This window comes from Emys orbicularis, chromosome 7, assembly GCF_028017835.1.
Source record: "Emys orbicularis isolate rEmyOrb1 chromosome 7, rEmyOrb1.hap1, whole genome shotgun sequence".
In the NCBI taxonomy this organism is placed as follows: domain Eukaryota; kingdom Metazoa; phylum Chordata; order Testudines; family Emydidae; genus Emys; species Emys orbicularis.
In genome coordinates, this window is record NC_088689.1 from 8921683 (window position 1) to 9029031 (window position 107349).

At 43.4% G+C, this 107349-nt stretch overlaps 1 protein-coding gene and 1 long non-coding RNA gene across 5 annotated transcripts; one reads left to right on the forward strand and one right to left on the reverse strand.

The window, feature by feature from the left end:
* Positions 1-13949: 13949 nt before the first annotated feature.
* MXI1 (MAX interactor 1, dimerization protein) lies at positions 13950-100147 on the forward strand. Of its 4 annotated transcripts, XM_065407148.1 has the most exons (8): positions 33572-33605; positions 33920-34236; positions 34954-35086; positions 59161-59190; positions 93758-93872; positions 95027-95198; positions 97335-97504; positions 97920-100147. In XM_065407148.1, the coding sequence occupies exons 2-7, from the start codon at positions 34164-34166 to the stop codon at positions 97496-97498; spliced, it is 687 nt and encodes a 228-aa protein (XP_065263220.1). In that variant the 5' UTR covers positions 33572-33605; positions 33920-34163; the 3' UTR covers positions 97499-97504; positions 97920-100147. The 4 variants fall into 4 exon arrangements, with proteins under 4 accessions (XP_065263221.1, XP_065263220.1, XP_065263217.1 ...); XM_065407145.1 differs by having other exon boundaries at positions 97335-100147; XM_065407146.1 differs by having other exon boundaries at positions 33605-33616; positions 97335-100147.
* LOC135880806 (uncharacterized) lies at positions 14255-33387 on the reverse strand. Its single transcript, XR_010561526.1, has 3 exons — positions 33312-33387; positions 19439-19562; positions 14255-14333 (listed from the first exon to the last, which is right to left on the reverse strand). It is a non-coding gene; the product is annotated as an uncharacterized LOC135880806 (long non-coding RNA).
* Positions 100148-107349: the final 7202 nt, after the last annotated feature.

Here is a 107349-nt window from a genome sequence, read left to right on the forward strand (position 1 = left end):
TGCATGCAATTTGAGGGGGAAATCCTCCAGGTTGTGGTTGTTTTTCTGTTTGGGAGTTTAATTTGTTTGGTTTTTTGCACAATCCTTGTGCCAGAGTTCACATGCCCGATTTCAGATTTCTAGTGACGACCAACACAAACTGATGGGCGACCCTTTCTGATTTTTGTTTGATCAAGCTGGATACAGAGCAAATACAGCTCCTGCATAGGTTCCAAATAGCATGGCCAGCATGTGCACTAAGGGATGTTTGTAAACCCTGCCCAGTGCCAAAACATCAATCCAGTTTTGTCCATGATGTTAATAGCAGAGCATTGCTGGGATTGTCTAAGTATATTTTCTTCTGAGAGAACTGCTGCCTTTTCTTTCTATAGATGGTTTTTCTTCCCATCATCACCAACTACCTCAGAGAGAGAGACAAGGTCCAGTCTGCCTCGAATTAGGGACTGAAAGAATGAATGAATCACTTAAGTCTTATATGTGGATCCTCAATTATGAGAGGTCAATGTGAAAAGAACTAGCTTGGGCCAAATTCATCACTCATTCAGTGGAGTTACACTAAAGATTAATGTGGCCCCTTGATGCTGACTTCCTCTTTGGCCTGTGGTGAGTCATTTCACGTTTCTGCTCAGTTTCTCCATCTGTAAATTGGACAGAACTAATTGTGAGGATTAGTTACTTAAAGGTTGTAAATGCTTTGAAGGTGAAACATACTGAACAAGAGTGAAAGCGTAGTCATTAATATAGTAATTTCAAATCCTAATAGTACGCTCTACTCCCTTTTCTCTACGGATCAGGAACCATTGTACAAACTCTATCATACTGTAAAAAAGTCCAGGCCTCTAGCTCTTACTCATATGAGTTGTCCCTTTAAAACCACTGGTGTGTGTGTGTGTGTGTGTGTGTGTGTGTGTGTAAGGGGTGTGGTTTCAGACCTAGCACTGTACATAAAAATAGCTGGGTTAATCATTGTAGCAGCAGCTGACACAACACTGCAGTCACCAGGGCTCCAAGCTCCTCCTTTACAGTCATAAAGGAAACTTGGTTTAATGGGGTTGGCACAGAGTCTCAGTCATCATGAAACTCCAACCAGGAGGCGATTTGATATGAAATCAGTTGGGGTGTCAGGTAGTCAAAATCAGAAAAGGCTCAGGAAATGATTATCCACCTCTGGGGTATAAGCCATTCCTTCCACACTTCCCCTGAACACAACCTAATTGTGTTCCAGATGATTTACTTGTGCATTGTAAAGCATCTAGGAATGCCTCTTTTAATAAGGCCTTTGCTATTGGCTCTTCAGTCCACTTATCTGTTGCTGGTGCTCCCTGGGAATCAATTGAAATTGGTTATTTGGATCCATGGAAGCCCATGGAAGGTTAGAGTGAAAGGTGGGCAAGTTACACCTTGTACCACTCAGTATCTATATTATGGTGTATGCAAAACCTCAATACATCATGCACAAGATGGTACATAAAGCAGGAAAACTCTTCTACATTCCAATAAAAATTCAAAAATTCATTGCAAAGCATTTCAGGAATTGCTATAGTTTGGAAGAAAGTGTTACTTAAAATTTTATGAATGCCCAACCATATTTTAAGGGGCAAATTCAGAGCTAACGCTGGCTTATCTTACTCAGCCGAGCAGGTCCCTTGTCTTCAGTGGGACAACTCGGATGAGTAAGGCAACAGGACTGGCTCTAAGGCAGTGCTGGATACAGTGTGTGTTTTTTCTTCCTTCTCTGCCTGCTAAGGAATGAATTCTGCTCCCATTAGAATTAGTGTGAGTGGTAGGTGTAAATCTGATGGCATAATTTGGCTCTTAGATGCATGGATGCCACAGTGATTGGGCTTGATATAAGAACTCAAGTACATTGTGTGCAAAATTGCTTGCTGAAAATACTCTGTGTTCCTTCTGCACTGATAATGCCAAATGACCTTCTCTTTAGCCGACAGCCTAGACTTGTTTTTAGACAGTGGATCAATCAATGTATTCCTAAGAGTGGTGTAAAATTCACATTTCAGTGGCTAGAGAACTAGATCCTCCATTTGGCCCATCCCACCAGGGACATGATCTCAAGACTTTTGATGTGTCATTCCATCTACCTAAGAAGATAGCTGATCCCATCTGTGCCATACAGAGCCACCCAGACCGGTCTGGAATATCTAGCAGCTAATCCATCCACGGAAAAGATGTACCTCTCCCCTGCCGGTGCATTACAGCATGAGGCCGCAGTTGTGCTTTCCCTTTAAGGATGGAAAGAGGCACATTGTTGTTTATTATCTATATTTCAGTAGTGCCTAGCAACTCCAATCAAGGATCAGGGCCCAAAGGTGCTAGGCATGGGAGGACCAGTAATAAAAATAACTGTATCTGAGTCTAGAGAGAATACAATCTAGGTGTCAGGACAAAAATGAGACAAATGGGGGTGGGGAATTAAGTGAATGAGGTAGCCATAAAAAGAATTTATCATAAAAGCAGAAGTCAGTTTGCCACATGCTTTACCTGTGCCAGACAGGAGTGGGGTTTTGGGGCATCACAACAGAGGTAAGTTTCAAGGAGGGATTTAAAACATACTGAGGTTGCAGCTTTACCAATACTGCAGAGGAGTTTCCCCCATGTGCAGGAGTGTTAGAGGGAGAAGTGGACAGGTGGGCAATTGAAGCTGCCCTCTGTCAGAGTGAAGGCAGAGGTTGGTATCTCAATAAGCTAGTAGATATAGGTTGGGTGGGGCTAAATGCAGAAGGCCCTGAAAGCAGAACCAATGAGGGAACACACAGCGTGGAGTGAGGTGGTCAGTACAAAGAGCAGGGAAACTGAACGTAACAACAACCTTTTGAATGGACCTGAGGGGAACAAAGCGGCTGGTTACAAGGCTAAATAAGGGATTGCAGTAGCTAAGGGGAACAGGACAAAGGCCTGAACAAGAGCCTTGGCAGTCCATACAGACAAGGCTAACTCTGAGAAATGTTCCGCAGATTGAAGGGGCAAGACTTGAATGTGGGCTGGACATGTGGGCAAGGGCCATGTACAAGATGACACCTGCGTAACTGGGAGGATGGTGAAGGAAAGGCCTAGGGGGATGAGGATCAAAATCTCAGTTTTTGTCCCTGATGAACTTAAGTTCCCAGCTGGCCATTCCCAAAGACGTCAGCTGTATCATGATTTGAGACAACACAATTTCAGAGTTGACATGACAACCAACATTTGTGGGCTCCACTTCTGGTTTTTGGAGACAACCCCTGGGTCCAAGTAAGTTTTGAACTGCACACAAACCACTCAAACCAAGAACAACTTAAGGTTTCATGTACAACTACGATGCGATGAAAACTACACTACTGTAGCCCAGCATCAAATTCATCTGTGCCACAAACCGTACTGGATGGCTGAACATGTCAGTATGAGGAGGGGGGTACTTTGAAAGTATTTCTTAGGGGCAATTAAACAGAGGAAAGACTAATTACTCTTGCAGGACAACTCAGTTCATTGGACTGTAGATGTGCTACTAACTCAGGCCTGTATGAAACATAATGAAAGCAAACCACTCGGAGTTTCATGTCAATCACCTGCCTCGGGCTAGTAGACTCGGCCAGGTGCCAGGACTACTCACCCAAGTGAGGACTAATCTCATGAGTAAGGGCTGCAGGAACAGACCCCATCAACATTACAAGCAAAAGATCCAAAAGGCCCAGGGGTTTAGGTGAAAAAGACCTGTCCATTCACCTCTGGGGCTGCAGTTCAAGTTCACCCAGCATTGAGATTATAATCATTTGCATTACATTAACACTCTCCATAGTGTGCATTGTCACAATTTGGAGTACGGGGGTGATCTTTCTCTGCTCTTCAAAATGCCCAGGAATGAGTCATGATGGAGAATGAATTACCTGTCACTCCCTGAAAAGAAGTTTCCTCCAGACAATGGGCTGAGGTCAGTGTTGTGGCAGAGTGGAGGAAAGCTGATGGAGGGTCGGGGGAGGGAGGGAAGGCAAACTTAATTTTCCAGGACTTTATGTGCTTGTAAGTTATTTTTGAAAGCATTGACATTCCTACGGTGAGAGAAGAATGTAAATCACATGCGCTAGAGTGAAATGCTTTTGTGCAAGTTAAAGATCGTCTCGTGACATAGGACCAGATCTGGTGTAAAGTTGCTGCCACAGCCTTGCAGTCAATGGAGTTGCGCCCACGTCTGCCTGGGCTGCATTTGCCCCAGAAAGAAAAGAAAATGAAAGAACTCCTATATCATTTTGAATGAGTCATTGGCAACTGTACCTGATCTAAAGCCCACTGAAATCAACAGAGAGACTTCATTAAGTTTCAGATCAGGCCCTCAAAACCCATTATTGCATGAAGTTTTTAAAATCCCCCAAATTCCCTTTAAATTCTTTAAAAAAAACTTTGCTTTTCTTTTTTTGTTGGAATCAGAAAGCTTGCAAAAGAAGTTCCCTGATCTCACCAAGTATCCCAGGTGAGGAGACTCTTGTTCGCTTTACCCAGAAATGCCCGTGAGTGACATTTTGAGCATTAAAGAAAAGAGAAAATAGTATTGATGTGAGCTTGTAGGATCCTAAAAAAGTAAGGATACAAGAAACTACAAAGGAAAACCACGGCATGCCAATCAAATAAAGTTTCAGGGGTATCAGGTAACAGAACAGTTGTTCTGTCATCTATAGATGAAATTCACTGCTGTGCAGAGGGCTTATACACCACTTAAGTGCCACTTAAGTCATATTTTGAGGGCTTAAGCAGGATTGAATTGGCCTGTGTTGGCCCGCTGTACAGTATTACTCAAGTCTTGCCTACACTGGGAATTTCAGCTACAGATGTAACTGCATGAGCGAAACCCCCAAGTGTCAACAAGGAAAGCTGTGATTGGTCCTGGTGGATTTATTCCTGCCTGCTACCAAGACAAATTCCACCAGTGCAAATCCTGCCTTCCCTTGTTGACACTTGGGTGTTGGCACAAGAGGAAATGAGCCACATTAGTGGGTGGCAATCGATTGCTGGATTTGGGGCACAGTTCCTGTGTAGATAAGTCTTAAGGTGTGTGTGTCAATGAGCAACTTTCAATAGCAAATTTCCAAAGGGGCCTTTAAAATCCCACTGGCTAACTCTTCTGCCAAATGGCTGCCTGTGCAAAATGTAAAAAGAACAGGAGTACTTGTGGCACCTTAGAGACTAACAAATTTATGTAAGCATAAGCTTTTGTGGGCTATAACCCACTTCATCGGATGCATGCAGTATTCCTACTGTATTTTCCACTGCGTGCATCCGATGAAGTGGGTTTTAGCCCACAAAAGCTTATGCTTAAATAAATTTGTTAGTCTCTAAGGTGCCACAAGTACTCCTGTTCTTTTTGCTGATACAGACTAACACAGCTACCCCTCTGAAACCTGTGCAAAATGTGTGGGTTCAGCTTTAGAGGCTGAGTTGGAAATGTATCCCTAAAGGTTTTGGAAGAAATTGAATGAATACCTTTTAGAAGAAAAGTAAATGATGATAGTGCTGCTCTTTTATGTGTTCCCCTGGTTAGATGTGGAAAATATTTGGGTTTTATCTGTGCTTTTTTGAAAAAAGAGAAAACAGCATTGGTGTAAACTTGTAAAAATATTACCTCGCTATACCTCTTATTAACTCTAAATAAATCATCGATTTACTGTTTGTTCCTACCTTATGTTCAGCAGCCTTTCCATATTAACAAGGGAAAGAGCTGATTAATAATATCTTTTTTCCCATAAGTAAACCACTACAGCTGGGTTAGCGTTAGTAGAAGAGACTGTGTCACCAAGATGTAATGTGGGCTGGGTTGCACAGAGTTAAAGGGCCAGCTTGGTCCTGAGTATCTTGGAAATTCCCACTCTCTCTATGCACCACCATGACTCTAGACAGCAGTTGTGGCACTGCTGATAATAATAGTCTCTAGGTTTGAATGTCTGGGGCCCATGGACAGGGTGCCCTCAGTGGAAGGCCCTTGACTCTGGAATTCATTTCTTCCACTGGTCTGTCAGAGCCCAAGTCTGTTGTCATTTAGGGCACAGTGTAAGTTTCATCTGCTCCTGGTCCCATTATAATCAATAGGTGTTTCGCCATCGACTTCAGTAGAGCCATGATTTGGCCCTCGATGTCTTGCGGGAAGGGGGGGTGATTATTTAGACCCCGATCCGGCAATCCACTCTGTGCTAGTGGATCCCTATGCCTGTGTGGACCCGCACTGAGATCAAATGGAACTTCATGTGTGCACAGGGGTCTGCTAAACATGCAGCAACAGGCAGGTTAAGGGCCATAGTCTGGAAGTTCTATGAGCCAGAGCGTCACGTGTCATCCATGTTCAGTACAGTGGTAAGCACAACTGGATGTCTGCAAAAGATGAGGCTAACAATGAAGGATGTGGGATGGAGGCTGAGACCCAGATTCTCAAAGATATTGAGAGGCCTAGCTGCGATGAAATCAATGGGAGTTGAGGATCCAGGCCTGAGTTCATTTAGTGTCACATTGCCAATGAACACTGCGTCTAGACAGTAAGTTTTTGTATACATGCTCAGAACCTCTTGTTAGAAACAGAAAAATAAAATAAAGACATCGATCAATTTGGAAATGGAAAGGCAGCAGCTACAGTGTAAACAAGTCCCAGAAAAGAAATGCTTATCCTGGCTATTGTTCTAACAATGCTTTCAACCTGCTGTAGAGTCAGCTAAGGTCACTCCCCCCCCCACTTTCCGTGTTGAAGTGGTATGGGCCACATATGCAGGGTCTCCTACATGCACAGATCAGTTCTTTGGAGTAGGGACCATCTTTTTGCTCCGTGTTTGTACTGTGCCTAGCACAGTGGGGTCCTGGTGCATGACTAGATGCACTTGCAATACAAATAATAATAATGGGAGCATGATCAGGCCATGCACTTAAAGATCAAGTGAATTTCTGATCCCTTTAGGACTCACTACACTTCTGTCACAGATTGATGTTGGTAAATCATCAGAGTGAAGTTTATTTCAAAATAATAGTAGCAATAATAATACTCTATCACTATATGAATACTAATGTATAGAAAAACATGGAAATAGATGTCACAGCAACCCAAACCAATTCTTTTTTTCATCTTAATATTATTACTATTGCATGGAGTGAAATGTCTGCCATTGACAGATGGTCAGTATAATTATCACTAAAAAAACAGGTCCGTCCTTCAAAAAGGGCAGCAACAGACTTTTAAAGGCAGGTGAAATTTTTAAAAAGGATTAGAATGGGATTATCCCTGCGAGAGAGAGAACAGGTGCATCAAAGATCCTCTGCTGAGAGAAAATCCACAGTCATTTTTAATTACATACTTTAAAATATTCCCTTCAAAGTCTGTGATTTGTGTTTCATACCAGCAATTTACACCCAAGATGGCATCAGTGAGGATCAGGAAGTTAGAATGGCTGCCAGAAAAACAAGTGAATATTCCTAAGTGGAATACTTTGCATGCTTGCTTTCATTCTTTGAATGAAAAATACTACAAAGGTCTGGAAGCTAAGAGTGGGGAGAGCTTTCCACTATTCCAACTAGAAAACAGGCTCAAGTCTAGCCCCTGCCTTCTATTTTTTTACAGAGCTCAGACACCAGCGCTGCTGCCTGGCCCTCCGTGAAGAAATTCTTTAAAAAAAATACAAATGTTTGTTCTGAATGCTAGTGCCCAGTGAACAAACACCACCACATCTATCGCTGCCATTGCACTGAATAGAGCTTTATGCGTGCATTTGTTGAACTGGATTAAAAACATCTGTGGTACAACTACAGATGCTGGGAAAGATCCCAGGTGGAGTTAGGTCAGTTTACCCCAGCTGCTGACCTGGCCCAATATTTTTGCTCAAATTGATGGCTTTGTTTTCAGTTGCTATGCATGATTATGCAGTAGGATATGAAAAAACAAAATCACAGATCAGTAAAGCATGTCATTCAAAATCAATATAGGCACACAATAATCCCTTGGGTTTCTGGATCTCATGGTGTCCGCTAGATTTGCACTTAAGAACATATTGTCCTGTACTATTAAACTTTCTAAAGTGGCTAGAGTTAGAACAAAGACACTTCATGTTGTTGTTTTATTTATTGTGACTCTCCCCTGGAAACTTACCACTTACGTGATATGTTCCAAAAATACTGAGCTTGGTTCTCTTTCCACTTATGCTGCTGTAAATTGGGTGCAACCAATTTTAATTGATGTGCAGAGGCGTAAAACTGACCTCGCTGAGAGAAGAGACAGGCCCTCTGATCTTAGTCTGTGATCTTCAGTTATATAGGAGTACGCTCCCCTCTGTTGCACAATACGGAGGGAAACAGATGGGCACAAGTTGTTGCTCAAAGGGACCCGGAACCTCCAGCACAGATAAGTAATGCCGAAGCAATATGCTGTCTGAACAGGATATGTTCCAGTTAAGCAGCAGAGCAAATGCTCTGTCAACACAGTATTGCCAGCTCTCACGATCTTATTGTGGGTCTCACAATATTGGGTGTTTTTCTGAGCATCCCAGCTGCTGGAGTCAAGAGAATGCATGCAAAGCTCAGCTTTCATTTTAGAAAGAAGGAAGTTTCTAGCCTCCATTGCTGTGGAGAAAGACTTGAAAACGGGGTCCTGGTGAGAGCTCAGAAACCAAAAGGCAAATAAAAAGAGCCCAACATTTCTTATTTTTTAAAATGTCATGATTTTAAAGCCAATCTTGTGATTGTGGGGTCCTGACTCATGATTTTTAAACACATGGCCTTAGCAATGCTGCAACACTTCATGCTTTAACAATTGTTTGCGTCTGTGTTGTGGTTATAGTGTTTATCTCCTCAAACAACAGTATCTTTTCCCCCGACTTGTCTCTTTCTGCTTTCTTGCACAGTGCCCCCGTGCCTGTAACACACTCCTGATGTCCGTGTGCTACATGCCTACTCCTTCCTCCTCCAGATCATTCTCCCCACATGCTCCTTCTGTGAGTCTTCCCAGGATTACTCCAATGGTACAAACATGTATGCATTTTTTTATGCTTCAGTCCCTCTATGTCAGAGTGCCCCAAAATCTTTACCATTCAGCCCCATTTTTATCAAAGCAGATGGGCTCAGGCCCAACTTCCCTATGTCCTGGGCACACAGTTTTTCTACGGGTCAGCTGTTAATGAAGCACTAGACAGCTAAGGTATATGCGGCTGTAGCAGATTTACCCGCACAGGTCCCACGAGGCTGGATGAGTTTGTCTCTATGCTGAGTTTAGCCAGCTGTGGAGGGACTCAGCCAAACTGGAGCTGGAGGGTGACCAAGGAATCCTTCCCCCAGGGGAGCAGTGTTCCGCTGGGGAGGGTGGCTGAATGGGGGTACAAAGTAACTGGCTTTTAAGGGGGGGGTCCCTCATCCCCAGCTCATCCCACTATTTGGTCTCCCCCCCCTCCAGTCTGTTCCCCTTGACGACCCCACCCCCCATCAGCCCATCCCCACCCTTGGGTTTTCTCTGCCTGAGCGGCCAACCCCTGCATTCATGCCCCCTGTTGGCAAGGCCCCACGGTTACCCATTGCCACTGCCATCACCCACCCACCACACATGCTGGTCAGTATCAGCACCACAGCGATGCCTCCAATAATCCAGGCAGAGTCCCTGCAGGGGACTCCCTGCTCACTCCCTGCACCCTGGCTGGGTGTCAAGGAGAGACTGCAGGTGGAGCCAGGACAGGTGCACAGGGGAGTCCAAAATCCTAAGAAGCCATTGGCATTTTCTTCTTTTCCACGTGGTAAATACAAAGGTCAGAGAAGAGTTCTGGGTCCTCGCAGACACTGCCCACAGCTTGAGAAAAACCTGCTCTATATAATGACCTGTGTCTGATCCTGTCATCTTTGGGTTGTCTCTTAGATGATAAACTTCTTGGGGCAAGGACCAGGGCTATATAATGCTGATCATAGTGTTGGTGCTCAGTAGTTACTTTTAATAAATACAGCCTTAAATCTTCAAGAGTGATTTTGGGCACCTCCATTTTTGTGCGCCCTGCTTCAGATGCCTTAAAGGGGTTCTACTTTCCAAAAGTGCTGAGCATCCACCATCTGACAGTCAGGGCCCCTCAAGGTGTCTCCAGCTGGGTTCCCAAACACTGAGGCACCCCTAGTCCCCTACTTGTTGTTGGAAAAATATGCCTCGCAATCCAAGTTTCTTGAGGGACATCTGGACCCTTTGCATCATCTGAAATTTGCATGAACGAAATGTGTTTTCTCTAGGAACTTGGGGATGAACTTTTGGGGGGATAATTGGAGTTTGGATCATTTTGTTTTCCCTGTCATAACTTCCATGAATCACAGCAAAAATTGGACTGTGGTCAGATGAGAAGTAGGAGAGCCAGGGTCACAATTATTATGATTCTTTCTTCACACCTGTGGATGTTACATTGGGAAAAGCAGTGTAAATTAATGATCCCCAAGTCAGCACTGATTCACCCAACATGCCTTTAAAATCCCAGCGGAAGGGGAAGCTCAGGTGAATGCAGATAACCAATAGATGTGATGAAGGTGGGAGTGGGCTTGTGATCTGCTGTACAAGGTCTGAGGCTCTTCTGCTGTGGATCTTCACAAATGTTCTTGCCTTCTACGGAGACAGGGCCCAAGATTTATAAGTTCTATGATTTCAAGTGAATAGAATATTTTCCTGGTAGGCACTTTTCCTTTGCCGTGTTCCCTTCAATCCTCCTTCAGTGATGGAAAACTCATTTACTGAGTTTGAACAACTATAGTAAAATTCCTTAATATGAAGTTGTCTTCAGATTTACTAGTGTGTTGTATTCCTCTGTACTGTGTGCTGCTGAGTCTTAGGCTGATGTTGATAGTGCTGGATCCGAATGGCAATAGTCCGATTCCCTCTTACTATTCAATTCATGCTGTGGTTGGAAAGCAGTAGTCTCTGTGACTGATGTATTAATGTGACTGTTTTTCAGGGCACGTTTGTAAAACAGGGACTGGGTCTTATCTCAGTTAGTGCAGCTAATAAAAACTACATTTTAAAAACCCTTGGCATGTTCAAGTGGTTTAACAACACCCCAAATGCAAATTCACCTCTCATGTCTCTGTGGATGACTCATATCTACCTCTCCACTCTGGACCAGTCTCCATCTGTCCAAATTAAAATCTCAGCCTGTCTTTCTGACAACTCCTTGTGGGTGTCCAACTGCCAGCTCAAGCTAACCATGGCTAAAACAGAGCTCTTAATGTTTCTATCCTAGCCCTGCCTGCTCCCTCTTCTCAGTCACTGTGGACAATACTACCATCTTCCCTGTCCCCCAGCTCATAACCCGGGTGTCATCTTTGACTCAAACCTCTCTCTAGATCCTCACATGCAAACTGGGTCTAAATCTTACGGATTCTTCCTGCATAACATGAATGATAATTGGGAGTAATTTAAGAGCATCCTACTAGATACCCAAAAAGATCAAATCCCACAACTGGTTAAAAGCTGATCTGGTTTAGAGGGGAAGTGAAGGCAGCTACAAAAAATAAAAAGTGTATATATAACAAAAGGAAGAAGGGGGAAGTTGATAGTCATGAACATAAATCTGAAGTTGCAGGAAATTGATAAGGGACGCAAAGGAACACAAGAAGAAATCTATGGCTAGCAGAGTTAAGGACAATAAAAGGGAGTTTTAAAAATATATTAGGAACAAAAAGAATCCTAACAATGGTATTGGTCCACTACTAGATGGAAATGGTAGAATTATTGTTAATGCAGAAAATGCAAAAGTGTTCAATAAATATTTCTGTTCTGCACTTGGGGGGGAAACAGATTATGTAGTCTCATCATATGGTGATGGTAATACATGTTAAACAGAAGGTACTAAAGTTAGACATGTTTAAATCAGAGGTCCAGATAACTTGCATCCAAGAGTTTTTGAAGAGTTGTCTGAAGAGCTTGGTAGACTATTAATCTTGCTTTTCAATAAGTCTTGGAGCACTGGGGAAGTTCCAGAAGACTGGATGAAAGGTAATGTGCCAATTTTTAAAAAGGATAAACAGGATGACTCGGCTAAGTAGAGGTCTGTCAGCCTGACATTGATCTCAGGAAAGATAATGGAGCAGCTAATAAGGGACTTGATTAGTAAAGAATTAAAGGAGGGTAATTGATGCATCATTGTTTCCTTGTGGTCCCCTGTCTGTCTGTATCCACCTTTTGTCTTATACTTAAACTGGGAGTTCCTTAGGATAGAGACTGTCTTTTTGTTCTGTGCTTGTATAGCACCTCGCACAATGGGACCCGGGTCTATGACTGGGGTTCCTGGGGCTACCACAATACAAATAATAAATAATAGTAATAAAATTGGGTAAATGTTATGCATAAATTTATAGAAACAAGAGATGGGAGAGACCTATTAGATCACAGATCGAGTATCTGCTGCCATTGCACAACCTTTATTGTATATACTATTCTCCAGTGCTTTGTCCACTTGTGTATGGCCCTTCAATGACACTGTAGTGTTCTACGTAACCATTACTATGTAGTAATAGCAAATCTTTTAAAAACTAACTCCCTTAGTCTCTCAGCAAGGTACTTAAACATATGCCTAACTTTAAGCACATTACTTCAGTGGAACTTCTGGCATGTGTAAAGTTAGGCACGTTCCAAAGTACCTTGCCTAATCAGAGCCTAAATTATCAGGGTACAGCTGTCAGTAGTGTCACTGGGTGCATAAGTGTTTGAATGATTGTGTCTTGAGCGGGGTTGAGTCTGATCTTGGCTGCTGAGCACCTAAAAAGCAGGCCTTAAATTGGACACCCAAAAACAGAGGCCCCTAAGATCACTAATCACTTTGAAAATGTAGGCCAAGCTGTTCTAGTGTGCTTCTGTACAACCCTTTCCCCCCACTTAACAAATGTGGTCTCAATTTAGTCTCTAGGCGATGTTTGTAAAACCTAACATAAAACAGTGTGAGAATAAAAGTAGCATCTAATCCATGGAGCCCAAGTCTGGAACAGCAGGTGTGTTACTGCCCAGAACCAAGCTGTGTTAGCAGAGGTATCAATGGCAGAAAGAAGGGAGGTGCCACTTGCACACTGCCTATCTGTTCTATACTTCAATCAATTTCACAAACAATTTTTTCAGATTGCTTCAAGATTAAAAATTGTACAAGGGAGAGGGCACGTATCGAAACATTGTTCTAAAGCTAAGAATCATTTTGTTTATAAAGCCCACTCTAACATGCTTCTCCCACTATTTTAACATGCTTCTCACACTATAAATCATTATTAATCTTTAGTTTTATTGCGATAGCACAAAGAAGCCACTGGTGGATTGGGGCCGTATTGTGCTAGCCACCATACAAACACCATTCGAGTGTGGGCAGCTCTGGGATGGAAAATACACAGTTGGTATGTAGTACAGTAACAGGACACGAGGTGCCATCTGAGACCAGAGTACCAGTGTGCAGAACACTGTATAAAGATGTAGTAAGAGTCAGTCCCTGCCCCAAAAGCCAAGACAAAGGTGGTAACCTTTAGTATCCATAGAGCAGAAGCAACTGAGAGGGTCTGGTTTTTGTAGGTTTCATCAGAATGTATAAAGTGCTGTATATAGCTGACCCAGTAGGGAAAATATTTCCTCTCTTTATTATAATTGTATGAGATGGTAGCTGAAAACCTCAGAGGTTTATATAGTGAAACGTTATCACTTGGCAGAACAAACAACTTTGCAGGTGAAAAGTGAATCCAGAATATGTAGGATTGAGAAAAAGGATGAGGCAGTAGTTTTTAGTCTTCCATAGTCAAACTACAAGCTATTCTAAATTCACTCCATCCCAACATCTCCCCCCCCCCCCCCAATAGCTGTTTTGATTGGAAGCAGGATTAAAATTGTGTAGTCTAGCCTGAATTTACAGGGCCTGATGATGTACTTACTATCTGCCCAGGGAAAATTTCCATGAACTTAAACGGCGAGTGAAGAGCAGTTTAAATTAAAATAAAACCAAGTCACCCTTTCCATTCCCCTTTATTGTTTAGAACTCAACTAGCACTAGGACCACAGCGGAGTCTCGAAGTCAGGAGATCCCTTGATTCATTCAATCTCTCTTTCTCTCTCACACACACACAAACTGCAACAAGGGCAGAGGAACAAGAGAAGTCGGGGAAAGAGCTTTAAATTGTAAAGTTTGAATTTCCAAAGCAATGGGGAAACGTGGCCGGCCGAGGAAAGAACTGAAATGCCAGGGTGATGTATTGGATCCTTTAGGTCCGCAGCAAGAAATGCCAGCAGCAGATATGTCCAGGTGCCCATTCAGTGACATTTTCAACAGTAGTGGGGACTCCATGGAAAAGATCAACACTTTCCTGCAGAATGTGCAGATCTTGCTAGAAGCGGCCAGCTACTTGGAGAAAATCGAGAAGGAGAATAAAAGTAAGTTTGGGTTTGGTTCCCTCCCCCCTTCTGTTTTTCTTTAAAGAGGAAAAAGGCAGGAATGTTTGATGACAACAGAAAATGCGTATGAAGATGTAACAAAGAGAGAGAGCTACTTGAGCTCTGACTGCCAGACGAGACTGTTAGTTTCATGACAACCAGACAGTGATATTCGGAGGAGGGCAGGGGGGGCAACCATTTAAAAACGCACCGAGTTTCTTCATTTAAAATCATGTGCTTAGGCTAAAGTTGATTTGGTTGTTCGGTTTTTTTCAGTTGTTTTTTAAGAGACCCAAGAACACTGGCCCACAATATGATGTGTGTATATATCGAGAGAAGCATGTTTTCATCCCAACCATAGTCCGATAAATACAAAGACGAGTGTAAAATGCATCAAAAATGGACTAAACTAGGCTTTGAACAGGGGGGTCCAGTTTGAAGCAAACTTTATGATCAAGCAGGGAGCCAAATTATGAACAGTTCGAGAGCTTAATTAAATATCTTGTGCATATTTCAACTCTCCCCTAAAGCTAAGCGAACGTTTTTATTTTCCTTTTCCAGATTTTTTAAAGCAGTCTGAACCGAATAACAAATTAATGGAGGGGGGGGGGTAATTATATGTAGTAAGGGATTTCCACCGCCAGCACCTTGGGTAGTGTACTCGTCAGCAAAAAATAAATAATCCAGAACGATTCACACGTTTGCAACGTCTCTGAGCACAACTAATAGACAATAACAGCAGGAAATAAATAGCCTGGCTGGTGTTTAATCTAGCCTCACAACACTGAAGGTCAGCGAAGGAAGAAAATAAATGATCAGATGCACCGTGTCAGCCTCCGCAATAAAAAAACAACCCCTAATCCAAACCTTAGCTCCCTTCCGAATTAAGTTGTTGATCTGTATTTAAGGGGGGGAATTGTTTGGTTTGGGGAAATAATCCTTAGATAGTGTCTCCTCCCCCCCGGAAAATGATCTTTTTATGTTTCAATCGCAATTAAATCAGCCAAGCCTTTGTTGATCGCAGTCTCTTTTATAGTGGAGTGGGGGAAGTGTGTGTGTAAATAGAGAATTGTTTCCTAAAAGGATGGTGTAATAGGGCTTTTTAAGAAGTGGGGTAATACCTTGGAATCAATGGAAGCTTGATGCTGGAATCAATGTTAGCTAATGCCTTGGCATCAATGGAAGTAGTTCTTAGAGGGGGGGAGGGGAGGTGCATACAAAAGCAGTTTCGGCTCCCCAAACAAGGGGTCTTATATTGATCCAGGGCCGTTTCCCCAGTTTAGGGGAGTCACCAAAGAGGGGAAGGATAGTGTAGTTAACTGAGCGACACGTCCTTGTTTTCCTTTCTCTCTTCCCTACGCATGGGGACAGTCACGTAGGCAAGAAGCAAAACTAGCCAGGTAGCCAGCAGAAAAACGTGCGAGGTTGTTGTCGCTATAAAGGACTTGGCTAGAGCGAGGTCAATCACTTTATTGGTCACCTCATTTCATTAGCGCAGGTGGTAGTGCAAGTACCTAGAATAACTGGATCAGACCTGCCCTCCCAGTCTTTGAATCAGGGCAAATTGCATGCAGTTCTCTACAACACACACTAAATATCCACCCAGACGCTTATTTTTGACCCTGTTTTAATTATTCCTCTTTCTTCATTTTGTTATGACTGTCAAAGCATAATGGGAGACGCGCAGACTGAAGAAGGATCAATACATTTGTGCAGCTAGGATCCAGAAATATGGACTTGAGATACAATTGAAGCGACAGAATTCCCCTCTGATGATATTCCTTCTCTGGTCTCTGGCTCTCTCTCTGGCATGATACCATGCAAAATATTGTTACAGCCGCTGTCTGCTAAGAGATCTGGTGCATCTCTTGAAGGGCTGTAGGAATTATCTAGTATTATGCATTTGAAACATTAAATGTTAAACTGCAGCCAGAAAAATCCCACCTCCATCCCTAACATCTCTCTGGAGGGGGGAAAAGGTATCTCTGCAAATAAAGCCTGCATTAAAGAATTAAATGTATTCTGCATGCTATGGGGAAATGGCTTGCTTAACATCCTAATATGCGGCTAACAGTTTGCAAAAAATACTTTTTTAAAACAGCCAGGAGCCATTTTTTTTAAAGGGGACATTATCGAATTAGTATTTTTTAAAAAAACACACAAACATCCCCTCTGTATTTACAACTGCAATCAGTACATATGATTTAAGAAAACCCAAAGCAACTACCCTTTGTGTGTCAATAATGCCTCAGATGATGAAAAGAGAGCGAATTGTTTCCTTTACACTTTTTTCTGCGGTTGGTTCACTCTTTGCTCTGTCTGCTCAGGTTGGACATTAAATGAGGCTGGCCAGTTTCACTGCTTGTTCCTGATGCACTAGCCCAGTGCAGCAAATGTTTGGGGTTGCAGGGCTCCCAGGGAAATGTTTTCATCTACACCGAAGTCTAGGGTCATTGAAACATATGTGTATATTTTTTTCTAAGATGGAGGGTTTATTATTTTTTAAAAAGACATAAATATTGAGCCTCAACTACTTGACTGTGTCCTTTCTTGTCCTACCCTTTCCAACGTTTATTTTGAGGCCACAATCCATCCTGCTGCTGCTGCTGCCGCCGCCCCAGGTGCACTCTGTCTTCCTGCCTGTATCACACAGCCTGCTCCCCTCATCAGTTGATCCTAGGCTCCTCCTCCCAATAGGAGCCACATGGTTTCCACATGGAGACAAACTCCTCTCATCTGACTGGACATGACCGAACTTAGCAGGCGTGGTTCAGGCTGGCCTTTCTGCCAATGGGAAGCGCCTGTGTCCTCCCTGACGTCACGCGTTGCTGAGCCTGGAGCTTAGGGGGTGGCACCAGTGGCAGAGCAGGGTACTTGCTGGGAGTTGAGTATCGGGGGTAGCTGCGTTAGTCTGTATCCACAAAAACAACAAGGAGTCCGGTGGCACCTTAAAGACTTTTTTTGGGCGTAAGGTGCCACCGGCCTCCTTGTGGTTTTTGCTGGGAGTTGTAGTCAGATGTCACAGTCGCTGCTTAAAGTGGCAGGGACAATGCGGGACATGGTACTGCTCACTAAGTTAAAGTTGGCTTTGTTATCACAAGGGAATGATGGGTCCCTGCCGAGGTGTATCCCAGCCCCATCCTGTTCTGTGCAGCGGGTTAGGACCGTCAAGATCTACTTGGGCCTTTATGTTAGTACAAAACAGGTGACGAAATGCCTTTTGTGGTACAGCTGGCCTGCGTCCTTTTATGCTGCTTGTGCAACAAATCATGTGTATGCACCCTGTGTCTGTGCAAATGGTTCTTCTTCCTTAAATGCACGATGCTCTTGTACTTCCGTTGGATGTATTTTAGGGTGAGGGGAGAGTGAACTAGTTGATGATTTTTTGCAGAGAGAGAAAAATAGAGCACCCAGCTGGTGGGATTCTTTTCCTCTGTCTTGTCAAACATGATCAGGAGCGCCATTTAGGGAGGGCGGAGGGGGCACCTGCCCCACCCTCCCCCTGAATTTCGTACCACATTTGGGTGAAGTTTGCAGTAGGAGGGAAGATGCTGCCCCTCCCCTCCGCCCTCCTGCGCGCCGTCTGCAGCAGCACCCCGCCGCCGGCCAAGCTGCTCTGACCAGGAACCTGCCTCCTGATCTGCTGTATAGCGTCGGTGTCCCCCTCCCCTGTACCCAGTCTCCACTGAGCTGGGGTGGGGGGACAGGGAGCCTATCTGTGCTGGTTGGTGCCTGGGGCTCAGGAGTGGGTGTTGGGGGGGTCTGCTGTAGTGAACAAGCCTTGAGGCTCCTGAGAACTCGGCTTAAAGAGACAGTGCGCGGACACACTCAGACACGTACACAATCTTCACACATCCCCCCACTCTCTCTTTCACATACAGTCTCTCTGACACGCACCCAACACACACACATTGTTATTGTTACTTGATACTACCTGTCAAAATGCACAATGCAATTTATTCTCTGTGACTGTAGTCTTTCAGAGTTCGTTAAGGATTACAGTACTGTTATTTTTCTGACTGGTCTGACTGTGCATTTCATAATTTTATTTCTATCTTATGTTTAAATTCAATTATTTGAATAGTGAGTTCTAAAATGCCTAACCTGTCCTGGATGGAGTAATTATCATTATTACTTTTATTACCATATTGTGCTTTGTTATTTATTATTTAAAATGGTGGTACAATCAAATAATAGTATCCTTCTAAAATGTAAATTTAGCTTGTAATCACCTTAGCAGTGCCAGTTTTAAAAAATTAGCTAGTAAACACATAACTTTAGACACTGTGCAGATGGTTGCTTATTTTCAAATTGTAGATGTAGTTATATCTGGAAAATAACTTAAAATTCATACAAAAATAAATATGTTTCCAAGTCTGATACTAATAGTAATGATGGAATCAAATGTTAATGAGTCACATACATGACTGTGATTGGTAAAAATACATGCCAAAATAATAAATAAATTTCCATTCTTAATAAAAGAGGAAAAAAACGTAATCACTTATGTTAAAATTAAGTAAAGATGTTTTTAGTGGAATGAAAAACAATTGATTAAAATGGAGTATATAATGGCAGTAACACAGAGTGTGTCTGTTACAGAAAGTAAGCAGATTTTATTTATTTTTATCTCTACTAAAGATAATGTACAAAGTATCAAACTTAGGTTTCTGATCGTTTTGGAGCATTACTACAGATATCTCAAGGCTTGGGAATATCTTGCTATATTATCTCCTGATTGTTCTAAACTTACATATGAATTTAAAATATGGCTTTAACTGGTGTTTGTATATATTTTCCTTTCCTTATATAGGAATTAGATACAGTGCTCCTGTCAGTTAATTTCTAAGTTATCGGCAAAAAAACTACCGTTTTTGGGTGTCTAAGTAACCCTTGGAATAATGGTTAAAGTTGCCCACCCCCACTCAAGTGGTGCACCTGGACATGATCATCACTTTAAGAATCAAAACTAAAGTGTCCCCCCTCTTTACGAAATCTGCTGTGCTTTCTGTTTGTTTTAATTTTGTGAAGCCCATTACAATGCTTGTGAATGGCACTATACAAATTAATTACCGTATATCTTCGTTGAGATGACTGCTCTTATTAGTGGTCGCTGTCATTGAGCAGCTGCACATTTGCCATGCAGTTTTTAATATAGGATGCCATTGTTTAGTAGGCACAGTTTTATCCATACAAGCTGCAAAAGAAAGTGATCATGTTTCAGAGAAGCTGCCTTTCTATCAAAGCCACAGGAGCATTAATTGAAAGCTGCAGCTTCTAAGTGTTAAAATATGGTTTTGCTAATACTAAATGAAAGAACAAAGTGCATATTCATATTTTAAATAGCTAAAATCACTTATTTCTTTACATGTCAATAATTATTTTGCAATATGTCTCTACAAATGACAAAACATCTGAATATATAAACAATCTAGATATCGAGTAGAGAAAACCTACACGGTACCTTACAATTTCCTTATGTAAAAAACCCTGACAATGACTATGATGGGAATCAAATCTACTACTGCTGCTTTTTTAAAAATAATAACAAAAAACCCAGGATCTATCTTAAAGGGACACTGTCAAAATTACATATTTTTAAAACAGAGATTTCCTTACTCTTGTGGCTCATAACACCTAGTTGTTGGGGTGTTTTTTTGTTTGTTTGTTTTTATTTTCCTCTCCCCCCCCCCCCCAATTTTTGTAATTCTTCTCAATTTCCTTGTTTAGTTTCTGCATTTCACTCAGCTGGGAACATGAAAATGGACAGGTCAGTTTCACTCTCTCAAGCACCAGCTTGACACAAAACTGGAGGATTTAGGTTGGAAGAAACCTGATGGGGAATATTTATATCAGACAAAAAACAAACACAAACCAACAACCAAAGGAAAAAAACTCTGTTTTCATTTAAATTTGCCATAATATTAATAATCATGAAAATATTTCTACTACTAGTAGTAGGTTTTGCAAAAAACTTTTTTATATTTAGACTATTTAAATTTCAGGTCTAAACTCCCTTTCAACAAATGGTTCATTATTCAAGAACTGCAACAACCTTGTGCTGTATTCTATTTGCAGTTCAAAATATGACTGTCATCATACAGCTGGATTGTGCAGTTAGTGTGTTGCTCTCAAACAAAGAAAAAGGCTACCTGAATTAGGAGATGAACTCTCAGCATTACAGGCCCTAGTATACTAAAGAAGGGGTGTAGCGGGAAGAGATGTATCTAAAAGTATATTCTCAGTCTTATTGGACAGGGATTTATGGTCTCAACTCAGATTATTGCACCAAAATGATCCTATGCTCTTTAGCCTGCCAAAGCAGGAACTATTACTCTGTGCACCCTTTGCTGACCAGCTGACAAAGGCATCGGTGATGTCTGCTCATGTATCTTCACAGCCTATACACACCAAACGGCAATAGCATAGGTGAAAAGTGCAGAAACTGTGATTCTAATGATGGATATTGCAGCAAAACTCAAGGTAATGAACATCAACATGTCTCCCCTTCCCTGCATTATGCTGATGTCACTGGACCTCTCCCACTCTTTTTGACCAGATTGTTATTATTTAATGGTTATATTATGCTAGCCTCTAAAGGACAACTAGGTCATAGCCCCGTTGTGCTAGGTGCTGTACAAACATATAGAGTGACAGTCCCTGCCCAAAAGAGCCCACCCACTAAAAGATTAGGCATAGCAGATGGATGAGACAAACAGACCATAGTGAATGAAGGAGATGGGATAACAAAAAATAATAGGAATTCTTAGCCAGTCAGGAGCAGTAATCACAACTCACCCACCTACCTAGCTGTTATCAGGTGGCAGTTTTCTCTATGCGTTATTGCAGAGGTGCATTTTGAGGAGTGCATGAAGGAGGGTAAGGTGGTGGCTTTATGGATTTTGCTGGGAATTTTCCTCATGTGGAAGGGGAGAAAGCGTGATGGTGCTTGTGGGAGAGGTGGAGAGGCAGGTGATGGAGGCTGGCATCATGGGCAGAGTGAAGGGCAGGAGTTAACCTTACAATAAGATAACAGGGCAGATAAGAGAGGCACTAAATTGTGAAGGGCTTTGAAAGTAATAAGACAAGGACAAGAAGTTTGCATCTGCAGTGGAAGAAGGGAAGCCAATGGAGGGAGTTTAATAGAGGGTAGCATACTCAGAGCGTGAGCCAGGAAGATGACCTCAGCAGTAGCAAGATCAAGTTTGCCAGCTATTCTTCTCTGTCAACATATGTTCCCTGCCTGACATACCAAGCTAATTGGTGCTTAACTAATCATTACATGGATTTAAAACACTCACAAACTTTCTTCACAGGGGATTAATAATTCAAGGGTATGGAGCCTTTCACCTGTAGGGCAGGTTGGTAGTATGCTAGCAGTTTAGTGGCCTATGAGAAATGAGTTGATGTTTTTTCTGCAGTTCCCCCTAGACATGTTTATAATCCCAGACACCATCACCATGGTTGTGATTAATAGCAGAGGAGTCAAGGATCAAATGGGCCACGTGGAGACTGTACTGCCTGTTTATTCCTACTGATGATCCTTCCAGGTCAGAGATGAGGTGTCCATGGAGCAGTATAGAGATGTTGGCATCACCACTACCTGAGCTGCACATGTCTTGGGGCTAACCAGAGAGCTCCACAGTCCAGCACCTGTCACCAGCATTAAAATCCCTTACAGTGGTTAAATTCACTTTACCTTATCAGAGATCTTAACTCTCCACAAAACAATGTGCATGAGGCAGCCATGTCAGTGTGTGCTATTGCTTCATTAGAAAGATCTGTTTATCCATTTAAAACACTGTATTTGAACTATCAGGGGGTAGCCGTGTTAGTCTGTATCTACAAAAACAACAAGGAGTCTGGTGGCACCTTAAAGACTAACAGATTTATTTGGGCATAAGCTTTCGTGGGTAAAAACCTCACTTCTTCAGATGCATCTCTGTTAGTCTTTAAGGTGCCACCAGACTCCTTGTTGTTTTTGTATTTGAACTAGTGAATATAATTGAGCTGTTATTTTTCCAACTGGGCTTCGGGAAATGAGTCGCACTGCTGACTGGCTGTTTGGCATAGTTCTCGCTACACCACCACCAAAAACTCAGGACCAACACATCCTGGTATGGGTTTCAAGATGACCTGTTCCTAGAAAGTTAACCCCGGTTTGAAAGAGGCAGAAACCTCCTGTGAAAAATGCCAATGGCTATTTTCAGAAATCAAAGGTCTCTGAGGGTAATCCAGTTGGCATATTGTAAACCAGGGGTAGGCAACCTATGGCACGGGTGTCGAAGGCGGCACACAAGCTGATTTTCAGTGGCACTCACATTGCCCGAGTCCTGCCCACCGGTCCGGGGGGCTCTGCATTTTAATTTAAATTTTAAATGAAGCTTCTTAAACATTTTAAAAACCTTATTTACTTTACATACAACAATAGTTTAGTTATATATTAGAGACTTATAGAAAGAGACCTTCTAAAAATGTTAAAATGTATTACTGGCACACGAAACCTTAAATTAGAGTGAATAAATGAAGACTCGGCACAACACTTCTGAAAGGTTGCTGACCCTTGTTGTAAACTCTGGAACTCTACGTTAAAGACAATGACAATTGGAAATAAATTGCAGCACCCAAAAGTGGCTGAAGGATTGAGGCAATAACTGCTCTGGATTGTGGAATAAAAAGACCGTTAGAAGGACGTAGAGTGAATTAAAATGATCTGTGTTCAACAACATGGGCCCCGCTCTGCACTAGCATGTACACATGGGACTCCTCCTGATGTTGATAGCAGTCGCACAAGCATGCACTGACCTCATTTGATGTAATGTCCACAGATGTAATAGGTATAGAACACAGTATGTACTATGCTTATTACACAAATGGCTACCTGTTGCCCAACTTCTTTTCAAAGGCTTGAGTGCAAGTGAACACTTTTTTGGGACACTAATGTCCTTGTTTGGATGCCTAGCAGAGGTATTCATTCATGGGACAGTTGACTTTATCCTCTGGCAGAAAATAACTACAACTTACTATAAGCCTGACTTTCAGTTGCTAGCTATGTTTACTGACCTTGCATGCTGGGAATGGCTAACGAGTGACCTTAGAATTGTCCCTAGCTATTGAACAGTAATTTCTAAGGTAGAGGAAAATTGATCCTTGAAGGTGAATCAACACCATCTTTTTAATGCAACTCCTCCCACTGGCTGTTACTCTTTTTATCATACAGAGGTAACAATGCAAATATGTATTGCCAAGCTGTACTTAGCAAAGACAGAATTTTTAACTTCACTGTGAGCACAATTCCCATTGAATCAATGAGAGCTTTACATATGGATCAAGGGCAGTGAATGTGGTCTTAGAACTTAAAGCAATATAGTCAATTGAGTAATATAGAGCTCTTCTTCCAGCCAGCTAGCAAGGAGTCTCCATCCATTCCTCCCAGATTTTGATCTGGCCACAGTGATTTATGCATTGGTCACCTCCAGGTTGGATTACTGTGCCTCACTCTGCCCGGGCCTTGTAACAAAGTTCACGAGGAGGCTACTGCGGGAGAAATACAACAGGGCACTCAAAGGTAAAATCCTAAACCAAGAAGACCACTGCAAATTGATCATACTTCTCAATGGTAAAGCATTTTGAGAACCTCTAAAGAAATGCCCTATTTATCCATATTCAGAGAGGTTAGCTTCCTTGCATCTTACGTTAGGCTTTCTCTTCTTGGATATAACATCCTTTTTTAAGCAAGATCCTGCTCTTACCTAGCTTTGCAGTTGGATCAATCAAGGCACAAGTCAATCAAGTGACTTGACCAAAGTCATGAGGTGAGTCATGGACTCAACTTGGATTAGAATAACCTGTGGAGGAGTGCAAGTCTGAAAGTAAAGCATCCTTCTCCAATCTACCTGAAAGTGGCAGCTGAAAAGCATATCTGGCTTTGGGGGTTTACGTACTGACCTGCTGTGAGATGTCCTATTGACACTTTGGCCTGGATCCTCAAAGGTATTTAGGCTCCTAACTTCCACAGAAATCAACTTTTGAGGAGCTAAGCCTTTCTGCCTTTTCCAGTCAAGACGAACAGAATTAGATTTCATGTTTAGGTCCAACAGCGTTGGTTTTTTTTTACCTCTTTACAACTGCAGCCTGTTGGAGGGACAGAGTATCACAAGTAATGTAACTCAGAGGAGACTCAATCCTCTTCTGAGAGGGGGTTCAAACAGATCTGGTATAGGTGAAGGTGTTTGTGTCATGCCTTGCAAGAGTGGAAACACAAACCATATTTTAAGTGCACTGTAAGTCCTTTATTGAATGCATTGCAACAACTAGAGGGGTGCAGGTGGCAGGCTGTGCTTGGAAAGTCCTCCAGTCAGGTGAGAGAAATTCTGCCTTATGCAGTGTTCAAAGCTATCAATAAAAGAGTGGTGACTTTGTAGTTATGATCCTCATTGGCATGCAGGAGAATTGGATGTTAGTCCTCCTGGCCTCTTGTTCCGCAGGCCACCAAGAGCTGTAAGTGCTACAGAGTTAAGCCCTTCAAACATTTTGTGTTCAAGCCCTATTGATCACCGGTGATCAAGGTGCCGGTGACCCTTCTGGATCCTGTCCACTCCTCCTTGGTCACAAGATCAAGGGTGGTGGTTCTAATATAATGCTTCAAAGGCAGGATTAAAAATTGCAGAGGATTGTTAGGAGCTCCAGATATTACCCCTTTACCCCTGCATATATAATGTTGCCATTTCTGTGGTCTTTCTGGAGATTGCAGTAACTATGGGGAGAGAAGGGGTTAATAAACTAAAAAAATATTCAGGGCAGGGATGGAACACCAATTGATTTTAACCAAAAAATAATAGCCCATGTTTAAGATTTATTTCAGGTTTGCAAAGTACTGTATTTTCTAGGGCCTGGGGTCTAGTGGTTAGAGCCAGGGATCGGGTATCAAGGTTCATGAGTTTTATTCCTGATTCCACTACTGGCTGAGTGTGTGACCTTGAATAAACCATGTAACCCTTCCGTGCCTCAGTTTACCCATCTGTAAAATGGGGAGAAAAAAACTAAAGCCATGGGATCTTTTGAAGCTTAATTAATTACTTAGTGTAAAGCACTAAGAGATTCCCTCATGGAAGGTGCTACATTAGGTCAAAGTATTAAGTATTATTACTATAAACTACATCTATTCTACTTGATTAAAATAGTAAGGCAGCATTTCAGATGTAAATATTAACTGATTCCTGCACTGCAGATTTCTTCTTGGATTTAAATTGTTGCTAAGGAGGAGGGAAAGGCCATCAGGGAGATGAACAAATCCATTATTAAGGCTGGAAATGGAGGGCTGCCGAAGTGCCATTTAATATATTGTAAAAAAAACCCTTTCTAAAGGGTGAAGCTGCAGAACACAATGAAAGTGAATCACAGCTGCCAGAGGAGATGCCAAGCAGCAAGCACTTATAACTAGAAAACTGTACTTATAGATCATCCTGAGCCACTAAATTAAATGATCTCACTGTCCCCTAAAATACCCTTTCCTCTTCCCCTCCCCAGCTTTGCATGTGTACTGCTTGACTACATTTTAATTTGACTTTGGATTTTTAGTTGGTATCAATGTATATGACATCAAGCAGCCCTAACCCTCTCAAGGAAGCTGCCTCTTGTCATTCATTTCCCACCCACATTTGTCTCCATCTTGTACATATCTGGCATTTTGCAGACTGACCTTACCCTCGGTAGAGGCTTGAGATGACAGCTGAAATACTCTTCAAATGCTGCTGTAACACAGCTTGCATACTTCTTGAATGCTCCTCATTCTGAAGGATGTCCTGTGTTTTTAGCCCCAAATTTACCTTTACCATGCACAGATCTTCTGTGGTCTCTCTCTCAGGTTAATTTTAAGTTATTAGCATTAGAAATACTGTCTCATGACACTACTGCACTCTTTTGTTTCTCTTATTTTGTCTTTGCTCCCACTTTATGGAACATGGATTTCAGGTGATTGAAAGAGAAGTTTGTGTCCACACATGCCACACCACCCCCTTTGCAACCCACCACTGGCTCCCCATTTTAATTCAACAATGTCCTCTTAGAGGCACTGTAAGTCCCACCTTGGGCAATCTGAAAAGCTGCTCAGTGTGAATGATGATAAAGGCCTGAGTCCTGCAATCAGACCAGTGTAGGACAACTCCTGCACTTGTATGGAACCCTAATGCATTTTGCATGGATATAGGAATCCAGATTAATGGAACAGATTTCAGGATCAGGGCCACAGAAGGTGAAACTGGGCATGATATTTGTTTCTTAAGGGTCCTACCAGTGACCAGCTGAAGTGGTGATCAGAGGAGCTCTGAGGGCACTAAACCAATGCAAAATAGTATGGGAAAAATTCTCCTAGAAATGTTTAGACAACCAAGAATCAAGATGCTGAATTATTTGATACAGTGAGATACTTTTAAAAAAAGAGTAATATTATTTTAAAAGTCCAGATATTTTTAAATCTTATCTAGCTCCCCCCCCCCCCCCCACTATATGCAGGTTTGGTCATGCAGTAGAGGGTCATAGTACAAGACCATAATAAAGAGTTAGATCATTGAGGTCATACGCTTGTGAGGATCTAATCACCTGATGGAGGGACCCTATAAGATATTGAATTGATACTACATTTGACCTGAGGCAAAAACTATTTCAAAGACATTTAACAGAGAAACAACAGAGCCCTTTTCCCCTTTAGATTTTGGTAGACTTATTTGGAGGTTATAGATTTAGAAGGGAGCAATATGATAGGTAAAAAGTGGCACTGCCTAGCTCAGGAATGTTGATGGGTGAAGAACATTTTGCTAACTCTCATGATATTTGCTGGTTTTGTTATAGCCCCAGCTCCTGGAGTCAGGTGATGATGTGAGAATCTCAGCTTTCATTTAAAAAATGAAAGGCCTCCTGGTTGTGGAGGAAAGCTTGAAAATGTAACTTAGTTGCATCCTAAAGACGCAGAAAGCAAATGAAAACAAGTCATTAAAAAACAGGATTTTTACACCATTCTAATTGGGGGGGGGGAAGTGTCAGAGTGATGACTTTTGGACATTTGGGGTTGGCAGTACTGCATCTGCTCTGTGCCATGTCTCTCATTTTGGGTCTTTGTTCAACTTCTAAGGCTGGTGTCACACGTTCAGTCATTAGCAGGTTTCAAGCTCCGCCATAGTAACCTTAAAAGATGCTGACAGAGTTTCAAGTCCTGCACACTTACCATGATCGTTTGTCACTGTTTACAGAAAAGGAAACACTAAAATATATATTTTTAAGTGCACGGAGTATAATCGAGAATGGGCTGCAGAGCCTGTGCAGCAGTGACTCTCTCCGTGGTCTGTTTCACCCTGCTGCTATTTAGCATTTATATAGCGCGTCAAACATTCAAAACACTGTAATATCATTATGTAGTGCTACTTTGCTCTTTCGTGTCACCTTTTATACCTGGATCTCAAAGAACTTTACACACATCAAAGAACTAAGCCTCTCAGAGCTCTATGTGGTAGGTAAGGGCCCTTGCCTATTTTACAAATGGGAATGAGGGACGGAGCAACTAGTTTACCAATGTCATGCAGCAAGCCAGTCGTATCAGAGCTGTGGCTAGAACCCTGATATCCTGGTACACAGACATGTGGGCTAAACCTGTTCTGTATCTAAGTAGCAGGGAAGCTGAAGGGAATGAAGAAAAGGGCTATTAAAAACCACCAACAACAACTCTAATGGGGTCCTGCATCTTTGGTTCAGATCTAAATTCCTCTTATAAAATACTAGATCAACCTGATTCTTGGCCTGATTCTTTATTGTCTTGTACCTTGTAGTATTTCAGAGCTGTCCAAAGCAGATGTAAAATGCTACCATTCTGATTTAGTAGCATTCTGAACCCACTTTGTACACTCTGCTTTAGTGGTGTTATAGCAAGTGGCCTACGAATGTGCAACACTTGGAGTATTTTTAAAGGCAGGGACACAGTTGCCTGAAAGTCATTCCTCTCTGGTGTTTGTCAGGTGGCCTACGTGAAATGAATTGGAGATTCTTAGTCAAATTTCCCAATGCACAAGAAGAGCTATGTTCAGTTCCTTGCTCTAACAGAGGCTCCCTGTGTGACATGTCGTGTTAGCCTCTATCTTGCAAGCTGCTTCGTTTCAGCATAACCCTGTGTCTGCGTGGATCCCTACTAGGCTCTGCCCATTCAGAGCAGTTTGTAGGATCAGAATCTTAGCCCTGGTCTACACTACGAGTTTAGGTCGAATTTAGCAGCGTTAGATCGATTTAACCCTGCACCCATCCACACGACGAAGCCATTTTTGTCGACTTGGCTCTTAAAATCGATTTCTGTACTCCTCCCCGACGAGGGGATTAGCGCGGAAATCGACCCTGCTGGGTCGAATTTTGGGGTAGTGTGGATGCTATTCAACAGTATAGGCCTCCGGGAGCTATCCCAGAGTGCTCCATTGTGACCGCTCTGGACAGCACTCTCAACTCAGATGCACTGGCCAGGTAGACAGGAAAAGCCCGCGAACTTTCGAATTTCATTTCTTGTTTGGCCACCGTGGCGAGCTGATCAGCACAGGTGACCATGCAGAACTCATCACCACAGGTGACCATGGAGTTCCAGAACTGCAAAAGAGCTCCAGCATGGACCGAACGAGAGGTACTGGATCTGATCGCTGTATGGAGAGATGAATCCGTGCTATCAGAACTCCGCTCTAACAGTGTTTTTCAACCTTTTTTTGGGCAAAGGCACACTTGTTTCATGAAAAAAATCACGAGGCACACCACCATTAGAAAATGTTAAAAAATTTAACTCTGTGCCTATATTGACTATATATAAAGTAATTCTCTTGAATAGGAATCAAATAAACACAAAGAAAGTATTTTATAATTACTTTATTATGAAATAGTAAGTAAACAGAAATATGAAAAATTATAAAATACTTTATTCAGTGCGCAACCTGGGCCTGTTTGGCTGAACACAAAGCTGATATTCTGGCTGGAATCGAAGAAAGACACACACGTAGCTCTTCGTCAACAGCTCTCAGTCTCTCTCTGTATTTAGTTTTTATAGCAATCATGTTGAAAAGCTCATCTCACACAGATATGTAGTGGAAAATGGGAGCAATGTCAAAATAGCTTTGTTTGCCAGAAGGGGGAACTCCTTGGCAGTATCCAACCAAAAACTGTCCAAAGGTAGATCAGCAAATCTTAGCTTGAAACCACGATTTTGTCTCAGTTCAGTTAGTTCCTCCTGCTCCTGTAAAGTCATGTCCTTTCCACCAACTGATGCTGAGCTATAAGGGTCCCTAACCCAGTCAAGGCATTCAGTGGAGACTGAAGAGAAATAAAATGACAACTTCTCCTCGAGAGTTTTTAAATGTTTAACTATTATCTCACACAGTGCAGCAGTGTGAACACCTTGCCATTGCTTGGTGAGTGTGAACATTTCAAGATTGCCACTTTCCACGTGTTGATGCCAGAGTTGCACCTTTGAACGGAATCCATTTATTTTATCTGTACTTGTAAGCAGGTTTTCATTTCGGCCTTGCATTCGTGTGTTCAGTTCATTCAGATGATGAAATATATCTGCCAGGTATGCCAGCCTTGCACACCACTCATCACTTGCAAGCAGCTTTGCGTAATCTGACCTCTCATTTGTCAGAAATACTTTAAGTTCCTCCCGCAGCTCATACACACGAACCAAGACCTTGCCACGCGACAACCACCGGACCTCCGTATGAAACAGCAAGGTTTTATGCTTCGCTCCCATCTCCTCACACAAAGCTGCAAATATGCGACTTTTCACGGGTCGTGACTTTACAAAGTTTACCATGCGCACAACATCATCCAACACATGAACTAGGTCTGCTGGTAAAGTCTTGGCTACGAGGGCCTCACGGTGTAAAAAACAATGCGTAACAATCACATCTGGATTTCTTTCCTTCACTCTGCTTACAAAGCCTTTGGTGCGCCCGACCATGGCTGCAGCTCCATCGGTGCAGACACTTGTGCAGTTTTCCCACTTAAGTCCTCCTTGTTCAAGGTATTCTGATGTGACCCGAAAAATTTCTTCTCCTGTTGTTTTTTCTGGCAATGCCTTGCAAAAAAAGGAGTTTTCTCTAATTGCATCACCATCAACAAAACGCACATTGGCCAAGAGTTGAGCATGTCCACTGATATCAGTAGACTCGTCAAGTTGCAATGCAAATTTCTCACTGATACGGATCTTTTCCAAAACCACACTTTCGATGTCTGCAGACATGTCATTAATAGGTCTGGAAATTGTGTTGTCTGAGAGAGGGACTTTGGCTATTTCCTTAGCTGCTTCAGGTCCGAGCATCTCCTCTACAATAGCTTTGCAGGCGGGAAGTATTAATGTCTCTGCCACAGTGTGCGACTTTTTTGACTTGGCTATAAGTTCAGCAACTTGATAGCTAGCTTTAAGAGCTCTTTCATTTACCTTTGTGGTTTTTCTCATGAAAGTTGCCTGTTTCTCCGTGTTTTCACGCAGGCGAACAAAATAGTCCGCATTCTTGTTTTGAAGCGAAGGGTGTTTCGTTTGGAGATGGCGTTTAAGTTTGCTTGGGACCATAGCACTGTTAGCTAGCTTTTCACCACACACCACGCACAGTGGAGTTGGTTTGTTTGCATCTCCGGTGAAAGTAAATCCAAATGAAATATAGCTTTCGCTATATTGCCTTGTGCCAGAGAATTTGCTTGAGCTAACCATCTTTGCTTTCTTTTGATCCCCACTCATACTTGGGCTCTCATCTGGCTCCAAATTTTGTTCAGAGTCCAGTTCTTTCCTTTTCAAAAACTTGTCCATCACTGCAGTATCTCACTGTCACTCAGTACTTACTGCGCTTGTCTCCTCCAGATAGCCGCTGTCCGTCACACTCAGCACTCTTCTGCGCATGTCTCCATCCAGATCCATCAGTCAGCGCTCTTCTGCTCATGTTTCCTCCAAATCCAGATCCATTGGCGCTCTTCTGCTCATCGGCGATCTACTGCGATGTCTCCTCCTGTCCTCCTCCTGTTAGTGTAACAGTGACACCGGAGCTATTTATAGTCCTTAACATCAGTGGTGGGATTCAAAAATTTTAGTAACCAGTTCCGACATTCAAGCATGGTTTAATATTTTTTTCCCACGGCACACCAGGCAACATCTCGCGGCACACTAGTGTGCCGCGGAACAGTGGTTGAAAAACACTGGACTAAATGATTAAGTGCAGCCAGACACCAGGGCAGTTAGAAGAGCGCAGCAGGGTGTGCTGCGCATCAGAGAAGCTTTGAAAACCAGTTTAATCACTGGCCAGGCTACGGTGTGAAAGATCTGTTCCTTCTTGATGAAAACCCACCCCCTTAGTTCACTCTACTTCCCTGTAAGCCAACTGCCCTCCCCTCCCCCTTTGATTTCCGCTTGCAGAGGCAATAAAGTCATTGTTTCAAATTCATGCATTCTTTATTAATTCATCACACAAATGGGGGGATAACTGCCAAGGTAGCCCGGGAGGGGTAGGGAAGGAGGGAAGCATAGGGGTGGGGTAGTTGTAGGGGCACCCCCCAGAATGGCATGCAGTTCATCATAGTTAGCAAAATGTTCATCATTTGCCTCTCTAGTTCTTTGGTAGGCTTGCCTGATATTCCAGGCAGGACTGAATCTCCGAAAGTCGACGCTAGTCTCGGTACTGTGGACGCACTCCGCTGACTTAATGGTCTTAAGTGGGGACACACACAATCGACTGTATCAAATCGATTTCTAAAAAATCGACTTATATTAAATCGACCTAATTTTGTAGTGTAGACATACCCTAAAACTCTTTGAGCCTCCGTTTCCCATCTGTACATCCCTTCTCCTACCCTGTGGCCCTTTTGTCTATTTAGAATATACGCTAAAGGGATGAATTTATTTGGTCATAAGCTTTCGTGGGTAAAAAACCCACTTCTTCGGATGCCACTGGACTCCTCGCCGTTTTTGTGGATACAGACTAACCCGGGGTCGGCAACGTTTGGCACGCGGCTCGCCAGGGTAAGCACCCTAGCAGGCCGGGCCAGTTTATTTACCTGCTGACGCGGCAAGTTCGGTCGATCGCGGCCCCCACTGGCCGCGGTTCGCCGTCCCGGGCCAATGGGGGCGGCGGGAAGCGGCGTGGGCGAGGGAGGTGCTGGCCGCGGCTTCCCGCCACCCCCAATGGCCCGGGACGGCGAACCGCAGCCAGGGGGGGCCGCGATCGGCCAAACCTGCCGCGTCAGCAGGTAAATAAACTGGCCCGGCCTGCTAGGGTGCTTACCCTGGCGAGCCGCGTGCCAAACGTTGCCGACCCCTGGACTAACCCCTCTGATGCTAAAGGGATGGAAGATCTCTTCCTTGGTGTATGCTGCACTGCCAACTCCATTCATGCACCAGACCCACCCACCCCCATGAGACTTGATTCAAAATCACAAATGTTTTAAAAAATAACGGGGGGGGGGAATTTATTTGCCTTTTCGCTTTTGAGCTTTAAGGGGGGCCCATTTTCAAACTCTCCTCTTCCTCCTCCTTCAGAAGGGCTAGATGCTTTTATTTTTTAAATTAAAAAAGGCAAGTTGCGATTCTCAGGTAATCCCAGGACTCCAGGAGCTGATGCTTTAAGAAAATCGGGCAACCCGGCCAGAGTCAGCACCGCCCTTCTGCGCACAGCACCTAGCGCACCGAGGCACCTAACCAATGCAACGTAGGGAGAAGGAAGGACCTTTCAGGGTCCCTTCCAGCGCTATGAGATAGGTATATAGATATCCCGGCTATAAAACCGATTGAGACCCTGGCAGCTGTCACCCCTGTTGAGGGCGTCAGCAGCGCGCAGGCCCCGGAGGAGGTTACCTTCTCACCCGCCTCGAAGCGGGGCTGCCTGAGGCCCGTCCGTGGGGTGGCCCAGCCGGGGCCGGCCCGTTTCACGGGCACCAGACTCACCTGGGATTAAAGCACGTGATGGCCGGTAAGGGGCAGCGCGCGCCAGCCTCCCCTCGGCAGCGCGGGAACGTGCAGCCCGGCCAACGGCCGCCCGCGCGGTTTGACTCCGCCCCGAAAGGCTGGGGAGAGAGAGAGAGAGAGAGAGAGAGGGGGGGGGGAAGAGACATGCTTTCCCACAATGCATCGCGGCGCCCTCTCCCGCGGGGAGGAGGCGGCCGGGAACTACATTTCCCAGGCGGCTGTGGGGCAGCGGCGGCCGTGTGTCCCCTCCTCTCCCGTGGTCGCTTGCCGGAGGTAAACAAACTGTGAGGGGTTGCTGAACGCTGCTGCAGGGCTTTGCTATGGGGCGCCGAGGGGCGGGTCAGAGCGAGGGCTTGGAGCAGCGATGTAGGCGCAGCACCGGGGCGGGGGCAGGACCAAGACTAGAAAGGGGGCAGAGTGTGGGGCAGGAGCAGGGCTAGGGAGGGCAGAGAGTGGGTGTGAGGCAGGGTTAGGAGTGGGGGGAGGGGCAGCGTGTGGGGCAGGAGCAGGAGGGCAGTGTGTGGGGGTTTGGACTAGGGGTATTTGGCTGTTTGATTCTCTATTGTTACCCATTATTCCTGCCCCAGTGGATCTCTGGAGGCAGCAGGAGACGGGACTGCAGCCCCAATCCTGTGTGGCTCCCCCATCCTTCCCTCCCTGAAGGAGACGCATCCGGGGGACGCTGTCATTGATGTGAAGAGTCCAGATCTCGGGGAGAGAAGGAGCTCTGTCACCGCTCCCCTTGGCAGCTCCTGCTGCCTCAGGTGGGGGTTTGGGGTGTGGTCGTTCAGTGGCTGCAACCCCCCGCCCCAAGCCACCTACCTGGGGGCCATGGAGCGGGTGCAGATGATCAACATCCAGCGGCTGCTGGAGGCGGCAGAGTATCTGGAACGAAGGGAGAGAGGTAATGGGGGGAGGGATGCTGGGGTGACAGCTCCCCATGGAAGGAGTGGGGTTGGGGTGAGAAAGGAGGGAGGGTTGTGGTGAGAGAATCCCATGTATGGAGGGGAAGCACCCTGGGGGTTGGTGGTGAGAGATCCCCATAGAGGAAGGGAGATTGAAGAGGTGGGGATAGGGGTGAGGAGCTTCCATGGATGTTGGGGGTGGAGATCCCTGCAGAGGGGGAAGATTGGGGGGAGAGAGAGACAATTGAAGGGGTGGAGATTGGTGTGAATGGTTCTTGGGGATCGGCGTGAGCTTTCCACAGAGAGAGAGGGGGAAGGTCTGGGGCTGCCGAGAGCCTGAAAACACAATGGGAAATGCCTATTTTACACTGTGTCCAGGTCACACAGCTTGAGCGAGGACCAGAGAACCAAGATGCCCAGGCCACTATGTCAGCTTTCAGTGTTTTCTGGGATCTGGGGTTCTCTCCCCAAGGTTTACAGGGCCTTAAACCTTCTCCCCTGGTACTGGGTTAATAGTCCCCATTTCCCATGATGACATGGCTCTAACCCCTTTCTCTCACAGAGTTCTGCCTCCCTCCTGCTTATAGCAGATCACTCGTTCCCCCACCCCCCGCACTGGGTTATTTCATGCCTCTGGCCTTCCTTCCTTAGGTCATTGGGTTCAAGTAAATGAACCTTTCTTCACTGGTTTCTCTCATCTGTTGATTTTTGTGCAGAGTGTGAGCATGGCTATGCCTCGACCTTCCCCTTGTTACCAAGCCCTGGACTGCAGGATCCAAAGCCAATGCGGAGGCTGAGCCGGGTGAGGAAACACAGCAGCGGGGGCAGCAGTACAAGCACTGCCAACAGGTACCACACTGGGAGGCAGGGATGGGAAGTCATGGGGTGCAATGAAACCCAGGGCTGGGGGGAAAAGGGGAGATGAGATGAAAGCCCCTGGCTGGAGACAGTGCCTGCTACCGAGAGGTATCCTGCTGGAAAACTGGGGGGAGTCTCAGCACAGGGGGATCCAGAGCTAGTAGCTGCCATGCTGGAGACCTGATGCTGGGAGCAGAGGAGGCACAGAGGGGCTGTAGGTGGCTTGGCACTGCCACCTGATTCCACATCACAAACTTGAAGCTGGAAAGAGAGGGAGCATAGTGAGGTCTTGGGCAGGGACAGCAATACTAGTATGGCCAATAGGTGTCCCCTCTCTCTTCTCTTATGCTTTATGCTACCTTCTCATCTCAGAAGTTTGCTGCATTTCAGCAGGTAGACAGCAAGTGTAGCACTTTGGGATTGTAATGATAAATGTCAGCCAAAGGAAGGAAATGACATCTCCAAAATGGATCTGGATATTTACTAAATCAGCATCTTGTAAAATGACAGAGTGGCGTAACTGGCTTCTATACATGACACACTAAACTAGATACTAGAAAAACTCTGGCTGTCTTTCACCCAGATTCCTGGCTTTCAGAAAGTTGGAGTTTCAGTCCCCTTTCCATAAGGAGCTCCCTGCTTTCTGACTGCCAATCACAGAACTCGAGTTTAGGATTTTTTTTATAGGAGACCATGTTGTGTTGGTTGCTGGCCTGGTAAATTTAGGAGAGACAACCAGCTGCAGCTCTAACATGTTGCCTCTGTTTCCTTTCTGCCACCTTCTCTTCCTTCCAGCTGAGATTTAACGCCTTTTCTGTTACTTTCTCTCATCCCTGAGAAAGTGGACCATTCTCACTGGGACCTCTTGGGATGAAGATGCTACAGAAATGTAAAGAATTATTATTAAATCAGGAAACTTCCAAACTAGCTATATATTCTTCAAACAGAACTCAGCCTTACTACAATGAGGCTTACATGATATGTAAAATGAAGGAGGGCTCTTCAAGTGATAGAGCTTTCCCAAGAGCATGAGGAAGGGGAGGTAGACTGGGGTGCTCTTGTGTATTCTCTTCTGTTTTCCCCACTCCACTTTCCACATGCTTGGTAATAATGTGGCTGGGAGTAGTGTTGGAACTACTTGCTACAGAGAAAGTTTCCTCATCAGGATCAGCATCATCCTGGACTGTTTCCCGTGGTTGAGAGAGGAGTATGTTTTAGTTTGCTGCATTGCATAGCTGCACGATCTTTTCCCCGTTGATTTCAGTGCAGTTCTCTTCATGTTTTTCTGCCCCTTGATCCCAATCCCAGATCTACGGTAACTTCTGCCTGTGCTGGAAAATTATTGTGAGTGCAGCATTAAGATCTGTTTTCTACCTGGCATAGGGTGGGTCCATGGAGCCCGAAAGTTTCCCCTCACTTTTTTTCCTCCTGCACCACTTTCCTTCAAAGGCCTTTGTCATGGCGACCTTGCCTCTGACAAGGAGGGCTAGCAGCAGATCCCTTGGGAGCTTCTTAGCACCAGTGTCTGCATCTTCTATAGAGTTATGAAAAGCACTCCCTCTCCTGGGGTCTGAATGCTCTGAGTACCCTGCCAGTACAGAGCCCTGATATGCAGCCCTCATGTGGTAGCATATGATATTAGACCAGTATGCTAGTGGGCAGGACATGTACAAAATAAAAATCTCTGGGGCCACAAGAAAATAGAGACAATGTTTTGTAGCCTTATTTAATACCTCCTTCGTATGCTTGGTACAGAGGGTATAGGCTTTTTTTTTTTTGGGTTGTGGTATTAACATGAGGTATGTTGGCGCTCTTTGATTTTTGTAAAGCTGTTGCATGCATGAGAGCTTGTCACGAACTGGCTAGGGTATGTGTCTAATAGTGCCCTCTACTGGATGGAATTGGACCTGCTTAACTGTATGTCATAGGCCTTATACTGCTGACGGATAGGCTTGGCAGAATTTGATTTTTGTATAATTAAGATGGATAATATCAATGTTTATTTTTAAGCATTTTTTTCAATGTTTAGTCAGATTTTCACAGTTGCACAAAATTATGGGTTTTAAGCATTTTTTAATTTTTATCAATTACAGTTTTCACAGTTGCAGGAAATTATGGAGGTTCAGACAGGGGGGGGCAGAGAATATTTATTTAATGACAGCAGATGTTGAGATACAAAACGTTAAAGCTTTATAACCGTTAAAACACAAATTGTCAACATCATATGTCAAAATATACAAATTAAATAGCCTTAAAACAAACTCAAACACCATATTCGTTATTTTGCCTGTAGGTAAATTTCAGTGATCGTCGCTGGAAATATTTTTTTCATCAGTTTGTCTGTGTATGGTGAAATCCACATTTATCAATTTAAAAATCTAGTCCTTCCAAGCCGACTTATAGATAATGGGGATTCTCTTTTAGCTCAAGTCATAGCCAGCCAGTGCTTCTGGAATGAGATGATCAGAGTTCTAAATGGCTATGATGTGCAGTATGGTGACAACTGTGCAGTTCTAGGGGACCCCAGATTTTCTAGAATCTGTTTTGCATGGCTTTGTGAATGCAGCATGAGCACTAGTTAAAATAGGGTCCATTGAGTCCCTTTCTGTTAAAATCAAAGGGTCACTTCAGTAGTCTGTGTCGAGTAATTGTCTAGTCAAGTCGTCTAAGCTTTGGTATTCAAAACCTGGTACTGGTTTATGGGTAAAAACTTAAGTTCTGTGGTGGTAGTTGTTTGTTTTTCTCCTGAGATGTGTAATCTTTAAAAAAAAATCTATTTATTGTAAGAAAAATATGGGAAATCCTGTAGGTGAATGTTACATTTTGAAAGCTAAAGTACGATTGACAAAAAATTCTCTCAAGCACCTCTAATGAAATACACTGAATTTGTTTTGCTTACTTTGTGTGTCTTTAAATTGGGACACTTTGGTTCATTTAAAAAAAACCATGCAGGGTTAGATGGCTACAGATCCTGGATGTTCTTGTTTTCATTGGAGAAAAAATACATATAGTTAAAATCCAAACATTTTCCTGCAGCATCTGCAACCCAGACATCGCAGCTATTTCTTTCCAGCATGTTCCATCCTGTCATGGCACAGTTACTAGAGAAACACAGAAGAATGTAGAGCCAGCCTATAGGAGTGGTGATGCAGTCTCTCTTTTTTAAAAAAAAATGTGCAAGTTCTTCCAAAGTATGAGAGAGATTTTTAATGTTACACCTCAAATGTAAATAAAATAATGAAGAAAAACATTCTCTCTATGTATAATGAAACAAAAAAGGGAACAAACAAACAAAGGTGAGATTCTATGGCCTCTTGTCATTTCCGTGCCCCAGTGGCAAATGTGAGGTGACAGTGACATCATTTAGAATGTTTGGGGCACTGCATTAGCATTGCAGCTGTGGTGGAAATGGGAGTTGCTGGATGTGAAAGACATGAAGTCCTTTTTTAGATGATAATACATGAACAGCCCAATTCAAAGCCCATTTCAATTAGTGGAGTTTCTCCACTAACTGAAGTGCGTTTTGTTTCCACCCCATGGTGTGGAAAGCCCCTCGTGGTCGACATGAAGCAGTGATGTTCCTGGAATTCAGTAGTTTATTTCTGAATTGCCCTGCTTGTCTAAGGTGTGTCTCATGTGGTACTATGTGCTGTGCTGAACACCACTTTCAGTGTCAAGTATCAGGGGGTAGCCGTGTTAGTCTGTATCTACAAAAACAATAAGGAGTCTGGTGGCACCTTAAAGACTAACAGATTTATTTGGGCATAAGCTTTCGTGGGTAAAAACCTCACTTCTTCAGATCTGAAGATTTTTACCCACGAAAGCTTATGCCCAAATAAATCTGTTAGTCTTTAAGGTGCCACCAGACTCATCACTTTCAGTGTGTTGCTTCTCTTCCCAACTTTGGCTTGGATCCTTTAGTTGATGGTACAGGGGCGGATTACTGTGGCTGTGGGGCAGTCCCTCTAAAGTTAATGTTGCTTGCAGGATTGGGGCCTATGTCTATTTTGAATAGGTATTTTAAAGGTCGCCTTGGACCCGTGACTTGTATTATATAATAACGTCCCACTACTCAAACATCTAGACACATGATTAGTTTTACTTGCATAGTTAGTCCTGTTAAATTCAATGAGACTACTCGCGTGCTTAAAGTAAAGCACCTGTGTAAGTATCTGCAGGCGAGGTTCTCTGTGCTGCAGAACCTATAACAAGGGAGAAGTTTAAAAACAAAGTGTTGTGATGCTTAACTCTTTCCTTTGCTTTATTTAAATCCCCAGCATTTTTTAACATGGAGGGCTTTTTTTACACATTCTTAACAAGATTAGGTTGATTTCAAGTTCTCTATGAAGGTGAAAAATAGTAATTTTTCATGTTCGCATGCAGTGTCGTTTATATAATTTACCGTGTGTTAGGAAGCAAACATTTGTGGGACAACAGTTGATTTCTGAGAACTTGTAAGAGGAGAGTGAAATATACCATTGGAGGTTATATTTGTATTGGTGTATCAGGAGGTTACTGTCTTTGGTATTACTGGGAGCTACTTTTGTGGATCCTCCACATATCAGTGAAAGTGATTAGACCTGATACATTATACTTAAGGCCTGACATGTCTGACTTTTATTTATAAATTTTGAATAATAATATCAAAGGTATTTTTAATCAATTTAAATTGTGGTATGAACAGGAAATAAAGTAAACAGGGATGCTAACTGGGATTTTACCAAAATGTAATCAGTTTAATGAAGTTAAGACTTATTACAGATCAGAAATTAAATTATAATATTTGATCATCATCATTTATATTTGTTTTGTGATCTCCCAAGCACACCGCAAAGCCTATGGTATCTTGGAGACATTTAGGGGCTGATACTGTGAGGTGCCTCATATCATATATCATATATTGCCTCTAATCCATGGTACGCCCACATCTTGGATACTGCGTGCAGATGTGGTCATCACATCTCAAAAAGGATACAGTAACGCCTCACTTAAAGTCGTCCTGGTTAACGTTGTTTCATTGTTACGTTGCTGATCAATTAGAGAACATGCTCATTTAAAGTTGTGCAGTGCTCCCTTATAAGGTCGTTTGGCAGCCGCCTGCTTTGTCCACTGCTTGCAAGAAGAGCAGCCCGTTGGAGCTAGCTGGTGGGGGCTTGGAACCAGGGTGGACCGGCAGCCCCCCATCAGCTCCCCGCTCCCCTAAATTCCCTGTGCAGCAGCCACCCAGCAGGCTATCAGTTGCCGGGTAGTTCAGCTGTCCCTCCCCCACTGCCATGTGCTGCTCCTGTCCTCTGCCTTGGAGCTGCTCCCCGGAGCCTCCTGCTTGCTGTGCGGCGGAGGGGAGTGAGGGGGGCTAATGTCAGGTTGTCCTCCTGCATCCCATTTATCCCATCTCCGTAGAGCGGGGGGGGGGGGGGGGGGGAGGGGGCGCACATGACAGGGCTCAGGACGGAGGGAGCCTGCTCGCAGCAGCTGCTGTCTCAACTTGCTGATCTACTTTAAAAGGCAGTGTACTTAGAGTGGGGTCAGCGTACTTAAAGGGGCAATGCACATCTCTCTCTCACACAGGGTGTGTGTCTCTGTCTGCCATGCTGTCCCCTCCCTCCGTTCCTGCTGCCTTGTAGAGTGTGAGGCTACATTAATAACAGTGTGTTAACCCTTGAGGGCTCAGCTGTTCTAGTTCATCATTTAGTAGTAAGGCATTCCCTGGAAAATATCCCACCCTTTTCCACCCTCTGACTTCACCACCTCAACCAAGCTTCACAATCATCATCGCTGTGTACCAGTATTAAATTGTTTGTTTAACTTATACTGTGTGTGTATGTGTATATGTATATGTATGTGTATATATATATATATATATATATATATATATATATATATAATATACTTTTGTCTGGTGAAAAAAATTTCCCTGGAACCTAACCCCCCCTATTTACATTAATTATTACGGGGAAATTGGATTCGCTTAACATCGTTTTGCTTAAAGTCGCATTTTTCAGGAACATAACTACAATGTTAAGCAAGGAGTTACTGTATATTGAAATTGGAAAAAGTTCAGAAAAGGGCAACAAAAATGATTAGGTTTCTGTATGAGGAGAGATTAAAAAGATTGGGACTTTTCAGCTTGGAAAAGAGACGACTAAGGGGGGATATGATAGAGGTCTATAAAATCATGACTGGTGTGGAGAAAGTAAATAAGGAAGTGTTATTTACTCCTTCTCATAACACAAGAACTAGGGGTCACCAAATGAAATTAATAGGCCGCAGGTTTAAAACAAACAAAAGGAAATATTTTTTCCAGGGTGGATTTGATTTAAATCCTCAATACATATTCTTCACAACTCGGCGATAGATGTAGGTTTCATTTTTAGAAGGTACACACTAAACATTTCTAAAGTGATTTATTTTGAAAACTTTTCAGATTAGTTTTACAGCTATATCAGAAAATGAATAATTGTTTGGTTATTTCATTTACCAAAGGTAATTGAAGCAGATAGTTCACTTCCCAATGACTTCATAAATATCTCCAGTTCAACAGGTTAATCATTAATATTTGGAGGATTTTCTTGCCATGCTGTATTAGGAGGCGAACATCACCAGACAGACATTTAAATTGTTTTATTTAACTGTTTGTTTCTCACCTCTATATAGTATTTTATTTAAAAACATTTTTGCTGTTAACAAGCATGTTTTCTCTGGAGACACAAATCCACAGTTTGAGAACTGCAAAACTAAGCATCTCTGATGGTATCTTCTAGACTGAGCACTGAGACCCATTGAGTAGATAGAAAGATTAACCTAAATAATCGATACAGAAGCCCCTGGAACCCCATAGGATTGGGTCCCTAATCCATGAACTATTGGAAATCATTTACAAAACTTTCCTTAAACATTACATGAGTATATTGTCTCATACTATAGAATTAGAATTTATAATCCCTATTCCATGATGAGATATCTTTGAGCTATAATGTATCTTAATTAAAACTATCTTTAGATAGGTTTTTTTCCTCAAAAAGCATTTTATCAAAAACACCCGATTTAAATAAAAAAAATCTGATTTTTTTTTTTGTCATTGATTTTTAACCACCCTGATTTTTTCACACAACACACAGTCAATCTGTGGAACTCCTTGCCAGAGGATGTTGTGAAGGCCAAGACTATAATAGGGTTAAAAAAAGAACTAGATAAATTCATGGAGGATAGGTCCATCAATAGCTATTAGTCAGGATGGGCAGGGATGGTGTCCCTAGCCTCAGTTTACCAGAAGCTGGGAATGGGTGACAAGGAATGGATCACTTGATGACTACCTGTTCTGTTCATTCCCTCTGGGGCACCTGGCATTGGCCCCTGTCGGAAGAGAAGATACTGGTCTGACCAAGTATGGCTGTTTTCATGTTCTTATCTGTTCTGCTTATGACCTGGAATGAGTTTGTTGTACTACTTGACTCTGACCATGTACAAGGAGAGGATCTGAGACCACTGTCATGGGAGCTCACTTTTTCTGTTGTCTCACAACCTTCACGTGGTCCCCTTAATTTCCAAGCTCTGTTAGAAACAAAGAAGCTGATCCTGCAAATGGGAGCCAGGTGGATATTCTGGTTTCCCACTACAAACAGATCCCTTTGCAGGATCAGGGAAGAAAATCATGATTTGCCAAATAGAAAAGGACCAAACTGTTAGGGAAAGCAGCCTTCTATTTAAGGCTTCTAAGACAATATGGTAGGCTCTAAAGAGCACAGGCAAATGTTTATAAGGGCTTTTCTTTGAGCATATTATTTTGAATCTTCTATTCCGAGAATGGGTTGTTGATTTTCCCCACCCTCCCCTTTCCCTAATGTAGTTCAGCTTGGCCAGACTGGTGTAAATTTCGCCTCTGATTCTGCCATGATCAAGGAGAGAAAATCTAAGTTTTCAGTATTGGAGGTGAATTCACTCTCTGGTGGAACCAACTGCATGTTAGTACAGGAGTGTGGGTGTCCTCCAGAAAATGTTTTGCCCTATAATACAGTAATATAGCACCACTAGTGTACATATCTCTGTACAGTAGGTGTACAGAGATATGTACGCTATCTCTGTAGTGTACATATCTACACTATGCCAAATGCACAATGGGTCAAATGTCCTTCCTGTAATACCATTGGCTTTGACAGAGTTACACTAGGGATTTTGGTGGCTGATCTCAATGGATTAACAAGTGTGAGTGTCTTCAGAATCTGGTCTTTGAGCCTTGTCTACCTGGTGATTTGCCCTCATTTCATGTGGTTGCCATCAATACAAACTGCAGGTATAGACATTTACATTGCTAGAGTGCTTGAAACCAGGGTAAGTTCCGCTGATGCAAGTTGTAGACAAGGAAAGCAACACTTGGGATTTGCACAAGTGGCTGCAGTCTGATCGCTGACATTGGAGATAATTCCCAGTATAGACAAGATCTCATACACGATTTGTTTTGAGCAGAGTTTAGTGTTGTCATTCTATTATCTACAATTGTCATGTAAATGGGAAAAATACATAAAATGAGGGAAGGCCCAGTAAAAGTAATTCAGGAATGTAAATCACAGTACAGAAAAAGTAAATAGACCTTTATAGGTGAGATTAGGCTGGATTTAGTAGGGTTTCCAATTGCGAGACTCTTGTGATATCCTATATCATCTTGTTCGTTTTACAACCCACCACGTGGGAGAATCCTGCAGAGTTTCAATGAGTGCTCTCCTGGTTGTGCTTTATTATTAATATAGCACCATAAGTGTACACAGCCTGTACAATAGATGAGCTGTTCCAAACACGCAATGGGCCAAATTCTTCCTTGCTGTAATTCCATTGGTTTGAACAGAGTGACACCAGGAATGAATCTAACTAATTTAGTGCTTTACCCTGCGGTTCAGAAGCCCTTAGAAGCTGATGCACCCTGTTACCAGCAGCATAGGAAAAACACTACTGTGCAGTAACACAGCAGGGATATTGTTGACTCTGTGCCTAATTGTCATTTATACTAAGGCACTTAAGTGAGTGTAATATCATTTAAGGCTCCTGTACGCTGTTGATGTGGTATAAAGGGGCCCTAATGTAAATAAGAATCAGGCTCATATGTTTGGTTTGTGTATATAATTTATACTGCTGTACCTACCTTCTATAAATTATTCTTCTCTATGGCCAAAGGCCCATTAACCCACTAGGAACTTAGGTATGTTGGTCATTTTAGCAAAACATCCCGTGCTTACTCTAGAAGTGGCACCACGCAGCAGGTGCCGTAGCAAAATTGTTAGCAGACAAGACTCAGGCATTCTTAGCACCATGTTCTCTAGCCCTGCTCATGGTTAGAGGAGCATGTTAAAACCACTAGTGGCCAATCTACATTGCTTACACTGGGGAAGCTGCACTGGTGCTAGAGCAGGGGTGGGCAAACTACGGCCCAGGGGCTGGATCCGGTCCTCCAGACGTTTTAATCCGGCCCTCGAGCTCCCGAGCTCTCTGTGGCTCCCGGAAGCAGCGGCATGTCCCCCCTCCCTCTCCTACACATAGAGGCAGCCAGGGGGCTCTGCCTGCTGCCCCTGCCCCAACTGCCGTCCCCGCAGCTCCCATTGGCTGGGAACCACGGCCAATGGGAGCTGCAGGGGTGGCACCTGCGGACGGGGCAGTGCGCAGAGCCACCTGGCTGCACCTCTGTGTAGGAGCTGGAGGTGGGACATGCCGCTGCTTCTGGGAGCTGCTTGAGGTAAGCACCCCCCCGAGCCTGCACTGCTGATCCCCTCCCATGCCCCGACCCCCTGCCGCAGCCCTGATCCCCCTCCTGCCCTCAGTCCCAGCCCGGAGCACCCTCCTGCACCCTCAACCCCTCATCCCCAGCCCCACCCCAGAGCCTGCACCCCCAGCCAGAGACCTCATCCCCCCTGCACCCCAACCCCCAATTTTGTGAGCATTCATGGCCCGCCATACAATTTCCATACCTAGATGTGGCCCTCGGGTTTGCCCACCCCTGTGCTAGAGCAATGGCGGATTTCAGTAAGTGTTTGTTAGCTTCATGGCTTTTTGACGTCAAGCCCCTGCTGCTGTGAAGAATTAATGCTCTGAGACAGTGGAACTGATATTTTGGCTAGCCTATGTTGTTAGTTTCTGAATTCCCCTTTGTCTGTTTTCTCATGTTTCCACAAATAAGTATATATTATGTACAGCACACAGTTGATTCCCTAGTTTTAATTAGTATTCCTTATTCGTCAGTTTTTTGTCTCGCCCTCATTTCACCCCTGCCGTGTCTACTTCTGTCTGGAGTGCTTTGTCCACAACTCGAGTTTGTGTTAACTCACAGTCTTGCTGTCTCTAAAGTTTAAACCTTTGCTTTAGAAGAGACTTGGTTGATACCTCTAGAGTTGGCTCCACTAGCTGCCCTGACTTTTAGTGGTTTTATCCTTTTCCTCATTATTGAAGGCAGTGAAGAGAAGCAAGTGTACTTGCTTTACCTTTGGCTCCTGGTTGAGCTTTAAGATCTGATTCTTTGCTGGCCAGAGCTTCCAGTCCATTTTTTCATATCAAGCTGCTGAGTTAATTGTTTTGTTTTTTGGAGTTGCCACTGTTCATTATCTACCAGGCCCTCCTGACAAACTTGTGCCTGAATTCAAAGACTGGCTTCTTTTTTTCTCTTTCTGGGAAACGTGACTCCTCCTTCTCACCGCCTTTCAGCCGACAATGATACGATTTGTATTTTTGTTGTTGACTATTTTGGACTCTCTCTTGATTGGAAACTGTGGGTCTTCAGGGCTGTGCATGTGGCTGGCCTTTGCCCAGATCTTGAGACACTGTCCTGTTGATCTTGTAGGGAACAGTCATGCATTTTCCATCCCTCTGGATATTTTCCCAACTCTTATTTCTGTGTTTTCTACTATACATCCATTCTCTGGTCCTAGTTTGATTTTCATAGATATTTTGTTTCAGTACTCTGTTGTTTTACCAGTCTAGGTTGAATTAATCTGGATGATTTTAAACATGATCTTAATCTGTTGTTTGTATCATGCTTTCTTCTTACAAAGCTGGAATGGACGGAGCTTTAAAATGGTGCTCTTTCTGCTACATTGATTAAAGTTGCTCTGTAAGATTCTCCCCACCCCACCTTTTTTTTTTTTTTTTAATAAAGCTAGGCCAGATTCATAGAATCATAGAATATCAGGATTGGAAGGGACCTCAGGATGTCATCTAGTCCAACCCCCCTGCTCAAAGCAAGACCAATCCCCAGATAGATTTTTACCCCAGTTCCCTAAAGGACCCCCTGAAGGATTGAACTCACAACCCTGGGTTTAGCAGGCCAATGCTCAAACCACTGAGCTATCCCTCCCCCCTAAATTAGTGGAGATATCCTATCTCCTAGAATTGGAAGGGACCTTGAAAGGTCATCGAGTCCAGCCCCCTGCCTTCACTAGCAGGACCAAGTACTGATTTTGCCCCAGCTCCCTAAGTGGCCCCCTCAAGGATTGAACTCACAACCCTGGGTTTAGCAGGCCAATGCTCAAACCACTGAGCTAGCCATCCTCCCCCCATTCCTCTGTTATGCCATTTTAAATCAGAAGTAACTGAAAGCAGAATATACCTGTCTGTTTCTTTGCCTTCATTTTCTACAGGTCTCCTAAGTGCTGAGATACTACACTCCTGTAGATAGTGCTCAGGCCTAGAAGTCAGAAGACCCGGGTTCTATTCCTGACTTTGTCATTGGCCTGTGACTTTAAGCACATCTGTGCTTTTGTTTCCCCAACTGTAAAGTGAGGATGATGATAGGTATCCTTCTTTGTGATGTGCTCTGAGATCTAGAGTTGTAGATAATATAATGGCTAAATTGTTCCAATGAGACAGGCAGCTCACAGTTCTGAGCAGAAATGTAAAAAATCTTGTCTGATTGGAACTTTGTAAGTACAATCATTTTCTCTTCAAACAAAGTTGTTTTTAACCAAGTAGCATTTTGAATCAAATAGCCCCATTTCCAGATCTCTTTCAAGGGAAACCGCCCTCATTTGGGGGAACTTCCCAAGGTAAGAAGCAGTTCTCACAGTTTGAGCATGGTGAAATATGTTTTTCTCAACAGAGTTTTTCATTGCAGTGGACGTTTCTGAGGCTATTTCTGGACGTGACCCTCTTACTAAAAAGTAATGTCACGTGGGAAGAAGCATAGTGTAGGGCACAGGGCTGGGATTCAAGAGTCTTGAGTTCCATTCCTGACCCTGCCACTAACTTGTTGTAAGACCTTAGGCAAGTCATTTAACATCTACAGATCCTGCCATCTAGAAAATGAGGACAATTGGTAAAATTTTCAGAAGTACTAGTCCCATTTTCAGAAGTGACTTACGCACTATACATAGAGCCACCCCGGCTAAAGACTTCCTTTTGCTACCTATTTCTAGACTTGTTTTGGTTTGCTTGTTTTTAATCTCTCTGATTATCATATAGTGAAGTTTGGATGTGTGATTAGTGTAGTGTACACTTACACAAGCTGATCTCATCCTTCTGTAGGAGGCTCCCAGTAGAGATCCGGAAAGGGAGCCTGTGACAATGTTAGGAACGTTCTGTGCAGGAGATATGTTTATCTCTAATATTGACCATTGGAGTGGAGGACGACAGAGATGTCTTGACCTCTTCTCAATATATTGTAGGTGAGGCTAGTAGCACTGCCTATTTTAAGGTTGCGTGGTACTTCCCATTCTAAGACCTTGTTTTCAGTTACGTATAACTTTGCTAAACTTTAACTATTTGAAATAAAATTGTTTGTACTGGTTGTCTGTGTCAAGCTGAATTTTTCTTGAAAGTTTCAGCCAAGCGGTTCAGCGGTTTCCAAGAATAAGGCTAAAGAAAAATGTTGTTCCCCCCCCCCCCCTTTTTTTTTTTTTGATTTTCTTAGGACCATTTTTTGAGAAGCTCTAATGCCCCCATGCTTTGCAGCATGGACTTGAAATTAGTCAGGGTATGGCCTTAATGTTGGAGATATCTTTTCCTGTTCCTGTGAAAATCTGTTCAAATTTGGCAAATTTATAAGACTTAAAGTTTCAGTTCACACATGCTCAGTTGAGACTTCAAGAGCTTTGCTGCCCAAAGTTTCTGTTTGCACTGGACATGTTCTAGCCCCTTATTGCTCTTGCGACTCGAGTTCACAAGCCCCCCCCACCCCGCCCCACAGAGCACCGAAGCATGCATCATCCCAGGGCTATGCGATAAATCCAGATTTTCCTATAATTGCTGTTATGACTTTAGCCAAGATGGTCAGGGATGCAAACCCCACGCTCGGGGTGACCCTAAGCCATCCAGAAGCTGGGAGGGGAAGATGGGGGCGATCACTCTCACTGCCCTGTTCTGTATATGCTGCCTGATGCTCTGTACTAGCCACTGTCAGAGGCAGGATAGTGAGCTAGATGGATTGTTGGACTGACCCAGCATGACAGTTCTTATGATCTTATGTTCTGGTTCTGTATGGCCAAATCCTGCCCTTTCCCCATAGCCCAGGTGGAATGGAGTGGCTCTTCTACAGATATTGAGGGCAAGATTCTAGGATCAGCACCCTTTATATGGAGCCCTGCATCCCAGTGTGTAAGTTTGTAATGGATTGGTTACATTGCCGTACATACCATCCTCTCCTGTTAGAGCTGAGTATAAGATGGTGCCAGCATCGCTGCAGCTTTGGCCTGTGACCCCTTGGGATACCCTGGCTTCTGTGCTAAAAACGGGGCTTGAAAATATCCTTTAATTCTATAAAGCTGGGATCCAATATTACTACGGGCCTTTAAAGTAAAGTCAGTGGAGTTCCTAGCTGTGATCTGTGGGACGCTTTGTCCCAGTAGGACACTGTTTAAAGTGTCTGTCTGAAGACTTCGCTATCCTGTTCTCTATTGAGGGTCTCTTCCCCATTGTCTGCCCTTCCGCTGATTAGTAACTGACCATCTGCATGGCCATTGCTTCTTTTGCAAGTACGAGTAAACGGTAACAGATGCCAGTGACTCTGTGTCCCCTGCTCTGCTTCCCTGTTGGAGACTGAGAAAGTGAACTCTGGAAGGGGACTCATTTGGTCCTGGGAAAAAGGCTTTGATCACAGCCTTGGAAGGATTCAGATGTCAGTCTAAGAGTAACAAAGGAACCAGCCAGAACTTGGGGCCACATTAATCTGGTGCAACTCCAGTGATGTCAGTGGGGATGTAAACCTTAGCGTATTCTGCCTTCTCAGTTTAGTCCCTTGTAGAAAAACATTTTCTTCAGATACCAAGGCCAGCACATCTGAGGGGATTGGAAAATAATGTTGGACAAAAATGCTGAATAAGAAAAGAACCTATGGCTGTTGCGCTACCCACCAGGAGGTGTTTGGGTTCACTGATAAATTAAGTTGAGCTGGGACTGTAGTATGTGGCATTTGTGACTTTGGACTGTGGTTTTTTCCCAAAGAACGTTTAGGCCCACAAATCTCATAGAAATTCAGTAGGAATTGGGCAGCTAACTCCCTGAAGCTCCTTTGAAACTCCCAGTCATGAACTTCTCCAGCTTAACCAAAGATTTGGTTGTTTCATGCACAGGCTGTACTATTACTATGATTTGCATTACTGTAGCACCTAAAGGCCCCAGCCAAGATCAGGGCCCCATTGTGCTAGATGATGTACAAATCCATGGTAACAGATTAGTCATAAGAACGGCCATACTGGGTCAGACCAAAGGTCCATCTAGCCCAGTGTCCTGTCTTCCGACAGTGACCAATACCAGGTGTCCCAGAGGGATTGAACAGAACAGGTAATCATCAAGTGATCCAGTCCCTGTCACTCATTCCCACAATTGCTAGTTTATGGCACAAAATATTAGATCAGTTTTCAAAGTCATGGTTGCTTGGTTGCACTCTCTCTGTATGTCCAAGGAAGATACTTAGATTGCAAGCTCCTGTTTTATCTGTGCACAGAGCCTAGCACAACAGAGCTCTAAATCCCCCTGATTATGGCCTCTAGGCACTACTGCTATACAAACAATAAATGGTAAGACAGAGTTAAAAGTCCTATCTATATAAAACATGGAATTTGTGAGGACATGCAGTGTGTCTTCATGGATCGTCTAGCCAGCAGGCTCTCTTACATCCCCCACATACTGCACCAAGCATTTTATCGTAAGAGGGCTAACACACTATATTAATGAACTGCTTCTAATCTAAGACAAACTCACTGCATCTTAGCTGTTGGAAGGAAAGGGGGATGGAAGATGAGGGTAACATTCATAGAAAGTGCACAGGGCCTGATCCCGAACCTGCTGAAGTTAATAGGAACCCTTCTTTTGACTGTAATGGACTTTGGATCAGGCCTATGTTTTCATAGACTAGTTATGAGTTTGATCCACTGCCTTTGGAAGCCAATGGAAAGACTCTCATTGACTTCACTGGGCATTAGTTCAGGACCTATGTACACAACTAGGTGACTCTGGATCAGGGCCGGTTCCAGGCACCAGCTTAACAAGCAGGTGCTTGGGGCGGCACCTGTGGCAATTCGGGGGCGGCAGGTCCCTCACTCCCTCTAGGAGCAAAGGACCTGCTGCTGAACTGCCGCCGATCGCGGCTTTTTTCTTTTTTTTTTCCCCATTGCCGCCGCCGATCACGATTGCGGCTTTTTTTTTTTTTTGCTTGGGGCGGCAGAAATGCTGGAGCCGGCCCTGCTCTGGATCAATTAATTAAAAAAAATAGAGACAATAAAACAACCATTGAACATTCCAACTTTCCATCTGCCTAGCCACTGTCAGTTGGCACCTTTCCAGCAGAAGTAAGTTTGAGGAGAGATCTGAAGGAGAAGGGGTCAGCATTTGATGTACTAGTTCTGAGAGGATGATCCATGCTCACAGGGTAGCATGGCAGGGTGTGTGTTGGAGGAGTAGATGGACAGGTGATCAAAGGTTACAGTAGTTGGCAGAGCCAAGGGGTGGCGCAGTAGAATACCAGAAGGGATAAGCATTTGGGGGGTAAGTTGTGAAGGGCTGTGAAACTAATAACGAGAATCTTATATTTGATGTTCTAGAGAAGGGGCAGCCAGTGGAGGGACATGAAGGGGAGAGGGTGATGTGGCCAGAATGACAGGTCACTGGCAAGACAGATAGGGTATACAGGCAGTTCCAGTATTTATCGATATTATATTATGGGATTTCCTAAACTCAGTCAAGGTAACTATATTATGGGCTAGAAAAATATCTTTCATTATAAGCCTCCTCATGGTGAAGGGAGGGATGAGTAGATTTTTGTCGGGGTTGCTGGGCAAGGACCATCTTTTGTGTTTGTACAGCACCTAGCACATCTGGTCCTGGACCATGACTGTGTTCTTAAGTGCTACAGTCATACAAATAATAATGCTAATTTTGCAAAGCTGAGCTATATATTTTATTTCTACTAACAGCCCAAAATTGCTCCCTGAGGATGAAATTCCCTCTACTGTGAAGGCACAGCAGAAAGCTAGTTGTATGACCTAAACCTCATGGCAGAGCTGTGTGTGGGGCTTAGGGTAGAGTGGTGGCACAGTGAGCCTTTACACCCCCCCATAAGCTGTGGAGGTAGTCTCCTTGCCACAGCAGAGTGGTCTAGGTTGAAAGTCCATGCATATACAGATTCAGAGCCCTAAATTCCCCCATAGGAGAGTCAGCTATTCCATGGGATAATCTCTGTCACAGCCACATAGCCTGCCTGTGGATTGGGTCTGTGGGTAAATTCTATCTTCTCTACCCTAACCTTGCTTTGTTCACTACATAAAACCCAATTCCTCAGTTTGTGTATTAGAAGTGACTTTTTGCCCAGAAGGACCAGTATTTTGCATTCATGTATTTTGTTGAAACTATTATACTCAGAGGATTGCAGCCATTACTGCAATTTCTGCTCCTGTGAGAGGTTGGGATGTGATGCTGTTCAAATGGAGATGCAACATGTATAAAGAAATCCCCATGATTTGTAATGAATTCCCAGGAAAGCAATAAAGCTGCTATCCTGTCAAGCATTTCTTGCTGTACATCGGTGGGTGTCGAAAGCTTGTCTCTTTCACCAACAGAAGTTGGTCCAATAAAAGATATTACCTCACCCACCTTGTCTGTTGGTGTTAACCTTAGGCATTCATGAGACTGCTGATTTGAAGAGAGTTAATTAGAACTGAGCATTGATTATGGGCATTTATTTTTCCAGGTTAATTTCATATGCCATGAGAAAACATATTTTATTTAAATAAAAAAACTGGGCTGAGCAGATGTATTATTTACTGTGTCTCACTCTTAGAGTTTGGTGTAGCTTAATATTTCAATAACACATTATTAGAAAAGGACTGGGATGACAAAGTTGTTTATAGGAGTGTAATAGCTTATTGTGTATTAAACTATAGTGGATTATTATAGTCCTTGTTTTGCATGTTTTCTATATGGACATAATGCTTTATTATTTTTTGCATACAGCTGTAGAAATCTATGTGATGAAGGCTTTGGGAAGCTCTTATTTCAGTCTCCATTTCAGGTTTCATATTAAAAACAAACATTGTGGGGAACTGGCTAACTGCTCGATTATTTCTGTCATATAGTTTCCTGAGCTTCTCGTGCTCTAATCTTTTAAAGATAACTCCTGATCTCTTCATGAGTTGTTTCCAAAATATCTTAAATCGGGTCCTGTTGTATTAATTTGATGGAATATATAGGCTAAAGGTGTTAACATAACCCAGTCACTGTCCAACATTTAAACTTTATTAAACTAGGTCTGAGGTTTGGTATACAGAGACCTCAGCCTGCTTAGTACTATGGCGCAAACACCATTTAAAAATCCTTTTAACCTTTAATTAACTGTTTTTCCTTCTTTTCTGTGTCTTTAAAGCATTTGAAATGTTAAGTATTAAATAAGACTTTAATTTTAACAACATCGTGTTTTCCTTTAGCTGTAGACAATTTTAGTTAGGGGAAAAAACCCTGTTGTAGATGGTATCAAAGATGGTAATAACTGTCCTTTTTGGGGAAAAGAGAAGTTATAAATCCAGTGTCTTGTATTTAACCGTGGTACTCTTTGTACTTTTTCCATATCCTGGGACCAACACGGCTACAACAACACTGCATACATGAAGAGGTTGGCATATTTGGGGAGCCAGCCTAGTAGTCATGGCTGTTCCCATGATTTGGACAATGTGTTTTTGTTTAATGTAAAATTGTTATGGATGAGTTTGGCGATGTGTTTGCGGTGGATATCTGTCCACTGGGTTGTCCACTGTCTTGTAATATTTGAGGCAGGCAGCTATGCTATCATTGTGAGTGATGTTGGTGTATAGGGAGGTGACATCCATAGTGGCAAAGATGGTGGTCTGAGGGAGGTTGTTGGTGTTGCGGAATTTGTTGAAGAAGTCACTTGTATCTTGGAGGAAGCTGTCCCTTCGTGTGTTGAGTGGTTTGAAGATGGTTTCTATGGGACCCTATATTCCTTATGATGGGTCTGCCTGGGTTCCCTTGTTTGTATATCTTGAAACATGTAGAAGGTCCTGGGGTGGGTTTGTGAAGGATGAGTTTGTTGCATTTCTCTTGAAGTTGTTTAGGGAAGGATTTGATGATATCCTTAAATTCCTGGGTAAATTGTGGGGTGGGGTCTTCTTTGAGTTCTTCATAGTAGGTGGTGTCAGAGAGTTGTCGGTTGGCCTCGTTAACATAGTCATAATGGATGAGGACTACTGTGGCGCTCCCCCTTTGTCTTCTGGTTTGATCACTATCTGGTGGTTAGGTTTCAGGGACAGTATAGCTGTCCCCTTAGCGGTGGAGCGATTGTCACAGATCTGATGTTTAAGGATTTCACAGTCAATCGGTGTAATGTTCAATAGTATGGTTTCGTCCACACTTAGATTGTATTAAAGATGGTACAGTAATAACTGTCATCCCAGGTGGTGGTTGGGATTCAGCTGGAGCTAGTAGGGGTGGCGATGTCATCTGGGTCACACTCTCTCTAGCCCATTGGGGCCACGAGATCTCTCCGAATCAGGAAGATGAAGTCCTGGGGTGCCAGGATATGGTGGGGGATGGCAGCCATGAAGGTAAAGCTCGCTCCAGTAGCTTCTGTCCTTTCAGCCTTTGTTCTGTTCTTTCATTCTTTCCCCACAAAATCTTTCTTTTAAATACCCAAAAAGGGAGTCATGGGTGGAATAACCTATTATTTTGTTCACCAATTAGACCTAATACCTGGCATACCAATTTTGGCTTACTAACTTCCAGCTCCATGCCTCCTATTTTTAACAAGCATACAACACAGTCCTTGAATCATATCAATGTGGTCTTTTTGTTTAGACTAATTCAGTTATTCTGTCTCCCTTTTGTACCTTTTGCCATTAACATTTGTTGTTATAGGTTATTTTGACATTTTATGAACTTTCACATACTTTTTAGCGTTGAGCTCATAATTAGAGTAAATTTGTAAGCCCAATTATCACAACAGTCCTTCCATTTATGTGACAATTTATTAAATTTAAAGGAACACTGCCAATTTTTTTTCAATGAATGATTAATGTATAAAACAAATCACCTTTCTGATTGAGCCCACTTTGAATAGGATGTCCTGGATTTTTAAATTTTAATGGGTTTTTTTCTCCTAACCTGCTGATGTTTAGAAAGGTCTTTTTGAGGGGGGGATATAGGACAGGCTGAGAAAAACAATAGCAACCATGCTCGGGCCCTCCCCTTTCTCTCTCTGATCCTGCCTCTGCAGTTTCAGCTTTGCTCAGCTACTGGTAAACACCCTCTGGCATAGCCTGTGTGGCAGCATGAATGTGAGCTCCCTCAGTTCAGTGCAGAGAGTGATGTCCTAATGCAGGAGGCACAAAGTGCAACAGACCATCAACAACAGTGAAACTGACTGTATACAAAGTACTGCCAAATATACAAAGTAAAACAAAAATCCAAGAGAAATATGTCTAATCTCATTGGTGTAACTTTAGGACTACTTGCAACAATTTACCATCCTCTTGAAAATCTGAACATTTTGTATCTCTTGTACCCATGTTGTTGGATCAGAAAGTTGATGGTGTTCTATAATTCTGAATATTTAACCGTCAAAGTAAAAAGCAATCGATAGCCTGGTTTATGTCCAGATTCTGGTTGATATTAATCAGAAGAGAAATGAAGATTTTTTTTGTTTAAGTAAAACTAGCAGTCAGTTTAGACCCAATATTTTGTGGTTGATTTTTGTAGTTTTTTTTTTTTTTTTTTAAAGTTGTTAGAAAATTTAATATTAACAGACGTGGTCATGAATTTTATTTTTTCCATTTCAATGACAACAGTGTCTTATTTAAATCCAAATAAATCTTTGTAATGTTTGCAACCCAAAGATAGAAAAAATCATGCCAGATGCAGAAAGTGAAACTGACTATAAACAGAAGAGAAGAGAAACTGCCTTTTCTATTTTCATTGTCCAGGCTAAGTAAATATAAAAATGCAAGTGAGTCTAAATGATAACGAGGATATCAGACTTTTGAAAAATGTTTGTAGTTAGCTTAAATCTAGCTGGTGCTAATAGCACAGGTAACAACTTGGTAGGATCCATTTATGTTTGCTGAGCTTCTTTTGTTCGAATTCCGCTGTGCTGGGAAAGTTTTTGCAGGCGATATGGTTAAAAGTCACAGCATAAATTTCCTGACTTGATGAAAAGACTGTGACCCCCTCAGAATTGTGTTGTTCATTGGAAAGAAGATAGGTAATAAAGAGTCTCCTGTGTGAGAGGAATAGGGGGAACCTGCTGTTTTAATTTTGTTCACAGCAGTGAGCCAAACTTTGTTCTTTCTGTGCTGGCCTTGATAATTGGCTCAATATAATATAGGAATTCAATTCATTGCATATCTTTGGCTTTATAACTGTTAATGGAATAGCCAGGAAGAGTGCAAAGTCTCCTGCAGAAACATACAGTAAATAAAACTAATAACACGTTCCAAAGGATTTGGGGTCAGATTTTAAAGGGGCCTTGACCCAGTCTCTGGGAGGTTCCGTTTTTTGCAAATAGTTAATGAGCACTGTCATTTGATGTGTAAATGATAGAATTTGCAACATAGTCCAGTTGCATGAGCAGATAGGATTTGCTGGTTTAAATTGTCACTTGCATAAAAAAAAAAGGGTGCAAGCAACTTCACTCTCACTCATCCAACAAGTAATCAGGCTTTATGTAAGTGAAGTACAGGGGACTCGAAAGGGGTGAGAGCCCTCTTACCTAGGGCCAGGGCACAGGGCTGCAGTGCAGTTGCTCTAGTCTATGAAGTAATTGGCAGACTTATGCCCTCTGTGTCAGTTACAGAAGCTGCTAGGGCCACTGTATCCACGTAATTATGAATCGGTCAGCTCCTTGTCTGTCCTAAATAGTGCTACTCTCTAGGCCAGCCTACACTGGGCTGGCACAGAGACCCCCTCCAAGGCAGAAGTTTAAGTAGTACGGGCAGCTGCCACTTAGACTTGCACTAACCGTACACATGCAGGTGACTTGCATATCTACAGTCACACATGGCCAAGTGGACGCCACATTTTGAAACCTCATCCTTAGTGTTCAGGTTTACCAGCTGTCAGAAGATATATGTAAAAATAAAATTAAAAATGTACACTCAAGATCCAGCATTAGTTGCTCATTTAACCAGGAAAATAAAAAGTTGCTGCTTTTCTTTCACTTTGAGGGTGACCCCTTTTTAGGGATTTGCATGATGGGAAATTAAAACAATTACTTTGGGAGCTTGTCTAGCTTTAGGAGTCTGTGTTAGTATACTGTGCCTTTAAAGGTATGTCTGCACTTCGAGCTGCTCAACCCCCGCTCCGCCCCATACCCCGCCCTCACTCCACCCCTGCCCTGCCTCTTCCCACCCCTACTCCACCCCTGGCCCCACCCCACTGTACCCCTTCCCCCAAGGCCTCGCCCCCATTCCACCCCACCCTGCCTCTTCCCCGCCTCTTTTCGCCCCCTCCCCAAAGCGTGCCCTGTCCCTGCTCCTCTCCCTCCCTCCCAGTGCTTCCTGCACACCGCGGAACAGCTGTTTTGCAGCATGCAGGAGGTGCTGGGAGGGATGGGGAGGAGGCGGTCGGGGGCTGCTGGTGGGGAGGTGGCAGGGGAGCTGGCTGCCGGTGGGTGCTAAGCACCTGCTAATTTTTCTCTGTGAGTGCTCCAGCCCTGGAGCACCCATGGAGTCGGCGCCTATGGCTGGTGTAATTCCCAGCTCGAGAAGACGTACCCATGCTAGCATTGAACAAGCCAGCCTGCTAAAAGTAGAGTGTAGCTGCACTAATGCAAATGAGTATGTGCTCGTCAGGTTAGTGCAGGTGTATCTCCTCAAACTGCAATTTACGCCTCCAGATTGGTCTCTCAGGGTGTATCTGCATTTCAGTGTCCAATACCAAATCAGACACATTCCACTGACATGCCTTAAAGATTTTGTCCATCTATTTATAGGCTCTGAACCGTGGCTAGTTAAGCTTTAATCTTCAGGGCTTGTTTCTGTAAAATTGTTTTATTTCTTAAATGTCTACAGGTTTAGTTGTGGTCTTTATAGCATTCCTAACACCTGTTCAGCACTTTTCCCTCCTTTTTTGGGAAGCGCCTAATTACTAGAGGGTTTCCCTTGGAGCTGTGAACCTTCATTCAGTTCCCTAACTGGAGAATTCTCTGCAGGATTCTCCAGATGGGGGATAGAGGATAATCTTCTCAGAACTCCGGAAGAAATGTGATGCCAAATTACAGAAAATAGATCCTTTTTATTAAGCTCTTGGCTCATTTACTCCTATTTTAAGATGACCTTATATTAAAGGGACATGTTAGATTAAAATTTGTATATTTTAAAATAAAATTACCTGGGCTGTTAATAACACGGTAGATCATAAACACTGATGAAAAGACACTAATATGTAAGGCCGTGAAAAAAACACCCCCGTGAGCAACATAAGTTTCGCAGGCATAAGTGGTAGTTTGCACAGCACTATGTCAGCAGGAGAGCTTCTCCCACTGACCTAGTTATTGCCGCTCATTGGAGATGGTTTAATTATATCGACGTGAGATTTCTAAGGCTACACGAGAGATCTTACAGCAGCGCAGCTGCATCAGTACAGCTGTGCCTCTGTAAGGTCTCTAGTGTACCCATCACCTAACTTTGTCTATTCACATTGTCATCATACACACAGACAGTGAAAATAGATTCGTCGATTTCTGTTTTGTTTCTAGTCACTTTAATTTTCCAGCTATGAGTTATTGTTTGAATAGCAGTGGTGTGCTTGTTGGTATACAGGTATAAAGACAAGAACACACATTTTCAGATGTTTTTAGTGATGTAAGTATGAGGCTAAGTACCTTTTTAGGGTACAGATGCTCTACTGTGAGTGTTGTGAGGGTGCTGGTATCCCCAGTTGTGAGAGGTACTGGAGGTGAGCTGGGGAACCATATTTGAATCCCACAGACACTGCCTCAACCCTGTAGTGCTCGCAAGCGTGGTAGAGGAAGCATTCCTCTACACCTGTCCCTGTATTTACATCCCACCTCCACATACCCAAATGCTGGGCAAATTTTCGGCTCTGGCAGCAAGTGGGATAGATGTTGCTAGTGACCCTTTGGATGACTTGTCCGATGTTGCTTTACAGAGCAACTTCCATCTGAAGATCTCAAAATATTTTAGGTACATGAATTAAGCCTTATTATAGCTCTGTGTGGTAGGTTGTATCAATATTCCCATTTGACAGATGGGCAAACTGAGGTACAGAGAGGTTAAGTGACTCAACTGTGATCACACATGGGGTCAGTGGCAAAGCCAGGAATTGAACCCAGGGCTCCTGACTCCCAGTCCTCTGCTCTCACCATTGTCTCGATTCTGGGTTTTGGACGTTTTTAAATATCTGATGTAAATTTACAGTAATGCATCCTGGAACAACAGGTAAATATAGACCTAGCATGGGAAGTGTGTGTCTCAGCAAGAGAGAGTGGAGAGTTATGGCTGAATATTTTAATATATACAAATGGTTGACTCTATGCTGAGTTGTACTGTTAGAAATGTTTATGGCTTGCAGCAGTTGGATTACTGTGCTGTGAGGTTGAAGGGAGCTAATCCAAATTTTTGTTTGTCTTCCAGGTCTACACACAACGAACTAGAGAAGAACCGGTAAGTAGCTAATGAGCTGAATTCTAAGAAATACAAAGCCCAGTCAATGTAACATGCTTTAACATTACACATGCAGGTGTGATTTCATCAGCTCAGACAGCTGGGGATTTCCACCTTGCACCAGGTAGGTTTAAAGTCCAGGCAAAGACTCTAAAAGATTTGAAAAAGAAGCCTTCTTCTCTCTCCACCCCCCCCCCCAAAAAAGGCAAGAAGTGACCCAGTTTTGCAACTAATCTGTATGCAGAGTAAATACTGTTCCTCTTCTCCTGACACTGAAATCTGATTGGGTTATTGTCCCTACATGAGGTTGCTAAGGTATCTGGTTTCTCGGGCACTGGTTAATACATGTTACCATGAACTGAAGGGCAGTGCTTTGCTTCTGCCCCCCCCACCATCCCCACTTTCTTGGCAGGACTGTAATACTCTCTACAGCATAAAGAAAATGCCATTGTTTAGAGGATCTGAAGTCTGGCTAACAATGCTCCTGTGGAGTGTCGCTCTCGTAACCTGTTTTAGGACAGAGCCTGTTTATCCTTGAGTCGGAGTTTTAGCAAGCCCTGCAGTTTTGTTACTTGGCTAGCTCTGCTATATGACTCAACCCTTTTGTAACAGGAGTTAAAGTAAGATAAATACCATTGAGACGATGGGAGTTAGTTCACACGCAGATCAGATTATAGCATTGCAGTCAGGATGCTATAGTTAAGGTTGTGTTGGGGTTTCCATTATAAATTAATCTTGGTTTTTTGTCAGTTGGAGCAGAAAGAGTCTTCTAGGCTAGCTGCTCCTGTCCTGTGGAAAACCCCACATGGTAGGTTACATTGAGTGTACAGACGAGTGCTCATTGCTGCATCTTCCCGTCAGTTCATGGGGGTGAGGTATGGTTAATCTAGGAAACTCCAGCCCAAGTTTGTGTCACGACCAGACCTACAAAGATGACATCCCCCCACCTTCTTGGGTCACTTGTAGGGCCGCCTCACAGTACATACTGTCCTTGTTTCCTTCCCCTCTGTTCATCTACAGAATTAATTTTCTTTGTTCTGTAAATCACAGGCTGGTTTCCTGTGGTTTTACTCAAACCTTCCTTATTGCCCACTATTCCACCTTTGTAGGGCATAATCTTTATCACCCCCGTTCTGCTATGTCCATAGTTACACTCCGTATTCCCCATCTCCCCTAGGATGAAAGCTACCACCATAATAAAATCAGTCTTTTCTGAAAACGTGCTAATAGTGTTTCAACTGTTTCCCTAGTCAGTGCAGATCAGGGCTCAGCATGTTAGAAACTGCAAGCCCCATGGCTTTCTTCTTTTAGAGAAAGAACCATTGGAGAATGGCCTTGTGGACTAGTGCACATAAGCAAACTCTGAGGAGGCCCTCCTCCTATATGTAGCCACCACCAGGCTTTGTACGTCTCCTGTCTGTGGTATTTTCAGTTCCTGTGAGAACCTTCTGAACTCATGAGAGCCTGTTCCCCTAGAAGTTGACACTGAGCTAGCAATGGGCCACTTTTTAATATTGTCGTAATCTACGGTGGAAGATGCAGTGATGGGCAAGTTAAAGGACATATGGATTGAGAATACCTATTTTAAATATCAATGGCATGTAAATTGTCACAAAGAATGAAAACTGATGCATGTTTATTTAGGGGCTCCTGGTTTCTCATTCAGGTAGTGTTTTTATTCAATGACATACATATAACTGGGTATCCTTTAGATAGCTACAGATATAGAAAAACCAATTAGCAGCTGTCATTGCATCCCAATATGTATTACTGGGAATAGGACAATGAGTTTCATGCTGGAAATATATATTTCTGGGCTCCAAAGCAATGTTTTCTGAGAGAAGAGGCTCACTTCCAGTGTAGATTTTCATCACATTATATTTGCTGTGTCTAAGTTTGTCATGTCACTACCTCCAGACTTAGCTATGGCAAAGGTAAAAGCCCTGGTACTAATAGCTTTGTTGCTGACAGTTGCTATTTTTTTCAGTTACTACAGATTATTCCTTTTGAATCTCAATGTTCTCTCCATTATTGATACACACTATAATTTTCAAAATTGTCCACTATTAGGTCCCTGACTCAGGTTCTCTCCCCTCCACCCTCCTAACAGCAGTCTGTCTAGCATGTGGTTAAATTTTACTTTAACCCATTCAGCAATTAAACAGAGTTGCTTTCAAGTGCAGGCAGGAGTACTGGCTGAAAAAAGAAAACATTTACTAATCCTTGCATTTAAATACACTGTTTTTCTCTAGCTCAATTTTTGCAGGGCTGAGGAAATTAGACTATATCTGGATTATAGTCTTGTTCCTCTTTGATGTCTGAAAGCATTTGAATGTTAAAAGCATAATGAAAATATTTGAGCTAGGAACGTACGTTACTTTATTCTGGAAGAGTGAAGGGTCCAAAAATACCACAGAGATTTGATAAGGAGACTGTGGATTTGGTACCCAAATAAATAACTCTGATACTCAAGTGACCTTTACCTTCCTAATGTTCTTTGATTTGGTTTCTTACGTAAAGTTATTGCGCTGAAGTTTATATCAGGGTGGTGGTGTTTTGTTTATTTACAAAAGATTAAAGTTAATTTGTAGTTACCTGTCTTTAATACTCATGTTGGAAATATTTGTGTTCGTGTGTTTTTATTTAATGAGTGAGTATTTTTGTTTCCCTTTGAGATGAGTCATACCTTGCATATAAAGTGGAAACTAGTTACTGATTCTTATCTGCAGCAAGGTTCAGCCAATAGAAGAGTACATCTTACCCTCAGATTATTCAGTGGTAAGGTTTAAAAGCTGTAGAGCAGGGGTCTCAAACATGCGGCCCGCAGAGCTCTTCCCTGCGGTCTGGCAAGCTCCCCGCCCCCCCCCCCCCAGTTACTTCCTGTCACCGCCAAACTCCCCTCACCCCCACCCCCACCCCAAGTTATTTTATGTGGCAGCTAAGCTCCCCGGGTGCTGCTCCCCAATGTTTGGGGCCAGGTCTCTCCCACGGCCCTGCCTGCCGCCCCCACACACCTCCCGCGAGTGTCCCCCGGCCTCACTTGCTGCCCCCTCACCGCCCGGAGCCTGCAGCTCATGCTGACTCCACTCCGTTCTGCCGGCTTCTGGCATCACCTGCTGCCGCAGGGTCCTAGTGCCTCCCCCCACTAAGGCCAGGGCACTGCCCTTCCCCTGCCCTTCTGCCCTAGTCCTGAGCCTTTCCAATGCCCCAAACCCCTCATCCCCAGCCCCACAACCCTCACCCCTGCACCCCCTCCTATCCCCAAACTCCATCCCAGAGCCTGCACCCCCACCCCCTGCCCCAGCCCGGAGCCTGCACCCAGCACCCAAACTCCCTCCCAGAGCCTGCACCCCTCCACCCATCCTGCACCCTGTGCCCCAGCCCGGAGCCTGCACGCAGCACCCAAACTCCATCCCAGAGTCTGCACCCCAGACCCCCTCCCCCATCCAAACTCCCTCCCAGAGCCTTAGACAGGTGGGGGTGGAGTTGGGGGGGGGGGCAGGTTCTGGGCACCACCAACATTTCTACAAACCTGCCACCCCTGGAAGAGGCAGAGCAGGGGTGGAGTGGTGGTGCAGCCCAGTGCAGTGGGGGGGGCTTTACTGAGTGTATATATTTTATTAAAACCGCTTGGAGGAGGAGGTGGAGAAGAGACGGGGCAGGGGCGGGGCCTCATGGAACGGGTGGAGGGGGGCGGGGCAGGAGCAGCGAGGGGAGGTGTCAGTGATGCGGCCCTCGGGCCAGTGCACTTGTCCTCATGTGGCCCTCGTCATTTGAGTTTGAGACCCCTGCTGTAGAGAGCATGCAGTGATGGTAATCTTATGGTATAGTAGTTTTGGGCTTCTGTAATATATCTGGGTCTTAGGTGGCTAGGAGACTTAAGGAATCCCTGTCTTTGATTATATGTACGGCTGTCAAGCGATTAAAAAATTAATTGCGTGATTAAACAATAATAGAATACCATTTATTTAAATATTTTTGGATGTTTTTACATTTTCAAATATTGATTTCAATTACAACACAGAATACAAAGTGTACAGTGCTCACATTATATTTATTTTTATTACAAATATATGCACTGTAAAAAACAAAAGAAATAATATATTTCAATTCATCTAATACAAGTACTGTAGTGCAGTCTCTTTATAATGAAAGTTGAACATGTACATGTTCATTGAAAGATGTACAATTATGTACAAAAAATAACTGCATTGTTTTATTTTTGAATGTAAAACTTTAGAACCTACAAGTCCATTCAGTCCTATTTCAGCCAATCGCTCAGACAAACAAGTTTGGTTACATTTGCAGGAGATAATGCTGCCCGCTTCTTGTTTACAATGTCACCTGAAAGTGAGAACAAGCGTTCTCATGGCACTGCTGTAGCTGGCATCGCAAGATATTTACATGCCAGATGTGCTAAATATTCGTATGTCCCTTCATGCTTCAACCACAATTCCAGAAGACATGCGTCCATGCTGATGACAGGTTCTGCTCGATAACGATCCAAAGCAGAGCGGACCGATGCATGTTCATTTTCATCATCTGAGTCAGATGCCACCAGCAGAAGATGGATTTTCTTTTTTTGGTGGTTCAGGTTCTGTAGTTTCTGCATCGGAGTGTTGCTCTTTTAAGACTTCTGAAAGTCTCCACACCTCATCCACCTCAGATTTTGGAAGGCACTTCAGATTCTTAAACCTTGAGTCGAGTGCTGTAGCTATCCTTAGAAATCTCACATTGGTACCTTCTTTGCATTTTGTCAAATCTTCTGTGAAAGTGTTCTTAAAACGAACAACATGTGCAGGGTCATCATCCAAGACTGCTATAACATGAAATATGTGGCAGAATGTGGGTAAAACAGAACAGGAGACATACAGTTCTCCCCCAAGGAGTTCAGTCACAAATTTAATTAATACATTATTTTTTTAACGAGCATCATCAGCATGTCCTCTGGAATGGTGGCTGAAGCATGAAGGGGCATATGAATGTTTAGTATAACATCGTTTGGCTGACTTTAAAAGGGAGCATTGCACAAGTTCCTCTTCTCCGCCTCCTCCCCATCCCTTCCTCCCTCCCTCCCAGCGCTTCCCCCGCCACCAAACAGCTGTTTGGCGGCGCTTAGGACTTTCTGGGAGGGAGGGAGGCCCCCCCCCGGCAGGCAGGGCCACCCGGAACGCAGGGGCTTTAGGGGCTGCAGGGCCCTGGGCTAAGGGGCCCCCGAGGCCCTGGCCTGCAGCTCTAAAGTCCCTTTTGGAATGCGGCCCTGCGAGCACAGGCCGGAGGACCTAGGAGAAGCAGGGGCAGCCATGCAGCCAGCAGCCGGAGAGAAGTGGTGCTTTCCCCTTCAAAGCCGGCTGGAGAGAAGCGGCACTTCTCTCCGGCCACTGGCTCCTCCTGAGTCCTCCGGCCCATGTTCGCAGGGCCGCATGTTCTATAGTATTTGTAATAGTCCACTTCCAAAAGCCTGTGCAATGGAAGTGTGAAGAGATTCCCAGTGAAAGCATGTTGATGTCAAAAGAAGCATCCCCTTTAAAAAATAAGAACGCATAGGTGGTTGTTTTAGAAGTACATTTTAGTTCCTTTTTTCCCCCTAAAATTCTGTCCTCTGAGGAAATATTGGTCATTTGCAGAATAGAAAACTCTTGAAAAGCTGACTGTTGAGCTTTGAAGTTTATTAGGATCCAGTTGTGAAAGTACGTTCTCTGTTTCTCAGACTTAAATATAAAATATAAACTAGATTTACTTAGTAGTAAGTCTAATGTTATAAAGACAGCAGGTGTGACTGATATTCTCTAGAGTTATTGGAAGGATGTGGTTGCTGTGGTATAAACGAACGATTCATGGCCGTGAGATGACTTCCTTGCTTTTTTGTAAAGTGGCAATTTTGGTAAACCAACATGGTGTTATCATTATCTGTTGGAACGTCTATGTCCTCATCTGCATAGAGCAATGGTTGTCAAGCTTTTGAAAAGCTGACTGTTGAGCTTTGAAGTTTATTAGGATCCAGTCTGGATCTGTAAAAAGCGACAGAGTCCTGTGGCACCTTATAGACTAACAGAAGTATTGGAGCATAAGCTTTCATGGGTGAATACCCACTTCATCATGCGTCTGACTGTCGCTTTTTACAAATTTTCTCATGTTTCTCTCGGGAGACTTTAGAGGTGGCCAGGAACGAATGGGATTATGGTACAGGTAGGGCTGTCAAGTGATTAAAAAAATTAATCGCGATTAATCACACTGTTAAACAATAATAGAATATCATTTATTTAAATATTTTTGAATGTTTTCTACATTTTCAAATATATTGATTTCAAAGTGTACAGTGCTCACTTTATATTTATTTTTCATTACAAGTATTTGCACTGTAAAAAAACAGAAATAGTATTTTTCAATTCACCTAATACAAGAACTGTAGTGCAATCTCTTTATCATGAAAGTTTGAATTTAAAAATGTAGAATTATGTACAAAAAAAACTGCATTCAAAAATAAACAATGTCAAATTTTAGAGCCTGCAAGTCTACTCAGTCCTACTCCTTGTTCAGCCAATCACTCAGACAAACAAGTTTGTTTACATTTGCAGGAGATAATACTGCCCGGTTCTTGTTTACAATGTCACCCGACAGTGAGAACAGGCGTTCTCATGACACTGTTGTAGCCAGAATCGCAAGATATTTGTGCCAGATGCACTAAAGATTCATATGTCCCTTCATGCTCCACTATTCCAGATGACATGTGTCCATGCTGATGACAGATTCTGCTTGATAACAATCCAAAGCAGTGCGGACCGACGCAGGTTCATTTTCAGTATCTGAGTCAGATGCCACCAGCACAAGGTTGATTTTCTTTTTTGGTGAGCTGGGTTCTGTAGTTTCCGCATTGGAGTGTTGCTCTTTTAAGACTTCTGAAGGCATGCTCCACACCTCATCCCTCTCAGATTTTGGAAGGCACTTCAGATTCTTAAACCTTGGGTCGAGTGCTGTAGCTGTCTTTAGAAATCTCACATTGGTACTTTCTTTGCATTTTGTGAAATCTGCTGTGAAAGTGTTCTTAAAATGAACAACATGTGCTGGGTAATCGTACGAGACTGTTATAACATGAAATATAGGGCAGAATGCAGGTAAAACAGAGCAGGGGATATACCATTCTCCCCCAAGTAGTTCAGTCACAAATGTAATTAAAGCTTTTTTTTTTTTTTTTTTAACGAGCGTTGGCATGGAAGCATGTCCTCTGGAATGATGGCTGAAATATGAAGGGCATACGAATGTTTAGTATATTTGGCACGTAAATACCTTGCAATGCTGGCTACAAAAGTGCCATGCAAATACCTGTTCTCATTTTCTGGTGACATTGTAAATAAGAAGCAGGCAGCATTATCTCCTGAAAATGTAAACAAACTTGTTTGTCTTAGTGATTGGCTGAACAAGAAGTAGGACTGAGTGGACTTGTAAGCTCTGAAGTTTTACATTGTTTTGTTTTGGAGTGCAGTTATGTAACAAAAAAAAATCTACATTTGTAAGTTGCACTAAGGTACTTGTATGTGGGAATTGAAAAATACTATTTCTTTTATTTATCATTTTTACAGTGCAAATATTTGTAATAAAAAATAATATACACTTTGATTTCAATTACAACACAGAATATAAGATATATGAAAATGTAGAAGAACATGCATAATTTAATAAATTTCAATTGGTATTTTACTGTTTAACAGTGCAATTAAAACTGTGATTAATCACAATTAATTTTTTTGAGTTAATCGTTTGAGTTAACTGTGATTAATCAACAGCCCTAGGTACAACAAATACCCAGAGAGTGAAACTGAGAAAGTGAATGGGGAAGGAATTGTTAACCATACTTTATTTTTGCTACCCGCTATTTAACTCAAACATCTGACAAACGGGGAAGAAAATACATTTTGGTGAAACATTCAGTAACCCCATCCCTTTAAATTGAGGCCTTCTGCAAGCTTCTGCACCAGTTCTCTGGTCCTCCAAAGAGACTTCCATTAAAAATGGGGAAGGTGAGATTTGATGTCACTGATGCTTTAAAAGTTAAAAGTAAGCAAAAACATGCGCGTGCGCTCGCTCTCTCACTCTCTCTCTCTCTCTCTCTCTCTCTTTCTCTCTCTCTGAGGAATGGTGCTGAGGGGAACCTTTCAGGAGTTTATTATACATCATCAAGGACAAGGAGTAAACAAGGCTATTGCGTAGGAGATTCCTGATTTTTATCTCCTCTTTCCTGAGCTCCTGCACAGCTGCTTCCATCTCGTTACTAAATAATGCACAGAACTTGGGAGCTAGAGATGTAACCTAGAGCACCTTCCTATGGTTACAGTTCTCCCAAATCCTAGATGGAATCTTTGTGATTAGTCTTCCAAAACAGTAACTGTAGAGACCTGGCTTAGATTGCTTCAGGTCACCATCCAGAGATACCAAGCCCAGACTATCAAGTCAAGGCAAATATGTAGAAAGAAAAGTTACCACCACTTCCTTAACACTCCTATGAGGAATTGGTGTAGAAAATATATTCATTCCTCTTTTGTGTCCCAAAAGTGAGCCCACACATTTGGAGGAAACCTGCAATTCTAATGTAGGAACCTCCTATGGACTGACTTCTTGCATTCAAAGTGCTCTAGATATCATTTCTGCTGCAGTCAATAGAAGTATGAAATGGTGGCTTGATGTTTGTTCGTTGTCTTAAGGGGCCCAGGAGAGGCCTAGGAGCTGTGTAGAGAAAAGTGGAAGACATAGTTATCAGTACCTAGATGGTATCTAACCTGGAATGCACCACAGCCAGCTCTGGATCAAGAATCTTGAATCTCTGCCGAAACTTGAATCTTCAAGTTTCCATTTCAGCATGTTGCTAAGACTTTATTTTAGGATGACTCCTGTCTTTGTTACATTTATGGATGGGCCTAAAAATGAAGACCAGGGCCAAATTCATCGATGGTAAACCCTCACAGAACTTGGTAGCATTACACTAGGGAAGTATTTGGCCCTAGATACACAGATGAACAATCTACTTTCCAAGTGTAGTTTTGCAAGCACACAAATAATACAGGAAGGCAGGCTTCTCCTCTGGCTCTCCCAAATCCATCTCCAGAGGCTTCACAGGCTTTTTCCTCTATATAGCTTGAAGTGCTGTTTGTTGAAGTGTTGAGAGTCAGAGATTCTGATGCAATGACTTGCATTGTTCAAGTGAATAACATTACTCATGGGTCCATAAGCGGCACTAGCTAAAAACCACACGGGGAAGTCCTGCCTCAGAGAAGATGAAGTAATGAACATAATTTCTGAAATGGGCTACCAGTTAACTACAACTTTAAGGGCTTTGTATGCTCTGACAGGAGTTAGGATTGCCTGCCTCTGTTTATAATAAGAGCAGCACAGAACAAAAATGCCAAGGGGAACTGTAATATCCCCAATGCAGCTACCCCACATGTATGTGATAACAAGGGAATTTAATTTAGAATAGAAAATGTAGGCAAGAAAGTGTTCTCTCCTTTTGTTTTATTCTATCTGAAGTGCTTATATGGCTTCCATCTCCATAGTGTCTGAGCACCTCACAATCTTTCAATTGATCTTCACCACACCCCTGTGAGATAGGCAGTGCTATTATCCCCATTGTACAGATGGAGAACGGGAGCACAGAGACACTTAGGCTATGTCTATACTTAAAATGCTACAGCTGCAGCGCTGCAACTGTGGGTTCTTTGTCGCTGTAGTATCTCGGCTCTCTATGAGCTGAGGGGTGAAAACATAATCCACCTCCCCAAGAAGTGGTAGCTAGGTCGGGGAACAATTCTTCTGTTGACCTAGTGCTGTCTACATGGGGACTTAGATCAGCTTAATTATATCTCTCGGGTGTGGATTTCTCACATCTGTGAGTGATGTAGCTGGGTTGATCTAATTTTCCAGTGTAGACCAGCCCCTGAGTGACTAAGTTGAGGTTGCACAGGAAGTCTGTGGTGGAGCAGAGGTTGAGCTCTCATGTCCCAGGCTAGCACGCTTACCATAACTGAACCCTTTCCTTTTCTCTTTGTTACATACCTCTCTCCACCCCACCCCACCCCCATCCTCCCTCTTTAAAACATTCTCCTTTCCTCATTATTTTCCTTCTCGTTCTCTTCCTGTACGAGGAGAGACTACAAAGATTAGGGTTAGCTTAGAAAAGAGATGGCTAAGGGAGTGGAAGGGGATATGAGGGAGATCTATACATCATAAATGGTTTGGAAAAAGTGAATACAGAAGTGTTGTTAACCCATTCCCACAATACAAACACCAGGGTCACCCAGTGAAATTAATAGGCAGCAGGTTTAATACAAACAAGAGGAAGTAGTTTTTCCACACACTCAGTTAACCTGTGGAACTCATTGCCATTGGGATGTTGTGATGGTCCAAAGGATAACTGGATTCAGAAAAGAACTAGATAAGTTCATGGAGAATCAGTCCATCGATGGCTATTAGCCAAGATAGTAAGGGATGCAGCCCATTTCTTGGGGTGACCCTAAACCCCAGCTGTGAGGGGAAAGCAGGGTGGATCACTCCAACTGCCCTGTTCTGCACACTCTGCCTGAAGCTCTGTTACTGCCCACTGTCAGACAGGATAGTGGGCTAGATGGACCACTAATCTGACCCAGTATGACAGTTCTTATGTTCCTTCTGCGTCTCTGTCTGTCCCCTGAGTCCCGTTTCCTCCTTCACTACCAGACGCCATAGGGCTACAATTGACCCAAAGATTCTCCCACCCTCGTGCTTCCTGAGCAGTCCTCCATCCTATGTGCCTGTTTTAGCTGTTCTTGGCCATGAGTGGACACCGCTTCTTTTCCTGACTGAGAACGAGTATGAAGCCTCTGGGTCTAGATGCTAGAGCTGAGCTGGTCCTCTTATTAGCGGGTGGTTTATGCATCCCGTGAGCTGTGGTATCTAAGCAAACTCTCCCTGTAACTGAGATTCTTGGAATAGTGCGGGGGAGGGGAGTAACCTCCCCTTAACGTTATTTTAGTCTAGTTGAGGTTGTTTGGCTGTGAATAGCTCTGTCCTTCCCTGATCTTTGTCTCTCCATATCGCCACCTGCAACTCTTTCTTGCACAAAAGCGGTTTGCACAGCTGTGGGCAAACAGACCCTGCGGGTTGACTCCCAAACAGCACATGTGACAACAGTAAAACAATTAAATGGGCAATGTGCAGCTAGGGATCAGGAATTCTCCTCCCATCCCTTAGTGCCGGGGAGACCGCCTGCAGCATTAGCAAGGGCGACTATCTAATAACACAGGCCATACCTATACCAGTGCCACATCCCCACCTGGCGTTCAGCAGAGTGTCATAGGGAAGCCTGTTGGCTCTGTTACTGCCTGTCTGAGATTTTATTTGTCCAGAAACATGTATTATCACTTACACAGTGCTCTTTATCTTCAAAGCACTTAATAAATCCTCATGATGCCCCTGGGAGGTTGGTATTGTCCCCTTTTTACAGAAGGGAAGCTAAGGCACGGATGTTGTGAGAGTTGCCCGAGCCTATGGACCGTGTTAGTGTCAGAGCCTGGATAAAATTTGGGAAATCCTGGATCCCAGTGTTGTGTGTAGACCCATGTGTCTCTTCCAGTGTGTGTTGAGTTTAAAATATTTGTGGCAGCCTTTCAAGTGTGGCCTTGTAGTTTACACTGCTTGAAGTTCACTAAGATTGTAAGTAAGATTGTTCTTCACCTGTTAATTATTATCTTTGAGAGAAAATACATAAAACAGCATGATTTATTTTAAAAAAATGCTCTTGCAGACATCAGATGACTTTGCTGTTACTCTGCCCAGGAATCTAGGTTGAGGACCTAGCTTCTTGAGAGGGGGACTGTGGTGAATGGGGAAAGTTGCAAGACTAGCTTTAGCATACATGCTTTTCCAGAAGTGGGGGGTTTATACCAACTCATAACTGACTGTGTGTAATGCAACCCTGTGGCAGGACACTTGGATTGATAAATCACTAGAAGTAAAGTTAGATCGCAAACACACTAAAAGCACCAATGGAAACAGGACAGCAGCTTGAAATACAGTGTTGCTTTCCTAGAAATAGCTGCTGTGAATCGTATCTTTGGGTTAACACATGTTCCGCTTCTTCTGATAAATGCATTTTCTTATAAGTTGCTGTGTTACTTACTATAATTGTAAGTAATAAACATTTGCATTGAATCTAGATATTAATGTAAAGTCAAGTAGAACCTACTGTCTCTGTGTTTAGACCTATTATTGATCTAGGGTGGGCTTTTCAAAGCACCTAAGTCACTTAGGATACATCTACACTGCAAAAAAAAAAAAAAACCCCAAAAAACACTTGGCTATGAGTCCCAGCCTGGGTCAACTGACTCAAGTTCGCAGGGCTCATGCTAGAGGGCTGAAAACAGCACTGTAGATGTTATCGCTTGGGTTGGCACCCAGGCTCTGAGACCCTCCCCCCTCCCTGGGTTTCAGAGCCCAGGCAAGAACATCTACATTGCTGTTTTTAACCTTGTAGCATGAGCCCTGTGAGCCCGAGTCAGTTGACCGGGCTCTGAGACTTGCTACTGTGCCTGTTTTCTTGCAATGTAGAAGCACCCTCAGGAGTATGCATTCCATTGACTTTCACAGGGATTTATGCTTCTAAATCACGGTGGCATTTCTGAAAACTACATGCCTGTTATTTATACAGCACCATAGGTATGCCGGATTCTTCTCAGACAGCAGACGCGATTCTTGCCCCCAAAGAGCTTACAAACTAGCATGGGCAAGGAAGGACATGACATGTGAGAGAACATTGGTGTGGGGGGGCATAAAAAGGGAAAGGGAGTGTCTTGTATTCTGATGTGTATTTTAAAATGTGCTTACATTTAAAGTAGTCATGTCCTGTACATTCAGGAATACCCTTTTCTGCTGTTCTTTTTAATCGCACAATTCCCTAATGGGAATATGTCTTAATTTAAGCCAGCGGTTCTTGACCAGGGTATGCATACCCCTGGGGGTACACAGAGATCTTCTAGGGCAGGGGTGGGCAAAATTTTTGGCCTGAGGGCCACATCGGGGTTCCGAAACTGTATGGACGGCCGGGTAGGGAAGGTTGTGCCTCCCCAAACAGCCTGGCCTCCGCCCCCTCCCCTCTGACTCCCCCCCACCCCAACCGCCTTCCCGGGACCCCATCCCCTATCCAACTCCGCCTGCTCCCTGATTGCCCTGCCCCCTATCCACACCCCCGCCCCCTGACAGGCCCCCTGGGACTCCCACATCTATCCAACTCCCACTGTTCCCCGTCCCCTGACCGCCGCCCCCCCAGAACCTCTGCCCCATCCAACTGCCCCCTGCCCCTTATCCAACACCCCCGCTTCCCACCCCTTATCATGCGGCTCAGAGCAGCAGGACTGGCAGCCGCGCCGCCTGGCCGGATGTGGCCCGCGGGCTGTAGTTTGCCCACCTCTGTTCTAGGGGGTACATCCACTCATCTAGATTAGAGTTCCTCAACCTGGGGGTCATGGGATGGGTTTCAGGGGGGTTCGCAAGTGCAGGGCCAGCATTAGGGGGTGTCAAGCAGAGCAATTGCCTGCATGCTTCAGCCCCAGGCGGTGGGGCTCAGGCCTCAGCCCCGGGTGGCAGGGTTTGGGCTTCAGACTCCTAAAAGGGATACAGTAGTCTGGAAAGGTTGAGAACTACTGATTTAAGCCTCTGTACAGTGAAGTATTGAATGGTTTTCGTATATAATTTGTGTATATAGCACTTTTTTTCATCTGTAGATCTCAAAGCATTTTACAGAGGTAGAGATCGTTACCTCCCAGAAAATGGATACAGATTAGAGGAAAGTGAGGCAGAAAAGATCCCAACATTACACTGTGACTCAGTGGCAGAAGCTGGGGATGGAACCCATATCTACATGCCTTATCTTACTGCCTTCCCATCCCCAATCTCTGAATTGGTGGGATGGGGCCATGTTGGGAGAGGACACTGTTGGTGTAAGGATAGTTATGAGGGGAAATGGGACCAGTGTTTTGTGGGGGTGAAGAAGAGCAGAAGTGTGTGCCAACTTGACTGGCTGGTTGGGGAAGGGGAAGAGTACTGATACCTGTAAGGACTAAGCCAGGTCTGATTTAAATTTCTGAAGGTGGGGGGGGGGGAGGAGTGTGGGTAGATGTTCAACCATGTGCTGAGAGGTAGGAATAGGAGAAGACAACAGGAGGAGGGTTGGAAGCTAGCATGCCTCCATAAGGGGAATTTGTAAGTTACTCAGAACTTGGAACAGCTGTAACTAAGCAACCACTATGTTTTGCAGGTCTACCAAGGCCCTAGAGCAGTGCTCTTTGAGGCTCTGTAGGCAGCCAGACCTCTCCTTTGATGCATAACCGTATTTACTTTCCCTTCCCCACACTCCCAAATACAGATATGTTGTGGTAGGGAGATTGCTTGGCTCTCCCAGCAACATGGCACTTGGGAGGCTGATGGATGGTACATTCTGCACTACCTCCTCCCAGGAGAGACATTCCCACACTGCTTAAATACCCAGCGCATTGAATCCTTTGCTCTGCATAATACACAGGGGTTGGCGCAATAGTGAGTGTGGTTACTAGCCAGTTCCTACCTGGGGAGTGCCGAGTTTCTGAATTTCAGGAAGGAGTGAGTTTGAAGAAGGAAAGGTAGGAAATTAATATAGTTCATTGAAAAAAGGTTATCTGGTCTCTTGGGTCTTCCAGTGCTTTCTCTTGCTAACTCAGACTTGCTCCCTGCAGAATGTTTACTTGTGCTTTATCCAGTCTGGTTTTAAATGTCTTTAGTGATGGCACTTCTTCTGCTTCCCTGCTCTTCCACAATCTAAAAAGATCTCAGAAAATATAATTATTTCCCACTGTTTCAGTAGCACCTTGAGGCCCAGGGTCCCCATTGTGCTAGGTTTATTGTACATCGGTAAACTACTGGTGGCCTGCAGAACACTTGCTGGTGGTTTGTAGAGAGCTGGCTGGTCACATGGTGCTGGCTCTTCTTTGCTTCCAGCTGTTAAATTACATTAAAAGAAGCTAAAAATACACAAAATACTTTGATGTAACCAATTTCTGCTCTTCCTCTGGGGGCATTGTGCAATCACAGATGAGAGGGGGAGTTGGTCTATGTGATCATGAATGGGAGCAACTGGAGAGGGACCTTCAGACACTGATGATGTCATCAGTGTCCAACTGCTTTTTCCAGTTTCTACTCTGGATGTTTTTTCCCCTGTGCTGATTGAGTGTTTGCTCCAACTCAGAGTTTCTTCACTTCAGCTTCACTTTATCTAGCTCCCCACTCCAGTGTCCCCTCTCTTCCTTGGTCTCTCTTTAGCTAATTCCATCCCAGCAAAATCCCACCCAGAAAATTTAAAATCCTGGCACTAACGTGATGTTCACAAACAATCCCAGTGTTCAGTTTGCTTGTGTGTCATATCCCTTCCCCACAAAGCTTTGTCTGCCTTGTCTGTTTAGGTTGTGAACTTTTAAGGGCAGGGATTTTCTCTTCCTAAAAAAAGCTGCATCTAGCATAAGGCTTTGGAAATCTCCTCTCCCCCACCCCTCCTTACTTCAGTCTCCCTACTCTCATCCATGGATCATTGCTTTCCAGCTGTGGGAGGGTCAGGTGGAACTCCCTTTCCAAAGTAATCATTTGCCTCTCTCTCAATCAATTGGTGGGGTCACAGCTGAGTGATGCAAAACTGTCCTTTACTTTCCAGAGTCTCAGCAGGCTGCCTCTGTAGCACTTGCAGATCCTGTAAACTAGATGGAGAAAGGGAGGCTCTGGATTGAGCTGGATTGTTAAGGTTTGCACAATGGTTCAGTGAGAGAATGGCTTTAGCATTGCTGGTTATCAGGATAAAAATCAACCTTCTGGATGTCTTTGGTACCTTAAGAGGAAAGGCCTGAATGTTGAGCAAATTTAATTACCTTTGAAGGATGAGTGTGAATGTTCATTTAGACACTGAAGCTGTTTCACAAAACACAACATCCACCCCCTGCCCCTTCCCCCTCCCCACGCCTCCCTTGATGCCTCAAGAAGTAGGAAACCAGATCAGAAGAACAGTTTGTCCCTGTAGGATATTCTGGGTAATATGACCCTCTTAGGAAATGTGCAGTGACTGTGCTCTCCAGCGTGACCCTTTCTAAACTTTTCTTGGCTTGGAAAAGCAGCTTACAGGCTTGATGTTTGCTGGATAAAGCACATATGGGGATACATTTCAGCAAAGGGATTTCAGGGGGCTGGGAGGGAGGGCAGCCTCTATTTGTTGTGATATGATTTCACAAAGCCTTGATAAGGTCCTCTTGAGTCACACACTCAACTTGGGGTTTTGTTGATGGAAAGTTTTTCCCAGTGATCTGTGGGAAAACTTAGTGTTGTGGGCCTAGGAGGGCTTAAGCTGTGGGCTGAGCAGGGTTGTGAATAATCAGCACTTGCTAAAGCAGCAAACTTTCTGAAAACACACAAAGCAGAGGATTTCCATAAACCTTCCACACCGGAGTCATTGGTGTTTAGAATGTGCTATCCAGTGAGTGCTGCCTAGCGACTCATCCCTAAGTCATTCTGGGTAGCCAGATTGGATTTTCCAGTTTTTAAAGAATAAAATAAAGAGCATTTGTTAAAACAATTCAAGGATTTAAAATGAAGATAATGTCAGTGTTGCCAAATCTCACATATTTATCTTAAGTCTGATATTTGCTGCTTTTATTAAAGATCCAGTGCCCGGACTCAAACATTCTTAGGTGAGAAACTCTGCTTTCATTTTTAAAAAATAAAAAAAAAAGTTTCTTGCTCTCATGGCTTCAGAGAAAAGCATGACCCAAATGTAACTTAAAAATTCAAAACCCAGAAGGAAACTAAAAAGATCCCCACATTTATTATTTTTAAAAACCACGTGACTCTCTAAGCCAATCTGATTATTTGAGATGGGGATGACTCATTATTTTTTGGACAAGAGGGGTTGGCATTAATGCAGGGAAGACTGGTAGTTTAAAGAAGAAAAGCTCTGTAAATAGTTATGGTTGCTGGGTCAGCAAAATCAGCCTGATTGTGCAGTCCAGACTGATCCCATGGACTTCAGTATAAATTCCACCTAAGTACAGCCTGCAAGAAGAGGTTTTTCAGAGGTTGGTATAGTTGTGTGTGTGTGTGTGTGTGTGTGTGTTTTATAGTGTTAATTGGATTTGATATATTAAAACTCATGCACACCCAGTGCTGGTTATTAACCTGATGTGTGAATACTGAATTAAATAATTAACACTTCAAACCATGCATCTCTCTCTTGGTGCTTTATATATGGCCACCATCACTGTACTGTCTGAGCATCTGACAAACATTAATGGATTAAGCTTCACAACATTGTTGTGAGGTAGGGAATTTGTATTTGCTGCATTTTACATTTGGGGAATTGAGGCACACACAGGTTAAGTGACTTGCCCAAGGTCCCATAGGCAGTCTGTGGCATAGCTGGGAATTGAACCCAGTCCCCATTCCACTAGATCATGCTTCCTTCCTACCCATGCAGTCAGCTGAAAATTCTGCTCTTTGGAGTTGCCATTTTACATGGCCTAAAAACACATCGGAATGTAGCCAAACGGGTCAGACTTTTGCTGGGAAAGGCTATAAATCTGCACTCGGAGATTAGTTATTTGTTTTTCATGATGATAAGCCGCACATCAAACTGAATTAAAAGCCATTCCTGACTGGATGACTTTCAATCAAAATTCCTTAATGGTATTTTTTTTTTTTTTTTTTTTTTAAAGATCAGAGATTTAGTTGAGATACATGCAGGGAGTGGGTGTAGTGTAGGCAGTGCATGGAAATGGTAGTGTATGGAGAGTCATTTTTGTGTTCCAAATTAACAACACTACTTGGAGGTTCTCCTGAGCAGTACAGAAGTATGTAATGTGCTTTGCCAGTGCTTTACTTTTACAGGGTGTGTGTAATATGTAATGCATTATTATTGAAGATAGTTCTGTAGTTATAACTTATGTGGCTTTGTTTGATAAGTTCTACCCCAGAGTTTGACACTGAACAAGTAGAAACAGACTTAAGGACTACACGTTACAGCTCCTTTTTTTTAATTTTTTCCCTCTCCAAAATCATCTCCTGATTTATTCCCAGATTGAATCCTGACCCTTCCATTGCAGGATGGATACTGAGCAAGTGAGCACGTGGCAGATAATCCTTCCACAAATGTTAGTAGTGTGGACTACAGCTGTCCTTGTTCTTTGGAAATTAAAACCATGGCCTTTCACTGTATCACTTACTGAGACAAGGGCCTTGAGTAACCTTATACAGCAGATCTAGGGTTCAACTAGCAAGAATCTGTTCTTAATAAAGCGATTCCTTGAATCACATGGGAAGGATTGTTGAGCTGAAAAAACAAAGTCAACACAACTGATTTTCATTTCCCATCAATACATTTGCTTTGCTTGTTGCCCAAGAAAATGATTCCCAGATGGTCAGTTTCACGCGTTTCCATTGTTCTGAGGCTGGAGCAATGGTAGGAGGCAGCCTTAGTCCTATTCCCTTGGCAGGTCAAAGGTACAGAAGAAGATGGGTGTAAAATAAGATGGAGCTTTACTTAGATCCACATAGTTCCTGACTCTCTTGGTGGCAAATTCAGCTCTTTGGAGTACTGATCCCATTTGCAGCAGCACCCAGATCTGAAACTGGCCCCCACAGAATAACAAATAAGTAATGTGCATTTTTTGATCCACTGGGCCAGGTTCTGTTCTCAGTCACAGAGGTTTCTATCAAAGGCTTTACACACTTGTAGAGGAGATCAGGATCTAGTGCCAAAGTGGTGCGATGTACACTACTTTGCCACTGTTGTGTCTTTTTTTCCTGTTTGGCTTCCCCTGTTGTGTAATATGCACAGTACCTTAACATCAGTACTGAACATGGCACCTAGTGTGCAGAATTTCCAGACTCTTAAAATACAGTATCAGTATTATTTCATTGATTTAATTCATCTACAAAAATCCATAGCAAATAGGAGATAATGGTATTAGGGTCTCTTTAAATCCCTTTACCCAATTACAATGCTGTTTTTCAACCACAAATTTGCTATATTTATGGTGCTTTTCTCTTAATTGGTAACCTTTTTTTTTTTTCTGGGGTGGCTTACAGCTACAAGATTAAATTACATGCACTGCTTCGTCTGTTCCAGATGCATACCCTCTGCAGCTGAATGGTACAGTAGATATTTGATGTCTACCTAAATATTTCTGACCGTGTGAAGAGGCGTTGGATTAAGAGCACATGCTTTCCTTGTGATATAAAACCCTATACGTAAACCAGGGATTCTCAAACTTCAGTACACCGCAACTCCCTTCTGACAACAAAAATTACTACACGATCCTAGGAGAGGGGCTGAAGCCTGAGCCTGCCCAAGCCCCACCGCCACAGGCGGGGGGGAACAAAGCCAAAGCCCGAGCCTCATGCGCCAGGCGGGGAGGAGAGGGGGGTTAATGTGTCAAAGCCGAAGCCCCACAGCTTCAGCCCCAGGCAGGGGGCCTATAACCTGAGCCCCACCACCCAGGGCTAAAGCCCTCAGGCTTTGGCCCCGGGTGATGGGGCTTGGGCTTTGGCCCCGGGTCCCAGCAAGTCTAACGCCAGCCCTGGTGACCCCATTAAAACAGGGTTGCGACCCACTTTGTGGTCCCGACCCACAGATTGAGAACTGCTGGTGTAAACAAACATTCCCAGCTGCCACATTTGTAGAGTTATTTTGATCAAACAATTGTGATTTTTTTCATCCCCCATTTGAAGATGACCAAATATGGTTTCATAAAAGAAGGGGTAAATCTTGAGTCTCATATTAATGAGCATTAACAACATCTTGGCTTTCAAAGTTGTTGATTTAGCTTTGTAATTTAGAGAATCGCACAATTTTTTTCCCCCCCTCATGTTTGTGTATATGACAGACATTGACTCTTAATACACAGTCATTATATAACTGTGATACTCTGCATATTCCTTACCTGTAATTTACAAAACAGGAAATATATTTGGAAATATAAATATACCCAAATAATTGGCTGATAGCATCCTTTATTCTTTCATCAGCAGTCACATATCTGTTATAGAGCAAGTCCTTGCTGCTTAAATTGATTTTAACAATAATATTATTTTAAAAGTCTGAAATAATGTTTGCGTTGTGTGTGCTTTGCTTCTGGCATGTGTAGTGTGTGTTTTCTGTATGTCTATGCACAAAACGCCAGGATCCATTTGATAATATTTTTAAGAAAATGAGACTCTAACTAGAAATACTGTGTGTAAGAATACTGTGAGAATACAGGATGATAAGCTGAGAAGTGGTGTTGTGGGTTTTGTAGAAGATTTTGCAATGTTTGGGCTTTTTTAGTATGGCTGAGTAAGCGTGCTCCGGAAAGTGACTAATAGCATTGACTTGAATCAGTTATGCTACGCACAGGTGCTGTTCGAGCCTCTCCACAGATCACCAATAATAATGTGTTTCAGTTTTGAGAGGCAACATGCCTCTTCCAGTCCTAGGCTCCTTTCAAAGAGACTGCTAGTTGTACCAAACTAGTGGCCTCTTCCTTGCCCAAATTGGCAGCCACCCCACAGAGCTTATCACCCAAGATTTTCAGAAGCAACTAGTGATTCTGGGTGCCTCCATTTTTGGGGCCCCAACTTGAGACACCTTAAAGGAGCCTGATTTGCAGAGGGCTGGGGCTCAGCACTATCCGAAAATCAGGTCTCTTTAAAGGCTCTCCGATCAGGCACCCAAAATCGCTAGCTACTTCTGAAAATCTTGGCCACTGTCACTTGGGACCTCATTGAGGCAGTAAAGTTGCATGTCCAGAGGTGACAGAATGGTTTGTTAATGAATGTCAGTTGTTCATCTTTGCTCAGATTTGGCAGCGTTCTATAGTATTGCACAGATGTCTCGCTGGACAGTTGGTGGAGGAGAGGTGTAAATTCCTGCCATTTGTGAGTGTTTGTCATGCTTTGCAACTAACAGCACTGGGTGCATCCTGAGGAGAGTGATTATAATGGGATTAGCAAGAATGAGGGTATAAAACAGTTGGCTATTTAAAGAGTACTCCTCTTTTTTAATTTAAAGGCAGAATTTTATTAGTCTAATCTTGGCTTTGTAGTTAACGTGGTTAGCCTCCATATTGCCTTTTAATGCTTGCTTTGCAAGGTGGTTTGGTTTTTTTAAGGATAAAGACCTCTACAGCATGTAAAGCAGCCAAATGCCTGGATGTAACTGTATCATAGTTCCAGAACCTTGCTGGAAAATGTTTGTGTTATCAGAGGAGTGCATGACCAAGGATTAGTGCCACATTGTCTTGTCCAGGATTTACCAATATGAACCATACCAGCAGGAACAAAAATGATTAGGGGTCTGGAGCGCATGACTTATGAGGAGAGGCTGAGGGAACTGGGATTGTTTAGTCTCCAGAAGAGAAGAATGAGGGGGGATTTGATAGCAGCCTTCAACTACCTGAAGGGGGGTTCCAAAGAGGATGGAACTCGGCTGTTCTCAATGGTGGCAGATGACAGAACAAGGAGCAATGGTCTCAAGTTGCAGTGGGGGAGGTCTAGGTTGGATATTAGGAAACACTATTTCACTAGGAGGGTGGTGAAGCACTGGAATGCGTTACCTAGGGAGGTGGTGGAGTCTCCTTCCTTGGAGGTTTTTAAGGTCAGGCTTGACAAAGCCCTGGCTGGGATGATTTAGTTGGGAATTGGTCCTGCTTTGAGCAGGGGGTTGGACTAGATGACCTCCTGAGGTCCCTTCCAACCCTGATATTCTATGATTCTATGATTCTCTGATTCTCTATGATTCTATGAACTAGGCCTTGTTTTCAGGTCAGAAAAAGAATGTGATGTAGTGAGCATTTAGAGACAACGATCACTATAGGGTTTAGTATAATGTAATAGGCAGCTGAGCCTAAAAGGAATTTGGCATGTAACATCATGTATTGCACCACACCACAGTACAATAAAGTTCAGTTAATCAGAATCAGTGATTAAAACACTTGGCGGCTAACGGCCAAAATCATCATTAGTAGACCCTCAATATACAATTTTAGGAAAGCATTTAGCTTTGGTATTAATAGACCCCACTCCAGAATGTCCACTATAATGTGCTGTTTCTCTCCAAAGCCTTCCAGGGATGTCCAAATTCCACTGCATCCAAAGAGAAGAGGAAACACTCTGTGTGGACAGTGGGGAGAGAAACTGAACCCTACAGCTACGCAAACATTTTCAGCAGAAGCTTTTTTCAGCAAAAAATTTAAGATTTGGTGACCCTGAAACATTTCCAAAATTCATGCGAGTTTCACTGAATTTGGTTTAAAAAAAACAAAACAAATCTAAATGCAAATCAGAAAAAAAAAAATCAGGTTTTGGGAGTTTTTTTATTCGAAACAATATTGTGCTTTAAAAATGTCCTTTTGCTTTTTAATAAAATTAATCAAAAGGTTTTTCAATGGTCAAAACAACATGTTTAGGCCCAAAACAAATTTTGTTTTCAATTTTTTTGAATGATCAGTGAACCAAAAAATCCATTATTCATACAGCTCTAACACAAAGCATTAACAATTTTATACAAGAACTGAATGGAAAAAAGTGCCCTTTTTTTTTTTTTAAAGTCACTAGCTTCTTTGAGTCTTCTCCTTTCTAGATGCCCACTTGCACTGAGCTATTCACCTTCTGTTTGTGAAATGTGCAAAAATACCTGGCCTTCTCTAGTGAGTTGGAACTAAATTTAAGTTTCGCATCGTTGTCTCTAAAGAGAAATCAAGTACGGTAAAAAGCATCAGTGGTCATATTACTGCAAGTAGAGAGATTCATTCTGGAATAGGATACCTCACTTTAGGATTGTCCTTTATTTATATAATTTTTGCCACATCTTGTGAGTTTATTATGAGTCTTGCAATTTTTTTGGTGTATTTTCTGCGAGCCTCAGCTGCTGGAATCATGAGATTGCATGAGAATTTCAGCTTTTATTTAAGTGTCAGATCTTCTTGGCTGTGAAGAAAAGCTTGAAATTATGTTGCCAGGATCAGAATCCACAAGGCAAATAAAAATATCCCTAAATGTATTTGAAAACAGTCTCATGTTCTTTAAGTTAATATCATGGCTTTTGGGTCCTGACTCACAGTTTTTGAACAGTTGGGACTGGTAGTGCTGTTGTTCTATGCTAGAACGGAGGGGCCTCTACTAAGATCTAGGCACTGCATGCACACGTGGGAAGAGTCAGACCCTACCTTGCAGAGTTTCCAGTCAAATAGACAGGACAGACAAAGTGTGGGATGGAAACAGAAATGCCAGGAGGGGAAGTGACTTGCCCAAATCACCCAGCAGGTCAGGGGTAGAGCTGCAAATAGAAGCCAGGTCTCCTGACTCCTGTCCACTGGACTGTGCTGCTCCTCGCCCTGGTGCTGTCTCCTGAGCAGAGCTAGGAGGAATGCAGCACAGGCTCAACCCAGAGAGCAAAGCAGTCTTTGATCTCAGACATATGGGTGCCAGAGCCCTCCGGAGGAAGGTCGGCCTGGCACAGGACTGTTGAGTTTGGTTGGGGACTGTTTCTTTTGATTTACTATGAGGAGGACTGTTGGGCTGTCTGGGACAGGCTTAAGGGGCCTAACGAGACTGTTGCAGAAATCCCAGGCCCAGGGGCAGTGTGGGGAATTGCCTTGATAAACTTCCTGGACTTTTGTACCCTACTCAAGTCTGCCCTGGCGTTTGTCTTGGACCCTGAAAAGCATGGTCACATAGGTATAAAAACATGTGATACCAGACTAGGGTTGCTAACCCTCCAGGATTGTCCTGGAGTCTCCAGGAATTAAAGACTAATCTTTAATTAAAGATTATGTCATGGGATGAAACTTCCAGAATACATCCAACCAAAATTGGCAACCCTATACCAGACAGATCTTTGAGTTGAGGGAAGACCTGCATGAGCTATTTTAAAGGGACCTAAAGATAGAGAGAACAAACCTGGATGTATGGTTTGTGACTGCTATTGGTGTGTTTTATTCTATTTCATCTTTTATTTTGTTGTTAATTGAAAACAAAACACACAGCAAGAATATTTATGTGGTCTGTTCTTGAATCTATCAACTCCCAAGGACTTGTAGATCTTCCCAGACTCAAGTCACTGAGATGGTTATCTCTGCAAAGATTGGAGGGCAATAGAAACTGTTTGATTATACACACAATTTGGCTGGCCCGATCATGACCCCTTCCCAGCCACTTTGGGGCTGTGTGGGACTCCTTCTGGTACTGAAGTTGAGACCAGGGGCAGAGTTTCTGCTTCAGGTGCCAAATCCTGAAAGAAGCCCTGCTGGACCAAATATCAAAAGTTTCTGAATTGTCTCTCTGGGGTTTGAATAGTAGGGGTTTGTATTAGGTGCTGTTCTCTTCTATAGTAGTTGAATGGACTTTCCTTTTTCCTGGAGGAAACTGATTCTGTTTTTTGAAGCTGTTATGTATCTGGCATTTTAAAAATTCTGTATCAGCTGTGGAATTAAGGAAACTCAACAGCTATGAAATTGGCCCTTGTATTGACAGCTTCTATCTTACTGATCTCAGTGATCTGTAGTATAGCCCCATGTGTTTACAATGGATAGAATGTACATTGTTTCCTAAAATGTACTAATATATTGTTATTACTGTTGGTATTTCGGTAATATCTGGAAGTCCTAACTGAACTCGGGGATCTGTACAAATAGAAATCTCCCTGGTAGGCTTAATGTTACTTCTAAAAAATAAGAGGAAAGTCACAAGGCCTGACTTTCATAGACTGGCAACTTCTTTTGCACTTAGTTTTACCCTATCCCTGATATGCAGTTACAGTCAGGGACATACTCATCTACATTGATTATTTGTGCATGCAAATGAGGTCTGGTTAAGACCAGGCTGAAAATTTGGCCCATGGAGTTGCTTTATTTGTGTCGGGTTTAGTTTTTGTTTTTGTACAACAACAAAAAGCTTTTATAAAACATAAGACCAGCAGATATCTAGATATCTATATATAGATATATAACAATTTGCACACTCTCCTGGGGAGTTTGCAACACAAACAGGTAGCACCACTGTTCATAATGCATGGGAACCAGCAAGTGAAACTGACTCGAAACGGAAGTGAAATTGACTAAGTCTGTCTTCCTTGTCCCTGTTTGAGTGAAACACAGAAGATAAACAGTCATTGTGAATAGTGAGAAATAAATGAGGGTTTTTTAAAATCTTTTCTTTTGGTTTAAAAGATCTAGTAACACAGGTGAGGAATTTTTTGTTTTGTTTTTAAGTATATCCTTTTGAACCAGAGTCTCTCTTTTAAAAATATATATCAAGTGTAGGGTAACGTGCCAGCGGCCATCATGTGGAATTGTGTGTGTGGAGTTATTGAAAACTGGCTGTACGCCATGGCAGCTTTACTGTGCATGGCTCAAGGGCTTGGAGCAATTACATAACACTCTGCAGCAAAGAAAATACAGGCCCCAGCACTTGACTGCCTTCAATTTCTGATTTAGTTACTTGGCAAAATCTTAGATTTCTTCTTTCTTCTGCTAAAGGATGAATCATCCAATAAAGAGGAGCTCTGAAACTGCACCAACCAATAGGTGTTAGGTTGTTGGGGCTATAGGGGGAGGGATCGTTCTCTTTTGGGTCAGAGGCAAGAGTATAGGAAAAACATTGTCATGTGATGGCTATAAAAGATAAGTAGGCATATGACCTGTGAATTGTTTACAGAAAGAAACTCGATTTTCCCCTGTCCCCAGTTGATGCATCTGCTTCTCAGTACTTCTTCCCGAAATCATTGTCTCCTGATGAATTATTGATTCAGGGTCCCTTCCATTTTCCTGGAATTGTTTTCTTTAAACAGTGATCTCTCTCTTGAATTTTTTAAACAAGCTGTTAACTGTGAAATCCAAGCAAAGTTGCTGGTTTCGAATTTCAGGGTTAAATTAGACCCAACTCGTTGATAAGAGAGGGGATAAAATTAATTTTTCATTTCCACATGGAGATCATCCTCCTCTTTTTTTAAAAGGAGCAAGCTCCTGATTCAACCTCAAAAGGACTTAAGCATGTGCTTAATGTGAAGAATGAACCAAACTGTTTTGTTGAAGTAGGGCATTAGGGATCTGGTAATTGGCTTTTTCATTTATCCCTGTTGTCTAATTCTTATCAAAAGAAAATGCAATCCAATCCAATTTGGAAATACTTTGCTTTCTAGAAAATTACAAATTTGCTGGCCCCTTTCCTTCCATGAGTGAGATGTGGTTTTTCCATGGAGGTTTGCCTGTAGCCTATTCCAGGTCTCTCTGTTTATTACAAGAGTTCAGGCCCTGGTTTAGCAAAGCACAGACGCATATGCTTAACTTAAAGCATGAGTAGTCCCATTGACGTCAATGATACTGCCTGCAGACTTAGAGTTTAGCATGTGCTTAAGTGCTTTTGCAGGATCAGGGCCTTAATGGAGGAGAATTTTATTCTATCCATTTCAGTCCGTTCCCCCTCCTCTCCCCCGGTAATGAAAAGGGAAAATGAGCACAAGTAAAGGCGGGTGTATCTACAGTAAGGGCCTGACCTGGCACCAAAAAAATTCAAGGGGAGTCTTTTTGTTGACTTCAGTGGGAGTTGAATCAGGCCCAACTCCAGGAGCCCATCACAGGGATATAGATGCCTGATATAGCAGGTTGCCTCGCTTGTCCATATCACATCTGCACCGACACTCTGGTTTTGATGGAACTGTCCACATGTACCAGTGCATTCTGGGGTTTCTGAAGCACCTGCCCTCATAGCGTCGAGTAGCTTTCATGGTGATTTCCAAATGGGAGGCATGGAGTTAGATGTAGCTGACCTGGTGCATCTGCAGCACTTACGGCTTCCAGGCCATGCCAGGGGGAAGCTATTACCATCTGCATCAGAGCCCCGCTGAAGACCTCATGTAAAAAGTCCAAGCCTGGCTCTTGTGGGTGGAGTTGTACAGGGGTTGCAAGTAAAAGATTTTCTTGCAGCCCATTTTTGACTAGCTTAGACCAGGCTGAAAGCTGGGTCAGCAGGTTCCAAGGTGAAATTCAGGGGGCAAGCCTGATGTGTCATCCACCTGCCCCATCCCTGCCAAGTGTCTGCCATGACTAGTCCATTTGAAATGTTCCCTTCTGGCTCCCATGGAGGGAAGCCTCATTTTCCCTTGCAGTGAATGCTGCCATTGTGTTTACCCCTGTAAGGGCAGGGTCATGGGCCATGTCTCAGCAGACTTGTAGCCCACCCGTGGGGAAGAAGGATTGTTCTCTAGTGCCCACATGCTTTTCTGTCTGCGTGCACAGAGCTGGGGCATGGTGGAGGTGAGTAACAGGAGCATTTCCGATCCTGGCTGCCTGCTTTCTGGGTATAGGGGGGAGTGGGGAGTGCCCTTGTGTTTGGCCCTCCGTCCCCCATGTTTTTGTGTGGGACAAACTGGTCTCACTGGTCTTCCCTGAGGGGCTTTTTGCAGAGTGCCAGCTGTCGAGTTCTATCCCCCACCCCTCGGGGAATCGGCAAATACACCCATCCCCTGAAACCTGGAGACTTGTGCCCCCAAATCTCTCTCCCACACTGCGGTTTGGGTCAGGGAAGGAGGGAGGAATGGCAGAGCAGTTCTTGTGGCAGGACTTGGACGCATATTGTACAGCAGGATGACTGAAGCTATGAAGCAAACACATAAATATATGCTTCCCACCAGAGCTTTATATAATCAGAGACAGTGATGTCATTGGTAACTGCAAAGAGCAGGCTCTGAAATTACAGCCCTCAGCAGATTGGCGAACGCTCTCTTAGCGTCTGGAGGGGGTCGCTTAGAATGTGGGCTGACTTGTCAGCAAAGCAGGGGGTGGGGGGTTACCCTGAGGGTTTAGAGCTTGGAGAGGAGGGGGTGAAATACCAATCCAAATGCAATCAGCCTTGAGGGTGAAACTCTCCCTGCCTTTGTGAAAGCCACTTAACGAGGGGGGAAGGAATGGGACTACGTGCGCATGCACACCGCTACCCCTGTATTGCAGCCCCTCTGTGGTTAATACTCCCCCCAGTAGGCTGCAGTAACATATATGCAGGGCTTTGGAGCTTTACTGGATTTGTTCCTTGGCCCCTCCTCCTCCTCCTATCCAGAAATTTCTGCACCGGATAGTTTGGGGCGGTTGCATATCTCCCCACTAACGGGGGGAAGGCGGGGGGGGAAGAGTCCTTTCTGTGCCAGCCCCTCCACAGCTGGGGTGAATTTCACTCTTAATGAGTCTGAGAAAGGCACTGTCCTCTGACTCTGGCATTCCCACTCCAGCAGCACATCCCAGCCCAGGGCTGCAGCCTGACAGGCCAGGCTCTTGATACTTGAGCCCCAGCTATTCCATTATTCGCTTTCTTTGCACGTAACAGTTGCACAAGAGGACCACAATGGGCCAGCTTCGGCCCTGATCTAGTCGGGTGCAGCTCCTCTGAATGCAGCAACAGTAGAGTTTGTTGAATTTAATGGAGTTGGACTGTCTTCTGCCAGGGCTGAATTTGACCCAACATATCGAAAGGGAAAAGCTAAGGCAAGCAGCCCCCCTCTGGGGGCTGTAGCTCTAACCAGCCAGTGTTTCTAGCCTGCCAAGTAAGCGGCAATGTTGCCCTGTGCTTTTTCTGGGCCAAGCAAAGGAGCATGTGGGGCACCAAGTTCCTCAGCCCTCCGTCCTCCCAGCACTCAGCTCCTGCTTCCCAGGAGTCGTGGTTTTTGTGTCTTCAACCAGACAAATCCAAACCACCCGCTGGCTGTCATTGTGTGAGACAAGCCATTGCACCCTGTGGGCCTCCCCGTGTCCCCCAGAATAGACCGGAATGAAGGGGAGAGGGCCAGCTGGTTAAGGAAGAGTAGAAAGCCCCCTCCCTCACATACTCATGCATTCATCCTGGCACAGAGTCAGGGCTTTGGCATGTCTATTACCACGTCTCATGCTCAGAGAGCAGAAACCTCTGTGGTAACCCTGTTTTCTGAAGCATCTTTCCTTCCTAGGGACGGGAGTGACTATGAAGATCCTGCCCCCACTTCTCCACTTTTACCTGTCACTCCTACAACGACTGTACATGTGCTCAGATCTACTTTGAAACTGGCAGTCCCTGAAAGCTGATTCATCTCCATCTTCTAATGCCCTAAGGATTCCCTCTGATTGTAAATTAATTCTCCCTTTATAAAATATAATGCTTCTAGACTTGTTTTTTCCAGTTATTAGCATGATCCAGTAGTCTAAATGGAAAGTCGTGTGGCTTTCTTGTGTGAAGTTTGGGCAGTGCTGGTATTTTCGCTAAGTGCCAGGGAGCCCGAAGCTATGTTAAAACCACCTTACAATAAAGCACCAGATAGATTAAGGGGAAGGAGACGCATAACTTTGTCTAGACTATGGGATTATAACTGCCAAGGTAAAACTCCAGGACTTTTTGATAAGGGACTGTAGATTGGACAGTGACACCTGTAAACTCTGTTTGACGAGGAATTTTAGCTCAGCTGGTCAGTTTCCTGCTTTGATAAAAGTTGGGCTTTCATAGAAGTTGATTTGTGTGTGACATTTAGCCTCCCATCAATGAATCAGAGCGCTTTCACATTTTGTGGCTTAATTAACATCAGTGATCAGCTTGATTTCAGCCCACAGAAGCCAAAAATACTTAACAGGTTACACACCTGCCAACATTTGAAAGCTGAAATGCAAGATATTTGGGGAGAAAAAACAGACACGTCCTTTAAACCCCATTAAAATGTGCTGGGCTAGGAGAGGTGGGCTAGAGTGGGAGACATGGTGAATATTTGGTTGAAAAAGTGGGAACAATTGGCCTGTTGAGCAAGGGCTTGTCTACATGGGGCAGCTGCACAATGTAACTTAAATCAGTTTTTAAGTTGATTTAGGCCTTGTCCACATGCACAAACTGTAGTGCTAGTATATAGTGCAGCCCACTCACGTGATGCAACAATATAGGTATTTAGGTGCTTTACACCAAGATTACTGTTCCCATAGGAAAGAGGGGAATAAACTATGCTGATATTAGCAATTTTTTTACCAGTATAAACGCATCTATACTAGGAGTTGTACTGGTTTAACTTTCAGTTCTACTGCTACAAAACCTGTGTGTCGACCAAGCCAGAGTTAAATTGGAGCCAACCAATGTGTGGCTGCTCTTATGTTGATGTAAGAGTTCAGTTAAACCTGTTCCTAACTGACTCAACTTAAACCAGAAGAAGCCAATTTTAAAAAGACCTATGAACCTTTTGCACCAGTTTGATTCTGTTGCTTTACACATTATCCAAGTGTAACTTTTTTCATGTGGACAGGTCCTCAGACTGCTTTATCCCACATAAGACCTTGTAAAGGTCTCCAAACAGCAGCTGCTTTTATTTGTGTTCCACCTTTCTTGGGCAGAAAGAAATTAAAAAGTTGGCATCTCAGTGTCAATGGCTTTGAGATTTTTTACATTGCTTAATTTTGTGTAATTCTTCCCCCCCCCCCCCCCCCCCGCTAAAAGCCATGGTATATCATGCCAAGGCCTGTTTGAGAGCTCCTGAAATTCATTGGTAATTGAGAAGCCAAACATTAATATCCTCTTCCCAACCATCAGGGGTCTCTGGTACTGAGGCAGTTGCCTGGCACATGTTCTAAGTTTGTGTATCTACACTCTTCACTGGTTCCTAGCACAGTTCTACAGTGTTTTCCTAGGTTCACCCTGGCAATAAAAAAAAAAGGGTGGGGGGGTTAGAACATGAACTTCCCCAGGCATGGTAAGGAACGATGCATAGCACAGAGTTTGTGTGGCAACCTGGACAGTCCCACCTGTGCGTACTAAGCCGTGGTGGGTAAACCATCTAGAATTATCCTTGTTCTGGGACAGTGACCTCAGGTTTCTGTTAGGAATGGAACTGGAGGTGGTAGCAGTTGGTGTTGCCTCAATTTTGATAACTCCACATACAGTCCCCACCAAGATTGGGGCCCATTTGTGCTAGGCTCTGTACAGAGACATAGGGAGAGAGAGGCTGGATATAAACTACAAAGGTTTTCCTGCATAGCTATGTCAGCACACCCTTCCCCCTCTCTCCCCCACTCCCCCTCATGTAGATGCAGCTTATACCAACAAAGGAGTCATTTTGTTGGTATAGTTTGTCATTTGCGGAGGTGGTTTACCTATAATGGCAAAATAACTCCTTTTGCTGCTATAATCTGTATCTCCATGAGGGGCCTTCGTTGGTATAGGTGTACTGGAAAGGCCTTTGACATGTAGACCAGCCCATAGTCCCTGCCCAGAAGAGCTTACAGTCTAAATAGATAAAGATGAGTAAAGGATGGGAGAAAGGAAGTAGTATTATCCCTGTGGGAAACCACAGAGAAACCTGTCTTCACTGCCTTGTTAGCTTAAGGTCTAACTTGAGTGTTGCCCCTAACCTGATTCCCATCCACACACGCACATCTCTCATTGGTGCTTTAACCTCAACCTAGGTGGCCCGTTGGGGGGATGGATTGAAGCTCAGGTGCTGCTGATGTTGGAGCTAGTACTGCAGTGGGGACATGGCTTTTAGGTGCTGCTAATGCAAACACTCTGCAGCTCCAGGGCCGTTTTGTAGTGGGCTCATTCTCAGTTGAACTAGGCTCACTCGAGAGGAGTTAATTCAATTGTAGATAACTCAAGCTAACACTACAGTGAAGACAAGGAGGAATCAACTCCGTCTCCCCTGAGTCCCAGTCCAGTGCCTTAGTTACAAAAAGAACAGGAGTACTTATGGCACCTTAGAGACTAACAAATTTATTTGAGCATAAGCTTTCGTGGGCTACAGCCCACTTCATCGGATGCATAGAATGGAACATATAGTAAGGAGATATATATATACACATACAGAGAACATGAAAAGGTGTTACAAAGCCACCCTTCCTTTCTGGCGCAGTGGTGAAATGCTATGAGAGAGGCCATTCTGAGCATTTCCAGCTGTAACAGGAAGTGACAGTGGTTGACAACTCCTGAGAGGCTGGTATCTTGCAAAATGTCCAGCCCAGTTTTGTGGACTCATAAACAATAGGGGTACGTCTATACTTACCCGCTGGTTCGGCGGCAAGCAATTGATCTTCTGGGATTGATTTATCGCGTCTTGTCTAGACGCGATAAATCGATCCCAGAAGTTCTCGCTGTCGACGCCGGTACTCCTGCTCCGCGAGAGGAGTACGCGGAGTCGACGGGGGAGCCTGCCTGCCGCGTGTGGACCCGCAGTAAGTACCTTTAAGTACGAACTAAGATACTTTGACTTCAGCTACGTTATTCACGTAGCTGAAGTTGCATATCTTAGTTCGAACTGGGGGCTTAGTGTGGACCAGCCCTAGGCTAGTTTGCAGGAGCTTCATGTCAGAATTCAGACTTTTGGATGCCAAACTAAACCAAAGTCCATTTCCCAACCTGTTCATGTCAGGATCCTGGACAAAGGTAAGCAGGACTAGTGGCGGGAGTTCAGAAGCCAGGAGTCAGGGCCAGGCTTGTAGTCAAGAGTTAAGCTGAGGGTCAGGAATCAGGCTGAGTGGTCAGTACCAGGTATCAGGGTCAGTGTTGGCGTTCCAGGGGTCAGTCGGGAGTCCGGATACAATTTGGAGCCGAGGTCAGTACTGGGAGCTCAGAGGCAGAGATGCGGGGCTGTCATGGTAGCTATCTGGGGATCCACATTGTTGCCTGAACACTTCCTGGTACACCCCATAGACTTATGTAGGGGATTGCTACTGTCAGTCAGTTTAGCTCGAGGCGGAACTTCCTGTGGTGGTACAACCTCTGTGGGAAGCTGGAAACAGATGAAGTTACAGACTGGTGGCAGCGTGAGCTGCCTGCAGGCCCAGGTTCAAGCCCCGCCGCTCCTTACATTGCAGGTTTGCCCAGCGTTGGGTCGAAATGTCCTTGTAATGTGATTAGCAGAGCACCTGTTGCTGACCATGCCCAGAGCTGTTTATCTACACGAAATGGCTGTCAATTGAACTTGGTTTTCCCAAGTAGTGAAAGCTCTTAGTCAGCAATAAGGATTAAATGCCAGCGGGTTTCATTGTAGAAAAAGCTGAGGGGGAGGGTGACATTGACATGGTTTGGTTTTTTTATGTTTATGACACTTTTAAAACCAAATCTCTTAATAAATATTTCATTAAAAGCACACATTCCTCAGCCAAAGCCCAAATTTCAGCCCCGAGGCAGTTACTGCGGCTGAATTATAGACCTTTTGTAAGAGGTTTTTATAATGGAAACACTGACAAACCTATAACTATAGTGGTGCTAGTGGGTGCTGCTCTTGTACTGACAGTTCATCAGCTAAACCCCTGACCCTTCTACCCTTAATCATCCTTGCTTGTCAGTGACATAATTGCATGATTACAGACTCCTCTCCCCATCCCTTTCAAACTCCGAACAATAGTGAATTTCAAATACAAAATGTAAATGAACCGTCCAAACTAATTTGTTTTTCTGCATTCAGATGGACTGAGTTTAGATTCCGTCCCTTTGTGTCTGAACAGGGCTGGTAAAGGCTTTCAAGAACCTTTTGCACTGGGATACCTTGAGTATAGACTGATCGTCTGATGTCATTGTGCTATTGATTGGGATTACAAATTCAGACATAAATCATTAATGTAGGGTCTGGAAAAAAAATAACTTTACTGTTTTCCATAAATCTACTGTTAATTCCTGAATACATAATACAGAATGGGAGAAAACCGAACTAGTTTTACTGCAGTATCTGAGTGGGGTTATACTTTGAGATTGCTCTCTGAGCAGTTTCCCATATTTAAAAACACAAACAAAACTACAGTGTTCTGTAATAATGGTCCAAAATAAAATAGTCACAGTAGTTCTGTACTGTTTGGGGTTGTTAGTGTAGAATATAGTGCAAGGGGTGGAAGCAGAAATAGGCAAAGGGTCTCTGCTCCCAGAGAACCTGTATTGACAGCAAGATTCCAAACACCGGGCTAGGAAATATGCAGCCCTGAGTTCCTTGCGGTCAGAATGCCCAAAGAGTGCAGATCTGACCCTTTAATGAGTGTGATGTGTAATTCAGTCACTTTGCGGTAAGGAGTTTGCTGCAGTCCGTTAGGCTTCCTTTTTGCCTGATGTGGCTGGAAAAAGAGGAAGATGGGCAGTGAATGTTACATAGCTCAATATATAAAGTTAGGTTTTTTCCTTAACCAGTAATGTGCTAGTGTGTAAACGCCATTCGACACTTGAAAGTGCCTTGACGTAAAACTCTACACAGTGTAGTAGACTGCAAATAGCTGGCAGCTTGAAGTTATGTGAAACCAAGCAGACTACCGTTGCCTCAGTGCGTCTTTCCTCCCCAAAGTTCATCCAGCCGAGACAGGTTATCAGGTGTGAACACAAGGAAATAAACTGTCTGTCAGAGGTTAGCAATAGGGCTAATGTTGTTGAGTGACTAGTGTTTGCAGTGTAAACATTTAATGGCAGGGCATAAGGTATCTGAGAGAAACAGGGTGATGCGTGGAAAATCGAGCCTGCCTGGGGAGAAAAAGAGTTTGATTTTTGTCCTTTATAAGGCTGCAGCTCCTAATCAATGTCTCTCCCCCTCCAGACGTGCTCACCTACGCCTGTGCTTAGAACGTTTAAAGGTTCTGATACCACTAGGACCAGACTGCACCCGGCACACAACGCTTGGGCTGCTTAACAAAGCCAAAGCACACATCAAGGTAAGAACCGTTTTTCCCAGGCTTCCCAGACGCTTTCCATCTGGGCTGTTTCTAACTGCACCAATCACTCACCCACTGTCCAGAGGTAAATCTGCTCTCACTGAGACTAATACCTCTCAAATGCATTGCTCCTTCGGTTAAATCATTATTACAACATGGGTTGTTCGGAGGGTCCATAATAAACTCTGTTAACTCTGGAAATGATTGATTAGGAGAGCAGGGAACCTGTTCTGTATTGTGATTGGGAGAAGACAGTAGCAGAGCTTGCTCTTTTTTTAAAGTAGAAACACATCTAATGTGATTGAAGGGCTGCAGTTTGATGGAAAATGTAACTTCAGTCACTCCAGTGCATTCCCCCTGCTGGCAAATCTGTATAGGCCTTTAGAGTGAAACAGAGTTGACGTCTTACTGTTTCCATCGTCTTTCATCTGTGGTTCTGCCAGCTTCCCAAAGCCCTTCATAGATTGCTTCTGGCAAAGTAAAGTGTAAAAAGAAAATCCAGTCATGTAGGGATCAGGAATATACCTAAATCCTTTGTTGCAGCTCCGGGTTGGTAAGGGAGGGAGCCTTGCTTAAAGGAAAGTGTTAGCCTGAAATGACTCCCATCTTATGCAACGGGTTGGCCATCCGGAAACAAAGAACATTAGCCTGGTAGATTTCCCAGCTGTGATCAAAGGAGTCTGTAGCAGGTTACATAAATTGCTATTTAAATGGAAAACTGCTTCTGAGAAATACCTACTAAACCAAGCAACAAGAAAGCCAAACATCCCAGGATAAATTTTTGTGTTACGAGTGATCATAACAAATACAGAATCTGTTTGATTAAGGGAATAGAGGCCCCCTGGTGGATGAACTTAGTGATGCAGCTTATTGGTTAATTACATGTTTATAAAGAACAACAATTTTTAAAAAAATCCTGTATTCATTCACCTCCAAAAATCCTCCTTGTACAAATATGTAAGATCTAGCAAAGGTGTAAACCAACAAAGACACAAGTAGACTTAATTTCTACTAGTGACTGAAGGGCAGTCTGGTCCGATACTTGTTTGAGCATAAATCCTTTCAGAACATGGGAAAATCTGAAGCAAAGTATATGGCTGTGCTGTAGAAAATAAGAATTAAAGTCATAATCAAGTGCTATTTTATCATGTCAGAAACTTGAGGAGGCCGAGAGGAGAAGCCAACACCAGCTTGAAAACCTGGAACGAGAACAAAGATTCTTAAAGAGAAGGCTGGAACAACTGCAGGGTCCTCAGGAGATAGAACGAATACGAATGGACAGCATTGGCTCAACCATTTCCTCTGATCGCTCGGATTCAGAGCGAGGTAGGTGTTCTAATGCGTCCAGTTTAATTAAAATAGCTCAAACAGGAATTAATTAGGGAAGTCTTGTGGCCTGTGGTATACAGGAGGTCAGATGAGATGACCACAGTGGGCCCTTCTAACCTTAGAATCTGTGGAGCTACAAAAAGGGATGCATCAGGATAAAGACTGACCTCTCCTGAAAATTTGAGAGAGTGGCGAATGATTCCTTCCTTCCATTGTGCTCTTCCTGTTACTTGCCTCTTCGCTTTGCCATTGAATGGGTCTCTGTATTTGCCAAGCAAAAGATGTGTGCTTTGTCATGTCATTCTGCCTCAGTTGTTAGTCAGTCTTGCTTAAGTTGAGGAAAGGGTCGTGATTGTGGATTCAGGTGATTCTTGTGGCATTTGAACTTGACCGCTGTATTTGAACAGTTGTCTAAAGTCAGAATGCAAAAGCTTTGTTTTAAAAATAATGATCCATGATCCCAAGTCAGTAACCAAACACATGCTTCAAAGTATAAACATGGATTGTGCTCCTCCTCTTTATAATGTAAAAAGAAGGCCTAGAAGGAAGTTTTAGAAATCAGCGTTCCATTTTCTGCTTGTTGCTGCTATTTCTAAGTTAAGGTCTTGTCTTTACCATTTTATTGGACAATTCCTCTGAAGGATTTGCATATGAAGCAAGTGCTTTCTCCTCCCTACACTGAAGGGGCTGGGGGGGGAGGAATTTTGAATCTTTCACAGAGATTTTTTTCCCCTCCCAACTGTGTGTCAAGTGTTAGAGTTTATGGTTTTGTTAAAAACATATTTGTTTTACTCAGCCACTTGCTATGTGGGGAGCATAGCCACGGCTCCTGCCCCAGCCATGGCTACCGCACCTCTGTGATTTCTTCAGCTTCAGCTGAAGCCAGGGCTGGAAGCTGCGGGCAGCTGAAGCTGAAGAAATCCCGGCGGTCCGGTAAAGTCACAGAATCCGTGACTGCCATGACTTCCGTTCCTAAATCATAGCCTTAATCATAAAGAACCAACAAAGAGATTGCCCATCTAATTATTAGTGATCTGTGAGCTTCACTGTTTTACCAATATTTTTCATTTATTTTTTAGTGTCGTTTTTAAGGTCTGTGGGTAACATTTTCAAAAGCATTTCAGTGACTTGAGAGCCTCAGTCTTACTGACTTTGATGGCCCAAAGTCACCGAAGTGCTGTTCAACATGCTACCCTGTGTCCCTATAGAAACACACTACAGTGCCCTATATAGCTCTGTCTCAGCTATCACAACTGTAAGGTGTCCCCCAGCGTTGCTATTTGTCACTGTAGTCTCCCAAAAGACCCAGATCTGTGTCGCACTAAGCACTGTGCAAACACAGAAAGTGACAGCCCCTGACCTGGAAGAGCTTATCATCATCTTGGTATGTGAGTTGCAGAGGACATTGAAAGCAGTCCATTCTCATGGTGATAAAGTCAATCCAAGCTGGGGGGAATGCCCAGGCCCACAGAACCAGGTGGCAATGATGGCAAAGTAGCTAGACTCCACGCAGGGGGGCTGAACGCTGTGGTGCTGCTTAACACAGGTTCTTCCACTGCCCTGCAGAGCAGAGCCACTGACTAATGATGAATCCAAACTCTGCTGAGTTCTTCATCTTAAGAACATAAGAATGGCCATACTGAATCAGCAATGGTCCATCTCACCCAGTATCCTGTCTTCAGACGGTGTCCAGTACCAGATGCTTCAGAGGGAATGAACAGAACAGGGCAATTTATTGAGTGATCCATCCCGTCATCCAGTTCCAGCTTCTGGCCGTCAGAGGTTTAGGGACACCCAGAACATGGGGTTATGTCCCTGGCCATCTGGCTAATAGCCATTCATGGACCTATCCACCATGAACGTGTCTAATTCTTTTTTGAACCCAGTTCCTAGCTTGGAAGTTTGGGGTTGGCTGGCAGCAAAAAAGTTTAGTAATGCCTTTGAAACACATTGAGACAGCATCCTCCTTGCTGAAACAGGCACTCTGCCCCTCCCCCCTTTTGGAAATCATTGTGAATTGTACTGTGTGGTGCTTATTTTATACATGGAGTGTTGATCGTTTGTCGATTGTAGAGTTCAAAGTGTAGCTGCCTGCGATGACACTAACCTGCGTGTGTGTCGTTTTCTTTGCAGAGGAGATTGAAGTGGATGTTGAAAGCACAGAGTTCTCCCATGGAGAAGTGGACGATATCAGCACAACCAGCATCAGTGACATTGATGATCACAGCAGCTTGCAGAGTATTGGGAGTGACGAGGGTTATTCCAGCGCCAGCGTCAAACTCTCGTTCGCTTCCTAGAACAAAGTGAGACATCAGTGCAGGGCGGATTATTCCACTGGAGTAATCTGAGTTCAGACTGGGTTCTAGATGCAGTATCCTCTTTTAGAAATGACACGTCAACAGCTAGACCCGAACAGACCTATATATATGTACCCCCTTGGGCAATAGGAGGCCTCCATAGGAACCCATGTATGTCCATTGGGTCATGTTGCAAAATCCTGGTTTTCCCCTAGTGTAGTGAGACTGAACCCTGGTCCTTCTGAAGTCAGTGACAAAACTCCATTTGGCTTCAGTGAGACCTGGATTTGGCCCTTACATGATGAATTACTTTGCTTTGATTTTGTTTATTTGAAAGAGGATACTGGAGATTCATCTCTCTCTCTCTCTCTCTCTCTCTCTCTCTCTCTCTCTCTCTCTCTCTCTCTCAATTTGTCATGAGATCTGAGAAATGTCCAGTTTTTCTCAGACTGCATTCAGATAGAACAACTCGGTTTAGACCCTTCTGGAACTTTCCTGGTCCTGAAATGACTCTGTCCTAATATTTGATCACCATCAGGCATTCTAGTAACATAGCAGGAAGTCACAGCAGCTTGGCCATGAAGACGTATCACACAACCTATGAATAATAATAGGTGTTCAGTTCATGCCCAGAGAGAGAGGCAACAGTGAAGATTGTTCAGGAGAAATCACCATTCAGCTCAACGTTCTATTGGACATCATTTAAAGCAAGTACCTCTATCACACTGCTAGCACTAGGGTACTAAACTGTAATCCACCAGCACGTGGCGGGCTGCATTGTGGAGTCCAACAGCAGTGCTCCCCTGGAGAGAGAGCGAGACAGACAGACACACACACACACACTCTTGAGGACAGAAAGAAACCAGCGTGTGGAAAGTCATGCCCAGATACTGAGCCACTATGACCTTTTTTATTTAAAGATCTTTTGATAAACGTTTGTAAATGTGTTGGGAGTCTCCAAATGTGACATGTCTTTTTAGAGCTTGTCCATATGAAATCTTCGATGTCTTTTATAATGGATTAACGCCACTGAAAAGGTATCTGGTTTGATGCAGCACTTGACCTGATGAAACACACGAATGCTCTTTGCCGTGCACAAAACAAACACGGTCTGTGCTGGCTTGGAAAGGTCAGGGTTGCTGGGTTTTTTGGTTTCCCTTTTTTTTTTTTAGTCATTCCCCTTGCAAACTTTGAAGGCACCTGATCCCCTACAGTAGTCACAATTCAATAGTTAACATAGTTAAGCTCAGCACTTGTCTCATCTTAATGTAACATTTGCCCTGCGCACATCCCAGTGCGTATCCGCTATCTCACCTGTGCAGGTGCTGTTGCTATTGAGAGCTATTGTATCGAATATTTTATAATTTTCTTGGAGGTGAGATTTCTAACCTGCACTTTGAGGGCTTTGCTTTCTTGTTTTGTCTTTTTTGTTTTTCAAGTTAAAAACCTTCTTACAGAGACCTCACCAATGGCATTGTTTGAAATTTTGTATACCTTTAAGTAATTTAACTACCCCCGCATTACTAAGGAAAAAAATAAAAGGAAAAAATGCTTTATAAAATTCGTAACTTATTGCTGATTTGAATGGGTTGTTAATTTCAGTCCTGTTGATTTTATTTTATTGTTTTTAGGTAGGGCTGGGCCAAAAAAAAAAAAGAAGACAACCTTATTTAGCAGTGGAATTGTGTTTATATGTTAGAATATGGTCCCACATTAAAGTAGCACTTTAACACCATTAAACATTTCTGAATCTGAAATGAATTGTGTTCCTCAGTCTTGGTTGCTCATATGACTTTAGCATACACATGTTCTTTCTTGTGCCTGGAGGGGAAAAAAGTGTATTCCCCTTTAATCCCATGATAAGAAGATCCTGAATCATTCTAATGTAGATTTTTGTCTAATTTCTGTAAATTGCATGTGTTTGAACATTCCTATGTTACCAAATCCCCCCTGTGATATGATGTCATACAGTATGAGACACACAATCCCTTCTTCATGGAGTGGAGGAATAATCTTTCCATGCTTTGATGGCTGTCCTCAGCAGCGATACAAACCGGCCAGTTAATGGAGTTATTCCTTTAGCTGAATTGGTTGGAGCTTCTTTGTTTTATTTTCAGGCTGCATATCATGGAATTGATCCTCGATAACAATTCTAGAACCTGTATGTAGGCAGCTATGGATTGTTACATGTATTTATCAGCTTAAGTCAATGGGGCTACTCACATTAGTAAGAAGAAATCAAGTGAGTAAAGATTGAAGGATCACGTGTGAACTGATAATCATTGACTGAGCCCCCACAACTACCAATTTTTGCCCATACTAGAATGATCAACAGCTGGAATTTATATCTGACACTGTTCAAATGAGCTCTGATAGCCACCATTTTGTGGCAGTCTCACTGCAGCAATGAAATGGTGGAAAAGAACAGAGGCTGATCTTCGGTTACTGTCGATGGAATCTTGTGGTGTTCAGCTTCTCTAGAGATGAGTCCCACCATTCACGATCACTAGGGAACTCCAGCCATCCTGGACAACCTCACCTTCTGGTTCTTCCTCTTTGGCTGTGTATTTTTTGGATCAAAAAGTACACGTGGGCGATGGTAAAAAGGTTGCTTGGCAAAAAAAAAATCAAATTTGAGATATATAAAAGTTAGAGAACTTTAAAAAAAAAAAAAATAGATAAAGGAAGAAAATCAGTGTTGGGCAATCCTGGAAGAGCAGGGCTATCCCAGAGTGTGTTTTTGGAACCAATTTTTCTGAAAGGCTTTCCAGTAAAGCCACCCATTTGTATGCCCTTTGGGAGCACTTTGATATTGGCTGTCATCTTCAGGAGTGCAGTCAAGGGTCTTGAAATGTCTGGAAATTTCAATTCCAAATACTGCAGCTGGAAGGGAGGGAAATGTAATCCACTTGGTAGCTTCCATCAACGCTGTCTTAAGTGACCCACCCAATGGATCGGCAAGTATCAGTGTCCTAGTAGCGAGAGCCTTTAAAGGACAAACACAATTATCCTACAAACCTTTATAGTAGTAGTTAATGACAAAAGTTGTCTGCTTATTGGTGATTGGGTCCTTTGTAGGGATTTCATTGTATCCGTTTCTTTCACACCTGTGGACATTAGTAGAAGATCTGCTATGTGAGAGAAATGTTTCCACAGCTGCTTTGTGATGTTGGTTCAATCCCTTTTTCATTGCTTTAATACTATATTGTTAGTACTAGCTTTTCTTTATAGGTTCTTCTAAAAACTAAACTAACGTTAGTTCTTTTGTTTTGTTGTTGTTCTAGCCTTTGGCATCGGAATGTCCAAGACAGCAAATTGGCCCAGAGAAGCCACCATAAATGATCAGATCATCATAGCTAATTGGCCTATACTATGTAAATCAGATTAGGTGACGGTCCCTTCTGGTTATAAAACATAAAAATCAAATTAATCGTCCCCTTTGTGATAAGCCAGAATAGTCCAATGTTTTGGATCTGCTTAAAGATCACCACCAGCCTTAAAAAAAAATCAGTTGCTGTTAACTTCCCTTCTGTCTTTTCAGAGTCAGCATCTTGAGATGTAGATCCAAGGAAGCATGTCTGATCTTGTTTTCCCCAGGAATTGAAATTAGGGGGGTGTTTGAATTTACGGGGGTGGGGGAGAGGTCAGGGATGATGAGGGGTGAGTCCATGAGGGTGAAGCTGGGCTGTATGGCACCATAGTAAAAACTGAAAATTGTTTCATTACCATTTTATTAGATTTAACTCATGTTTTAAAATCATCACACAAATTAAAGTTGGCTACTCAAGCCTTCTATGAAGCACTACATCTACATCCTCCTTGGTTTCTTGTTATAATTTTGTACAACTCTGTTAATGAACTTGTTGAATGCAGTGCGTTCATCTTTGGTGGCTTCTCGAGTGTCTGGTACTTCCAGTCCTTCAATTGATATGCTCATTCGTTCATTCACATGATCAGGCAGAAGGTGACTTCTTTCAGAACACAAAATTCTATTCAATAATGAAAAAGAACGCTCAACTGTAGCTGTTGTGACTGGGAGTAGCAAGAGATGAATTCCTATTTCTTTCATCCCAGGAAACATAGCATAAAGATTGGGTTGAGCCACTAGTGATGATAAAAAAGAAGTTGAAGTCAAATCTTCATTCATTTGTCATATGATATTCCATTCTGTGTTCAAATTCTCTATTCTGTCCTGAGCACATGGCAGCCCCATTGTTGGTAGTGCCTCACTCCATTCAACTGTTGGTGTTTTATAGGACAGGGATCTGTAAAAGCGACGTAGAGGTTGAGTAGAATCTAGAAGTCGCTATTGTAGATTTTTAAGAATCAAGTCGGTGTACTTTTTCAGTTGTCAACAAACACTTCTTGTCCTCTTCACTTAAGGATTCAATATAAATGCCTTCATTAGTCAACTTCTGGACTGAAGTCTTTGCTTCTTCCAGTACTTTTTCAATGGATAGCTCTCTGATCCAAATGTAGCTTTTATTGCTGGACAAAGATCTACTATTGTTGTAGCAGATGCCTGGATGGCATTGTTTAATGACCCAAGTGGTTTCAACAGTAGACTTACAAGAGAGAGAATGGCAATAGTCTTCTCTGAATGTAGTAGCAAAAGTAATCCACCAGCCTCACTGCTTAGATCCATACCATCTTGGTAGATACTTTCCAAAGCCAGTAATAACGGCTGGAGTAATTTTAAGACAACAGCCAAGAATTGCTTATGAGAAAGCCAGAGGATTTTCCCAGGTTGGACTAATTTGAACTTCAGTACCAGTGTATCTTCTATATTTTCCAAGATATTCAGTCTTTTTGGACTTTTGCTGAAAAAAGAATATAATGACATTAAATTTATAGCTTTTTTAAATGTCTTTTGAAGAGTCTGCAGCTTGTACTAGCGCTAGTTGGAATAGATGGCCTCTGCAGTGTGTATAAGAGAGATTAGGGTTAAACTTTTCTCTGAGCAAAGCTTGTACTCCACCATGTCTTCCAGAGAAGTTTGCAGCTCCATCAAATGAACAAGCAGCCCTCTGTTTGGGGTCCAATTGACAAGCATTTAACTCTAAGATGTGGGTTGTCACAGATTGTTCTATAACTTGAACATCTAGAAATGCATCTACTGGCCTACCACTGACATCAAGATAATGTACACAATGCCTTAATATTTGATGCCCATTTGCATCAGTGCATTCATCAGCCATGTATGCAAATTTTTTGAATGTGGTGAGAGAGTTCTTCACTTTTTCAACTGTTGAGTCTTTCACTGTTGCACCACATGCTTCTAGCCAGTCAGTTGAGTTTCTTGCAGAAAGATAGTGAGCATTTGCTGGTCTTGTTTGGAACCAGTGTTCAACTTCAGGATGAACAAGTGACAATGCACTTAACATTGGCCTCCAATTTGTAGTGTGTGGTATCTCTTGCTTAAATAGAAAGTATGATGCCACAGCCATGTTTGTTTGCATGAACTGTGTTGTGTCTCCAGCATTCTTAACAGCCTCATTAACACTCACTGGTGTTGTCCTTGGTCAGTGGAGACTCAGAGTTCAGAGATGCTTTCTCTTGAGTTGACCTCCCAGGTGGGGGCAAGAAGGCACCTTGCTAATTCCTCCAGCTGCTCACTGTTCGCTCTGGCCACTGTTGTTCGTTGTGCCACCGTTCACTCCATCGCTCTGTTACCAATGGCCCTGCGCCGTCACCTTCTGCTGCCACTGTGACCTCTGCGAATTGGTCTCTTGAGGTTCCACCCAGCTCTCAGTGATTTCAGCTGAGCTCTCAGTGGGGGAACCTCACTGTTAGTGCAGACTGGGCCGTCTCTTCCACACAAACACCGTCCCACAGCAGGTCTAAGCACTTAGACCTGATTATCAGTGATTTCAGCTGTAGTGGTCACTTAACAAAACAAAAGACTATCTATGGAGTTTAATCAGCTCTGTCTTTAAACAGTGGAGAGGGGCAGGTGAAATCATACTTGTGACTCAGGCAGACCATCAAGCAAAACACCTGTCCCCACCCTCTCTCTTGATGCCCTCAATCAGCACAGGCTAAGTACAGTTCTACTGCCCTTTACTCATACAATAAAAATAACATTTCGTTACCCCCCGCAAAAATGATTTGTAACCCAACCCCAGCCAAAATCTATCACTTGGGAAACACAGCTCTGTTTGCTGGATACCTAGGTAGTTTAGGTGTGACTGTAAATACAATCTGGTCCTGAAGCCTTTTCTCCAGCCCCCAGCTCATCACTAGCTGTCAGGGAGAGCTCATTTAGACTCTTCTTCCAAATCATAATTTGAAATTATTAGGTTGGCCAACGTCACCGAAATGAATGCACTGACATTGTCATAAAAAACAACAGCTGTATAAGGAAGCTAGTCTATGCTCATACTTTTCAAATCTATTATACTTTTTCAGATACACATTTTATCATACACTGTATATGCTTTTAAAGTGTGTATTAATGTTTCAATTTCCATTCAAATTTCCAAACAATCACTAAATTGGCAACACTGCATGTAACTAGTTAACAAAATGGGGGGTTGTAGGGAAATCCCTGGTTCCACCAAAGCACTTAGCTCCAACAGAACTAGCAAAGCAAGTCAAAATTATGCATCTACTTCTCCCCATTCTTCAGAACTGAGAAATGCCCCCCAAAGCTTTTGATCTTCGTACCTTCTCATGTACTATTCTGCTATTACTGAGATAGCAGTAATTTCTTCAGCTGGCTTATGTAATGCAGTTCTTCCTCAAAGTCTCCTATTTGTTGTCTTAAGACACTGTTCATCCAAAGCTGAAACATTTGAGCCTTTAATATACCCGTCTGTGCTGGCACACTTGGATCGAACTCCATGACTAGTTACTGTCCCCTGAGAATCCACTATGTCAACATAAGTCTGGGATCAAGGCTTTTATGTGTGTGTTGACATCCTGATTTTTTCCCTTCTGTCTAGTTTTCTGCACTTTTGAAATCAGATCCAACCCCCAGAAGAGTAGGATTGTTCTTTGTGCAAGCAGCTCTTCTTCCAAAAAAAAAAAAAAAAGAGGGAGAGAGATTGGAGGACATTTCAAATATTGTCTACACACTTAGAAGCATAGAGGAAGGTGCAGGAATTTTGAACGGTCCATATAGTTTCCACAGGTTTGTTAACCAATATGGTTAAGTCCAAGTTGAGAAGCTACAGAAAATCCATTCCGGAATGAATGTCTGCAACATAAACCTCCTTAAGGCATTGTCTGAACTCTGTCCCAAAGGTACTTTACACCCCAGAACACCACTTTTAGTTATACTCACTCTCCCCTTGAGAGTTGGGAAATTGAGGCCCTGAGCCTGGAAAACTCCACAGTTTCAGTGCCCAAGACTGTAACTTGGGTACGTGCAGCTCCTTCAAAAGAGTTTATGTGAATGATAATCCCCAAATGGCAAATTATCAAGGCATGTTGGTATAGTTAATCCAAGGCAAGTATAATCTTAGTTTATGGCAAGAGGTTCTTTCCTCATTGGAGCATCAGATGAGGGGGAACTTTGATGCTACTGAAACATGTATAAATGAGAGAGGATGCAGCAGAGTAAGATACTTTTACTCTTGGGCTTAGAAGATGTTGTCAGACATGCATGTCTTGAGGTATTTGAATTACAATAAGATGAGCAGGAAAGTCTCATTAGATGAGCTCTTGCCTAACAAAAATGTTGATAGTGAAGCTACATTTACTTCCTTCAGACTTACTTCAAAACCTTCTGTGCTTTCCATGCCTTAGAGTTCAAGGATGTGTGTGTCTAGGTGAGGATGTATCTCTGATACATATGGTTCAGTATTGCCTTTTGAGCTGGTTGTGTATCCATTTGTGATCAGGAATTCTTAAATTGTAGGTTAGTAGTATAGATTGGGAGATATGCAATTAGTTCATTCCTGAGAGGTCAGGCACCAAATGGTTTGGTATGTCTGAAGGGGAATCCATGGAGTCAAGTGAAGGTGCAGCTTTGACTAGAAGATGTCAGTTATCCTATACGCTTCCCTTCCTATGATGCCAATCACATAGTCCCTTATTGTCCCTATAAACAACTGCATCAGTATCTCATTTCTTCTAAAGCCTTATTTTATTCCCTTAGAAGCAGAGAGTGAAACTCTCATTACCTTTAGTGGGAACAGAATTGAGTCCTTTTTATCCAAAGCACTTTATTCCCACTTTAATCCATTTAGCGGCAATATCAGCTTTCTGCTTACCACCACATGGCAGACACATGTTTCCTTTTCCTCTATCTAAACTTGCCTATTCTCATCACATAGCACTTTGCATCACAAACTATCTCTTTGGGCCTCATAAAATTGACGAGCCGTCCTCCTTGATGTTTTTCCAGGCTTGTTTCCTACATAAGGTTATTTTTTGTTATGGCAGTTACTTGGGCTTGTAGATTCAGTGAACCACACAGTCTCTAGTACAAGCTCTAAATCCATCCTCTACTAAATTTTACAGAAATAAGGTGGCTTTCCTTTAATCATCCCATCCGTATTACCCTCCACATATGCTACTTCCCCCAGAAGCTCGTCCTGGTGAGTCCTCTACACATAAATTATGTCTCTAAAAGGTCCTCATGCTACAGAAAAACCCATTAAAAAGGCCATCCAGTATTTTCCTTCTTTTGACACCAATATATTACAGCATGTCATCTCGTGTCTGAGAATGAGGTGGTGGGGGTGGGGGGTGGCTGGCTTGCTGCGTTTGGTATGGTTACTCTTTGGAGGACGGTCATTTTAAAGCCCATTCCATTCGAGGTATGTCATTGACAGAAGGTAGTCTCAAAGTGATCTATCTTGTGAGACCTGTAGGTCGGTAAAAATGGGGTTAACTTACATTTTTTTAACCAAATTTTATCCTAGACATTCACGTGCAGAGGAATTTAGTTCTGGCCTGCTTGTTTGGCAAGGTCTGCTTCTGAGCTGCAAACTCCAGCACCTTGTTGTCTGGTCTTTTCTTAGGTTGCTTGCTGCGCTGTATGCATAGACTTCATATGTGCTGCTCATTCTTTGAACTACCTTAGGACCTGGGCTGCTCCTACTGAAATGAATGGGAGTTTTCAAAATTAAATTAGTGGGAGCAGGATAGGCCCGTAGTTACTTGCTCTAAGTTGAGAATATTTTTGTCAGGGTCATAACTTTTGTTATGTTTGAATTTCAGTATTTCCCTGGCACCAGGCCACAGTGAGGGAAACTCCCTCTCCACGAAACCTGGGAGTAGCTGCAGTCCCCAGGGGTGATCTCCTGACCCATAGAAGTCAATGGCCATGGGAGCAGGATTTCACCCCAAGAGTAGAGATGTACATGAGAAGCTCACCATTAAAAGAAAAGGTAGGCTGCTTACTTGAAGCTAATACAATAACTTTGATCCAGATTTCTGTGCACACCCCCCCATGAAAAATGGGCTTTGCCGTATCTTACTAGTGGGACAGAGAGATTGAGGTTCTGAGGTAGCACAGAGGGGTGTCTACACAGCAAAGAAAAACCCACGGTGCCGAGTCTCAGAGCCCAACTCACTTTTCTTGGGCTGTGGGGCTAAAAATAGCAGAGTGAATGTTCAGGCTTAGGCTGGAGCCTGGGCTCCGAAATCCTTCCCCCTCCAGCCTACGTGGGAATGTCTACACTGCTGTATTTAGCCCCACGGCGCGAGCCCGAGTCAGTTGACTTGGGCTCTGAGACAGTGCTGTGGGTTTTTTCTTTGCAGTGTAGGGACCGTAGACGTAGAGTATATTAAGTTTGCTCCCACAGGTGGAGAGTTCTAGAAATGTTGACCTGGGACCGGACAGTGTGCATCTTGTGTGCTGGAAGGCTGATAACTAGGACCCTACCAAATTCACGGCCATG

Coding starts and splice junctions, on each gene's coding strand:
- MXI1 (XM_065407149.1), top strand. CDS start 14,137: ATGGGGAAACGTGGCCGGCCGAGGAAAGAACTGAAATGCCAGGGTGAT. Junction 35,087..59,160: donor AGTACAAGCACTGCCAACAG/GTACCACACTGG, acceptor TTTGTCTTCCAG/GTCTACACACAACGAACTAG. Junction 59,191..93,757: donor AACGAACTAGAGAAGAACCG/GTAAGTAGCTAA, acceptor CTCCCCCTCCAG/ACGTGCTCACCTACGCCTGT.